Below are 120,907 nucleotides of genomic sequence, written 5' to 3' on the forward strand. Positions count from 1 at the left end.
AGCCCCCTGCCTTCACTAGCAGGACCAAGTACTGATTTTGCCCCAGATCCCTAAGTGGCCCCCTCAAGGATTGAACTCACAACCCTGGGTTTAGCAGGCCAATGCTCAAACCACTGAGCTATCCCTCCCTACCCGTTGAGGAGGGTACCGGGTCCACCGCAATTGGTAATGCTGCCGCCGAGGGTGGGCATGGTTTAGAGCAATACATGGGGGGGATATCCTCCAAATAATCAGCCTCGTGAGGGGCAGAAGCTTTCGGGAATAGAGGGGCCTGAATCTGTACCTTCTTCATGCGACGATGAGCCTCATCGTCCCACAAAAACCAATAGTCCATTTGCCCCGGAGCTTGGTTTTCCAATGTCAGGCGTAAGGGGGTAAAATGGGTAGGAATATCAAAGGAGCCTTACTCGGGCCATGCAGTCCCCAGGGCTGGCCAATCCTGGGTGCAAAGTTGTAAAAAACGCTTTCTTGACATCCCTTTTTGAACACCGGGTAAGGGCCATTTGCTTAACATATAATCCAAAGGACTATCCTTTGAGGGTTTTACCAGAGACCCACCCATCTGCCTGCTGACACTCTAACAGAGAACTACACAGAGAACAGAGGGAATTATGGCCTATTTACCAGAGACCCACCCATCTGCCTGCTGACACTCTAACAGAGAATTACACAGAGAACAGAGGGAATTATGGCCTAATAGGATCCTATTACAGGAATTTCTACTAATACTGACCGCTACAGGGGACGGGACAGAAGGATCCCAATTCGACCTCAGAGCTTCATCGCACGCGATGGCTTCCACTCTGAGGAATTACGAATGAGAGGCTCAGTTCCGTCCACACACCTAATGCCCAAATGTATAAGACAGAAATTCATTAACCGGTTAACCAGAACAGAACCAGACCAGAACCAGATAGTGTCTCCTTATCCTATTAGGACTCACCTTATCGGAACACGAACCCCAGGGGCCGCGGTGAAGCAGAGAAAAGGGGCGAAACACCCCGTTGGCGCCGTTCCCAGTTCGCCGCAGCCATCCGGAGTCCAATGTCCGAGCTAGGAGAGTCCCGGCGGAGTCGCCAGTAACTGTCACCGAAATATCGGGTCCACCTAGCTGAGTGCCAATAACAGCCAGACAGGGATAAGGAGGAGTTGCTTTATTCTGCAGAAGAAAGGAGAGCTTTGCACCTTGGTACAAAAAACTCTGTCTTACACACATTTTACAGATCCTTTATACACATTCAGACCAAGGTCCTTACAGTGTTAACACTTGATTGGTGGTGGTCAGACCCGTGCTTTTGCTATCTGGTCAGTGAAAACCAGCTTGGGACCAGCTCCAACTACCTTAAGGCCTTGAAGGGAAAACAGTTGAAAAGTTCAGGCTACTGTGACCTTAAGGTGTCTGCTTCCCCCTAATGGCCGCTGGCTGACATAACGACTGCTCAGACTAAGGGGGGGGGGTCACTAGTAACTTTCACACTACTGATTTTGGTGAAAATTGGAAAAGCCTGATTTCTAATCATAGAATCATAGAATATCAGGGTTGGAAGGGACCTCAGGAGGTCATCTAGTCCAACCCCCTGCTCAAAGCAGGACCAATTCCCAACTAAATCATCCCAGCCAGGGCTTTGTCAAGCCGGGCCTTAAAAACCTCCAAGGAAGGAGACTCCACCACCTCCCTAGGTAACGCATTCCAGTGCTTCACCACCCTCCTAGTGAAATAGTGTTTCCTAATATCCAACCTAGACCTCCCCCACTGCAACTTGAGACCATTGCTCCTTGTTCTGTCATCTGCCACCATTGAGAACAGCCGAGTTCCATCCTCTTTGGAACCCCCCTTCAGGTAGTTGAAGGCTGCTATCAAATCCCCCCTCATTCTTCTCTTCTGGAGACTAAACAATCCCAGTTCCCTCAGCCTCTCCTCATAAGTCATGCGCTCCAGACCCCTAATCATTTTTGTTGCCCTCCGCTGGACTCTTTCCAATTTTTCCACATCCTTCTTGTAGTGTGGGGCCCAAAACTGGACATAGTACTCCAGATGAGGCCTCACCAATGTCGAATAAAGGGGAACGATCACGTCCCTCGATCTGCTGGCAATGCCCCTACTTATACAGCCCAAAATGCCGTTAGCCTTCTAATGATTTCCACCAGTATTACACCTTTGGGCATGAGTGGCTAGCCAATATTCAGGGGCTTGCAGATTGTTTCTATTAGGAGGAGAAACTGATGATAGATATTCCTTGTATGCAATCCTGTTTATTTACAAAGAAAGTACACAAAGTCCTGTTTCCCAGAACACAGTATGAATCAAACAGGGGGCAGTTTCTTTACTCACAGCTCCAAGCCTCTTTCCAAACAGCATTCTGCCCCCAAAGTTCCCTAGCCTTGCTTTCTCACAGGGCTTCATTTCCAGGCCTTCTTTTGCTGTGTCTAGGGCTCCCTTGCTGCCTTTTCTCTGAATGTCTGTGATGTTTCTGCTGCTACTCTTCCAAACAACAGTATAGGAAATTGACAATAAGTTAATTTTAATTTTATATAACCCAAATAACACAGCATTACTTAATATTGATAGTTATATGGTTATCTAACTATATCAGTTATTTTCCTCTGTAAAGGCAATTTCAACCTTTTCTTTAGGGCATCTAGTGTCATGGGGGCAAAGTTCATTTGAGTCCTGTGAATATTTGCTTCCATGTTCATACATACTTTGAAAACCATAGGATATAGTGTAGTACATCTGATTCTGTTTGTTTTCATGAGCTTCTGTAAACTGTTATCTACCTCAATTGCATCTTTAAGTAAGTCTTGACAGAGGGCAATTTTACGTCAGCCTGACCACACGTTTCTCTCTAATCATGACAATTAGTTGATATTGTATCTTGAACATGTAGGAATCACAGATCTGGGACATTCACCAGCACCCTGTCTTCTTCCTCCCTTGTCCGCTTTCACTGAGTCTGAGAAGTATGAACAAAACGTTGTTCGGAGGTAAAATCGTTTGAAAGCTGGATATTGACAGCGCCCAGTACAAGTGAGTTTCAGGGGGCTCTCGGAAGAGGCAGGCCCTGAGGCACTGGGGGGCTCCGGCTCGAGGATTTCCGGTACAGTTTGCTCACTTTACCAGCAGCTATTTATTCAAAAGGCCAACGCTGCAAACTCATCCTGGGCTCCGGGGTCGCTCTTTCTGTGCGGGGCCGGGCCTGGGACCGGAAGCTGGGGGCGAACGGGAGAGGGAGTCCTGTCCTCGCCCCGAGTGGAAGCGGTGGGGCGGGGCGGCTCTGAGCAGGGTCTCTCCGCGCTCGCCCCACTGACGGGGGAGGCGGGAGCGAGTCCCCCGCTCCACGCGCGGGGCGAGGCGCATGCGCAGTGCTGACGCCTCGCCGGACCCGCGGTGCTAGAGGCCTGTCACTTCTTCCGGGTGCTGCCTCCTCGCTGGAGCAGGATCCCCTCTCTCGGGGGTCTCCGCGGGCCTGTGACGCGGCTCTCCCCGGCCCTCCGGTGAGTTCCACCGGTGCGTGAGGCTCGTTAGCCGGTCCTGGCGCTGCCGCCGGGGCGAGGGTGCGCTGGGGGGCCGGGCCTGGCGGTTGGGACCGGGCTCCGCTCTGTGAGTGTCGGGCGCCGGGCTGGCGCGTGGGCCTCGTGCCGGCCCCGGTGGGAGGGGCTGGGGCTGAGCTCTGCGGTAGCGGCTGCCGATCCCTGCAGTGCCCCAGGGGCGGTAGTTACAGCGCAGTGGGACCGGCGCCCTGCCCTGCGGCACGCACAGAGCGGGACGGGCACCCGCCTCCTCTGAGCCCTGCAGGGCCGGCATCCGGCCCAGTACGGCCCGTGCCCCGTGGGCGGGGCCCGGACAGTTCACTCACCGCCCCAAATTGTGCTAGACCCTTGGCCATATCAGCTTGCGGGACCATGCTCCACCGCGATTTCTCTGTGCGCGGCAGGAGCCAGTTGGGGGCCCGCTCCTCGGGGGTGGCTGGTGTTCCGTTTCTTCCCTTCTGCTGCGAGTGGGGGCGTGATGGACTGCGCAGTTTGTCTTGGTGGGTGGTTTTGAACAGACCTGAAAGATCTAGACTTCTCTGAGCATTATAAGACCCCTGGGTGCTGTTTGACAAGCAGGAATTGGTATCAGCAGGCTTGCCCAAAATTTGCGTGCACCTAGTTTTATCTACAGTAAAGGTGTGTTTTATTGGTCCGTTGTGTGTTGTTTGTAAAGCAGTCTGGGATCTTTCAGGCTGAAAGGTACTGTATACAATAAATGTTAATATTATTTATTCTGCATGGGATGTTTGAAAATGGGATTCAGAATTTGTCAATGTTTCCATGAATGCAGAATGTTGCCTACAAGAAGAAGAAGAAGGAGAATTATAGTCTATACTGTAGCCTTTGAAGCTGCTATGTTTATGCTGTAGTTTTTCAGAGCTCTTCACTGTGTGTACAGCAAGTAAACATAATTCACTAAAGCATACTGGAATTTTCCAGTCTCTTCTTTGGGCCCCATCATTGTTTCTTGCTCTAGAAAAGTAGGAGGTTGCTTTCCCCCATCTTTCCTATTTGTTCCTTGTCAGTATCATACTGTTTTTAGTGGATGTCTCAATAAATAGTGACTCAGACTTGAAAATAAAATGCATGGAGATTCATGATTACTTGCTAGAAAATAAATGCCTTTCAGATCCTTGGCTGGAACCATAACAGAAGTGCAGAACACTACTATTAAGTACTGAAATTCTCTAAATTTCATAAATATTTTCCTGCAGAATAATAAAGTTAGGGTTTAAATTACATTTCTATTTAAGTGAAAATATTAGAATACCTTTCCCCTTTTAAATTAATGTTTTTAGACTTGATTGTTCTGCAGTCTATTCTGGTAAAAAGCTAATTAATTTGTGGATTTTTTTTTTCCTTTTCCACCAGCTGTGAAGAGTACTTGATTGTGGAAACCTTGGATCACTACGATTGTATATCTGTTCTATTCTTTTGTGTTACAGGTTGAAACTTGTATGGCAGTCATTTATATGGATCTGTGATGGATCTATAACTATGTCCCAAGTCAAGCCAACATCATTTTGAGCATCCTCTTCTGAATGTGGTAGGATAATAGGTTACTCTATGGGAAAAGTAACTATCTCTATCTGGTTATGCTTTAACCTTCTGAGACAGATAAATTGAGTTCCACATAGGTTACTACGTTTGGGTTGCTTACAGTGAGACCGTGAAAGTCGATGTTCTATCTTTTGCACATTGACTTTTGGTAAAAGAAATGGTTTGCTCTGTTATCCTTGCCCATAATGTCACCCCTTTCCCTATTATGCAGTGTTCAGTGTGGTAGTTGGTGACAGTAACTCTGTGTGTGATGCTGTATTTATATAGTTTGTAAAGCACATGAGGATCTTTCAGGATGTAATATTGTGTAAATGTACTATATTTATGATAAACTTATATTGAATATTCCATTCTTCAGTCATGCTATTTTGATTACAGTGTTAATTGATGAAGAATTGCAGTAATTTTTAATCAAGAATATTTTTAGGTTCTGTTTTGAAAATATGGTGAAATTCCTCTTCCTGTGAAATCAGTTATTGGTTTTTTTTGTCTTTTAAATCACAAATACTTCACACAAAATTGGAAACCAAAAAGAAGAGAGAAATGTTCCATTGTGTCTTCTCAAAATCTAGCTGTAGTCTGTCAATACAAACTTAAAAATGGGATCCAGGCATCAGGGAGCAGGGATGGATGAGTTTGTGTCCATGGATGTAACTTAACAAGGTGAATTCAAAGAAGTGGTTGCCATCCTTGGGCCCCAGTTTATGTTGTGATTTGCCTCCATGGACAGTTGTGCTCATGTGAAGCCCCAGAGAAATGCACCGAGACGAAGCAGTCCATCTGCCTAGATCAGAGTGCAGGATCATGGTCTAGGTTCTGATTAATTTAAAAAATACAACTTTAAAATGTCAAGTGTCAAGAGACTCATACATGGTAAATATTATAGTTATTGGCACATCAGTTTGTATTATCAACTATTCAAGTTGATAGAACATCGTTGAAGTTTTTAAAGGGCATTGGCAAATTAAATGTAGCCCAACATATAAATTGTCAAAATAAGCTTTTATAAAACTGAAGACTAGAAAATGTTAGAAATCTTTCTAAATTTTCAAGAAAATACCAAAGGAAATAGTTATCTTGAAACCAATAAATGTTCCCATGCGGTGACTGAAATCTAAATACTGCAACACTTGGATCCTGATAGTGAAAGCAGGGTGGATAAAAATCAATGATTTAAAAAAAAAAAAAAAAAACGGATATTTTAAATTTAAATGGGATTTTTTTTATTTAAATCGGGCTTTTTGGATAGGTTTTTTCCTCAAAAAGCATTTTATCTAAAGATAGTTTTAATTAAGATACATTATAGCTCAAAGATATCTCATCATAGAATAGCGATTATAAATTCTAATTCTATAGTATGAGACAATATATTCATGTAATGTTTAAGAAAAGTTTTGTAAATGAGTTCTAGTAGTTCATGGATTAGGGACCCAATCTTATGGGGCTCCAGGGGCTTCTGTATAGATTATTTAGGTTAATCTTTCTATCTACCCAATGGGACTCAGTGCTCAGTCTAGAAGATACCATCAGAGATGCTTAGTTTTGCAGTTCTCAAACTATGGATTTGTGTCTCCAGAGACAACATGCTTGTTAACAGCAAAAATGTTTTAAAATAAATAAATAATATATAGAGGTGAGAAATAACAGACCTCAACCCTATTGTCCCTCTGCAAATTTGTGTACACTGAGGGCTTGTCTATACTTACGCGCTGGTTCGGCGGCAGGCAATCGAACTTCTGGGTTCGATTTATCGCGTCTTGTCTGGACGCAATAAATCGAACCCAGAAGTGCTCGCCATCGACTCTGGTAATCCTGCTCGGCGAGAGGAGTACGCGGAGTCGACTGGGGAGCCTGCCTGCCGCGTCTGGACCGTGGTAAGTTCGAACTAAGGTACGTTGACTTCAGCTACGTTATTCATGTAGCTGAAGTTGCGTATCTTAGTTCAAATTGGGGGGTTAGTGTAGACCAGGCCTGAGTCAGTCCCTTACCTCTCTCTAAAAGTGCAAAGTTTCAAAAAGTTGAATGAATAGAAGATTGTTGGGGGTGGAATAGATCTGGACAAGGAGAAGTCGTCTGGAGATAAATGTGAGAAGGGAGGGACAGGCAGTAGAAACAAAAGTGAAACTTTTTGAGCAGCATATTCCAGAAGTCTTGATCTTTCTGAATGTAGCTTTCATTGATTTGAGATCTACCATACCATTCTCTCACTAGAAGGGAAAACCTATAATGGCAGCAGGCCCTAAAAGAGACCCAGTTTGGGAATATTTTAATGAAGTTCCTCTACCTGTGAAGAATATGTATTAAGGTTATAAGAACCAACAAGAATGAGCTTTTATGTAGAAATCCATTATTAAATCGAGTCTTCCTGACTAGTGATTTAAATCCTGATTTAAATAAATTTGATTTAAATCAAATCCACCCTGAGTGAAAGTGACTTAAATTATCTGTCTCCAAGTTGAGAGTAATGCAGAAAGTTAACAAAGAGCTTAAAGAGTGACAAGTAAGTTGGACTTTCAAAAGTCTTCAGTTTCAGTTATCAAAGATTTTGCTATAGAAAAAACAAATGTTTGTTTACATATACTTTTGAATGTAGGGTGTTGCTTTAAGTATTGTCTCCTTCATAACGGTACTTTATTTTTTTCCCCCTGAACACTGTCACAGAAGGAACATTTTGAACAGTGAAGTTGCAAGATCTTACTGATCAAGACAACTGGAACTATGTTGTGCTGGGGAAATGCATCCTTTGGACAGCTTGGATTGGGTGGAATTGATGAAGAGATTGTATTAGAACCCAGAAAAAGTGACTTTTTCCTAAATAAAAAGGTCCGAGATGTAGGATGTGGACTCAGACACACTGTTTTTGTCCTGGATGATGGGACTGTGTATACATGTGGATGTAATGATCTAGGACAATTAGGGCATGAAAAATCCAGAAAGAGACCAGGTAAGTTAAAAGTAATGAAGAGTGGATTTTGTGTGGGTGTTATTTTTAACTTTAGTTACCACATTTAGGCCTCAGAACTGCAAACATATTTACATGTGCTTAACTTTCTGAGTGTGAGTAATCCCAAGCACGTGCATATTTGCAGAATTGGGACTTTAATGATTTCCGTTTCATGGTTTTGATTTTTGTACTTCTGTTTCATTGTGTAGAAAGTAGTAAGCATATTAAATCCTATGAAGATATATAATTACCTAACCCAGCCTAATTGATAGCATTTTATAAAAATGAGATCTACCACTTAACTTAATTTTTCTTTTTTTTTAATTTCAGGCTATTATTACTTTATTGGTTGTATATAGGTACATACAGTTATCATGTCAGTTCTTAGCCATTACTTCTCTAAATCTAGTAAATATGTTATAATTTTAATAGGTTATTTTAAAAAGGTAATTACTTATGTCATGTTGCCATGTGATAGACTCATAGTCTTTAAGGCCAGAAGGCACCATCATGATAATCTATTCTGACCTCCTGCACATTGAACCTTAGGCCTCAATCCTGCAAATTGCTCTAGATAGGTGGACCCCTGTCCCCATCAAAGGTTCTGTATGTGGATGTGGGGGTCCCCTCTGACAGAACAATTTTTAGGTTAAAGACCTTAGTTTCCACATCCCATTGTAACTCTTAGTGCTTGGTTTTTGTTGTTTTTTAGACGCATCATTTCGCCTGGCTAAGTTCCTATTGTCTGTCATGCTTAGATCTTTCTGTAACATTCTCTAAATGAAAAACCTTTCATTTATTATAACTAAACCATTTTCTGTTAACTTCTGTTTGTCTAACAACTCTGTAGTTTTAATTCTGTTCCACAGTGCTTGCCATTCTTCCTTTCTCTGTTTGCTGATATTGTTGGTATGTGCATGCTACACTCTTTCCTCTAGGGCACACTCAAATATTAAATATTAGATTCAAGACTGACCATGCTTTTTACCGTTTCACACCACATGTAATCGCTGGTTTATAGTACTTTAGTCATTTAAGTATTATTCATTTACAGTATATTTACCCAGAAAATATATTAGTGAGATTACCTTGTGGAACTATACCATTATGAAAATTAATTTCATTAATATATAGATAATTAATTATTTAGTATATAAGCATCTCATAGAACAGTAGATCATGGCTACACAATTTATAGCTGCGGAGCTGCTGGGCTCTAGTGGCAACGAGGGAGACCAGCAGGGCCGTGGCCAGCGACCAAGCCAGGAACCGCAGCCAGGCAGCTCCTCTGGCGTGGCTGTGCCACCTCTAGCCCTGCCCACTGTGGCGGGCACCAAGCTCACTGGCAGCGGTACCTGGTCACAATAGTGTGTGCAAGCGGCTCGCACGCTGTCAGACAGGAGTACAAGGGCCACTTGCATACATTAGTGACAGGAGTTGCACACCGCTGCATGACTGGGACTACTATCTGGGAGCGTGTGAGCTGCTTGCATGCACCAGCGTGACTAGATACCGCTACCAGTGAGCCTGGTGACCACGCCAGTGGGCAGGACTGGGGGCGGCACAGCCACGCCAGAGGAGCTGCGTGGGCTGGGTACTGGCTTCTGCGATACTGGCGAAAGCAGCAGCATGTCGGACCACCGTGGTTTCTGCCCCAGTTGCTGGCCATGGTCCTGCTGGTCTGGCTTATTGTCACCAGAGCCCTGCAGCTACACTTATATCTTCAGATATAAATTGTGTATCTGCACAGGGCTCTAATCATAGCACTATAATTTGCCAGTTACATGACAAACCATAATAATTTTCATTGTCTTCCTCCGTGATTAGTCCTGAATACCTAAAATCCCCTCGTTTGAATAGTTTCCTATTTTATATGTTTCTGATTTGTTGTTGCTGTTCTAAACTTAAATTACTTTATACCGTAGAGTGCCTAAGCACAACTGGCAAAGTCTCAAAAAGTATGTTGATGATGTCCATAGAACAGTGGTTCCTAAACTTGTTCCGTCGCTTGTGCAGGGAAAGCCCCTAGCAGGCCGGGCCGGTTTGTTTACTTGCCGTGTCCGCAGGTTCGGCTGATCGCGGCTCCCAGTGGCCGCGGTTCGCTGCTCCAGGCCAATGGGAGCTGCTGGAAGCGGTAGCCAGTACATCTCTTGGCCCGTGCCGCTTCCCGCAGCCCCCATTGGCAAACATACAAACAGCAAACATAGAGCAACATCTGAAGATTGATGTAATGTTTAACTAGATCCTCTTTCATGTAAGATCGAAAAGTGTCCTAATGATAGGCCTTCAAGTGGGAAACAGCCTGTCCAGGCTATTGAATTCTGAGATGAATCAGTAAGAGTTAAATCGCTCCTCTCTTTGGTTCTGCTGTACTGTATGCTTTCTTCAGCCATCAATGTGGTCTTTCTTGAGGCAGGCATGATCGTGGGACCCAGCATGGCTATCTGTGCTCCAGTGTAGAACCACTGTATCTATAGCTGTATGAATCCTTCAGCCATGTCATTGACGTGCATGTAATAAAAGCTATTTGTCTCCTAAATAATTGCATGTTAACAGATTGTTGGCCAAACCATCATTTTTGCCACAGTCCCAGTAACCCAGCTGTTCACAGTGGATATCAATGTGGAAGGTTCTGGTGGGGGGAATCTGCCTCCCACAAGTTAAGGAACATCTCCACGTGATGGGGATCATGTGGCAAAAATGATGGTTTGGCCGACAATATGTTAACATGCAATTATTTAGGAGACAAAGAGCTTTTTTATTTTCTAATTAATCATTGTGATGGGAAGGTAGTTTGTTTAAAGCAACACTCTCTTGTTTTCATTTAAAATAATTAGAAAAAATAAAATTTCTGAAAGCGTACTCTGATAGTGTGTCCTGATTTTTTTTTTTTTTTTTTTTTTTTTTTTTAAATGAGCGTTCAGCTTCCATACTGATGTTAGGAAGGGTCTTCTGGGTAAGCCTAAAAAGTCACAATGCCAAACAAATTCAGGCTCATTCCTTCCTCTTCTCCTGCTTATTATTTCTGCATTTTTCATATCAGCTTTGCTTCTTCTGTTACTGGCAAATGCCCTCTTGCAGGGATTGTGGAGGAGTAAACAGGTGAGCTCTCTCCAGAGTAGTACATGTGAGTGGTGTCTTCATTCTACTGCCATACAGTGAAATTGACTAAGCATAAAAAGCTGTCAAATGCAATAGGTAAACAAACTGGATAGAGAAAAATATTTTGTTCTAATATCTGTCAGTTATAGGAATTTTAGAAATTAATTGTAACAATGAGATTTAAAAAAAACCTTTTTCAAATGGTTATTTGATTTTCAAATAGATTGTGTCCATTTATTGGGTAGTGTCTTTATTTAGAACTAAGTTCTAAAGGGCTGCTTCCTAAGTTGCTTTCTAGATGGTTGATATTCAGCTTTTTAAAACGAAGTATTTCTTTATTTTAAAAAAATTGGTAAGTGGATATTAAACTGATTAACTCAAGCTTCATTGTAATTTTAACACATGCTTCTCTAATTGCGAGCAAGCATTTGCTGGCATGAACTTGCATGTTGATTAATCTAGCAGGATCTGACTTTTGTGAATTACCTTTAAATAGCTATTAAGATCTGAATATGTTAATCTTGTCCAGTAAATGACACAATTTGAAGACCGTTTTGAAGACTAAGATTGTAAATAGCATGCTTGCAATAGACTCTTTTTTTCATCTTGGAAAAATAATTAACTGACTTGGGGCCTTTATTACCTTTGCATGCAAAGCAGCAAAATGTGACAATTGTTTTTTTAATACTATTAGAATTAATACAAAAGGAAGTTTCCATACTGAGACCGACTTTTAAATTTGGCTTGTTGGAACCCCTAAGCTGCTTTAAAATACTCATGTATTTTGTATGACTTTCTGTGGCACCCATCACTGTTTTATCTGAGGATGTTCAGGCCTTTATCTAAACCCTATCATGGGATAAGAGGGAAGGTCCTCTCGTCGATCATTAACTGGTTAAAAGATAGGAAACAAAGGGTAGGAATAAATGGTCAGTTTTCAAAATGGAGAGAGGTAAATAGTTGTGTACCCCAGGAGTCTGTACTGGGACCAGTACTGTTCAACATATTCATAAATGATCCGGAGAAAGGGGGTAAACAGTGAGGTGCCAAAATTTGCAGATGATACAAAACTACTCAAGATAGTTAAGTCTAAAGCAGAGGGCAAAAGAGCTACAAAGCAATCTCACAAAACTGGTGACTGGGCAACAAAACGGCAGATGAAATTCAGTGTTGATAAATGCAAAGTAATGCACATTGGAAAACATAATCCCAACTATACATATACAATGATGGGCTCTAAATTAGCTGTTACCACTCAAGAAAGAGATCTTGGAGTTATTGTGGATAGTTCTCTTGAAAACATCCACTCAATGTGCAGTGGCAGTCAAAAACGCTAACAGAATGTTGGGAATCATTAAGAAAAGTGATAGATAATAAGATAGAAAATATCGTTTTGCCTCTATATAAATCCATGGTATGCCCACATCTTGAATACTACATGCAGATCTGGTCACCCCATCTCAAAAAAGATGTATTGGAAAAGGTTCCGAAAAGGGCAACAAAAATTATTAGGGGGTATGGAACGGCTTCCATATGAAGAGCGATTAATAAGACTGGGACTTTTCAGTTTGGAAAGAAGACGACTAAAGGGGGATATGATAGAGGTCTATTAAAATCATGATTACTGCGAAGAAAGCATAACACAAGAACTAGGGGTCACCAAATGAAATGATTAGGCAGCAGGTTTAAAACAAACAAAAGGAAGTATTCCTTCACACAACACACAGTCAACCCATGGAGCTCTTTGCCAGAGGATGTTGTGAAGGCCAAGACTATAATAGGGTTCAAAAAAGAACTAGATAACTTCATGGAGGATAGGTCCATCAAGGCTATTAGCCAGAGGTGCAAAACCATGCTCTGACGTGTCCCTAGCCTCTGTTTGCCAGAAGTTGGGAATGGGTGATAGTGGATGGATCGCTGGATGATTACCTGTTCTGTTCATTCCCTCTGAAGCACCGGGCATTGGCCACCGTTGGAAGACAGGATACTGGGCTAAATCGATCATTGGTCTGACCCAGTATGGCCATTCTGTGTTGTTTTTTTTTAAATCCATAGATCACTGACAGTAGTTTGTAAATGAGAGGTTGTAGAACTAGATTACTGTATATGATGTACATTCTATCATGAGGTATATACATATAGATTCTTTTAAAATATACTGTGTGCGCTTTAACTATGACTTGTGTGCACAGTAATTATTCACTGAACTTTCTGTATCTTTGTCATTTTAATTTGAAAATAAACCAAACTTAAAAGACAATGTACTGGTGCAAAAATTCTGTTTTTAAGCGATATAGTGGATTGCTTTATGCACCCAAATGTATCTGTCTTAAGGGCTGCTGCATGACATTTTCCTCCTATGAAGAAAAGTGAATTTGTGAAGCTCTGTTTAACAAGCACCTGTTGGAGTTGAGAGAGTGTTTGAAAGCAAGCTGTTTCTAATTTTTTAAGTAACTTAAATGCACCAAATTACTAAGAGTATGAAGAGTATATCAAATTGTTCATGTTTGGAACTATTAAAAAAAATTGGTCTGAAGCCTTAAAGCCAAGTTATAATCTCTTCTTGTTGTTAGTATTTATAATAGAAATACGTTAGCATTTATTGCTATCTCAGTGGTTTCCACCTGTGTGTTCCGTAAAGGAAAAGCCAAGTAGTGTGGGTAGCAGGGTCTCCTGCTTAAGTGGTTCATGGTAAGACAGAGCTGTGTAGTAGTAGTTGCACGATCTCCAAAAGGGATTCATTCTTCAAGGATTTAGGAGGGCTTAAAATAGATAGAACTGAAGAATATCAACTATCTTTTTGTACCATAATCTTTCCTTATGTGGGGAGAGGTGCTGCTGTGAGCTTCGGGAAGATGACAGGACTCTTTCTCAGAAATAATTACTTACACCCAAATAACTAGTTCGTTTTGCCTCTAGTGGTAGTGAAGTGGGACACTAGACCAGCAGGAGACTTTGACAGCATAATTGCTGCAAATTGTTCTTTCATTTCTGCAACCTTTTAGCATTTAGTGCTGCAAGCTCCTGGATTTGTCTGGGGTTATCAGAATAAAAGCTTTCACTTTTAATGACTGTCTTTTTTTTGTGATTACTACTGGGTTTTAATCATCTCACCAAACGGAACTTTTAAATTAGGAGCAAGCGTGAGCATGAAATTTACAAGCTATTTCTGAGTTGCAACATTTTTCTTCCTGAGCTCCTATTTTCTTTTTATCTTTCCCCCCTGTTTTTATTATTTATAAAATGACCAGATAAGTGAAATATTGGTCTGCCTCTTATTTGGCAGTACAGGGAATGCTTAGGGTAGAGCTACACTTACCGTTCAAGTTATTTTTATGTTCTGTAGAATGCCATGTGTGTGAGACGAGGGCAAAAGAGAGTGGATTTCCTGTTTGTTTTCATTTACGGGCATATGTATACTTCTGTATGCTTGCCAACTACTAACTTATCTATAAGCATTCTGTAACTGCTGCGGTCACTCAGTTGCCAAACTCACGTTCAGAAATTATGATTGGCTTAAAAATGATTTTGATTTTTTTTTTTTTTTTATTAGCCTTCTGTTTTCTGAATCTTTACACTCATGTCATGTTTTCAGACTTTTCCCAATAACCATGAGGCATAGAAAGTATGTTGTAAAAAATGAAAGTTGAGATTCAAAGGACTCCAGGATCTGGGGCTTTCAGAAAAACACAACATGTTAGAAAACTACACTTCAGATGTTCAATTATTTTGTGTTCTTCAATTTTGGGATGCCTAATTTGACATCTTGCACCTGATTTTTCAAAGGTGCTGAGGATTCACAGCTTTCGTTTAAGTCAGCACTTTAGAAAATTGAGCATAAACTGTCTGAAAATGAGCCCATGATTCATGGACACTTATGAACAATAACAGGACTCTGATATTCCCCCCTAACATTGTTGAAGTTGAAATAAAAATTTCTGGAGGTTTCTGAACACAAGAAGTTAGAGAGGAGGAAAATACCGGGTAGTTGTTTTTAATTCCATAAATGCTACCAAAAGCAGTTTCTACTACCTTGGATTCCTTTTCTGACTATTCTGGTTTTCTTTACGTCTTCTCCTTTAAAGGGATGTTGAGATGTTTTTAAATATCTCATCTTAAAACATCTGCTTTATCTGTACTACTACTAATACTATCATAAATTATTAAAACATGAACAATTTTTAAAAAAAAATACCATTTAGTCTTAACTGTTTATGCTGTTTTACTTTTTTTGCACTTCATTTTGCTTGGAAAATTAAAGGACAGCTCAATTTAACTTTATGGTTCTCATGCAGTAGTACAGTGCTGGAGCTTTTGGGTTACTAATGCTTGAATCCAATCAACTATTATAATTGAAATTTAAAATAATTTAACGTATAGTAAATGACCTTTGAAAACATAGCTTCGATTCTAATAGGTTCTCTGTCCCTTCCCTCATGTCCCAGAGTTTGGCCCTGAAACCATTCAACAGTCTCCCATCAGCTGTTGCATTAACTTATGTCCCAGTGCATTCTTTCTCAGTCTATAACTAATTCGCAGTTTTTATGAAAACCACATCTTCAATTTTTTTTTTTTTAAATAATTTTGCTTAACTGCCCAGTTTCTCAAGTTTGCTATTGAGTGCATGGGGATGTAGCTTATTTGACCAGCACAAGTGCACACTTTGAATACAGCCAAACATATCTGAAGATATGCACACACAGAGTAGTAACAAACAAGAGGTTAACAATGGAGTTTTATGTCCTTAATTCACTACACGTTTTTCAGAGGTCTGCTGCGTGTATCTGTGCATCAAATTTAGCTTTTAGGCCCTGATCCTTCTGTGCATGCATGCAGAAGAACACCTGTGTGGAGTCCATTGCAGGATGGTGGCCTTAGTCTGTAATCTGTCTTATTCTGCCTTTCTATTAAAGGACTTCTTAATGATGATAATAATCCGTGCATAATGGAATGTTTTCCTCTGATATAATGGCTATACATTTAATCATTCAGTAATAATCACCTTACTGTTAACTGAGTCTGTGCATTTATTTTCATAGATTTTAAGGTTAGAAGAGAACTGTTACTATTATCGTGCATTCCAGTTGATAGAGTGCCCTTGTATTGTAACGATACTTTAATCCTGGTCACTGTTTATATGGGATAATAATACGGTGAGATTTAACTTGACCTTGTTGGATTGTTATGTCATTAATAAAGGTATTTTGGCATGCTTTTAGACTAATTTTCCATGATATTTCATTTAATATCTTAGTATACAATGGCAGGAATGGAAATTTTTTGTTTAACTGTAATATATTAGAACATAATTTCTTTCCTCTCTTACTTTTACAGAGCATGTTGGTGCCCTGGATGCCCAGAATATTGTGTCTGCTTCATGTGGAGAAGCCCACACACTAGCATTAAATGACAAGGGCCAAGTGTATGCTTGGGGTCTTGCTACTGATGGACAGCTTGGCTTGCCTGGAACAGAGGAATGTATCAGAATACCCAGGTAAATAAAAAAGTGATCAAAGTAAAATTTGTATATATTTTTTGAAAGAAAACTTGTTAAATTGAAAGACATGTAAGTGAAACTACTCAAACCATTCCATAATTAAAATATTTGTCAAGTAATTCTGTAAAGTATAGAAGGTTACTTTACAGCTGTGGAACCTGATGATAACAATTTTTATTACCTCCTCCCCAGTCACTCAGTGGGTTCTTGCTAATAGGCACACTTGGTAGATGAATACGTTGGAAGAGAAGGGTGGATGTTTTAAAAACACAAATTAAGATAAGTAGATGCTACTGGCTTTTATTTTTAAAACAATTGAAGTGAACTAACCTTTTAGGAACTTACAGGTTTTTTTTTTTTTTAAATAATCATGTGGGTAAAGGAAAATGGATGTGTGTGCAATCTGATCTTTATTCTAATTTTACACCTGAAGTACTTAGCTGAGTTGGAATAATATACCTTCTGGTTATGTAATCAAAGTGTAAGTGTGTGTGTGTGTGTGTGTGTGTTTTTGTTTGTTTGGTTTTTTGTTTCCCCCTGAAGGGGGATATGCTTGTTTTGCATCTCCACCAAACAGTCCCTATTAACTTAAGCAATATTTTTGGTATACCTTAACCTTATGTCCCGATCCAGCACATGCTTCAACTTTACTACCATGAGTAGTTTTATTTAAATCAATGGAAGGTTGAAATCATGGTGGTAAAGCTAAACATGTGTATGTATTTGCTGGATTGGGTTCTTAATCATCACTGTTAAGCTGTCTAGCGTGGCTCAAGAGTTTGAGTACCAACTTCATGACAGACTGTTAAGAAACAGGGCACAAACCCCAAACTGGTTGTAAATTCTGTACTTAGATTTCACCAACCAAGTATCGAGAGTAAACTCCTCAGGCACTTTAACAGCCTAACATGGAGTCACAGTCAGTCCCCTTGGGTACTCCTGCTCTATCTTGCCACCTATGCAAGCTTGCCTTTGTGATAGATGGTCCCTTATACCAAAAATCACCACAATATTAAGGTTATGCTGAATCCCACGTTAATTCCACTTTAGATCTTACAATAAAGACAACACTGGTAGCCAGTCCTATAATAAATTAACTGAAGATTTATTAACTAAGAAAAACAAATTTAGTTATTTACATGGTTAAAGCAGATAAACCTACACATACTAATGAGTTAGCCTTAGGTTTCAAAAGGTGACAGAAGTTGCTGTATATGCAATCTCTATATGTCCTTTAGGGCCAAACCAGCCTATGCAGCTGGGGATCTCTGATGTAGGCTTAGAAATCTTGCCAAAGTCTCAAAGTCCAAGCAGCAGAGAGCTACAGTTTCTTCTTGTGGGGTATTTTTATTCCTTTCGCCCCAGAGTTCAAGCTGATGGGATGAGTTCACACACATGTCTCCTCTTCATGGGTGAGGGGAGGAATGCAATTAACCACGTAATTGTTCTTTGATGTTTCACAATGGCTCATTTGGTTTCAGTGGGCCTTCTTGGTGGGTAGGACCTAACACCTTCTGTAGGAAGCCAGCATTCTTCTTCGAGTGCTTGCTCATATCGATTCCAATTAGGAGTGCACGCGCTGCGTGCACGATCGTTGGAGAATTTTCTACCCTAGCAACACCCAGTGGGCCGGCTGTGAAGCCCCCTGGAGTGGCGCCTTCATGGCGCTGGATATATACCCCAGCCGACCCAGCACCCCCTCAGTTCCTTCTTACTGCCCGTGACGGTCGTTGGAACTGTGGAGCGCGGCATAGCTGTTCTCCACTCTCCCTAGCTTTACTCGTTAGTTCTTGTAGATAGTTGTTAATTGTATTCTTTAGATTAGTAGTTTGTTGTTAATAGTTTGAAGAGTAGTTATAAATAGTTGTAAGTAGTTAGCGGGGGTTAAGGGGGCTATTATCCCCCCTTTTCCCCCCCCGGCGCACAGCCGGGCTCATGCCCAAGGCTCCTGGCTTTAAGCCGTGCGCGACCTGTGCTAAGCCTATGCCAACGGGAGACCCTCACGACTCTTGTCTGAAGTGTTTAGGGGAGTCTCACCAGACGGACAAGTGTAAGATCTGCAAGGCTTTCAGGCCCAGGACCAAAAAGGAGCGGGACTTTAGACTTAAGCAGCTCCTTATGGAGGCGGCACTTAGCCCAGATCCTCCTTCGGCGTGCCAAGTTCCGGCACCGAGCGCCTCGGTGCGCAGCGCCCCAGCGGCACCCTCCGGTACTGCACCGCGAGCAGACGCGGATAAGGCCCCACGGCACCGTCCTCCCTCGGCACCGCGTCCGCTGCAAGCCCCTCGGCGCCGGTCCCTGTCTCCGGGACATAAAAGACCCCGCAAGACTCAGGACGCTGCCGTCCAACAGGCACCGGCTCCCCCCGCACCGGTGGTAGAGCCGCGTCCGGCTTCGGAACGCCAGAGGGTGCAGGCACCGTCAACACTGTTGACTCTGGCACCGGGTGTAGGGCCGTTGAGTCCGGTGCGGACTGGCTCACCGCCTCGTCCGGTAGTGGAGCCTTGTCTCCCTTCTACACCGGAGACGTTTGCAACGGCGAAAGACCTCATCGCCCTCACGGAGCCGGCGCCGTCTCAACCCGCGGCACCGCATGCCCTTCGTACTGTGCAATCCAGGGGCAAGCCTGCCCTGATACGCCCGCCATCTCCGAGCGTGGACTCGCGGCACCGCTCCCGGTCTCGGAGCAGGTCCCGACGCCGCTCACAGTCCCGGCACCGATCTTCATCTCGGCGCCGGTCGTACTCGTGGCCCAGATCTTCCTCCCAGCACCGGTCTACTTCTCGGCACCGACCTGAGCATCGGTACCGGTCGGAGTCCAGGCGCAGTTCTCGGCACCGGTATGAGCGCCGCTCCCGTTTGCGAGGCTGCTCCCGGCACCGAGTCTACAGATGGTCTTCGTCTTCCTGATCCAGATCCGGATCCCGGTACCGACATGGACATCGGCACCGTTCTCGATCCCGGTACCGCTCACCGGCACCGCGCAGAGACCGCTCGCCTGTGGACCGGCACCGCTCGGCACCGTACTAGGACGAGCCCCTGCAACAACGCCCGGCACCGCCCTGGCCCTCAAGATCGGCGTCTCGCTCGTCGGAAGGGGCTTCCCGTTCAGCGTACTCTGCTCAGGGTCAGGCTGCAGACGACTTGGGTCATTGGCAGGAGGGGGCAGAGGACCCTAGACAGGACCCTGCACATTGGTCTTTCTGGACCCCATGGGCGTATCACCAAGCTCAAGGGGCCCCACCAGCGGCCTCTCGCTCGGCACACTCTGAGCCCAGGGCTCCTGAGGCCACCATCTCCCGTCCTCCCCCAGGGGGCATGGAGGCTTCCGTGCCGACACCCACGCAGGCCCCAGACCCCGGTGCAGGGGATCCTGCACATCAGGGACCCTTGGAGCCGGACCCTCATATGGATCCTTTAACCCCTGAGGCGTCCTCCTCATCTTCCCCAGATGAGGCGGTGGCGGGTACAACAGCCTCAGGCCCACCTCCAATAGACCTCCGTGCCCACCAAGACTTGTTGCGTAGGGTGGCACGGAATATGGACCTACAGGCTGAGGAGATAGTGGAGGTGGAGGACCCGGTGGTGAGCATCCTTTCAGCTGATGCCCCATCCCGGGTGGCGTTGCCCATTATTTGTATGATCCAGGCTAACGCTAATGCCATATGGCAAACCCCGGCCTCCATCCCTCCCACTGCCAGAGGTGTAGAGAGGAAGTACTTTGTCCCCTCTAAAGACCATGAGTACCTCTATACACACCCTCCGCCGTGTTCACTGGTAGTCTCCTCAGTGAACGCTAGAGAGCGCCATGGTCAGCAGGCGGCAGCGCCCAAATCGAAGGACGCTAAACGCTTCGATTTGTTTGGACACAAGGTTTACTCAGCGGGGGGTCTGCAGCTCAGAGCCGCAAACCAACAGGCGCTCCTGAGTCGGTACAATTACAACTCATGGAATTCCATGGGTAAATTTAAAGAGTTGGTCCCCCAGGACTCGAGGGAGGAGTTCGGGGCCCTAGTGGAGGAAGGTAAAAAGGTGGCTAGGACCTCCTTGCAGACCTCCTTGGACATTGCGGACTCGGCCGCCAGGACACTAGCGTCTCCTGGCTCCAGGTTTCGGGGTTACCGCCAGAACTGCAGCAGACCCTGCAAGATCTGCCGTTCGAGGGCCAGGGGTTGTTCTCGGACAAGACGGACTCTCGGTTGCAGAGCCTCAAGGACTCCAGAACCATCATGCGCTCCCTGGGGATGCATGTCCCAGGACCCCAGCGCAGGCCCTTTAGGCCCCAGCCACAAAGGTTCTACCCTCCTCCTCCTCGTCCGAGACAGGACTTCCCCAGAAGGCGGGGACGAGGTGGTAGACGGAGGTCGACCGGCCCCCAACCCGGTCAGAACCAGGGCCCTCCTAGGCCACCCTCAGGACCTAGGCAAAACTTTTGAAGATGCGCTCGAGGATGGCGCGCCAGCCACTACCCAGGATCCATTTCCTTCCTTTCGGGATCGCCTCTCCCGTTTCCACTGTGCTTGGTCCCTTATAACCTCGGACCGTTGGGTCCTTCACACAGTGGAGAGGGGATACGCTCTCCAGTTTTCTTCGTTTCCCCCCCCTCCCACTCCCCTCCCTGTCCCTCTTCAGGGACCCTTCTCACGAGCATCTCCTTACACAGGAGGTTTTTGGGCTCCTCTCTATGGGGGCCATAGAGGAGGTTCCCCCAGAGTTAAGGGCAGGGGGTTTTACTCCCGCTACTTCCTGATCCCCAAAGCAAAAGGGGGTCTGCGACCCATTTTAGACTTACGCGGACTCAACAAATTCATAGTAAAGTTGAAGTTCCGCATGGTCTCCTTGGGGACCATCATCCCTTCCCTGGATCCTGGAGACTGATACGCCGCCCTCTACATGAAGGACGCATATTTTCATATAGCAATCTACCCCCAACACAGGCGCTTCCTTCGATTTTGTAGTAAACAATGTGCACTACCAATTTGCCGTCCTTCCCTTCGGCTTGTCCGCGGCTCCGAGAGTGTTCACCAAATGTATGGCTGTCGTGGCAGCATACCTTCGTCGACAAAGGATACAGGTGTTCCCGTATCTAGACGACTGGCTGGTGCGCGGCGGCACCAGGGAGCAAGTTCAGGCTCACGTCCAGATAATACTACAAACATTCCACGAGTTAGGCATTCTACTCAACAAAAAAAAGTTCACTCTGGAGCCAACCCAGAGAATAGAGTTTATTTGGGCAGTTTTAGACTCCAGACTCGCCCGAGCTCTTCTTCCAGACACTCGGTTTCACACCATTGCAAACATCATCCACGGACTCCAGGTCTTCCCGATCACCACAGTAAGGACGTGCCTCGGCCTGTTGGGACACGTGGCCTCCTGTACTTACGTAACCAGGCATGCCAGACTTCGGCTTCGCCCACTTCAGGCCTGGGTATCGTCGGTGTACCATCCTCATCGGGACAACCTAAACATGGTGGTCACGGTTCCGAACTCGGTCTTGACCTCTCTCACCTGGTGGCTGGATCACAAGGCGGTTTGCGCAGGAATGCCGTTTCACGCCCCACAACCCTCCCTGCACCTGGTCACGGACGCTTCATCTCTAGGTTGGGGCGCTCACCTCGGGGAGCACCATACCCAGGGCCTGTGGACCGCATCCCAACTAGCTCTGCACATCAATGCTCGAGAGCTGATGGCAGTGCGCCTAGCCTGTCAGGCATTTCTCGGTCTCCTACCTGGCCGTTGCGTGTCAGTCCTCACAGACAACACCACGGCCATGTTCTATATCAACAAGCAAGGAGGAGCCTGGTCGTCTCTCCTATGCCAAGAGGCCATTCGCCTGTGGGAGTTCTGCATTGCCCACTCGATACATCTCATGGCATCGTTCCTCCCTGGAGTCCAGAACACTCTAGCGGACCGTCTCAGCAGATCCTTCCAGACGCACGAGTGGTCGATTCGCCCGGATATCATCCATTCCATCTTCCAGAGGTGGGGATTTCCCCAGGTCGACCTGTTCGCCTCACGAGCCAACAGGAAGTGCCACGTGTTCTGCTCCCTCCAAGGGCGATCTCCGGGCTCCCTGTCGGACGCTTTCCTCCTATCATGGAGAGACCAGCTGTTCTACGCTTTCCCTCCATTCCCACTGGTCCACAGGGTGCTGCTCAAGCTACGCAGAGACAAGGCATGTATGATTCTAGTCGCTCCAGCTTGGCCAAGACAGCACTGGTACACCACGCTTCTGGAGCTATTGGTACAAACTCCGATCACGCTTCCCTTGTGCCCAGACTTGATCTCTCAGGACCACGGCCGACTCTGTCACCCCGACCTGCAATCGCTGCACCTCACAGCGTGGATGCTCCATGTCTGAATCGGACAGAGCTACGATGCTCACATCCCGTGCAACAGATTCTGCTGGGAAGTAGAAAGCCCTCTACACGGACCACTTACTTAGCCAAGTGGAAACGGTTCTCCTGTTGGTGCGAGCAGCGGGCCATGCCCCCCTTGCATGCGTCTATTCCTCTTATACTCGAATATCTCCTATCCCTGAAACAGCAGGGTCTGGCGATATCTTCAATCAGGGTTCACCTGGCCGCTATATCGGCGTTCCACCCAGGAGAACACGCTTCCTCGGTCTTCTCTAACCCGATGGTCGTCAGATTCCTCAAGGGCTTAGACCGGCTATACCCACAGCAACACGAATCCGTTCCGCGTGGGATCTTAACCTGGTTCTCTCCAAGCTCACAGGGCCCCCATTCGAGCCATTGGCTACCTGCTCACTCCTTTACCTATCTTGGAAGACAGCCTTCCTTGTAGCCATCACTTCAGCAAGGCGTGTTTCTGAAATCAGGGTGCTCACGTCTGAGCCTCCGTACACAGTCTTCCAAAAAGACAAGGTGCAGCTTCGCCCCCACCCTGCCTTTCTTCCCAAGGTAGTATCAGCTTTTCATGTGAACCAGGATATATTTCTCCCGGTCTTCCATCCTAAGCCGCACGCCACCTGTCAAGACCAACGTATGCACTCCTTGGACGTACGCAGGGCCCTGGCTTTCTATATTGAGCGTACGAAACCGTTTAGGAAGACAACGCAACTCTTCGTTGCAGTGGCCGACCGGATGAAAGATTTACCGGTCTCCTCGCAACATCTCTCCTCTTGGATCACGTCCTGCATTTGTGCTTGCTACGACCTGGCCGGTGCCCCGACGCCGTGCCTCACCGCCCACTCCACGAGGGCCCAAGCCTCCTCAACTGCCTTCCTGGCTCAAGTCCCGATCCAGGACATTTGTAGAGCTGCAGTTTGGTCATCGGTCCACACCTTCGCCACTCACTATGCGCTTGTACAGCAGTCCAGAGATGATGCTGCATTCGGATCAGCGGTTTTGCACACAGCGATGTCTCACGCCGACCCCACTACCTAGGTAAAGCTTGGTAGTCACCTAATTGGAATCGATATGAGCAAGCACTCGAAGAAGAAAAAACGGTTACTCACCTTTGTAACTGTTGTTCTTCGAGATGTGTTGCTCATATCCATTCCAAACCCGCCCCCCTTCTCCTCTGTCGGAGTAGCAGGCAAGAAGGAACTGAGGGGGCGCTGGGTCGGCTGGGGTATATATCCAGCGCCATGAAGGCACCACTCCAGGGGGCTCCACAGCCGACCCACCGGGTGTTGCTAGGGTAGAAAATTCTCCGACGATCATGCACGCGGCGCGCACACACCTAATTGGAATGGATATGAGCAACACATCTCGAAGAACAACAGTTACAAAGGTGAGTAACCGTTTTTTTTACATTAAGTAAGGCTCCTTTTGTGTTTGACTGATGACTTGTTTACACTTACAGCACTCCAGGGGCCAATATAGCGCTTAGTGAAGATGCTACCTATGCTGATGGGAGAGCTTCTCCTTTGGAGTAGATACTCCACCTCTGGTAGTAGCTATGTCAACAGGAGAAGTCCTCCTGTCAACATAGCTCTGTCTGCACTGGGGATTAGGTTGGTATAACTATGTTGCTCAGGAGTATGGATTTTCCACACCCCTGAGCAACATAGCTATAGTGACATAAGTTCGTAGTGTAGACCAGGGCTCATATAATTACAGAGGATTACAATGCAAACACTTACTATAAATTTATAACATGAGGTGCGGATGTCATAACTGAGATTACTACACGCAGCGTCCTACAAGCATTTAATCAACTCTGAACACATTCTTATCAGCATAACATATATGGTAACAATACTAACACACAGGTGAGCCAGACTGGTTTCCAACTATGTGCTGGTCAATATTCAGTTGAGGCCTGGAGGCCTTTGCATGGGCTGGCACCTGGTCTGCCAGCGTCACAGTCACAGCATTAGTTTAAAACAAAATGCTATGACTGATTTCATGCATCTTTATATACACTTACAGGTTTTTGAGTAAGATTGTCAGGTCAGACAGCTCACGTAAGCTTGTTATATTCCTAGGGTGAAATTCTGGCCCCACTGAGTGCAGTTTCAAAACTCTCATTGACTGCAATGGAGTGAGGATTCAAATGTATGTGGCATAAGGAAAAAACAATCTGATCCTTGTAAACCAATTGGAATTATTTGGCCAAAAAGTTGTATTAACATGGTGAAGAATAACATATTTTAAAGCTTTTGTTAGATCTAGGAGGCCAATCTCCTTTTGCATCTCCCTTTCAGTGTTAGATCTTCAGGTGGATGACATCCTTGTGCCCCTGAAACAAGATAACACCAAACAAAAGTCCTAATTCTGCAGAGGAATCTCTGATTTATTAATAAAACTCAGTAACAAATTCCGTGGGTTACAGCTACCCAGAGTTTTGGATTAATATTTTGTAATTTACAAATTAAATTAAAAGATGTTTTATAATATTTCAAGTAGGTTTAGCTCTACTTTTGTGAAAAGGTTTAACTTGCATTTCTGTATTATTGCTCCTTCAGATGTTGTACTGTTTCATAGTGCCAAGATCTGGTGATCTAATTCCTTCTCCTTTTTAATCCCATAGAAATATCAAAAGCTTATCGGATATCCAAATAATGCAAGTTGCCTGTGGCTACTGTCACTCACTTGCACTCTCAAAAGGTAAGTAAAGTTGTTCTGCAGTATTTATGTGAATTCCTATTGGGTAATTCAAAACGGTTTTTTATAGAATTTTTTTAAGAAGGAACCACATTTTAAAATATATCTCCAAGGTGCCTTTGACACTGTGCCAAGTCCCACCTCCTATTGCCTTAGCTATGTTACCTTTTTATTTAATTAAAAAAAAAAAAAAAGGAACGTTCTGAATTTTTTTACTTGTTATTTATTATAAAAACATAGCTCTGTCCTGATAGCCCTAGAATTATTTTTCTCTGCTACTCTCTAATTGTGACATAGAGTTAAAAGAAAATAATGAAATGTATGACAAGTCTCCAAAATACGTAATTGTTTTACTGATGTTCTTTGAGAGTATTATGGAAATCAAAATGTGAAAATCCAATTTGTCACTTGATCTTGATGAATAAGAGCATTTTATAATGTTAAGTATGGCCCTAATCCTGCAGACATTTATGGATCTGCATAATGTCATGTGTATGAGTAGTCCCATTTATTTCAATAGGTCATTCATGGTCTCGTTATTTTTTCAGTTGTCTTGAACTGAGTCTTGCCAGCTCTGTCAGTGATGATTGTAAAGTGCCTGGTCATTGGCTGATTGGTTCATACTAGGGCTGTTAAGTGATTAAAAAAATTAATTGTTCGATTAATCGCACTGTTAAACAACAGTAGAATACCATTTATTTTAAATATTTTGGATGTTTACTACATTTTCAAATATATTAATTTCAATTACAACACAGAATACAAAGTGTACCGTGCTTACTTTATATTTATTTTTGATTACAAATATTTCACTGTAAAAAAAAATTTCAATTAATCTCACAAATACTGTAGTGCAATCCCTTTATCATGAAAGTTGAACTTACAAATGGAGAATTATGTAAAAAACAAACCTGCATCACTTGCCTCCATCATTGTTCTTCACATCCTAAGTTGTCAGCTTATATGAACCAAACCTTTATAACAGTTGTTGAATTGTTTTTGTTTGGTATATATTGAGTTTAATAGTTTGGGACAAGTACATTTGGTTTTTGATATATGCTATTTGAGAGTCAATTTCTGACAGGCATAGCAAAAAAAAAGTTGTATACCTACAAAGGGCTATTGTTCTTACAGAATATTTAATTTTAAAAAAGAGCTCAACACAACTGCCGTATTATCTTTGTCTACATTAGGGAATTTTTTTTTAAAATGACCATTACTAGTGCTGACTCAGGTCCACCAGTGTTAGCAACATTGGGAGTCATGGTGTAGATGGGCCTCTAGTATTTTTAATGGTGTCGTCCAAGCCTGCTCAGAGCAGGTCTAATCAATGCCTGTGCTTTAAAAAGCCAATTGCCCATCCATTCTAGGGCTTTGCAGTGTTGCTGACGTGGGTGGAGTTGAAAAAATGTTAGCAATAGTGAGTAATTTTGTAAAACTTCCTTACTGTAGTGGACAAGGCTGCTATTTTACAATTGTGTATAGATAAGTATTTCTAACTTGAGCCAATAAAAGTGTGAAGTAGTGATGTGATCTCTGAGTAATTGGATAAAATTTGAAACTTAACATTTACTGAAAAGGCTTCAAAACTTCACGTGATAATTCTTTTCTTAAACTATCCAATAGATGCCAGCTATTGTGGATAGTAGAGTAAGTTACAGAATGGTGGTTCATGCTGTAAATTATCATTTCAGTAGCAAAATTATTACATTTATTTGAGACTAATTACATCAATATTTGTATTCATTTCAGTGGCATTTTTAATAAGTGATGGAAGCACGTACTGTTCCATTTCCATCTTACTTGATAAGGCTAATAATTAGCTGGTGCTGCTGATGTGAAAAAGTTATGTGCAACCTTGAAGTTTTTGAATTGATTTAAATATTAATTTCAAATTAGTCTGACATCTCAGTTTGACTTCAATCTCAAATTACAATCAGTTTTGAGTTTGAAAGACCAAATCAATAAAAATCTCTGAACTACTGAAATTATTTGAATTCCCTGTACAAAATAGTCTAGCTGTTTAATTTTTGAAAGGTCATGAGTTTGTCCTTTTTGTTAAAGGTATTGAACACACTATTAAATTATGTTTAAAGTATGTTGGTCCTGCTTCATCTTAGATCTTTTTTTCTCTTTAACAGGAAGTGAAGTTTATTCCTGGGGACAGAATAAATATGGCCAACTGGGTATAGGTTATGAATTTAAAAAGCAGACTTCACCTCAACTGATTAAATCTTTACTGGGAATCCCTTTTGCACAAATTGCAGCAGGAGGAGCACATAGTTTTGTACTAACTCTTTCCGGAGCCATTTTTGGATGGGGACGCAACAAATTTGGTCAACTTGGTCTTAATGATGAAAATGGTGAGTAGTTGTTACTTCAAAATATTTCACACTGGAAGTCTTTATTGTGGCTCTGCCTTGTACTCAGTGTCTTGGAATAATCTTCAAATTGGAATTCTTGTCCGCATCATTGACTAGCAGAGTTATATAAACATCCTGGTCTTGTTAATTCAGTGTCTGGTTTTACATTCACCATTGCCTGGGCACCCTGGATTGAGTTTGTAACTCAAAACCCAGGACAGCTTCCCTCTTGACAGACTAAGGATGTATTGTGAATTAGCAAGTAAGGCCCTGACTGCAACATTTGCATATGTGCTGAGCTTTTATCAAGTAGGACTAAAGTGTGTAACCTCTGTTTCTTTTGCCCACTCCAGAATGAGGTCAGGTGTAACTGGGTCCCTGGAAATGGGACAGGATCATCCAGACAGTCCTGTCAGATACTACTTATGAGAGCTGAAGTCATAGTTACATACAAAAGAGAAAATAGAAAAGATATTGTCTCATTGCTTCATGGTAAAAGCTCTCACTGACAAAGTTGTCCTGTAATTCTGCCGAGTCCCTTTCCCTTTCTATTTATGAATGAAAAAGCGTTTGAGCTCTCATTCTTTTCTTTTTAACCTTTCCTTTGCTCTTTTAAATTAACTTAACAAGAATGATTCTGTTCAGTTACTTAGAACTTGAACAATCTACCTTTTGGTAAATGATCACATTTTCTGAGACTGCTTTTAACCTATAGTCTAATAGATAATAGTATACACAGACAAATTTAACATATCGTTTTCATTATATATTTGCCTTGTCTTCTGTCTTCCAACGACCCCTTTTGGGGACTGTATTGATTATAAAATATTTCCTTTGTTTGGTCTGTTTATTTAGTAATAATTTAAAAACAAACCATGTGATGAGGAAAAATTAATGTTCCTTTCCTCTTAATGGGATTTGCCAAACAATTTTGGACTAGTAGGTTCCCCGCCCCCCAAGTTTCAGGGCTTGTAGTTATGCATGTATTGTGGCATATATATGCATATAGACAATTTAGTGCTAATTATAGTCTGTAAATTAATCTACAGATGCAGAATGTATGAATTACCAAATTTAATCTCAGATGAAATCAGAACAAAATGTCTAATTGTGCTGGGAACTGGTTAATGAGGCAGTTAGCTATGGAAATGATGATGTGTGTTGGTTCCATGTTAGGTGGAGAATGGGGAAAATGTATAATTCGCTAAAATTTCTCAATAAAAATACAATACAACTGAAACTTATTTCTGAAGTAATAGTTTTAAATATGGTTGTCCTTTTTACAATGAGAAAATTAGAAAGACTGAAACTGGTTTTTAGTGGTCATGTTTTCAGAGTTAATCAGTCTGGTGGAAAACGAAAACACCCACATTGTTTTCAAATTTCATAGTCTTTGTAGATGCTCTTTAGAGTCCACATTACCCCATTTTTATCAGACACTGATAAAGCATACATTTTTAATGTACAGAAAATTATTTTTTAATAAAGTTATACAATTGTCATTGTACATTTAAACATTTCTTTAGTATTGTTAGTTTACAAATTTTCACTTGTGCAACTAGATGACAATGCTGTTTTAGTCTGTTATATCTGCAGGGAAATTAACTTCTGCTTCTAAAACGAAAATGAACTCTGACATGGTCTATTGCTATAACAGTATCTCATGTGCTGTGTAAAAACATTTTTTAAACTCCTGGAGTGTGCAAATTCAATGTAATTTATCTCTGTACACTTTACTTTTTAAAAAAACAAATTAACATTTTTCATCATCTAAAACATATGCATGGGATAATCTCTCCTGCATTGTCCACCTTAGGTCTAATGTACTGCATTGTATTTCATGATTTGTGGGATAATGTTCATGAGCCAGTGCCTTTAATTTTAAGGAGTGTAAACCTTTGTTTATCAAAATTCAGGATGAATATTTTTTTATACAGTATTTTTATATGGTACCTCTCACTTAATGCCTCTGTATTTTGGGTTCTTATAATTTTTGAATCCTATAGATTAATAAATTTGGGCCAAAAGATCACTAATTTTGAAAGTTAAATCTGGAGACAGAGCTTTTTGATGCAACTTCTTTTTCAGAACACGTTAAATGTACTGACATTATAACGTGACCAACTTTTTATTAAAACCTTCAGACAGGTATGTTCCTAATCTGCTGAAGTCCCTAAGATCTCAGAAAATTATTCACATCTGTTGTGGAGAAGATCATACAGCTGCTCTTACAAAGGTACAGTACTTAAAGTATCGTCTGATTTGTTAATTTAGGCACTTCATGTAGCAGTGAACAATGCTCTTTTAAAGTCTCTAAATGCAATATTTCTATTGCAATGTATTTCTATTTCTTAAAAGTTAGATGGATAAAATATGGCCTGTGAAATCATGATAATAGTAAGAGAAAGGTTAAACATTTTAAATATAGACCCACATTCTTCATAAGTTACATAAACCATGTTTATAGTACAGGCACTACAGTGGCGCAGCTTTGGTGCTGCAGCTATGCTGCTGTAGCACCATCGTGTAGGTGCTCCCTACAATGATGGAAGAGGTTTTACATGCTCCTGAGTGCCGTAGCTATGTCAACCTAACTTGTAAACGTAGACCAGGCTTCAGTCTAAGATAGGGGTTCCCAAACTTGGTTTGCAGCTCCCACTGGCTGGGAACGGCGAACCGCGGCCACTGGGAGCTGCAAGCAACCGTACCTGCGGACATTCAGGTAAACAAAGCGTCTCGCGGCCCGCCAGGGGCTTACCCTGAACAAGCCGCGAACCAAGTTTGGGAACCCCTGGTCTAAAATGTGTCAGCTTTACTAAAGATGAATTTGCAAGACTTTTACATTTTGTGACCACGACATTGCTTATGGCATTATTTAAACTCTGCGATAGTTGAGCTTTAGAGTGCACTGTTCTAAATACTAACATAAACTTCTGAGCTGGATGGTTTTACTTTTACTGCATTTGTCATAAAGTTTTCACTGACAAGGTTAGTTCCAAATTAGATTGTACAGTTGATGGATTTTATTTTAATTTAGCAGCAGTATTACTTGTAAATAGTAAGTAATTAGCAATAGTGGAAATTGTCCGAGTTATCCACAGGGTAACTACTGTGCAAGCAGTTAGAGTATGAGCTTCCTTCAGGGTTTTACCAATAGCTTCAGCCCTCTCATGAAAGAAACATCCTTTATTTGAGGGGTTCTTAGTTTTATGTCATTGTAGCTCAATCCTATACAGAGGTGAATACCTGAACCACAACTGACACTTACCCTTCAGTTTATGTTTAAGTGCGTTATTTATTGTAGTCTCTTTTGTTTTTTGTATAAATTAGTTTATGAAAAATGTTCAAATAATAGAAATCTCTCCATAATTATAGGAAAAGATGTCCAATAGAAGCAATTATTGATGAACAAATATTACCCTGCAGTGTATGTGAACCAAATATTTGCACCACTATAATCCTGAAATTGAAACTGATTTCACTGATACTAATCGTCCAAGTTGAGACATGCACAGTATAAACAAAATAGTGACCAGTAAACTGTATTTTTAACTTTTTTCCTTTTACTAAGGCATTATTAGTAAAATAGTTAAATCAGATTTACAAGAAGTGTAAGTTGACACTATCCCTTTAATGTGAATGGATTAAGATACGTTAATTTACTGTAAATACTAAAACTAACATGATTTTTCTGTAGTCCCTTCAAGCCCAGCAGTCCCTCTGCATGTTGTACATTGCAAAATTAGGGTCTTAATATATTTCTGTGTGTGGAGAAACTGGTTGTATGTGAGAGTATTTTAAAAGCCCTTCCAGAATTTAGAAGTACCTGGCACTGTTTATTCTAATTCAGTGAATGGGGCTGTTTTTCTCAGCGGATGCTGCCATTTTAATGACGATTTCCAGCAGAGATCCAGTCTGGTGCAGAGTAGAATTGAAAGAATCAGCTTTGCAATTTGAAAGCATTTGAATATGGAAATTTTCACAGTTGTTGTAAGGTAAGTTGCATAACTTTTAAAAACATTTTTGATTAACATTCTTCTGTTATGGTTTTTGGTTAATTTCCTGTTAAATTAATCAAAAACATTTTTTTAAAATAATTGAACTTGCCTTACAACCATGTTGAAACTTTTTGATATCCTGTGCTTTCAAATGATGAAGCTAATGCTTTCAATCATACTCTGCATCATTTCTTTGAGTAGGGCAGCTTCCTATTTGGAAATTATTATGAAATATATTTATGAATTAAGTTTTAGGGTTTTCCTGGGATTTTTTTTGAGTTTTTATGTGCAATTGTAGTTCATCTGTGGAAAAGAGGAAAAAACAAGGTTTAGTATCCTATTAATGCCACAAGTTAATGGCATAATTATTGTGTAATAATGTGGAAATTTCAAGAACATTATTTAACAATGGTGTATTATATGATAGGTGTACTACATTTTCATAAATGGAATTAACTTGTAACCCTGTATAGATGAGTACCCTTATTTTTCTATTCCACTATCTTGTTAAAATTATATAAACCAAGAAAGGAGAACTGTACAATGGATGATTCTTATTGTTCAATGTATTCTAATTTTAATCCAAATATATTTGTTTAGGAAGGTGGGGTTTTTACATTTGGAGCTGGAGGCTATGGACAATTGGGTCATAACTCTACCAGCCATGAGATAAACCCAAGGAAAGTTTTTGAACTTATGGGAAGCATTGTCACACAGATCGCTTGTGGGAGGTAAGTTCCATTCTGTACTAGAGCTATGAATGGCAAAAATATTTTGTACATTAAGCATCCAGTTGTATAGTGAAGTATCTGAACTCTGACCCTTACAGATAAGGGGTAAGGACAAAATTGTTACACTTGAAGTACTTAAATGTGTTATCTTAAACAGTATTAAATAAAAAATGTACCACAAAGATGTATGACTCTCTAAACAGAACAACTGCAATAATCATTTATTTTTAACCTGTGTCCATCCTTGCCTTCCTAATTCTGGTCCTTGCATGTTAAGTGAAGGCAATAAACAGTATCTAACAAGCATTTAAAAAAAAACAACCAAACTCCAAATCCTGAACAATGAAGATGTGTACGTGCCTTATTGAATGTAACACAAGGGCTAGAAACATACCTTTTTTTTTTTTTTTTTTTTTTTTAAAATATATAAAAGCACTAGATGATGGCTTCAGGGCAGTGGGTGTTCAACATATATGTGTGTGTGTACTCCTAGTTCAAGCCATTTATCATTGTTCAGATTGTAGTAGCACCCAAAATGTAGATGCTTCCCAGACATAGCTGAAGACATTGTCCTTGTCCCAAAGATTTGGTAATCTAAAAGGACAAAGACAAAGAATGGAAGAAAGATACACATAGGAGCAAAATGATCGTGCTGGTGTTAGGGATGCTTTGTTTTTTAAATATAAACTGTCCTCAATTACCATTCTGTCTATCCATGGTGACCATGACGGGACCATTCCCTGTTAGCAGTCTACATTAATTCATGACTGTTTATCCCATGCTGTCCCCTCCTCTACCATGAATTTAAGGCTGAGAGGAAAAGAATTCCAGCCAGTCTGGCAGAAACTTTAAATTCTAAATGTCCAAGACCACCCTCCAGGTCAGGCTTTGGGTGGGAAGGGATGGCAGGCTCCACGTGGCTGCTCTGTCCCCTAATGTTCCAGGCAGGTCCTTTTATTTCACTACCTTGGAACGCATGGTTTCTGGTAACATGCTGAAGGACGTTAAATATACTGTTAACAGTCCTATTTTGACCTGCACATAGCATGTTACAGTGCTTGCATAATTTATTTTAAATTTTGTATCTCTGCCGTAGGCAGCACACCTCTGCATTTGTTCCTTCATCTGGAAGAATTTACTCCTTTGGTCTTGGAGGTAATGGACAGTTAGGAACAGGATCAACCAGTAATAGGAAAAGTCCCTTCACAGTAAAAGGAAACTGGATTCCTTATAGTGGGCAGTGCCCACCAAGCACAGGTAAATGTGTGACACTACATATTAACTCTTTAAACTATTTCTGCATTGTTTGGGCTTTGGGAGGTAGCCAACTATGATTTCCCAGTGCATCAGAGAAGAACACTTCCATCTCCCTAAAACCTTTTCTGCACTAGGAAATATTTGCTAAAATCTTACAGATGATGCCACTCATTTAGCTCCTTTGGGCATAACAAAAGTGCGTGTGCGAGTGTAGTCCAAGGTTTCTGTGTCTGCTGCTATTTTAAGCACTGTGTTGTCGACCAGCTTTGAGCAGGGGTGATAACATCGTGCTTTCTGCAGAGAGACCCTTCTTGATTGTTTGATTCATAGACAATCAGTCATTGTATCAATTGCAATGTGATATGCCATTTCAAACTAAGATTTGGAATTAACTAAATTTTATTTTCATTGCAGACAGTGAAGAATATTATTGTGTAAAGAGAATTTTCTCTGGTGGAGATCAGAGTTTTTCACACTACTTTAATCCACAGGTAATAAATTAAAATACTGTGAATTAGTTTCAAAGCCTATAACCAAGGCTCTGTTCTATGTGGCATTTTAGACCTAAATTATGTGACAGGAACCTTAGAATTATGTACCTCTGCCTCCCATATCTTCTTCCCTTCATAGCACTCAGCCTTGGTCCAGAACAGCACAATCAGTATAATAATATGTTGTTGTTTAATGTAAGTTTGAGTTTATTTTATGCTCATCTCCCCTGACCTCCGCCGCAATTTTTTTTTCTCTTTTTGACCTGTTGGTTTTAGTATTGAAAATGCATAACTGCATAGTACAAGTTGTAGGGGGAATCCTGAGGCTTTCATGGCTGGGTTAGTTCACAGTTGGGATTTTGGATGCTCAGGAAAGTGGAAAGCCTGTTGTTGTTGTTTTTGGCACCTACAATGTATTTGAAGCTTTCGGTAATGGGATGCATGTCCTCTTTCCCTTTCAGGCTGGCTCAGACATGAGTGGGGTTTGAACTTCTTGTTTTCTGCCACTTCTCATCAACTCTTACCAGCAGCTAACTTCCCTATTGTTCCTTGCCCCAATATCTGGTATTTCGTCCAGCAGTGACGGATAAGCATGTTTAGCTGATCGTTTCTGCTACAGTGATTAGTAGCCAAATAGTTTATTGCTGACATTTTAAATCGTCATCATTAGATTTCATTACAGTCTTAGAGTAGCAGCCGTGTTAGTCTGTATCCGCAAAAAGATCAGGAGTATTTGTGGCACCTTAGAGACTAACAAATTTATTAGAGCATAAGCTTTCGTGGGCTACAGCTCACTTCTTTGGATGCATAGAATGGAACACACAGACAGAAGATATTTATACATACAGAGAACATGAAAAGGTGGAAGTACGCATACCAACTGTAAGAGGCCAGTCAATTGAGATGAGCTATCAGCAGCAGAAGAAAAAAAACCTTTGAAGTGATAATCGAGATGACCCATAGAAGGTGTAAGGAGAACTTAATACTTGATGCAGATGACACTTGCTTTTATTAGATATACTCTGAGAATAGTCAAGATTTGTATATATTATTGTAGTTTCATACGGCTGCATCAGCAGAGACTGGGAATGGTTGGGTCATTACACTAATTGAATCTTTTCCCCCCATGTTAAGTTCTCCTCACACCTTCTATGGGTCATCTCGATTATCATTTCAAAGGTTTTTTTTCTTCTGCTGCTGATAGCTCATCTCAATTGGTTGGCCTCTTACAGTTGGTATGCATACTTCCACCTTTTCATGTTCTCTGTATGTATAAATATCTTCTATCTGTGTGTTCCATTCTATGCATCCGAAGAAGTGAGCTGTAGCCCACGAAAGCTTATGCTCTAATAAATTTGTTAGTCTCTAAGGTGCCACAAGTACTCCTGTTCTTATTACAGTCTTAGACACTGTGACATCAGCAGTTTGAGACTCCCTAACCCCCTCTTTTTGTCCTATGACTGCAGAGGTGTTAATCCCTCACAGTATGTGCTAACTACTTGTGCTAAACAGTCTGTTCCACCTTGGGTTTTGCCATGATGCTGGGAGTATCTTTTCCAGACCTGAAGAAGAGCTTGTCACCCATCTTGTCTCTCTCTAATATCCTGGGACCAACATGGCTACAACTGCACTGCATAAAACATTACCTCAGTCATTTTGCTTGTTTGTTGCCTCCCTTCACGATCAGTTTTTCTTCTGCTTAAACTGAGCTCTTTGGGCCTCAGAACTTCCTTCTTAAATGATTGTAAAGTGGCTAGCACAGTTCTCTGGGTATTATAGAAATAACAACACCCTGACTCAGATGAATGTGGGCCATTCATATGTTCCCTGGATTTACTGTTACAGGCTATCTGTCAACTCAGGCAGACAAAACTGCGTTGACTTACTTTCACTTAAGATTCTGAAGTTTTTCTTCACAACCATAAAGGCTAAAAATGTAATTATTCTTAAAAGAAAGCTTAGATTACAAGCATAGTTATATAGCAATTTTAAAAAGACAATTTTATATTCATGTGCAGATCTACATTGCCTAAATATACACAGGGTCTTGCCTGAAACCTTAATTTTTTGTACAGTTTAATTTGTTCAAAACAATAGTTGCCCAGCAATCCAGTTTAAAATGCCAAACTCCAGACCTTGACCATAAAATTGAACAAACCTTGCATATTACGTTTTTTATGATTAAAACTTTGAATATTGTAGTATTTTTGGAATTCTAGATGAAGCAGCAGAAGAAGTTAGTTCCAACATAAATTTTAACAAGTCTTCATGATTTTTCTTATTCTTATATGTAAAACTGCTCAGATGTAGTTGGTATTTATATAGTGTGTGTGTGTGTGTGTGTGTGTGTGTGTGTGTGTGTGTGTGTGTGTGTGTGTGTGTGTGTGTTTTTTTTTTTTTTTTTAAATATGTTACCAAAAAAACAGTTCCTATAAACTGCCAAAATAAGGTTTTTTTTTTTTTTGTTTTTTTTTTTTTTTTTTTTTTTTTTTTAAGTACATTTTGACAAGAATTAGCTGAGGTTAACTGGAGATCACTGATGCATGGGGAACCATTATTTATTTTGCTCTATAATAAATTCACATATCCATAAATCTTTAGGTGCTATAAGCAGGGCGCTACTTTAGTACTCTTAACAGTTTAACATTTTGTTGTTACGTTGTTTGAAATTTTTTTGAAAAGTATAAGATGTTTGAAAAGCATAAGAATTTCCTGCGTAAGCATATAAGGCACTGTTCCTGGTTTTTAGCAGAAAGCAACTTTACAGAAAATAAAACACTCTACTTGTCTCACTCTGTCCTCTTTCCTGTGTGCAGGCACACAGATACTGTGCATGATTAACTCTGTGGTGTGGAGGGAAGCAAAAACGTGTTTGTTAGTATATTATTTGTCAGGCATCCAAAAGTGTGTTAGGACCCTCTCGGATATAGAATAAAGGTAGTTCCCTGTCCTTAAGAGCTTACAATCTAAATAGACAAAACGGACACAGGATAGGATAAGGGAATGACACCATACCATATTTCAACTAAATCGTGTTGCTTTTTGTGTGTCATTAGTTCCACAATTTTTTCTTAATTTTTCTTTTTTAATTTAAATTTCTCCTCTGCCCTTTTTGTGCTCCCTCTTGCTGCCTCCAGCCTTCTTCCTTTAAAACAGTTCCCTTCTTGCACACCACCTGTCTGTCCCTTTTCCCCGTCATAGACCTTGCACAGAGAATGAGAAGGTTTCAGTATGAGCAATTATAACAGGAGTTGAGGCAATTCCCTTAGGAGTTGGAAGTATTGAGAGTGTTAAAAGTTATAGGTATGAGGTTTGATGGCAGCAGGAGTAGTAGGGATGCCATGTTTCTAATTGCTGGTAACTGGACTGTCAACTCCCCTACTGCTTGCTGGATGGTCTCTTTTCTCCACCCCCTCCCCCACCTCCCGGGCTCCCTCTCCTCCAGGGCTGGGGTGGGAGCTGCTGCAGCCTGGCAAGGAGCCTGCCTGCAGGTAGGAGGCAGCCCTGGCTGAGCAGGGGCTGGCACAGGTTAATGATCCAGCACCTCTCCCTACCCCACAGTTACTGGACTTTTTGGTGTTCGCTCAGTACATTTGACTGGACACTGCCACATCCCCTTTTTGACCATACTTTCTGGCTGAAAAGCGGGCACCTGGCACCAGGAAAACAGAAGCCAAAAATTGGACTGCAGGGTAAAACGCCGATGGGTGGCAACCCCAAAGAGTAGGGGCCCCTGTTTATCAGACAAAAATGGGGTTGGTCAGAGGGGAAGTCAAACTCCTCTCCCACTACAGCCTCCTTGCACATAGTGTTTGAGGGAAGTTTTGGGGGAGGAGATTAGTCAGAATAGCTACTGAATGTGGTGACTAACATTGTCTGCATCTTCAATTCCCATTGGACAGTGGGAGCAGCTGGAAATAGAATTTACCCCACTAAAGGAACCAATAGTAGCACAGCAATTTAGCAAGCCATTCTGCTAGTATCTGGTTTGAGATTGCATCTGGGAGACTCTTAGGGGAGTGGATATTTAGTATAGGTTAGGTAAAGTTCTTTGGAGTTTTGCCCTGGGATTTCCTTATAGTGAATTTTCAGCTTCAAGAAACCAAGAGCGTTTAAAATGTAAATCCCCTCCTTTGCCCTGCCTCCCTTTTCTTCTTGGTGCTTACCTTGTGTGTAAAGAAGTCAATGAAGTTCTTCCAGGTTTTCTGCAGAGTTCCTTTCGCTGCAGTGGGGAAGCATGTAATGAAAAATGAAATAATCCCACTAAGGAGTTTCAGTTGAGCATGTATTAATCTGTTAAGAAGAGCACTCCCTTGTGAGTGTTTGAGTTACTGCTCAGTAGTGGAAAGCTATTTGAACTGTTTCTTAAATTTACCCATGATCAGATTTGCTCATGGTACCAAATGGGTGCTGTCAAGGCTGCTTCCCCACTCTGAACTTTAGGGTACAAATGTGGGGGCCTGCATGAAACTTCTAAGCTTAACTACCAGCTTAGATCTGGTCCGCTGCCACCACTCCCAAAGTGCTAATTCCCTTCCCTGGGTAGCCTTGGGAGACTCTTCACCAATTCCCTGGTGAATACAGATCCAAACCCCTTGGATCTTAGAACAAGGAGAAATTAACCATCCCCCCTCCTTTCTCCCACCAACTCCTGGTGGATCCAGATCCAACACCCTTGGATCTAAAAACAAGGAAAAATCAATCAGGTATTAAGAAAAAGGCGTTTAATTAAAGAAAAGAAAGGTAAAAGAAAACCCTCTGGGAGAGATTAGCATACCAGCTACTCTCACAGACAACAGATTCCAAACACACAGGATGTTCCCCTGGGCAAACCCTTAGTTACACAAAAAAAAAATACCCAAAATACCCAATTTGACTATTCCTCTAATTGCACAAGACAGGTTACAAAGAAATAAACATAAACCTATTTATTTCCTTCACTAATACTCACTACTTAATAAGAGGCTGAATTCTGGAGCTTTCCCACTCCGGTCCAAAGTGAAACTTTTTAGACAAAGGGAACTTTCCTCCTTCCCTTTGAACCATCTGGTCCTCCCATTGGTTCCTCTGGTCAGGTGTCAGCTAGGCTAGGTGAACTTCTTAACCCTTTACAGGTAAAAGAGGCATTAACCCTTAACTATCTGTTTATGACAGGTGCTAATCACAGTAAGCCAAAAAATAAATTGTAAAGTGACCTGTGGTGATTGAAATGGTGAGGACTGCAGACAATAAAAAGGATTTAGTAGTAATAAATGTAAAAATCCAGCAATAAGTGGGAGAGGAAGGGGGACAGCAAATGAGGTAGAGATAGAACTTGACAAATAAACTCACTTTAATACAATATTTATTTTCATCTTGCCTCCTTCTTCCTGTCCAAATATTACTTTTTTTCATGTTACCAAGCACTATAGTTCATAGTCTTAGTGTTTAACATCATGTAGTCTGATCTCCTGTATATCGCAGGCTACCACCTCCCCCCAGCAGCCGCAAATTAACCCAACAACTGAAATTAGACCAAAGTATTACAACCCAGAGGAGACTAGACTATTATGTGCCACAGGCAGAGACTAGAAGGGACTGAGGTGCACCAATACCTGAGGCCCTTGCAATGGCAGGTCAGTGTTTAAGTGACATATTGCCCAGCAAGTGACCTGCACCCACATGCTTCAGAGGACAGTGAAAAAACCCCAAGTTTCCTGCCAGTCTGATCTGGGGGACACTTCCTGACCTCACATATAGTGATCAGTTAGATCTTGAATGTGTGAGCAAGAACCAGCAACCCAAGCGCCAGAGATAGAATGCTCAGTGTTACCTCAGAGCCCTGGCTCTCCCTATCCAATATCCCCTCTCCATCCGTGGCCATCCCTGATGCAGAGGGAGGAGACCCCCCCCCCCCCGCCCCCGTCCTGTGTGTGTGTGTGCGCGCAAGTGTAAGTAAATCAGCATTGGGATGGATGGGATGTGTAATCAGTGTTGGGAGGGGAGGTGCCCATAAGAGGATCTCTTCCTAAAGAAATGACCCTCATTATTAAAACTTTTAAGAAATATTTATTTCACAGCAAGTAATATTATCTAGTCTTGCATAGTTAGTTATTCATTTGAAATTAATCAGTTTTGTATTAAGCAAATTGAAAAAACTCATTGGTTTTCACTTGCATTTAACTTTGTATATTTCTCTGAAAACCTGCTGTTATTCTTTATGCTATTCCAGTAACATCTTCTGTAGGGTTTGAAGGGATATTACAATGTAACTTAGATGCCAGTTGCAATCAACGTTCAAAAATTTATGTCCCAGCTAGAGCTAAAAGGCCTAACACGAAATATACTTTATTCAAATGATAATAATCTGGTTTCTGTCTTCTAATGTAATATTCTCATGGAACATGAATGTATGAATAAAGAGTTTTGTCAATTACATTTTAGGGGTTTGCTTTCCTCATAAGACTGATAAATGAGAAAATTGTTCTGCTTTCTATGGCTGACATCCCTCCTCTAAATTTAGAACATGATGCCACCAGATGACTTCAGATGTCCTGACTCTTCAAAGCAGATCTGGACTGTGAACGAAGTATTTATTCAGAAATTGCTGACTTGTCCATCTGGAAGGCTTCCTGTGGAGATAGCTGAGTAAGAACAAATTAAATTGTTGAGAAAAATATCTTTGAAAACTAAACTAAATTATAATACATATACACAGTTATGAAAGTTTTTCACAAAGAATGTTTTAATTATTGTCTTTGCTGTACACATCAGAACTTTATTCTTGACTATGCTGCTTGTAATGCAATTTAAAGCCTTATAGTAGTTCTACTTCCTTCCTGTTGAAGCAACTAAATAAAAAGTAATAACAAACATTTAAGATACAAAATGTGGACTCAAGGTAGGGATTATGAGATATTAGTGGGGTAAGGTGTGCGTAGGGACTCGGGTAGGGGAAAAGGAGCCTCTATGAGTTGTCTAGACTGGGAAAAGTGGTTGAGGTTAGGTAACCGTGATCTTTTCCCTTGTTTACATCGGGGTCCTCAAACTTCATTGCACTGCGACCCCCTTCTGACAACAAAAATTACTACACGACCCCAGGAGTGGGGACCAAAGCCTGAGCCCGCCCGAGCGCCACCGCCCTGGTGGGGGTGGGGCAAAGCCTGAGTCCCACTGCCCTAGGCAGGGGGAAAAAAAGAAGTCCAAGGGCTTCAGCCCCAGGCAGGGGGCCTGCAACCGGAGCCCCACCATCCGAGGCTGAAGCCCTCAGGCTTCAGCTTCGGCCCCAGGTGGAGTGGCTCATACTTCAGCCCCAGGCCCCCAACAAGTCTAAACCAGCCCTGGCGACCCCATTAAAATGGGGTCACTACCCACTTTGGGGTCCTGACCCACAGTTTGAGAACTGCTGGTTTAGATCCATGTTAACTCCTTTTAACTCAGTACAGCTGGTTGAGATCTACTGGTAGAGTGATCACTTTTAATCACTTTTTATACAGACCTTTAAAGAACAGTAAAGTATTGGGAATTTGACATCAGGACAGATGACTTGAGTGGGAGTATTGACAGAACGTTGGTCATCAAAGTAATAGCCTCAGGAACATAGGTGGAGAACAGGTCAGGCTTTAGAGGGAGAGTGAACTGAGAATCTCAAAGGGAAGGAATAGAAGAGTGAAGGCCATGTGCTACCAGCTACCTCCATACATAATGTGAAACTGTGTTTTTGTAAGTGTTTTGTGAATTTCAATTTTGCTGCCATTCATAACTAATAAATGAGTTGGGACAAAAGAAATTCATTTATAATTGCAGCGTGTAATACAAAGTACTCTTCTGTTGTCATAATCCGATTAGAGTGTCAAGCGGTGTTCTCAAAAAGTAGCAGCCCCTGACTTTTGAATGAGGATCCTACAGGGGCTGCTCCTGGTGGGACAAAGCAAGTGAGAAACCTGCCCCTTTGGCAGTTCTAAAGAGTCAGACCTCTCAGCTAGAATACAGATTTTTTTGAGATGAGCTTCCCTGGGTTTCAGGACATTTCCCTGTTCCCTGGTAGGCCAGGTTGACCGTGGTTATTTCTGAGTGTAGATGGCCCTTCCCTATTGGACTGAAATTCCTATAGTTGCAGGATAAAATAAAGAGAAATCCAAGCAACTGAAATATTATTTCCTCAAGCTTATTAATGCAGAGTTCTGTGGATTCATTATTGTATATGTGCAGTATATTCTGTAGCTATTCGTTGCATGAGATATAATGTGCATGTAGTTTCTCAGTTTTAACTTTTTTTTAGTGAATACTAGCTATTCATTGATGTTCAGTGACTTTTTTAGCTCTCTGAACAAATTCATACTTTGTAAATTAGCAAAAATGTTTATATTCACAAACTTCACATCTAACAGTATGCATCTAGGAATAGGTTGTGAGTGAATTTTCTCTTCATGCATTCACTTTGCTAGTCTGAAAGGTTTTTATATAATATGTAATAAAATAACAGGCCACTTGTAAGAGGGGATCTTGTACCACTAATTAATGTGTGTTTTGGTTGTGGATAAAGCCAGGGCCCATTATCAGTTTTCATAGATCAGATGTCTAATAGCACTGGCAAAAATATCTATTAGCATTTAAAGTCCACGAAAGAAGCTCCCTAAAAAGCACTATATAAAAGTGATTGCCTGAATCAGTTCAAGTGTCAGAAGTATTTTCCTGTAGAAAAGTACCAACTTTATACAAGTTTATTTTTCTTTGAGAAACATTCAGAACTTGGTCTGCTGTTTCAGTTCCTATACACAAAGCTGTCCAATGAAAATTGTTTTGTTTTGACTATCTCAAGTTTGCATTTTGTCTTATCCAATTTCATTTACTGATATTGCAGATAGGCATGATTAGATATTATGTGAAGTGTCATTGGGGTATAAATAACAATTTATAGTAAACACAAACCTTCATTTGATATGTAAATCTAATTTTTCTTATACATATGTTTTTTAGTGAAATAGATGGAACATTTTCTTCAGCTGGCTGCCTAAATGGGAGTTTTTTAGCTGTCAGGTGAGTGGGTAATCTTGTAAATTTCAGATTTCAAGATAGTTTATTGAAGCAGAAATAAAAATGTCTGGGGCGGGGAGGGTGAGGTGTGGAGAGGAGGTGAATGCAAAATTCTTACAGCCTCTTTTTTTTTTTTTTTTTTTTTCCCCCCTCTTTCCCCTTCAGCAATGATGATCACTATAGAACTAGTGCTCGATTCTCGGGGGTTGATATGAACGCTGCTAGACTACTATTTCACAAACTTATAAGTCCTGACCATCCTCGTATATCACAACAGGTTTGTCCTGCAAATCTTCCTTAGATGTAGTTATACGGATTCATAAATTCTGTAGTGTTACACCTTGGTCTGGTTCTTTAGTATAAAAATGTAATCTGTATAAACCAGTTCTAAGTTAATGAGGAGTTTGTAAAAACATTTTGTAGTGGCAGCAGTAAACAACACAGTACATTTTCTGTGTCTAAATATCTGTGATTTTAATTCCATACCTTTTCTATTTTAATGCTGTAATATGTACATAGATAATAGAACATTATAATGTGTATAATAATCTAGGTCTGTTTTTTCTAAATTAATATGGTTTGTGTTAAGCATTGTATATTTTCTGCACTGTATCCTTCATCTTTCCACAAAGCACACTTTGAAGTGTTTAACTATGAAGCTTTTGCTATGGAATAGTTACTCTGTTTTTATCTAAGGTAAACATTGGTACATGAAGTGAATAGCTTCACTATTGTGCTTACGCACATGCATGCAGTAAAACTATTTTCAAATTATTGTTCTGCACTGCACACCTGCTCGTGTCATATTAGGATCAAGCCCTTTCGTTAACTTTGTGTTTATATTTTCAGATGTTTGCTTATTCATTTTTTGTTTTAAAATCAACTGAGTTTACGTCTATGCAATGTTGTAGGTTGCAGCTAGTTTGGAGAAGAACCTTATTCCTAAATTGACTACTTCCTTACCTGATGTTGAAGCCCTAAGGCTGTATCTCACTCTACCAGAATGCCCACTGATGAGTGATGTGAACAATTTTACAACATTAGCTATTCCTTTTGGAACAGCTGTTGTAAATCTAGAAAAAGCTCCACTGAAAGTACTTGGTAAGAATTTTTTTTTAAATCTTCTGTGTTGAAACTCTCTAGCTGAAAATTGGTAGTATGTGGAAATTGCAGAAATGAATTAATAGGATCTGCAAAAATTTCTCTATATATAATTCTGTAGAATCCCTCAAAGAAAAAGTTAGGAATCTAGTTCTTTCTCTTCTCTATTACTCAATCACCGAGAGGTATGTTCCTAACTAGGTAGGAAAGTGTATATCTTCCTTAATATCTGCGTGAGCTACTTGACAGTCCATAAAATGGATCGGTTATCACTGTCTTCAGTCTGATTCCTTTTGAGAGTGAGAATCTCTGTAGTTCATGGATTTCTTTTAAAGGATTTAGAGGGTTTTCATGTTTCCTGTTAGACTGATTAATTAGTGTTTACATTTTCTATGTCCTCTTCATACTCACGATTATCAGTAAAATTTAAATCTGCATAATCAGGTGTGTTTTCACTCATCTTCACTCTTCAAAGAATGTGGGTGGGGGGGAGGCAGTTTGTTTTTCCAAGAAATCATATGCCTTCCCTCTCTTGTAGATAGTTGCTGTCGTGCTGGAAGAGTCATAGCTCACCTCTCTTGCCAAACAGCATCCCGTAGTCAGTTTCCAGGATTGCTAAAGAACAGACATTGAATTCACATCTTTGATTTACTTTGACAAAGCATTTTACCGTTTTCTTCAATAGGTCTCACCAGTGCTGCATAGAGGGATATTGCCTCCCTATTCTGAGCCAGGATATCTGTTCATATACAGCCTAAAACCACTCTAGCTTTCTTACCCTGTTCCATTACAATTTCATATCCTGTTAGCTGTCTTTATTGCCTCAAGATCCTTTTCCTTTTAGACAGTGCAGCTTTCACTATGTCTTCCCATAGCAGTTTGACACGTTTTCCCCCACAGATTTTCTGGCTTTAATTTATATTTGAATTATATCATATTTTATTTCCTCTGTTTATAACAAAACTGATTCCGTTAGAGTGTATTGTAATTGTTTAATTGTGCAGAGTTAATTTATAATGAAGGAATGTTCAAATTTAAAGACTTAACAAAGTGTTGTGCTAGGAACAGCTTGTTACTTCAAAGGTTTGCTGCACGCCCATCATGTTACAACCGTTTCCGTAGAAGGAGGCAGTACTTTAGGGATAGCTCTATAGCTCCTGTCCCCTGACATTTTTCTGTCTCCATATGCAGCTGCATACTGACAAACATGCAGCTCTTTTGGAATCCCCTCTGTCTGCCTATTCAATATGCTTACCTTGCTGCCTCTTCATCTCCTTTCAAAGCTGCCCCAGTGCAATAGATACTTGCATCCATATTTGCCACTAACTTCTATTTTTTTCCAAAATTCCTGGATTTAAAAAGCCCCCCAGAACATTTCAGCATAATGTCCCAATGTCCCTATTTTTAAGCCAAGTATCTGGAATTTCTTCTTCAAGTGATAGCATGTGTCTGTTCCATTGTAGGTATGTGCATGTCTTGTAAACAGATGTCAGAGATTTTTTTCCCACAGCAGTACTTGTTGGGGTGGCTTGAGCACCCTCTGTCACCACATGCCACTGCATGCTGGTATAAGAGGGCGGAACCCCCTCGACTCCTCTCAGTTCCTTCTGACTGCCTGTGACGGTTGTTGGAGCGATCTTGGTTTGGTTAACTCAAGTGCCTTCCCTCTCTCGTAGATGGTTGCAGTTATTGTTAGTTCTTAGATTTTTGTTTTCTTAGGGTACGTCTATACTTACTTCCTGGTCCGGATGTAAGCGATCGATCTTCTGGGATCGATTTATCGTGTCTTGTCTAGACGCGATAAATCGATCCCGGATCGATCCCGGAAGTGCTTGCTGTCGACGCCGGTACTCCAGCTCAGCGAGAGGAGTACGCGGCATCGACGGGGGAGCCTGCCTGCAGCGTCTGGACCCGCGGTAAGTTTGGACTAAGGTACTTCGAATTCAGCTACGTTATTAACGTAGCTGAATTTGCGTACCTTAGTCCGAAGTGGGGGGTTAGTGTGGACCAGGCCTTAGATAAATTAGTGTTATGTTTCAAGGGGTTTTTGGTGTCCTTTTGGACTGTTTGTCCTTTTTTTAGTACTGAGCTCAGTACTGGAAAGATGCCTTGCTCCCCAGGGTGTAAGTCCTGTGGGACTTGTTCTTGTTCAAAGCTGATGCTGGTTAGTGATTTCCCCATCTAACCTGCTTTAAGTGCATGGGTGAGACAGGTGTCACATTTGCAAGGGCTTCAAATCCTGGTCAAAGAAGGACAGAGCAGCAAGGCGTAAGTGCTTGCTTATGAAAACAGCACTGAGACTCCCCTTTGAAGGAGAGCACCCCAAATACTTCAGTGTCAGTACGGAGTGCTCCATCAAAAATATCTTCGGCTTCTCGATCACGATCACCGGTGCCAAAGAAGAGACGCAGATCTTCTTCAGGCTCAGTGTCTCGCCCATCAACCTTGGTACCAAGGCAAGACAGAGGCAAGGACTCTGCTGAGTGTGTGGCAGAGAGAGCTGCTAAAAGGGTTTTGTTGCCTCCTGAGCTGATGCCAGGTCTGTCGGGGCTGTCCCTTGAGAGACAGTTGAGAAACTGAGAGGGATATGCAGCTGCAAGGGACTTGCTCAGCCTCTCAGAACTAGTTTCACCAGCTCTCTGCCCCCCAGCTGTGGCCCTGGGGCTGGAGGAGCTGTCATCTTTCTTTCCCTGCCCCCTGCCCCGTAGCTCTGGGGCTGGAGAAGCTGTCAGCCCCCCACCATAACCAGCAAGGCTTGAGGTGGGATCCAGGGACCACGTTTGTTATTGCCCAAGGTTCGCTATTGCGAAGGGCATTTTAGCGGGGTCTACTGTACCAGCGTGTAGTGGCGTGTGTCAACAGAGCATGCTTAAGTCACCCCAATGGGTAATACTGAGGGGGGGAAATCTCCAACATCTGTGCAGGAGGCATGAGCCTACACACCTTGAAGAATAACAGCTACGGAAAGGTAGATAACCATTTCCAATTCTAAACAGTTTTCCTACACCAGTTCATTTCAGAAGAGATGAAAATTATGTTCCTATTTCTCCACCCTAATCTCTTTATAGCTTTCAATCTCTGGGAGGTATAATTTTTAGGAAGAAGGGCAGTATAACACTGAAAGATGTGATTATAAGTGTTACATGTATATGTTCACTCTTTATTGACAGAAAACTGGTGGTCTATACTTGAACCTCCATTGTTCCTCAAGATAGTGGAGCTGTACAAGGATGTTGTGGTCCACCTCCTGAAATTATACAAGATTGGTATCCCCAATTCTGAAAGAAGAATCTTTACCAGTTTTCTACACACTTCTCTCAAAGTTCTGGAAATTTTACATAGGGTATGTCCTGAGCTATTTTAAGCGGATTGTTGTTTCCAAATTGCTTATTTTGTTAACTGTTGTGCAGTGTTAATTAAATCCCTTTTTATTTTGTAATCAGTGAAGGAATGAATGTGCTCTGATTTAGAATTCTTCTATGGATTGACACTATATAGTTTTCTTGTTAGCAATGCCTTCTGGATGTCTAAATCAGTGGAATACTAAATTTTAGTTTGGCGAGCATGTGGATGCTCTCATTGGGTAGGACAGTTATAAGTTTTTTCATGGAAGCGCAAATTGAATGGAGTAATTATATTTTAGAGAATACAGTAAAATACATTAGAAGACTCAAACTTTCATTTACCATAATAAAATTGAGACTATAAATTGATGTGCAGTTATTTTAAGACTGCAGCTTAAAAAAAAAAAAAGACAGCATTGCTGAGAGAATTATGATTACTCCCTCCTATTCCCAGTTTATTTAAATGGAGTATTAGCATTGAAACTTAATCTTTAGTGACAATGAAGTTCTGAATGTTGACAAAAATGGTTTTCATAATTTGGAACCTTTATTTTGTTCACATTGCATGCCTGTGTAATTGCATTGCCTTATTAGCTATCACAATCTTTCTTTCCCCCTTCCTTTCTGTAGTTCATTACTCTCTCAATGCATTTTGTCTTTATATGCTCTTTGGGGCAAGGACCATATCTTTGTGTGTGTGTGCGCGCGCGCGCAACATCTAGCATATCCTGTTTGGGCCATTTGTGCACTATGTAGATTTAATAACAATGTAAAAAAATAAAATCCTAGAATATCAGGGTTGGAAGGGACCTCAGGAGGTCATCTAGTCCAACCCCCGCTCAAAGCAGGACCAATCCCCAGACAGATTTTTGCCCCAGGTCCCTAAATGGCCTCCTCAAGGATTGAACTGACAACCCTGGGTTTAGCAGGCCAATGCTCAAACCACTGAGCTATATCATGAAATATTATGGGGCTTCAGTGCATGAGATTTGATGTGGAGAGCCAGTTGAATCCTTAATTTCAAATATTATTAGCGGAGAGACCTACTTTTGAGGTGTGCCTGTACACTGCACCAAAGCCTGGAAACTTTCCAAAAAAGTTGAGACTCTTGGGGCAGTTTAGGCTTTGTCTCTAGCTGTGGGACATTCCAGGCGAAGTTATATATGGAAACAGGACTCTTGCCCATCCTTGATTCTTTACAGCTGCCAAAGCAGCAAGTTTGAACTTCCTCTGGTCTCTGGACTTTCAATTCATCTGCCTCTTTTTGGTTTTCATCTTCCTGTTTTAGGCTGCTTTTAGTTTAATAGTTAATTGAACACAGTGATTAATGTTTTACATAAATCCTTAGGCAGATAAATGTTTTTCTTCCTTAGGGTAGGTCTACACTTACCCGGTAGTTCGGCGGCTGGCGATCGAACTTCTGGGTTCGACTTATCGCGTCTTGTCTGGATGCGATAAGTCGAACCCGGAAGTGCTCGCCGTCGACTGCGGTACTCCTGCTTGGCGAGAGGAGTACCGTGGAGTCGACGGGGGAGCCTGCCTGCCGCGTGTGGACCGAGGTAAGTTCGAACTAAGGTACTTCGAACTTCAGCTACGTTATTCACGTAGCTGAAGTTGCGTACCTTAGTTCGAATTGGGGGGTTAGTGTAGACCTGGCCTTAGAAACTGTCCTCCTGACTCACCCAGTTGAGTTAATTTTCTGCGGTATTGACAGTACTTTGGAATAAGACTGCATTTAAGGACCACCCTTCTTGTGTGGACAAGATGTCCATTACAGATCCCCCATAGGTAAAGCCTTTGTTGCTTGCTGAAGGATATTTACCCAGCAGAAGTTCCATGTATGATGTTCACTGTCCAGGCCTGCAGGAGCTATGAATCTTTGTTGAAGTCCATGATAGTACAATTCTTAAAGCTTTCAGAGTAAATGGAGAGTTGGAACTATCTCTAGGTCTTCTAAGTTCCGATCTTGGGGTGAATCTAAGTCCAGTTATAAGAGGGTCTGAGAAGCCAAAGGTAGCATTGGGCTCAGCATCAAAACATCTTTTCTCGGTATCAAGAGTGAGAAAAGGAGATTGCAAAGGCCCACTTTTTTTCCCCTTGAGAGTAGCAGTTCCAGCAAAATTGGCACCAATTGGTGGAACTGTAAGATGCTGAAGTAGAGGTTCCTGCTCTTGGTGCTCCTAGTTCAGAGGGAAAAGTCTTTATTCCCAGTTCAGAAGGTTAAGTCTCCTCTCCTGGTACCAAGTAAAAGCTAATCTTCTCCAGTGAAGCTACCTTTCCTGGTTTGGTCTTTGTTCTCGAGGGAGGACATGGAGGACTATATTTACTCCTTCCCATTACAGGCTTCATCGTCTGTTCAGCTGAGTAGAAGCCCATTGCCAAACACTCCCCATTTATGTCAGATCTGAGGGTTTCTGGAGTCTGCTTTGTTGCCATGTGAGATGGAGTTGAAGGTTTACTTTTGGGGTCCTTGGTTTCCTGCTTCTCAAATTAGACCTCCTTTCTGAGAAAGGAGACCGCGTTGCTTAGTGGATAGAGTGCTGGACTTGGGGAAACCTGGGTTCTATTCTTGCCTTTCCCACTGGCCTGCTGGATGATATTGGGCAACTCATATCACCTCTCTGTGCCTCAGTTTTCCCATCTGTAAAATTGTGAAGTGCTTTAAGATTTACTGGTGAAAAGTGTTATGTAAAAGCAAGGTGGTATTATTTGTTGTGGAGTGAGGTAGCACAGGAGTGGAGATGACTTTCTAATGTTTTTCCATTATATGCACCTGAAAGGTCAACCTTGAAACCTGTTGAGGCATCTGTCTTTCCTGTTCCATGGTTGGTTAATGAATAATATATACAAAAGGAAGAGAATGTCCATAAGGAAGATGAAATACATGGAAGATGTTATGAAAGACATCTGTGTCTCCACCAGAAGATTTTAAACTCTTCCAAGACCTTTTCTCCAGAGTAGCAGGGTTTTGAGCTTCCACTACTCATGGAAATTGTAGATTGGTTTGACATGCTGGCACAGTCAGCCAGTGACTGTGCACATTTATAAGTTCCTGGCATAATTGATTGGGACTTTATTCTTGACACCATACTCTTAAATTCTTGGAAGGCAGACCTATTGTACCAGGCTCCCCCTCAATAATTTGACCCCCCACACACACTTAAACTGATCATCTTATGTTTGGGAGAGCAGTTCTGCAGTCATTGTTGAATTACTCTTGTCAAACTCACTTCTTTAGAGAGAGCTTAATGCTTGTCAATCTCCCAATGACAGCAACAATATTCAAAGAAGAAAAATAAGTTGCTTACATGTAATTGGATTTCTTTGAGTAAATGGTCAGTGCACAGTACAGGGCTTACTCTCCGTTGCCACCACGCCTCCTTTTATAACATTACCTAAAATATTCTGTAGCTTCAAGTGGAAGTCTTCACAGCCCCCCAGTAGCCAAAGTTTTGCAGAGGGTGGGGGGGTATGTTTGGAGAGTGTGTGTTCTTACAAACTACTAAAACGTCAATTAAGGTGAATACACTTTTTTTTCTTTTGCTGCCTTCATAAACCCTTGGATCTGATCAGATCTCCATCTTCCCTTGGCTCTCAGATGTTCAGGGACCTTTAATCAGCACAGTGTTGCGTCCCTTATGAGAACCATTGTACTATGAGACCCCCCAGAGTACATCTAGTTTTGGAGACCTTTACATCTTCAGTTCATGTTTTTTGATGTTATATTACTGTTCTCTGTGAAAGAAGTGCAGTTTAAAAAATGGTAGTTTTTACTGCTGCACTGCCCCTTGTTGCTTCACAGGAAATTCCAGATTTCATAGAGCAGACTGTGCAGGGCATTAATTGGAATGGCAGACTAATGTTCAAAAAGACAGCCTGATTGAAATCTTTACAGCTGTGCTGTCTGTTTTGATTTCCATAATAGGAATATTATGAACACATGCCTTTAGTGGTTGCTTTAGATCTCTTCTAAAGTTATCTGCCTGTCCTTCTACTGTATTGCAGTATTACAGTGGTTTCATCTTTGGGACACAGAAAATGGAAGGAGGGGCAATAGAAGTTGGCCTTTTTAAAGCAATGATATGAATTCCTGAAGTATTTTCATCTTCTACATTCATGTCTTTCTAAGCTTGGATGGGTATATATGTGTGTGTGTGGGGGGGGGGGTGGTCCTAGCTATACTGTAAGTAAAATCCTGTTTTTGTAACATATTATCATCCTCTTATCTGGTACTTCAGTCTTCCTAGATTACAGTAAACTTATATTGTATCTACATAGCAATTTCCCTCCTCCTCCATAAGACAGCCACACAGCAGCCAGGTTGGCATCCACACCTAGTATGCTGCTAAACTGTGTTTGTATCAGTAAATTCTGGAAAAATCTGGGTAGCTATCCCATACTGGCTTAGTAGGGGATTAAGTACCAGGAGGAAATAAACCCTACACAGGAGCAAGTAGGGCAGTATACTATGGGATGTCCTGTTGCACCAAAATCTGGAAGGAAGAAGTATCAGGCATTCTGGTTACACAGCCAGGTTTGGAGGATCCTGCCTGGGAGGCAAAATAACAATGTTTTCTTTTTAGGAAGAAAACCATGTACCACCATGTACGACTAACAAGGGAGACTCCTAGTTAACCATAAGCATAGGTAGCTAAGCTTATGTGTTGATAAACGCTGTTCAAAGCAATTGTCATTAATCGGTTACAAACTAGGTTAAAAATTGCACTTTAGTCAGGGCCTTTAAACAAACAAAAAATAGTACTTGAATAGAGAGTTTTCTTCATCCCCCACTCTTTCCTCTATCCTTGGACTTTTAAATGAGCAAATATGAGATGGCCACCCAGAATGTGGTTTCTGGTGGATCTCACAAGGCTTCATTCACTCTTAAGTCTGCAGTAATTTAAAAATGACAGCACTGTACAGTATGTAACTATATTCTGCAGCTATCGCTGTTCCATTTTTCTTGCAATTTCATGGGATTTCGGAATAATCTACATTTCAACCTCCCGTACGTCCTTTCTTCTGTCCTTGTGGGCATTGGACACCTTTAATGTTTACTCTGTTGGGAAGGAAAACCTCTTTCCTAGTTTTTGTTTGGTAAGGTATCCAAGTTCAGTTAGATTGACATAGCTTAAATTGTTTGTTTTTTAAAAAGACTTTTTATGTTAAACATTCGAGATTAAGCAAACTTTTAGTAGCAAGTAATAATAATGAAAAATAAAAATAATGAAAAGTAAACAATCATACTTTTCTTCAGGTAAATGAGAGAGGAGGACAAATTATACAGTATGACAAATTTTACATTCATGAAATACAAGACTTGATAGACATCAGAAATGACTACATCAACTGGATCCAGCAGCAGGCATATGGAATGGTGAGTTTCCTGTTCCTTTGTGTTCCCTTTTAAAGTATGACTGTAGCTTCCCTCTAGTCTTTGGGTATCTCTTGTTCTTCGTAAAATGCCTTCAAAAATCACGGTGGCTGAATGGTGATTGTGTTAATAAGGTATAAAATTGAACAACCTTAATTTTATATTAATGAAATTTTTAGTATAAAAAGAGCCCTTATTGGTCTAGTGCTTTATCTGCCCAAGGGCTTTCAAAGTCAGCTACACAAGCAATTGTTCAAACACCTCTCAAAAGGTGGTTGTTAATGAAAAACCAACATAATATTTTGAATGGAGTTCCACAGGGATCTGCACTAGGCCTGATACTATTCAACATTTTTCATTAATACATCTCTACCCCGATATAACACAAATTCAGATATAACGCGGTAAAGCTGTGCTCCGGGGGGGCAGGGCTGCGCACTCCGGCGGATCAAAGCAAGTTCGATATAACGCAGTTTCACCTATAACGTAGTAAGCTTTTTTGGCTCCCGAGGACAGCGTTATATCGGGGTAGAGGTGTAAACTGTAAGTAAATATAAAATCATTGCTGATTTAAAACTTGTGGATGCCACAAAGATTGATGGAGTGGTAAATAATAACGAAGGCAGGGCAGTCACACAAGAGTGATCTGGATCACTTGGTAAAATGGACATATTCAAACAAACAAAATGTGCTTTAATAGTCAAAGACAAAGTCATCTTGGAACAAAGAATACAGACCATACCTACAGAATAGGGAACTGAATCCTGGAAAGCAGTGACTCTAAAAATGATTAAGGGGCCATAGTGGACAACCAACTGAACATGAGCTGCCAGTGCAACACTGTGTCAAAAAGGGTTAATGCAGTCCTTGGATGTGTAAACAGGAGGGGAGTGGTGAGGAATATGCAGATGACTTGACCTCTGTATACAGCATTGGGGAGGCAGACATCTAGTTCAGGTATGCATATTTTTAAGCATAATATTGCAAAATTAGAGAGGGTACATAAAAACCATAAAAATTATTTTTTGGGCTGGGAAAAAATTCCTTGCGGTTAAGACTTAATGAACTCAAAAGGTTTAGACAATCAGAGAGAATAGTGAGAGGTGACTCGATTATAGCGTATAAGTACCTTCACAAAGACAAAATACCAGATACAGATCCTTTAACCTAGTGGGGAAAGACCGCAAGAGCCATTGTATGTAAGTTAAAGCCAGACAAATTCAAATTAGAAATAAGGCACAGATCATGAAGGCGATTAACTTTTGGAACAAACTACCAAGGGAAGTGATATATTCTTCATCATTTGAAGCCTTCAAAATTGGATGTGTTTCTGGATGAACTGCTTTAGTCCAACACAAATTATTGGGCTCATTATAGGGGTAACTGAATGAAAGTCTATGGCTTGTGCTATGCCAGAGGTCAGACTGGATGATCTATCTGTCCTTTCTGGTCTTAAAAATCTATGAACTTATTAAACCTTTCCCTTACAGGTATATGGTTTTTTTTATTATTTGACTGTCGAACCTATAACTGTAAGTCTGAGTTCTTCTCTTGTTAAAATTTTGGGGCATGACTGTTTTGCTCAGTTCCTTGGTGAAGTTTGAAAAAAAATGCCAATTGAAGCTCTGAGAAATACCACATTTTGTCCATCACAAATCACCTTTTTGTACAAACTGCTTGAGGTGAAGATGTGTTCCAAGGAAATGAATTTTGTTCTTCCTTGACATATTGAGCCAGTAAGTGAGGGGGACATATCTTATATCTTTTGCTTATGGAAAATCCTAACAGTCTGTTCATTTTGTTCCCACCTTCATTCTTTGGAGCATGGTCCAAATTAAAACAATTCTTTAGCACTGAGCTTCATACCAAAGAAATCTTTGATGGTCCTTTCAATGGGAGTAATTATTCTGTCAGCACTTCTAATGTGGCTCTTATTCACTTAGTGCTATTTTAAGCATATGCATTAATGGTAGGGAGTTCCCCAGGATACAAGGCCTAATGGAGTGGGGTCCCAGTTTATGACTATGGCTCCTACGCACTACAGTAATACAAATAATAACGGGCTTTTTTTAGCTGAGTGTCCTAAGTCTGGCTTATTGATGGATGGACTGAATCCATTTCAGGTCATCCTCCCTGACTGTTCTTTCATTCCTGTGTCATTCTTTTAAGGTACTTTGAGGGAGAAGTTTCAGTACTGACACCTGGTAAATTATTTCTCTTACTGGTAGCTGAAGAACTTCAATGGTGAAGAAGGAAATACAGTAAAGATTTCCCCCACAGTAAAGGTTTCATCAAAAGTTGATTAAATCTCTTCTCCTTTCTGTACAATTTCAACTTTTTGGGACCTGTTTTGTATTTATCAGAAGAGAATGTTCCTATCTTAGTCTCTTCACCCAATATGTGTATCTGTATTCTAGATCTCATTGCAGGTGTATTTTTTCACCCTTTTATCCAATTCAGATGAAACCTCTTCATTGGTAGATATGTTCTTTATTTTTGGCTCTACAGAGGTTTCCTGATCCAACTTTTGTTAGCCTCAGCATGGTAGGATTGTCATGCTTTTATGATGGCTTGCTTGTTAGGTTTATGGGGTTGATATTTTTTGCCGCTATTGCTTTCTTTGGTTTCTGGGCTCAAATGCTCTATGAAAAGTTGAAAACCCTTGTTAGGTACTCTGTAGGCACATTCATTGTTGAGATTTTGAATATGAATTTCAGTGGAGAGGGGAGCCATCATGTGTCATGATTGCTTTTGGGTGGGGGGAGGGAGGATTGTCAGTTGGTCCATAACACGATGGACATCATCTTTGTCATTTTTCTTTCCCTAAACTTTAGAGGACCTGATTCTAGAGGTTTCAAGAGGACGACTTTTTTTTTTTGGCACTGAGTCATTTGCCATGAGGTATTCTGTTGAGCTACATACCAGGCAAGCTCTGGCAGATCAATTCAGTCACTTACTGGATGAACTTTAACACAGACCTTTATCTGGAAGCACTTTCCCTCTAGTTAGTATTCTAGCTCTGGGATCTACTTTTATTAATCAGCTAACTCTGGGAATAAAACTTTTTATATGTACAGTGGTTTGTTTGCTTCAGTTCTTCTTAGCTAAAATCTGATGGTAATATTCTTTTGTTAGACTTTAATTGAAAGTTTTAGTGGTCATCCAGAATTCATTAGTACAGTTGTTTTTCACTCTTCTAGCGATGGAAGTGTTTGTCTTCTTAAAAATACCTTCTGGTGGTTCACTTGAGACCAAATGAAATGTTCTCTGAACACAAATAGCATATCGTATCATAGCTTCTATTTGGGAAACACAGCTTGTCAACTCCTTGGGCTCTGTTCCAAGTCACTGGAAGAACTTTGCCAATGCCAGCCTTCAACCATGAGGTAGACATGAGTTGGAAAAAGACCATTACAGTCTAATAATAAAATACTAATATAACGAGTTGTTTTAAAAGCAGTTAAGATTTTGTTTAAAGGACATTACTGTAGTCTGAGTGATTAGGGGAAAAAATAACAAGTGCCATGTGTACACACAGCTCCACAAATGTGCACTTTCACATGCATTATATTTGGAGAACTTCTAGGTAAGCTAGTGTTTCAGAGACAGTAAGATAGGTGTGTGTGTGTGTGTGTGTGTGTGTGTGTGTGGAGTATGTGTGTTAAATAAACACCTTTGCAGTTATCATTTTGGCCATTAACTTTTATAAGTGAGGGATTCAGACATCCTGGTCCCTTGAGATTTTTCTTTATAGTACTGATTTTTTTTTTAAACTTCTTGGTGCTATTTAAATTTATTTTCCATTTTCTACCCTTGAGAAATCTCTGTCTTAGCGTTCAACAGAGGATGACAGGAAAACATGCAGGAAAGAGCGAATTTAAGTGTTCCAGCAACATATGCCTCTTCTAACACTAAATTCCCCTCCAAGACCATCCAAAAAGTTGCACATTCTCTCTTAATCTTTGTGTACAATAAAGTAGTTACAGATTATGGAAACAAATGAGCATTTATCTAAACTCATGCTCTAAGTGGCTTTTGCACCTTGAAAATCAAAGCATTTACTAACGCTTTGTTGCATTTAACATATAATATGGTATAACAACTTGAGAAAAGGGAAGAAGCAAAAAGCTTGCTTTTTACATAAAGACTCTTAGTGAGTAAGTAAGCATTATATGTAGAATGCCAGGATTTTAAAAATTGATAATATTACTGTTAATATAACATTTATAATACATTTCCCATAACTTAGCATTTATTATTTTAGTGCCGTCCATCCAAGAAAACTTTACTGTAGCATCGCTTTTTAAAGACCCTAGATATAGTAATTAAAAGTATCTTGTTATAGTCTGTAGATTAATTCTAAATGCAAAATTTTTATGTTTTTATTTGCTTCTCTAATAAATAAGTTTTTAAAAATACTGTAGTTTAAATATTTTTGCTGGTTCAGAGAAGAATAATTAATGCAGACACTAATGCTGCTTTTTACTCTTAATTATTGCTACCTTTGTGCATTGCTGTCATAGGACATCAACCATGGATTAACTGAGGTAAGATTGGTTGTAAGCTGGCTTCCTTTTCAGAGTGTAAGGAAATCAGAAATTTTGATTAAGCTCTAGTTCTGTCAAGGATTAATTTCAGAGTATTAGATGTAAGTAAGACTTTAAAATTCGTGTGGGTATAGTCAGAAAAATAGCTGCACAATTTTCTGAAGACATGTTAAGTAAGCAGGTTGGATATAGACGTCATTGATGGAGTACAACTATAGGGCCTTGTGTACACTTCACAGTTTTGTTGGCAAAAGGCAGATTTTGCCGACAAAACAGTGGAGGTGCACATACTACAATGCTACTTTTGGCAACAAAACTCTCCCCTGTTTTGCCAACAAAATAAAATCACCCTGACGAGAAGCATAAAGCTTTTTGCAACAAAGTTAGAGCGACAAAACATCAGTGTAGTCACTGTGTTCCTTACATCACTGTAACTGGCCTCCAGGAGGTATCCCACAATGCCCACCATGACCGCTCTGCTCACTGTTTTGAATTCCACTGCCTCTATCCAGCTACACAGGCATGCACCCGTCCCCTTTCAAAGCCCTAGGAAGTATTGAAATTCTTCAGCGTGGAGCGCTCACATAGCTACAGCCCAGCTGAGCATGGCAGCTTCGGCAGCAAACTCACTCCTGCCTGGACGACAGTGGAGGGGGGGGATCATCTTCATCTGTGGGGAGAGGAGGCTGGGGGAGTACTCTGAGGGAATCACAGAATCAAAACGTTAACTCTGAATCCTGCTCTTCTTGGCACTAGGAACGCAGCAGGCAGGCAGGGCAGGCTGCAGGGGAGAGGGAAGGGGGAAGAGACTTAGGGAGGCAGGGTCTGATATCGAGGGTGTCCCCCTTCCCCAGGATTCATTGCTTCCAGCTGCTGTCTGAACTTAGAGACAGCATGCCGACACATTCACTCTCCCCCCCCAACACACACACACTCTCCCTCTCATATACACACTCGTCCTCTCACACTCTCTCCCAACACGCACCCTGGCTCTCTCTTCTCTCCCCCCCCCCCCCCCGTCACCCTCTACCCCCCCCCACACACACATTTCAGTTGAAGAGCAGCTGGCAATCTAGTAGAATGCTCCTGGAACGATGAGATTGAGAAACCTGCATAATTTGATGCTGTACCTGCCCCATGATGCATTGCAAACCCTTCCTAAAGCTACCCACTGTGCACTGCTCTCTGTCAATGCAAGAGCTGCTACTGTGGATGCGCTCTGCCGACAGAAGGAGCATAGTGTGGACATACAACAGCGGTTTAATTAAAACGGTATGTTGGCATAACTTGCATTGACAAAACTCTGTAGTGTAGACAAGGCCTAAGAAACTTTTAAAACTGTAAGCAATGCAAGCTCAAACTAGGATCTGTAACCAAAACGCTTTCTAACCTCATACCTATTTCAATAATAAAGATTTAGAAATGATCTAACTGTTTTGTTGATGAAACATAAGAGAATTCAAAAATCCACTCCCTTTCCCACAACAATATTGGCCCTGCATTGACAAGTAAAATCTTTTGTCAATAAAGCAGATATATTGAATGAGAGAGAACCATTTTTACAATCCCATTTTTTTCTGACTATAACCACTCTTTTTAAGTACCATATGATAACTCTGTGCACTAATATTTTACTTTTTTTTTCTAGCTAACAGAAAATCCAGTTACAATTTGCACATACCCTTTCGTGTTCGATGCACAGGCAAAAACTACGCTCTTGCAAACAGATGCTGTCTTACAAATGCAGGTAAAATGGTATTTCACTCTTTCTAAACATCAGTTTTTTAAAATATCCAAAAAGGACTAAAATCTATTAACTATTTTGAGATCTATTTTTTTTTCTTCCTACTTTTGTACAAGTAATTTGCATGATATAAATTTGTGGTAGTTTACTTTTCTCCCCCTTTTTAATGTTTTGAACCTAGTTGAAATTGTATTGTTTGGTAATCTGTGTAAATTGTTATCTTTTTTTGTAGCAGTTTCTCTCCTTTCTGTAGCTAGGTGGCACTTTACCAGCCAACTGATTGCTTATCTCAAACTGTAATAGGTATGGTCTTGCATTGCAGATGTAGGTAATGGGAGAGAGTCAAGGCTTGTAAATTGTTTTAAATGTATTTTTTGTGGAAAGGTGGGACTGAATTTCTTAATCTGGAAAAAATGTTGCAATATGGAGATTTCATTTGAGCATCATTGGTTCTTTCCCTATTTGCTGCCATCAAATTACATACTTGCTATTTTTAGTTATTTCAGTTTTGCATTAATCTGGGTAAAGCTAATTCATAAAGCATTGGCCTGCTAAACCCAGGGTTGTGAGTTCAATCCTTAAGGGGGCCATTTAGGGATCTGGGGCAAAATCAGTACTTGGTCCTGCTAGTGAAGGCAGGGGGCTGGACTCGATGACCTTTCAAGGTCCCTTCCAGTTCTAGGAGATGGGATATCTCCATTAAATATAAATTACATACTTGCTATTTTTAGTTATTTCAGTTTTGCATTAATCTGGGTAAAGCTAATTCATAAATATAATGGTTTGTAAAACGTACCCTATATTGTGTCCTTTTATTTCTAAGCATGAGTTATGTTCACCTAACCGTGTCAGTTATGCATTGGAAGTCCATGTTTCTTATTTGTTGTCTTTGTTTCTATCTGACCAACACTGAAACATGTGTGATGTGATGAACAATTGTTCAGCAATTGGTATTCTGTATAATACATACCTGCAGAGCTGTTGTAAAGGAGTCATGAATTATGAAAATCACATGTATAAAGAGGACAGAGTGAGTGAAGGAAAAATAAAAGCAAGTGATTGAAATAATAGTTCCAAACACTCTGACTACGTGAACTGCTCCCCGTCCTCCACATGCCTATTTTCATATTGCCTGTTTACAGTGATAAGAGCCTGTGTCTTGAAGCTGAAGATAGACGGGAAAGAGGCACTGTGCTTGTATGATATGCACTCCTGCTGAAAAATACTAATTCATTTAATCACAATAAGTTAATAAATACAATTTTGAATCTGTTTTCAAAGCTTGTATTCACCACTGATGCTCAAAAATCAGCAATTGTTACGTGAACAGAAAAATAAATGAAAATTCAAGGAAAATGTTCATTCTATGCCTGTGCCCATTTACAGAGTAGATAGTTAATGATCTCTTCTAGAAGATATTTGGCAAGCTTTAAAGAACTCTGTGCCATAATTAGACTACTCATGACAGTATTTTGTTTAATATGATCTTTCATGTTAAGGAGGAGAAGGAAAGCAAGTGAAAAGATTGTTAGACAGTGGAAGAAAATACAACTCAAATGATACAAAACAGCTATAAGAAAAATATGAACAAATTTTACTCTGTGAAACCACTTCTTAATGCTCATTTATGCCAGATTAATATTTACCTCCTCAACCTCTATTTGCCAGTTGTTTTCAATAGACCTTCGATAGGTTGTAGTGTGTGTTTAGCTTTTGTTTCTGTTATACAAAAGTTTTTAATTATTAAAAACAGTAACTTAAGACTTATGGAACTGTTGAACAGCACTGTTAAATTTGTTGGTGCTAGTAGAAAGCATATCTGCTGAGGTTAGAGGGATGTAAAGTGTGTTAAATCTAAAATTGTAGCTCCCAGGTATGTTTGCTAAATAAATACATTGATAGAAGCTCTTAAATGTTGGCTTTCTCATGCATGCAATGTTAGTTGTTATTACTATAACTAAGGCTTTTACTTGGTTTTCCCCAGATGGCTGTTGACCAGGCTCACAGACAGAATTTCTCATCTATTTTTCTCCCTGTATTTGAATCTGTCAATCCTTGTCTAATATTAGTGGTGCGCAGAGACAATATTGTAGGAGATGCTATGGAAGTCCTAAGGAAAACGAAGAATGTAGATTACAAGAAACCACTCAAGGTATAGCCAGTTTATACTGCTTAAATTCCCTTAATCTAACATTAAATCAGATCATAATTTTTATTTTAGTATCTGTTATACCTTAACAAATTCAGTATATTTTTAGATTAAATGTAATTTGTTTTGTATTTCTTTTTTATATTCTGTGCTAACTGAAGTGGCCATTTCAGGTTATTTTTGTAGGGGAAGAAGCTGTTGATGCAGGAGGTGTTCGCAAAGAATTTTTCTTGCTCATCATGAGAGAGTTGCTTGATCCCAAATATGGAATGTTTAGGTACTATGAAGAGTCCAGGCTCATCTGGTTCTCTGACAAGGTACGCTTTACTCTGCAGTGAATGAATCCTCTTTTGACTCATCGTGGTCTGCACTAGGTTTCTAAGGAAATATTTCTAGAGAAGCTGAATAAAATGGCCACAGAGGAGATTCACTCCTTTCACCATTGGATTAAAATTCCCCCCTTCATCACATATTCTGCTAAGATTCTGCCATTCCCCACTAATTCTCCCATAATCCTTACAAGTATAGCAACCAAAAATGCCAGGAAACGTATGGTGGTACAAATAGCTGAAACTCCATAAAGCAGGATAGCAGAGAAAAGTAGGCAACATCATGTCTGACCGCTTCCTTTCCCTTATGTAGCCATGTCTATGGAGCTTATGTAGACAGTGAAGTTGAGAGACCTGGCTTCTGTTTCTGCTCTGTTATTAACTAAGTGTGTGAGCAAGTCACGAAAGCCCAAATTTTCAAGCATTCACCAGTTTGTTGCCTCTGTTTTTGGATATACGAGTTGAGATCCAGTCACACCACAATAAAACATTAGCGTACCTTGTCTTTTGATAGTGGGTCTAGAGAGGTCAATAATGGACATGATATAAATTTTCCACTTAAAAATATAAGCTATGACCCTAATTTTCAAAGGATTGAGTAATCAAATTTTAGTCCATTAAAAGCACTGTTCTATTGGAATACTTAAACACATTTGACACTGCAAGAACTCCCCAGAAGCTCAAAAAGTGCTGAGTGAAACAAACACATTCTTCTTTGAGTGCTTGCTCATGTTGATTCCATTCTAGGTGTGTGTGCGCCCATGTGCGCAGTTGTTGGAGACTTTTGCCTTAGCGGTATCCGTAGAGCTGGCTGTGGCGCCCCCTTGAGTGCCGTGCTCATGCATTGGTATATTAGGCACCACTGGCCCTATGCGCTCTCAGTTTCTTCTTCGAGTGCTTGTTCACGTCCATTCCACATTAGGTGTACGCGCGCCGCATGCACGAACGTCGGAAACTTTTTCCCTCAGCGGCTCCCGTCGGGCCCGCAGGGTCTCCCTTCCCGCCAGAGCGGCGCCCCGCCCCAGCGTATATATACCCCTGCTGGCCCGACCCTCCCTCAGTTCCTTCTTACCGCCCGTGGCGACGTTGGAACAGCTCTTCTCTCAACTCGAGAGTGTCCCTTAGCATAGTCATTAGCAGTAGTTATCAGTTCTTTGTTATAGTAAGTGTTAGAGTTAAGTAGTTTTTAGTTGTTACAAAGACCAACCAAACTCTTGGTGATAGGGGTTTGGTCAACCCCGGCACCGGCCCTGGGCGGCGGGGCATGCCGCACGCCCAAGGCTTCAAGGCTTGTGCCACGTGCCGCAGGCCCATGCCAGTGAGTGACCCGCACGAGTCGTGTCTCCGTTGCCTGGGGGAAGCTCACCAGAAGGAGCGCTGTAAGATTTGTAAGGCTTTCAAGCCCAGGACTCAAAAAGAGAGAGACTTTCGCCTGAAACAGCTCCTCATGGAGATGGCGTTACAGCCCTCCGCTCCCACGGCACCGTCGGCGTCGGTGCGAAGTGCCCCGGCATCGGTCCGCGACCCAACGCAAGCGGTGCAGGCTAAACCTGTGGTGCCGCCTCGGCGCGATCACGCCCGGCACCGATCTGCTTCGCCGGCCAAGCCCAAGAGCCAGCCCAAGGCCCGGGGTCGCTCCCCGCACAAGAAGGCGGCACCTACGAAGACCGCTAGCGCGCCCAAGGCCGTGCCGGCCCCGGCACAGGTCCCGATACCAGTGGCTCCGGCGCCGAAAGGCCCGTCGAGCCCCGGGACAAGCGCGTCGAGTGAGGAGGAGGGGCTGGAGGAACTGTTGGAACAGCCCTCCACCCCGGACACATTTGAGGCGGCGAAGGACCTCATTGAATTGTCCTCCGTCAGCACACTCCGCGCCAAAGACATTCCGCCGAGGCTGCCTTCCAAGGGCAAGCCGGCGATGATGCGCCCGTCGCGGTCGCCATTTCGGCACCGCTCCCGGCGCCGGTCCCGGTCGAGCTCCGCCTCGGTGGACTCCCGGCTTCCCGCCGCGCAACGGGCCTCCACGCAGAAGGGCCCCGGCGCGAGCGAGGCACCGTCCCAGCAACCCGGCCCGAGCAGGCACCGGGGCGCTTCGACGGCGAGGACCCCAAGACCGTCCTCCCGCAGCCGTTCCCGGTCCCGCGGTCAACGGTACCGTTCCAGATCCAGATCGGTACGGCGCTACTCACGGTCCCGGTCCCGACGGCACCGCTCCCCAACACCGGATCGGCACCGCTCCACGGCACCGCCGTGGCCCTCCAGGTCGCCGTCGCTTGCGTCGGAAGTGAGCTCGGGGCGGTCAAGGTACGATCGCAGAGGGCATTCCGCTACACGGCACGAGACCTCTTGGCAACCACACTGGAGCCATCCGGGACAGTGGCCGTTCTGGACCCCGTGGGCCTATCACCAGCAAGGCCCGCCATCCAGAACTTCGAGGTCGGGCCCTTCGGGGGACCGGTCCCGCTCCCCACGGTACCGTCCCACCTCCCGTGCGGAGGCTACGGTCTCCAGACCGCCTGAGGCCGAGAGGGCGGACTCGGCACCGAGCCAGGCACCGTCCATGGCCCAGGGCAGGGGACGCACCCCGGAGGGTCAGCCCGCTGAGGAGGGCTTACAGGAGGATGAGGACGCTCAAAAAGCCATGACCTCCTCCTCCTCACCAGATGAAGCCGTGGCGGGCACAACAGTGTCCGGCCCTCCCCCAATTGACCACCGGGCACACCAGGACTTGCTCCGCCGGGTGGCCCTCAACTTGGGGTTGCAGGCGGAGGAGACGGTCGAGCAGGAGGACCCCATGGTAGACATTCTCAGCCCGGAGGGTCCCTCCAGGATTGCTCTTCCATTGATAAAGACCGTACAGTCAAACTATAAGACTGTGTGGCAGACGCCGGCCTCCTCTGCACCGACCGCACGGGGCGTCGAGAGGAAGTACTTCGTCCCATCCAGGGGGTTTGACTTCCTCTTCTCCCATCCAGCCCCATGTTCGCTGGTAGTTTCGGCGGTCAACGAAAAGGAGCGGCATGGCCAGCAGGCCCCGGCCCCCAAGGCCAAGGAGGCGAAACGATTAGACCTCTTCGGCAGGAAGGTCTACTCGTCGGGAGGCCTCCAGTTGCGGATCGCGAACCAGCAGGCGATCCTCAACAGACACAACTTTAACTCCTGGGCGTCGGTGTCCAAGTTCAAGGAGGCCCTGCCTCAGGGGTCGCAGCCCGAGTTTGCGGCCATTGTGGACGAGGGAAAGGCGGTGGCCAAGACTTCTTTACAGGCCTCGCTCGACTCGGCCGATGCGGCCGCCAGGACTATCGCGTCCGGAGTGGTGATGAGACGTTCAGCGTGGTTGCAAGTGTCTGGTCTTCCTCCAGAGGTGCAAAACACCCTCCAGGACCTTCCGTTTGAAGGGACGGGGTTGTTTTCGGAGCAGACTGATGCCAGGCTCCATGGCCTCAAAGATTCGCGGGCTACCCTCAAGTCTTTGGGGATGCATACCCCCGTGACGCAGAGGAAACCCTTTAAGCCACAGCCTCCACAGAGGCAATACCAGCCTCGCCCTCGACACGAGCCTTACCGTAGACGGGGCAGAGACAATAGGCGTAGGCGCAACAATACGCCTAACCACGGTCAAGGCCAGGGCAATAACAACGGCAAGCCGCAGCCGGGCAATAAACAAGGATTTTGAAGATGCGATCGAGGACAGCGTACCGATCTCTTGCCCGGATCCTCCCCTGTGTTTCAGGGACCGCCTATCCCGTTTTTCCCATGCCTGGTCACATATAACATCAGATCATTGGGTCCGCCGCACGGTGGAGTCAGGATATGCCCTCCAGTTTTCCTCGCCCCCCCCTTCCCACCCACCCCCCCCGTCCCTCTTCAGGGACCCCTCTCACGAGCAACTCCTTATGCAGGAGGTACGGACCCTCCTCGCTGTAGGGGCGGTGGAAGAGGTTCCTCCAGACCTCAGAGGAAAAGGGTTCTATTCCAGATACTTCCTCATTCCCAAGGCGAAAGGGGGCCTCCGTCCTATCCTGGACCTTCGCAAGCTGAACAAGTACTTGCGAAAGCCACGTTTCCGTATGGTCTCCCTCGGTACCATCATTCCTTCCCTGGATCCGGGTGATTGGTACGCTGCCCTCGATATGAAAGACGCGTACTTTCACATCGCTATCCGCCCGGCCCACCGGCGGTTCCTGCGCTTCACTATCCAGCAGCGCCATTTTCAGTTTGCGGTCTTGCCCTTCGGCCTGGCAACGGCCCCACGTGTCTTCACGAAATGCATGTCCGTGGTGGCGGCCTTTCTTCGGAAGCGACGGATGCGCGTCTACCCATACCTGGACGATTGGCTCCTGGCGGGCCGGTCAGAGGCAGAGGTTCACGCCCACGTGACATTGGCGCTACAAGTGTTCCGCGATCTCGGCCTGTTGGTCAATGTGCCCAAGTCCTCACTAGTCCCCACACAGAGACTGGAATTCATAGGGGCAGTCCTGGACTCGGTGGCAGCGAGGGCGAGCCTTCCCGTATCTCGTTTCCGGGCAATCCAGGAGGCCGTGACCTCCATTCAGAGATTCCCCACAACCACGGCCAGACGTTGCTTACAGCTCTTGGGGCACATGGCGGCATGCACCCACGTGGTTGGACACGCCCGCCTCCGGCTCCGACCTCTGCAGCTGTGGTTGGCCCAGGTATATCGCCCCAACAGCGACCCATTAGACATGGTTGTCACGATTCCGGCTCGGGTCTCGGACGCCCTCTGTTGGTGGCTCGACCGACAGCAGGTCTGTGCGGGGGTCCCGTTCGCTGCCCCACAACCAGTTCTGACGTTGGTGACAGACGCGTCGGACCTGGGTTGGGGGGCGCACCTAGGGGACCTACGCACTCAGGGCTTGTGGTCCAGGGAGGAACAGTCACTTCACATCAACCTGAAGGAGCTGAGGGCGGTTCGCCTCGCCTGCCAGACCTTTCACGCCACCATAAGAGGGCACGGCGTGTCAGTTCTGACGGACAACACTACCGCTATGTTCTACATAAACAAGCAGGGCGGGTCCCGGTCCTCTCCCCTCTGTCGCGAGGCACTCCTCCTCTGGGACTTCTGTATAGCCCATTCAGTACACCTCCGGGCTGCATATCTCCCCGGGGTCCAGAACGGATTGGCGGACCGCCTCAGCCAGTCCTATCTCACGCACGAGTGGCGGCTGAGGCGGGACATCCTCCGGTCAGTCTTCCTGAGGTGGGGGTTTCCCCAGGTGGATCTGTTTGCCACCATAGACAACAGCCAGTGCCCACAGTTTTGTTCCTTCCAGAACTGCAGTCCAGGTTCTCTGGCGGACGCCTTTACAATCCCGTGGGGAGGGGGCCTGCGATACGCCTTCCCCCCGTTCCCACTCATCCACAGGGTCCTTCTAAAGACCCGCAGGGACAGGGCGAAGGTCATTCTCATCGCCCCGGCGTGGCCTCGTCAACACTGGTTCACAACTCTCTTAGAGCTGTCCGTGGCCTCTCCAATAACCCTCCCCCTCCATCACGACCTCATAACACAAGATCGAGGTCGCCTACTCCACCCGAACCTGCCATCGCTGCATCTGACGGCATGGCTGCTCTCTGGCTAAATGAGGCGGAGCACTGATGCTCCCAGGAGGTCCAGCAAATCCTCCTGGGTAGTAGGAAACCCTCCACAAGGGCAACCTACCTGGCCAAGTGGAAGCGCTTCGCCCTCTGGTGTGAGTCTCAGCGCGCCCAGCCCTTGCAGGCCTCGATACCGATGATCCTGGATTACGTGCTGAGCCTTAGGCGCCAGGGCCTGGCCCCCGCTTCTATTAAGGTGCATCTAGCCGCCATATCGGCATTTCACCCCGGGGGAATTGGGGCTGTCCGTGTTCTCCAACCCTACGGTGGTCCGATTCCTCAAGGGGCTGGATAGGATGTTCCCCTACACTCGCCCACCTATACCCCCGTGGGACCTCAACCTGGTCCTTACTAAACTCATGGGGCCCCCCTTTGAACCCCTGGCCTCTTGCTCCCTCATGCACCTTTCATGGAAGGTCGCGTTCCTCGTGGCTGTCACCTCGGCTAGGAGGGTGTCGGAGCTGAGAGCCCTCACCTCAGAACCTCCGTATACTGTTTTTTATAAGGATAAGGTGCAACTCAGGCCTCACCCTAAGTTCCTCCTAAGGTGGTCACGAGTTTTCACATGGGGCAGGACATCTGTTTGCCGGTGTTCTTCCCCAAGCCCCATACGGACCCGCGCCATCGTAGCCTGCATACCCTCGATGTGCGGCGGGCGCTGGCTTTCTATCTGGACCGTACCAGACCTTTCCGCAAATCAACTCAGCTATTCGTGGCCATTGCGGAACGAATGAAGGGCCAGCCTATTTCAACGCAACGCCTGTCGGCGTGGATCGTGCTTTGCATACGCACGTGCTACGAGCTCGCCAACGTGCCTGCACCTCCGATCCGGGCTCACTCTACTAGGGCCCAAGCGTCCTCGACGGCCTTCTTGGCGCAGGTCCCGCTTCAGGAGATCTGCAAGGCAGCCACCTGGTCGTCGGTTCATACCTTCACAGCCCACTACGCGATCCACCATCAGACCAGAGATGACGCGATGGTCGGCAGGGCGGTGCTTCAATCTGTTATTCCTTGACTCCTACCCTCCTCCAATGGTAAGCTTGTGAGTCACCTAATGTGGAATGGACGTGAACAAGCACTCGAAGAAGAAAAGACGGTTACTTACCTTCTGTAACTGTTCTTTGAGATGTGTTGTTCACGTCCATTCCACTTCCCACCCTCCTTCCCCTCTGTCGGAGTCACCGGCAAGAAGGAACTGAGGGAGGGGAGGGCCAGCAGGGGTATATATACGCTGGGGCGGGGCGCCGCTCTGGCGGGAAGGGAGACCCTGCGGGCCCGACGGGAGCCGCTGAGGGAAAAAGTTTCCGACGTTCGTGCACGCGGCGCGCGTACACCTAATGTGGAATGGACGTGAACAACACATCTCGAAGAACAACAGTTACAGAAGGTAAGTAACCGTCTTTTCTTCTTACCGTCCATGGTGGTTGGTCAGAGCGCCTCTTTCTCTTGCTTCGCAAGTGGCCAGTGTTTTTTTCCTACTCCTTGAACCTTGTGTTCCAGCTGTAAATAGTTTGTTTATAGTAGATTAGTTTAGTAAGTAGCTGTTAAGTACTGTCATTAGTCAGTTAGGGTCCCAGTGGGGACTTTGACCCAGGCGGGGCATGCCCCAGTCTCTGGGTTTTAAGCCCTGCTCTGACTGCAACCGGCCTATGCCTGTTAGTGACCCACTTGGTAGCTGTTTGAAGTGACTGGGGAAATCCCACATTAAATAGAAGTGTCGTAGCTGTAAGAACTTTCGTCCCAGGACACAGAAAGAACGCGACATTCACTTGAGGGCCCTCCTCATGGAGGCTGCTCTTTGCCCAGCCTCTGAGTCGGCCTGGCTGGACACAACGCCCAGCACTTCGGCCTCGGTGCATAGCGCACTGCTGGCATCGGACTCTTCCTGGCATTGATCCCCTTCGCCGGTGCCCAAGAAGAAAACTAAGAAGAGGGACCTGACACTGAGCAAGTCGGATCGAGGGGCATTGCGCAAAGGACCCTGCTCGGGTTGCCCATCTATGCCGGAGCCGCAAGGGGGCACGCCCCCAAGTGGACCTACTACCCCCCTAAGGGATCTGCCACCAACTCCAGGGAGTGATAGAAGACCCAGGCTGATGGTGCAGTCAACGCACTCTCAGCTCCCGGCGCCCAAAGAGCAACGGACTCTCCCACCACAGCTGGCACTGCGTGCAGCGATGGACCTGGTGAAGGCTCCCTACGAGGGCAAACCAGCTGTGAAGGCCTCCCAGAAGGTGAATGAGTGCCACCGGTCTCCAGAGCCAAGGCAGAGCCCTTTGTCTCTGCATCCTTGGTCTCCGTGTCAGCCCATGTCACTGGTTCGCCATTGCAGGTCACCGGCACCGTGCTCATGGGCTCCACCCTCGCGCCGGGCCTCACCCAGAGGGAGGCACTGGTCGCCTTACAGTTGGCATGGGTCGTCTTCGCGCCAATGGTTACCATCACCAAGACCTTGAGGACGCTCCCCAACACAGTGCCGCTCACCCTACTCCCGGCATTGGTCTGACCATTCGAGACCCCAGTCACCCCCAGCGATGGTGAGCCACCATATTCAGGCGTCGATGGCCGTGCCCTGCTCACCAGAGGAGGAGGAGGAGGATTTCTCTGGCATGGAGAGGGAGTTTAGCCCCTCACCGAGACAGCACCATCATGACTGGGCTCTGGAAGTTGCATATACCACAGCGATGCTGACCTGCCAGTGCAGTGGCCTTACTGGAACACTTGGGGTATGCCGGTTATGCCGATGCCCCCATCTCACCAGTCCTTGGTCACCGTATTGGACAAACCCCAGTTGGCACCGGGTTTGGTTCAGGAAGCGCCGGTGGGCGCTGTGGTGGAGGGACAGATGCCCACCTTGATACCCCCTTCCCCTGTGGGGAATGATGCCCTGGGCCCTCCCCCAGTGGTTCAATCGTCTTCGTCCTCTCCAGACAAGGGGGTGGCGGGGCCCTCCCGTGCTAGCCCACCGGGTGACTTTAAGGAGCACCAAGTCCTGCTCTGACAGGTGGCCACTAACTTAGGTCTTGAGGTGGAAGAGATAGCGGAGCAATTGGATAAATTGTTCAGTGTGCTCTCCATGTCCACCCCCGCATGTGTCGCAATCCTGGTGCATGAAGGGGTTCTGAACATTGCCAAAGCCCTCTGGCAGACCCCATCCTCCATCCCGCCCACTTCCAAGAGGGCCGAGAAAAAGTATTTTGTCCCTGCCAAGGGGTTCGAATACTTATATACCCACCCGCCCCTGGGGTCATTGGTCATGTCGGTGGCCAACAAAAAGGACCAACGGGCCTGCTAGTTCCACCCCCAAAAATAAGGAGGCCAAGAGACTGGAGCTTTTTGGAAGAAAAACTTACTCCAAGGCCAATCTCCAGGTCTGGGTAGTGAACCACCAGGCTCTTTTGGGGCATTATAATTTTAACTTATGGAGGGAAGTCGCACAAGTTTAAGGACTCCGTGCCCTAGGAAGTGGCCCAAGAGTTGGGGGCTCTTGTGGAGGAAGGTAGCGTAGCAGCTCGGTGCTCCCTCCAGTTGGCCTGGGATGCGGCCAATTCAGTGGCCAGGGTGGTCGCCTCAGCGGTGGTCATGAGGCGTAGCTCCTGGCTTCCAACTACCGGCCTGTCCCAGGAGATGCAGTCCTCCATACAAGATTTTTCGTTCAATGGAGTCGGACTGTTTTCTGATGGATGCAAAGCTGCAAGGTCTGAAGAATACTCGGGCCACCCTCCGTCCCCAGGGGATGCATACAACTCAGTCTGTGAGGAAGTCATTCCGGCAGCCTCGGCATGGATCTACGAGGAGAAGGGACACTGGGTTCAGTCGCCGTTGCCCTTCCTCCTCCTGTTCCCAACTTGGCCCAGTGAAACACCATGGGGGCCAGAAGCGGGCGTTTTGAGGGTACACTCGAGAGCGACGCCCCAGTCACCTCCCTGGATCTTCCCCATCTTTTCTTCAACTGTCTCCATGCCTACCGTTTGGCCTGGTTGAGAGTCACCTCAGACCATTGGATGCTAGAAATTGTGTCGCTGGGCTACACTCTTCAGTTTTCGGCCACCTTCTTCCCTGTCCCTCTTCAGGGACCCTTCTCACGAGCAACTCATCGTTCAGGGGGTAAACAGTCTCCTACAACTGGGGGTGATGGAAGAGGTCCCTCGGGAGATGAGGGGGAAAGGTTTTTCCTCCCGCTATTTCCTGATCCCGAAGGCAAAATGGAGCCTGTGACCAATTCTGGACCTGCGACGACTCAACAAGTACCTCAAGAAGTTGAAGTTTCGCATGGTGTTCCTGGCCTCCATCATTCCTTCCCTGGATCCGGGAGACTGGTACGCCACTCTTGACTTGAAAGACGTTTATTTCCATACCTCTATCTTCCAAGGATGCAGACATTTCCTCCGTTTTATGGTGGGCCAGCACCATTTCCAGTTCACAGTGCTCCCCTTTGGCTTCTCCTTGGTCCCATGGGTCTTTACAAAATGCATGGCCCCGGTAGCTGCTTACCTGCGGTGTCAGGGGATCCAGGTCTATCCTTCTCTCGACGATTGGCTCATCAAGGGCAGATCGCGGGATCAAGTGCAGAGCAGCCTCAATCTGGTGCAGTCCACATGCCACGACCTGGGCCTGTTAATGAACAAAAATAAATCGACCCTCGTACCAGTGCAATGGATAGAGTTTATCATGGCGGTTCTTGATTCCACATAGGCTAGGGCATTCTTTCCAGAGACCTGTTTCCGAGTCATGTCAGATGAAATGTGAGGGGCCACCCGCTCACCACTGCCTGTACTTGCCTAGGGCTGCTAGGCCACATGGCTGCTTGTACTTACGTGGTCCGTCATGCCTGGCTCCACCTCCGGCTGTGGCAGGTGTGGTTGGCGTTGGTCTAAATCCCCAACAGGCACGACAAGGTTCTCTGCTCGGTGCCCCCATCTGATACCCTTGTTTTAAACCTATGACCTTCACCTCACTCCCTGGCTTTCTCATCTGTTGTTCCCCGCATTCATTTGGTCCCTGGGTCCAGTGGTCCCTCCCGTTAGGCTGGGGGAGGGGCCTTTAGAAGTGGGCGGGCTTGTGCCCGCCCACCTCCCGGGTTTCCAATAAAACAGGCATGACCTGGACCTGGTAGTAAACATGTCGGGCCACATCTGGGCATCACTGGCGTGATGGCAGGACCCCGCATCGGTGTTGTAGTGAGTTCCCTGTGCATCCCCGTCGCTAACTCTGGTGTCCGATGCCTAGGTCCTAGGCTGGGGAGCCCACCTGGGCGAGGTCAGTACACAGGGCTGGTGGTCAGCGGTCGACCGCTCCCTCCACATACATATCAGGGAGCTCAGAGCTGTTCACCTGGCCTTCCAGACTTTTCGGTCCCAGTTAAAAGGCAAAGTGGTTCGAGTCCTGACTGACACCACCACCACCACAATGTTTTATATCAACAAGCAGGGCAGAGCCAGGCCATCTGCTCTCTGCCAGGAAACCCTCAGATTTTTTTCATGCATACAATGTTAGTTATTATTACTATTACTAAGGCTTTAACTTGGTTTTTCCCAGATGGCTGTTGGGCTCACAGACAGAATTTCTCATCTTTTTTTTTTTTTTTTTTTTTTGCGTGCAGCATGCCATTCATATCATGGCAGCGCACCTCCCCAGAACCAGGAACATGTTGGCAGATCGTCTCAGCAGAACCTTCTCGTCTCGCCACAAATGGTCTCTCCACCCCGATGTGGTTGAGCAGATCTTCCGAAAGTGGGTATCTTCCCAGGTGGACTTGTTCACAACTCGCCAGAACAGGAAGTGCCACTGGTTCTGCTCATTTTGGGGGGTCAACAAGGGCTTCCTCATGAAGATCAAGCAGGACAAGGCCAAGATTATCCTGATAGCGCTGGCTTGGCCTCGCCAGCAAAGGTGCTCAGCACGCTCATGGACCTGTCAGTGATGATCCCAATGCCACTGCCCCACTGGCCGGATCTCCTGTCACAGAATCATGGCCAGTTCCTGCACCCAAATCTGGCAGCACTCCACCTCACAGCTTGGTTGCTCCATGGTTAACTACTGAGGAGTGGGAATGTTCGACCTGAGTCCAACAGGTCCTACTGAGGAATAGAAAGCCCTCCACTAGAGCAACCTACCTCACCAAATGGAAACGATTCACGTGCTGGGCCTCGTCCCAAGTGGTTAGCCTGAGCAGGCCTCGCTGCAGCTGATCCTGGACTGCCTTATGCATCTCAAGCTCCAGGGTTTGTCCCTTTCATCAGTTAAGGTCCTCTTGGCTGCTATATCTGTCTTTCACCCTCTGTTCCAGAGCAGATCGGTCTTCGCTTATAGCATGACGGTCCGGTACTTAAAAGGTCTGGAATGGTTCTACCCCCAAGTCTGGGTCCCAGTCCTTCCGTGGGACCTGAATCTGGTACTTGCGTGGCGCATGAAAACTCCCGTCAAGCCCTTGGCATCCTGTTCCCTTCTTCTGCTCTCCTGGAAGATGTCATTCCTGGTGGCGATAACTTCTGCCCGAAGGATCTCCGAGATTAGGGCACTTACATTGGAGCTGTTGTATACGGTGTTCTTCAAGGACAAGGTCCAGTTGCAGCCACATCCGGCTTTCCTGCCGAAGGTGGTTTCCAATTTCACACAAGCCAGGACATATTCGTGCCAGTCTTCTGCCTAAAGCCTCATACGTCTGAGAAGGAATGTAGGTTGAGCTCCGTAGATGTCAGGAGAGCACTAGCCTTTTACATTGAGAGGACCAAGCCATTTTGCGAGTCGACGTAGTTGTTCGTTGCGGTGGCAGATAGGATGAAAGGTCATCCAGTGTCCACCCAGAGAATTTTATCTTGGATCACAGCCTGCATCCGATTTTGCTATGATCAGGCAAAGGTGCCTCCACCAGTGATTGTAACCGTCCACTCAACTAAAGCACAAGCCTCGGTGGCGGCCTTCCTGGCCCGTGTGCCAATTTCTGATATCTGCAGGGTTGCCACGTGGTCGTCCATCCATATGTTCACATCTCACTATGTGCTTACCCAGCAAGCCCGAGATGACGCTGGCTTCGGTAGAGTGGTATTACAAGCCGCTCAACTGTGAACTCGGAGCCCACCTCCAGGAATACTGTTTGTGAGTCATCTAGAATGGAATTGACATGAGCAAACACTTGAAGAAAAAACAGCTACCTACTTTTCATAACTGTTCCTCGAGACGTGTACTGTAATGGGTTGGACCCCTTGGGAAGTCACCGGATGTGCTGAGATACCACAGAGTCTACCTGTTCTGCCAGCATGGGCCCCCTTTAACCTGTCTTGCTGAGCCAGGCTCTTAAAAGCTCCTGTAAAACAAACACACAAACACAAACACACACACACACACACACACACACACCTCTACCGGAAGACTCAGCTTAAGAGACTTGCTCCAGCACTCAGATGTCCACCTCCCTTGGAGTACAGACCCAAAGATATAGTATATTCACCTCTTCTCTCAGTGTGGAAGATGGTATGCACAATTTCTCGCCGCCCCCCCCCCCCCCCGCAGTTAGAAATCATATAAAGTGGGTTGTATTATAAACCAGAAATAAATTTATTAACTATAACAGGTGTATTTTAAGTAGTTAAGGAGGTAGCAGACAGAACAAGGCAGTTTACTAAGAAAATAAAACAGAGCATGCAAACTAAGCTTAATACACTGGTTACATGTGAGTTCTCACCCTAAATGTGGTTCTAATAATCTTCTTCACAGACCAGACTCCCTTCCAGCCTGGACCCAGTTCTTTCCCCCGTTCAGTCTTAGTTGTTTCCAGCAATCATCTTGGGTGGGGTAGCAGGGGAGAACTGACGACCAGGATTACCTCACTCCCCACCCTTAAATAGGATTTGCATAAGGCGGGAGTCTTTCATTTTCTAGTTTGACTCCCCGTCCCTTACAGTGGAAAGTTACAAGTCCCAGATAATGTTTTAGTATCAGGTGACAAGACCACCTGACTCTGTACCCTTGTAGCCATTCTTCACAGGAAGACTAAGCTCTTTTACAGTCCATTGTCCCTGTTGATGGGCCATCCACCCTGTCTGGCTTTTCCATTGTTGTACCTGAAGTGTTGGCAGTGGCCGTCACCCGAAGTAACATAGTTGAAATACAGATATAGTCAATATTCCTAATTTCAGATACAGAAATGATACATGCATACAAATAGGATAATCACATTCAGTTAATCATAACCTTTCTGGTGATAGCTCACATGAGCCATCTTGCATGAAGTATATCTCAGTTACGTCATTCATATCATAAGCATATTTCCATAAAAAATATGGAAAGACAGGTCACAGTGTTGCTCATGTCCATTCCATTACCTGCCCCTCTCGGAGTTGCTGACAAGAAGGAACTGAGAGGGCGTAGGGCCAGTGGCGCCTGATATACCGATGCATGAACGCAGCACTCAAGGAGGCGCCACAGCCAGCCTTACGGATACCGCTAAGGCAAAAGTCCCGACAACTGTGCACATGGGCGTGCACACACCTAGAATGGAATGGACATGAGCAACACATCTTGAAGAACAGTTACGGAAGGTTAGGTAACCATTTTTTCTCCTTGGATTTCAGTCTTACTCAACTGGTTAAAAATGTACCTGTTTTAACAATATCTGTGAAATAAGATTATATTTTTATTTATAGGAAATGTAAATGAAATAGAATATAAACCTATTAAAAATCTGAACATTTTTCTTTTTTTCAGTTGACAAATGTTTTAACTTTTAACTCTTGTATTTTCTGTTCATCATAGACCTTTGAAGACAGTGACTTGTTCCATTTGATTGGTGTTGTCTGTGGGCTCGCAATATATAATTTTACTATTGTAGACCTTCAGTTCCCCTTGGCTTTGTACAAGAAGCTGTTGAATAAGAAGCCTTCTCTAGATGACTTAAAAGAGTTAATGCCTGATGTTGGCAGGTGAGCCGATAAAAATTGAATGACAGGATAACCAGTGTATCATCTTTCTTATTAAATGCACTATGTAGTTTCCTGTAATGTACAAGAAATTGAATAAATAATATCTCAATAAATAGACAAAAAGCTCTAACTAGAAAAATACCATTAGGCTAAAAGTTGAGTTTGGATTTACACTACTGTTTTATAAACCCCTACTTTCAGATGCTTAGTTTTGGGATTAAGAATTCTTTCCTGTTTGGAACTTAATGTCCCCAAATTTTGAAATTTTTAGGTTCAGATGTGTGTGTTGTAAATATAACTCATCTTACTTTGAACATAATCTCAGTTTTAGGCAATTTCTTCAGTTTCTAATGAGGACATATTGATTTGCATATTTCAAAAACAAGTACATGTTATGAATTTGAACTTTTTTTTCATTTGAGGATATATAGTTAATATCAATTTTTGGAGTATTTGAAACCAGAAAATTCAGAGAAAACCATTTATTTTTAATGTATTGTATGTGTATTGTTCCCATCTTCATTAAACAAAAATAAAACAGAACATTTTGATCAGTTGGCAAATCATCCTCTTTTGAGGAGGATCCAAAGGTGCTTGATGGGCTAGTATACATTTTCCTCAATGGCTCATAACTGTAGTGTCCCATGTTCCCATCCACCTCTGTTCGACATGTGCCAGGCAATTAAGGGAGATTAAGATATATTTTTGGGTTGCAGCTCTGCCATCTTCCATCAACCAAAGGAATATCTGCCGTCTTTTGTGTTATGCCTAGGTCTAAAGCCAGATTGCTAGGAATGAAGAAGAGTTAGAGAAAATATTTTAAGAAATGTAATAGCATATAAGGTCATAGCAAAATGAGGAATCAGAATTCAACAATATAAATCCCATTGCAAAATTTAAAAAGAGGACCTAAAGTTTAAGCTCCTAAATCTATATTTAGTTTCGTAAGTAAGCTTGAATGGATTTTTGAAATTCTGAGCTCCCATTGAAGTCAATGAGAGACTTTTTGTAGAACTTGCCTTTTTATTACTAAATATTTTCTTCTTCTATAGACTTTTCACTTACTCCATAAACAGTATTGAAACATATATTTCAGGTACTGAGACGAAGGATCAGGCTGCTATCATTCTACTTCTCTCAGTACCTACCTCTTTTCCCATTCTGTGAGCCCTCTTGCTCCTTTCCAACTCCAAAATAAGAACCCTCTCACCTTGCTTCTAGAGTAGACAATTGGAAGGAATTAAGGCCTCTCAGAAATGAAGGGAAAACAAGAAAATGTTTACTAAGCTTTGTGCTGCATTTCAACTTAAATGAAACATGAATCAGTGGAGGGTTTCCTAACTTTGCACTTCTAAATGCTAGTCATCTAAGTGAGAAATCCAAAGAAGATAACTGTAGAAAGATACAGAACTGACAAAATACTGAGAACACATACTCAACATATGTTAATTTTTCAATGCATTAAGATGAAGACAAAATGTATTGTTTTGCAGAAGTATGCAGCAGTTACTGGACTATCCAGAAGATGACATAGAGGAGACATTTTGTCTCAACTTTACGGTAAGCTTTTGAATTTTTTTTTAAGTATTTTACATGTCGCTTTAACTATCCATTATGATTACCTCTAGCAGAATATATGTTACCAAAAACACTAGCTGCTCTCCTATTAGAATTTTGCATTCAGTTGGTATTTTAATGTTAAGCTGATTGTGAAACACTGCCCATGACTGAGGGCAAGTCTACACTACAGCGCTACATCGGTGCAGCTGCGCCTCTATAGGGTATCTGGTGAAGACGTGCTGTGCTGACAGGAGAGTGCTCTCCCGTTGGCGTAATTACTCCACCTCATCGAGAAGCGTAAGCTACGTCGGTGGGAGAGCATCTCCTGCCGACATAGCACCAGTGTGAGCAGCTTGTGTTGCTCGGGGAGAGGGTGCTTTTTTGCACCCCCGAGCAACGTAAGTTAGATCGACTTAGGCAGTAGTGTAGACCTGCCCTGAATTGAGGGAAATGGTCTTTTGGAACAGTAAATGAAGTGTACTCTGCGTTTTACTTTTAAACAGATCACTGTGGAAAATTTTGGAACAACAGAAGTAAAAGAGCTGGTTCCTAAAGGTGCTGACATTCCTGTGGTCAAACAAAATAGGTAAGTGAATTATAACAGTGCGGGTGTAGTGGTCAGTTAGTGCTTCAATTTTAGCCTGTTTCAGAAAGGAATAACTTGACTGCTAAACATAACTTGCTCTGATCCAGAAATTAGCATATTTGGTGTAGGGGAAAAAAGCTTTTATTTAACATGATGAATTCTTTCACTTGCTGAGAGAACATAATTCGTGCTGTAATTTATTAGTTGCTATTTGAAGTATGTTGTTTCAACTCGAATTTTTAACTTGAAAGCTATGTAGGGCCCATTTAGACAATTCTCTTCGTTTTATAAGGTTAGGTTGTTTGCTAAATATGCCTCCCTAGAGAAGACAACTCATATCTCTTAGTAATGGCCTTAGACTGCTAAATGATTAACCTAAACAAAACTGTACTGATCTGCAAGGAACTTGAGTATAATTAGAATTTGCTGAGTAGCAATCAAAGCCTCCTTTTTGATGCAGTTTTGTAGCCTCCCCCAATTTGGGAAATGTAGTTCTGGAGACATATTTTCCCTTTGAAGAAAAGGTGAATGAGTCTGATGGTAAGGAACCTGTAGCATTCTCAGTCAGAGATTTTTGTTATGGAAGTCGTGGATTCTATTACTTCTCTTTTAAAACAAACTTTTTTTAATTAATTCCCACTCCACTCCTTTCAATGTATTGGCAGATGGGGATGACACCACTTGTCCCTTTGTGGAGGGCCCTGATTTAGTTGCTACCAATTTTCTCCCCCCCTCTCCCCGCACTGTCCACTCTCTCTCTCTCTCTCTCTCTCTCCTTCCCCTCCCCTATATTTTTGTTTGTTCTTTTTTCCCCTTTGGCTTTTTTGTGTACTTTCATCTTTCTTTAGTTTTTCTTTTTAGCATGCTCCTGTTTTTGCTTCCTTTTCATGGACAGGTGGAGCAGAGGACATGTTCCTTGAGACCATGACATGTGCTTACAGCTGGACTGAGTGTTTGTGAGGACAGGGAAAATATGCTTGGCTGGGTAGATTGCTGCTTGAGCCTATAGCCTGATATCTGAAAGCTATTTCTGCAACTGGATCTATTAGGGGCGAGTAAAGAGGAAAGGTGGGAGGCTTTGAGGGAGCTATCCACTCGTTTCACCATAGCTATGACCGTCTTTGCAGTGAAGATATCCCACAGTGAATCAGTTTTCCTCACCCTAATCTGGCATCCACCACCAGGAGGGCTGGACCCTAGATTATTGGGGAAACATGTGGAGTAAAATTATAACTTCTATGTTTGCTTGATGTCTGTGTTCTAGCTATGTAATTGGGGGGAGCACTGCACCACAGTCCTTCCTGCCTCTCAATCCTTCTACTCCCTTACCTCTTCCTCTCTCTCCAAAGGGCAAAAATTCAAATGCTGGGGTTTCCAGATTACTTGTATGTGAAAATAAAATACATGATATAGTGCTCCAAGATTGCTTTTACCAACAGTAGGAAAGAGCCAGAAGTGGTGGCTGTGTGTTGTGATGCTCCTAAACACCATATATTTCAGGAAATGTAATGCATAATTGTTCTAATGTGCTCTTTTTCCAGCATCCATAAGTCTAAGCATTGCTTTTGCTTCTTTAGTAGTCCTGTGCCTCACCCCGATCACTTCAGACCCCCGTAACTTTCAGTAAAAATTGCATCCATAATTATTATATATCTCTAATATTGGAGCCAGTTCTCCCAGTCCTCTTGTGAGAGACAAATCTTTTTTCCTATGAAGTAAAATAGTGTCAAAGCTTCTGAGAACTTTGATGCTATGACCCCTGTTGTAGAGCTTATGGTGGGAAAACAAGCAAGAAGGATGCTCTTTTCAGGTGCAGACCAGGTGTGTGATACTTTGTCAGCAATTCCACAGGTCTCCCATCAGAAGCCTAGGGCACTGGCTGATTGGGACACTACTCAGTCCATGCTGTTCAGTGCAGAGTTGTTCACTAGTAAATTGATCACCATCTATCATGAGAGAGGCGTCTGACTTTCTTTTAGAACAGATATCTGATGGGTGCAGTATAAATACATGAGTGGATGATACATCAAGGCCTTAGTTAATTCAACTCTCTGTAGGCAGTGACCTAGTTCAGTTTGAATTAAGAGTGTTCCTTGGGGTATTCTAGCTATTTGTCTATGACTTCAGGTATCGCTGCTTTTCTTATGCAATAATAGTTTCATTTGAGAATATTAACCTTGTGTTTGAGTCGTGGAATATGGTTACATTAAGAATAGCAATGATGCATAGGTTGTCCTACTGCACCTTACATTTCTTGGATGACATATCCTTGTAGTTGACTTGGGCTCTCATGACTGCTGTAACAACTATGAACCCATTCCAGGTAACCTCAGACTCTGCCTATATAACTCACAACATTTTGCTTCAAGATTGGCGATCCAGTATGGAAATTAAATTTACATCTTTGTTGTGATCAAGAGTGTCCCCTTTTGCGCCTTCTTGGTGGTGGAGTTGTTGCATTCATCGTCCCCTGAAGATGAATGGACTAGATGAGTCAGCTTCACATATGTTTATACAGTATTATTCCTTTGACATTAGATGTTCTGTCTATGGCTTAGTGGGACATATCTGTCTATAACTGATTGTGAAATTGTTTCTTTAGATTTAGTTAGATATAGGCCATCTTATTAGTGCTATTTTTAATAATTTATGTACATGAGCCCAGAAATATTGTGATGAACACTTTTTTTTTTAAATCAAAAGATGCTTCCTTTTCTGAAACCAATAAGAATCCTTTTCTAAAAATGAATATTTAAAATATATTTAACGATTCTAGCTGATGGCTTATGTCATGTGGAAAAAAATACACTAAACTACTTTACTGTGAGGTTAGCAGTTATGGGAAGGTAATAGCACCAGCACCTGTAATCTCTCAGCTCTTTGAGTGCTGGTCCCTCTGTATATTCTACATGTCGGTATGCATGCATCTCGTACACCTGAGACCAGAAAAATCTTTCCAGTAGTATCCATTGGTCCTGCACCCTGGATCTCCCCGTGCTTAGCACGAAGAGTATAAAGCAAAGTACAGACTGACCGCCTCTCTATTTCCTTCTTACCTCCGCATGGCCTGAATCGGAGTCCTCTGTGCCCAGAGTTATTCTCACCTCACCTTTACCTTTGCAAATGTAATTGTACATAGTTTGTTAGTGTTTTTGTTGTGTGTGTTTTTTGTTGTTGTTGTTGTTGTTGTTGTTTTAAATTTTACATAGAGAAGCTTAGTTTTTTCCCCATCTTAGGGACCCTGTCTGTCTCTCTCTTCCCGGGAGTAGGACTGTGCCCAAAATTTTGGGACTTAAAACTCTCTCTTGTCCTCACAGCTTCTCTGTCAGCAACGACCACCGGGGCTGCCTGTACTGCCTTAGAGGAGGCATGTCTCTGCCAGTGTAATATCTGTTGTTCCTTCCCACCCTGGACCCAAGAGAGATGAGAGCTCCAAGTGAGGAAGCCCCTCATGGAGAAAGCCACATGACTCCAGTCAGATCCATATCAGGGAGACCACCCTGTACATCAGAAGCAGTCTTCAAGCTTTGTGCTTTCTGTAACAGAAGCTGGATCTGAAGACCCACCATCTCGGGCTTCTCATGAGAATAAGAGGCACTTTCACAGACATAAAAACAGGTCCCCCTCTAAACCTGCTTCCAGGAGAAGGGATGCTTCTCTGACTCCTTCCAGGTCAGGTGAGTCTTTGCATGCAGGTCCCAAAGATTTAGGTCTGCCTAAGCCTCCCAAATGTGAAGAGAGAGTGCACAGAAGCAAAGCTCCAGTGGTAGCAGCTCCAGTGCAGACGATGACCTCTAGCAAGCCGAAGGACCGATATCTGCCAGGACCTACCAAGAGCTCTAGACAAGACTCTCGCTCTTTGCAATAGTACCGACTTGGCCCCATAAGGACCCGCCAACCACTAAGTCTGGTACAGCAGAACCGTCAACTGGGACCCCTTGTATTCTGGGATCAGTGGAGACATAAACTAATCTGGAAGTTATCTTTGCCCTCCTCTTTTAGTCCCAGTCCTTCTGAGGGTCACTTTGACCCCAGAAAAGGATACCACCCCAATAAAGATTTACTCCCCTAGACAGTCCCTAGGCTGGAGCTTTCTCCCACTGACAACAACAGTATCCCCGATGGAGCTGGATCCAGCTTTCTTGTTGGCTGAATCCAATGTCCAGGGTGGACCATCGCCTCCACAGCCCAGGGAGGTTAGACCAGTCAGGTTTGAGAGTTTCTAGGGCTCAATCTCCACTCAAGCATGGTTACCCTCCCAGAAATCACTGGTACCCAATGCCTTGCGGCCCCCACCCAACTAGTTTTTCATCCTTCATACTGGTTCTGTTGGGTCCATGGGATTCTTATGCATGACACACCAGATCAGTGCACTCTACCAGAGTCATATCATCCCCCTCTTCCTTCTAGACAGCAGCACAGGAGTACCTGGAGGAGGAAGTCAACAAGCCACATTTGCTGGCACCAGCAGTACCAACCTGTATATTGTGTTCCTCATCCGATGATGCAATTGCCCCATCTTCACCATCCCCACCAGATGAGCATAGGCAATGTCAAGAACTATTGCAGAACTTCATATTCCATTAGAAGTAGTACAAGATACACAGCACATGTCTCGAAGATCCTACAGCCCACCAGATCCAATAGGGTAGCTTTTCTGGTGAATGAGGCCATTAAGGAACTAGCTAGAGTGGTAAGGCATATACCAGCAACATGTACCTCTACTTCTAAAAGGCCTGAGAAACATTACTTTTTGCCTGTGAAAGCAGAATTCTTGTTTACTCACCTTGCCCCCTATTCCCTAGTAGTACAAGCAGCCATGGAAAGATCAGGGCAGCAGCACCATAAGATCACCCCTGCAGGCAAGGGAGCTGAACACCTGGACCTTCAGGGAAGGAAGGTATTTACATCCACCAGCCTCCAGTTCAGAATCGCTGACTAACAGGCCCTGTTAGCGAACTGTGATTTTTATGAATTGCTCTAAGTTCCTGGAGTTCACAGATGATACTTTTCCAGGTGGACAGCCAATTCCAAGCCCTTGTTGAGGAAGGTAGACTTGTGGCTAAAACCTCACTGCAAGATATAGTGGACCTGGTGGATACCATATCAAGATCTACATTGACCACAAAAGTAATGCAGCGAGTGTCATGGCTTCATTCTGTGGCGTTCTCCAGGGAGGTTCAGAATACCATCAAGGACTTTCTCTTCAATTAAACCAACCTCTTTAACAATAAAACAAGTGAGTCTTTATACTTAAGACACCACAACAACCCTCCGCTCCCTGGGAATTTATACCCTAGCTATGAAGAGAAAACATCATAAACAGGTATAAGCCAAGGCCTCTTCCACAGCCTTTCTACCAGCAACGATTATACAAACTGCCACATAATCATCAAGGAGTGCAGAGGCCAAGGTATTCAGCCCCATCCACCTCTATGGCAGCCATCCAACCTCATCCACTGACTAAAGGTTACTTTTGATGGGACGCTTGAGTTGCAACCTAACAGTGATGCCATCCCTGCGTGTTTCTGACGTCGAGTTTGCTGAGCTCTAGCCTATTTTCCTACAATTGGAGGGCTATAACAATGGGCAAGTGGGTACTAGATATCATCTACTTTGGCTACACCATTGAGTTTCTTTGTCCAACTTCTCCAATAACTCCTTCCCAGTCTCTGTTGAGGGACCACTCATGAGGAGATCCTCCAAGAGGAGGTGGACTCTCTCCTCAAATGAGAAGCAATAGAGCAAGTGCCATTTTAGCATCAAGTAGAAGATTCTACTCCAAATACTTCATAGATCCAAAGAAAAAGGGAGGATGAAGGCCCATTCTCAATCTACTCAGCTAAATATTTTTATTTGCAATTTAAAATTCTGCATGGTTATGTTGGCATCAATAATTCCCTCCTTGGAAAAGACACATGGTTTGCAGCTCTCAATATGAAAGATGCTTACTTTCATGTGGACATTCACCCATTCCAGCGAAGGTTCCTCAGGTTTCTGGTAGGACAGAACACTACAAGTTCAGTGAATTCCAGTTTGGTCTGGCCACAGCACCTATGTTCTTCATAAAGGACTTCTCAATGGTGGCACCATAGATCAGACAATGTCTTCTCGTACTTGGACGACTGGCTTCTAACAGGTAAATACTGTCTGGAAGTACAGTTGGCAACCTTGTCCTTGCTCTGCCTCCTGGTATTCTTGGGAGTCTGTGTGAATGTGAAGATGTCTAATCTGACCTCCATGCAGCTGATAGACTTTATAGGAATGACCCTAGACTTAACAGCAGGATGCTCTGTGAACAGACTCCATGCCATGAGCAGTCTGATAAACTAAGTGACTCTCAAACCCATAACAACAGTCCAGGTCTGTCTTTCTTTGCTAGGCCACATGGCCTTCTGTACTTATATAACATTGTTTGCTAGGCTGCTTCTCTGGCTCTGGTTAGTAATATGCCAGACAGACATAGCATGAACACCATAGTGACAATCCCTGTCAATGTCAGAATATCACTGACCTAGTAGATGAACCTGGAACACGTGTGCATTGGCATACCTTTCCTACCTCTGACACCCAACATGACAATCTCTCTCTCTCTCTCTCTCTCTCTCTCTCTCTCTCTCTCTGGGTGCAACAGAACCAATTATAATCGGGGCCAGCAGGTCTTGCTTCTATTTTAGACTGTCGTCACTGTCAAGACAAATCTTTCCATTAGCTTGCTGTGAATCCAACTAGAAGTAATCAGTACATTCCATCTGCCAGTAGATGACTATTCTATTTTTACTCATCCGGTAACAACCAAATTCCTAGATTCTGACTAGGATTTCCGCACCAATAGTGAAGCCAGCGCCACAATGGGATCTTACACTCATACCTTCAACACTTAACAGGCCATCTTTCAAACCGTCGGCCATGTTCTTGAGGTCCCATCTTCTATGAAGGTTGCCTTCCGGAGGACCATTACGTTGGACAGGAGAGAAGGTGAGCTGGAGGCCCTCATGGTCTACCTGCCATACACCTACATTTCATAAAGAGAAGGTATCCCTTTGCCTCCACCCAAATTCATCCTGTAGGTAACTTCCAAGGTCTACATAAACCAGTTGATTTGCTTTACTGATATTCTTTGCCTCACCCCTCCAGCGAGTAGAGGAGACTTTGTTCTCTCGACATCAGATGAGCATTGGCATTCTACCTGCAAAGAGTGAAATCATTTAGAAAATCACCTAGATTATTTGTTGCTATAGCTGAGCGAGCATGGGGACAAGCGATATCTGCTCAGAGACTCTTTAAGTGAATATCTGGTTGTATCCTCCTTTGCTATCAGTTGGTGCATCTCCCTCCTCCAGATGGGTTGAAGGCCCTTTTCACTAGAGCACAGACAACCTCAGTAGCATTTCTTTGAGAAGTCCCTCTGCTAGACATTTGTAAGGGAGCAACCTGGAATTCCATCTGCACTTTCAAGAAGTATTATGTGTTGCTACAAGCAGAATTGCAATGTTACAGATATCTGTACTCCTGCATCCTCTCACCTTCCTTCCTGTTTATCTGCTGCTTGCCAGTCACCCACCTGTGAAATACTTATAGGGACCAGCATTCTCACCTGTCACTGGAGGTTCTTTGAGATGTGCGGCCCAGATCCATATCCCACTACTTGCCTTCCTTCCTCTCTGCTTTGGACACGACTGGATTTGTAGTAGAGAAGGAACTGGAGAGGTAGTTGCTCTGCACCTCCCCTTGTACCATTGGTATCAAGCAAAGGGTGCAGGCACAGACCAACAGACATTATTTCAAGATTTTCTGGTCTGAGATCATGTGCTCGCATACCCATGTGTGGAATACAGATAGACTGCACATCTTGAAAAATCTCCAGTTACAGGTGAGTAGCCTCCTTTTTTTTTAATTCTTGGCTGATAGTAAAGGATCACTATGGTGCTGCCAGTATTTGTGGGATTTCATTGTTAAGGAAGTACCTGTTGTTTCATGAAGATGTCTATTCACTTTTTTGGTTTGCCTGCTTAATTGTTCTATATTTACATGAATTGGAAGCATGCCAAGAGATTCAGGTACTGCCTGAAGTGTATTGCGAAGGTGTGCTTTATCAATAATTTGTTAGTACTGATTATCGTCTGACACTGACTGTGTTTTGAGAGTTTTTACAGTCCTCTATCATTTAGCACCTTTTATTTTCCTTTGTATAGCAATCTCAATTACAATCTTAATAATATTGTGAATATTGCAGCAACATTACCTAGGCAAAAGGTAGCGTTGTAAAGATTTGCGTGGCAACCACCCAAACAAATGCTAGGCTGTTTGCAAGGTGCATTCAAATGATCCTTCTGAGATAAATGATGACCCTGATAATACACAAAAATACTATGGATTTCCCTGAAGAAAATGTATTGGTAGGGTACTGGTAATCTGCTAACAGAAATAACGGCAGCATGATTGAACCATTTAGTGCTGACTAGACTGGTGTAAAAATATTCACAGTCAAAAGTAAACTAGTAAGTTATTGGATTTTTGCCATCTGTATTTGAGTGCAAATATTTCAAGTATCTTGCCTGATATGTTCATGCTCTTTAGTAACAAGGACTAGTTCTCATAGTCAAACTATTTTCCCTAACCATAATTAACCCTTTCTGTGTGATCCAGACACTATACAGAACATGAGATGTCCATGGGAGTTACGAACTTGTCTTCCAACACGGAGCATACACAATCACTCCCTAAAACTGAAAATAACCCTTTTTATTAAAGGAACAGTGACTTGAATAATGAGTTTCAGACCACTACACTGTGAATCAGCATTACAAGAGGCAGTGCAAGTCTCCAGAAGAGCCAATTCATTATGGAGGGTACAAATAATTAAAAGACGCATGTTGTCTGAAATGCATTATTTAATGTTGTTGTTTGTCCACTCCATACTCTCTCAGTTTTGGGAAGAATTGAATTAATGCTCTGCTCATGGTCAAAGGATCTTCATTGTGGCCACAGCAAAGACCATAGGCAGAATACCGTATCTTAAAATCCGTATTTTGTGCTAGGTTGACCATTGATTTATTCATGGAAGAATGGTACTTAAATATCTTCAGTTTTTAAAATGTGTTTGCTTTTGTCTTCACTCTACAGGCAAGAATTTGTAGACGCCTATGTGGATTACATCTTCAGTAAATCAGTGGCTTCCTTATTTGATGCATTCCACACAGGCTTTCATAAGGTGTGTGGTGGTAAAGTTCTTCAGCTCTTCCAGCCCAGTGAGCTGCAGGCGATGGTGATTGGGAACACAAATTATGATTGGAAAGAACTGGAGAAGGTAAGTGCTAGTTTAGTTAGAGTATATTAAACTGGTATACATTTAAACTGCAAAAGCAAAACACTTGATGGTATTGCCTCTCCAGCACTTCCTGCCCCCACATTCCTATGTTGAAGTTAAGCTTTCCAGTTTCCCTAAAGATGAGGTAGCATAATTTTGCTAACAGTAAATGGAATCATTTCAATTTCCACAGATTCATCCTCACCCTTAATGTTTCATATCTGATCTCTCTAAAGTCTCTTGGACAAACCTTGCAGAGAACTGAGAGAAAACCATATACATTAAATTTTTAAGGAGAAAAAGTTAACAGAAAAAATGTTTGTTAACACATGAACTTTTGTGTTCAAAGAATTTAGGTTTAAGGGTCTTTGGTGGTTTCAGACATCTCTTGTTTGAATGATAGTTTCATCTACTCAAAAAACCATCACAGAGCTCCATTTACTGGCAGGTGACCCAGATGTGAGTTTTTGTTGTTGTGTGTGGGGTTTTTTTTTCAAAATAGTGCCTAGATAAATATTATCTAGACACACAAACCAGTAGGAATTTTCCTTATCATAATATGCAATGCATTAGTCAACAAGTGGCCAAATAAATTTTAGTGCATGGGTGTGATGACAAGGTTGTGTAGTCAAAACAAGTTATATATTCTGAATTACTTTTACTTTTGTGTGGTGCCTTATGAAGTCATGCAGGCAGAAAGGAAATGAAAATATTTTAAAATGTTTATCCAGGTGTTTTATAACTCGAAAAAAAGCCCATTTCCTTTTTTGGACTATACATCCTTAAAATATCTTTTTGACATTATACAAGTTCTTCTTCGAGTGATTACTCATGTGTATTCCACAATAGGTGTGCTTGCTCGCCACGTGCACTGGTGCCGGAAGTTTTTCCCCTAGCAGTACCCGTGGGGGGGGGAGCGCCCCCCGCGACCCCTGGGGTGGCGCCTGCCTGGCGCGGTATAAGGGGAGCTGCGCGCTCTCCTGACCCTCAGTTCCTTCTTGCTGCCAGTGAAGTTGCGTCGGAACTGCTCAGCTCCAGCTTTGCTGCAGCTTGTCCCCAGAACTGTTCGTTCATTCAGTTGGTTTAGTTAGTTAGTGAGCCTGGGCCGGGGCATGCCCTGCGCCCCGAGATTTAAGTCGTGCAGCTCTTGTAGGCATTCTATGCCAAGGAGTGACCTGCACGTGGACTGTCTGCGCTGCTTGGGAGAAACCCGTATCAGCGAAAAGTGCAAGATCTGCAAGTCGTTCAAGCCCCGAACCAAAAAAGAAAGGGACAATAGGCTACGGGCCATCTTGATGGAGTCGGCGCTGGCCCCGACTCCGGCACGCCGTTCCGAACCGGTACCTGGCACTGTGGCGTCGGTACACAGCGACGCTCTGGTACCATCGACCAGTCGGCACCGCTCCCCTTCCACGAGGCACACCAAGAGTACTGGAAAGACTCCCTCTTCGCAACAGCACCGAGGGAAGTCTGGGACAGAGGCTAGGCCCATGTTGGGTAGCCCTCAATCCCCACCGGGCCCTAGGCCTCGGACTTGAGTTGAGCGGAGTAGCCCAGCCCCTTTGGAGCAGGCCTCTCCGGCTGTCCGGATGCCATCTACTCTCGAAGCCCTCCAGGCAGCCAGGGATGTCATGTCCATGCCGGTGCCTGGAGCTCCGCCGATGTCGGCCCCACGCTCCAGGGGCAAGCCGCTGCTGGGGTCACCGCCGGCCTGGTACCGGTCTTGGTCGAGTGAATGTTCCTGAAACCACTCATCCACCCAACGAGCGTTCAGGGCTCAGTCCATGTGGATGGCCCTCGAAGCCGGCAGACTGTCTGGATGGGTGCCGTCTGACTGGAACTCCCGGCTCCACTCGTCTTCGCAGAGCGAATATCGACGGGACTGTGGTGGACATCGCCAACGGTCCTTGTCTCAAAGGAGGTACCGGAGTCGGTCGCGGCACGACCATCTACGCCGTTTCTGCTCGGACTCCTGCTCCAAGGCACCGTAGCCCCGGGTGTCGATCGCCGGCATCTCGCCATCGCGGGTCCGCCCGTCAAGGCCGTTCGAGGAGCAGCTACTACCCGCAGGAGGACTACTGGGCCCACCAAGACCTCTTAAAAAGGGTGGCAGCGAGCCTCCACTTCAGGCAGAGGAGATGAAGGAGCCCTTAGACTCCCTCTTCAATGTGCTGTCCCCCTCGGCACCAGGCAGGGTGGCAAGAATTTCAAATGCTTTGTGGCAAACACCAGCCTCGTTGGCTCCCATCTCTAAGAAGGTGGAATGCAAGTACTTTGTACCCACTAAGAGGCACGAGTATTTGTATACCCACCCGGCGCCCAACTTCTTGGTGGTCAAGTCAGTCAACCATAGGGAACGGCAGGGGCAGCCAGCCCCGACCCCTAAGAAGAAAGACTCTTGGGGGCTGGATACTTTCGAGAGAGAAGTTTGTTCGTCGTCAAGCTTCCAGCTAAGAGTAGCAAACCATCAGGCTCTCCTGGGTTGCTACGAGTTTAATCTCTGGGGATCCCTCCCCAAGTTTGAGGACTCCCTCTGGGAGCACAATAAAAAGGGCATCCCTGCAGGCCACTTCGGATGCAGCGGACACGGCCGCACGGTCCATGGCCTCGGCGGTGTCCATGAGACGGGCGTCATGGCTCCTGCTCTCTGGGCTATCCAGCAAAGCGCAGTCGACAATGCAGGATCTCCTTTTTGACGGGAAGGCTCTGTTCGCTGAGGAAATGGACACAAGGCTGCACGGCATGAAAGACGCTCGCACGGCCCTCCAGACCTTGGGCCTCTATGTCCCTGCTCCGGCAAAACCCAAGTGCAAGCTGCAGCAGGCTCCTGCCCTTCCAAAGTACGAGGCCGCCCCTAAGAAGCAGCGGGACTATAGAAAACGCCCGCAGAGGCAGTCTTGGCCTGCCCCCCAGCCTGGGTCCTCTAAGGGCAAGCAGGCGGGTAAAAGGCGTTTTTGACTGGATGCTCAGGGGTACCCCGCCAGTTCTCAGCAGGGATCCACCTCCAATAAAGCTCCCTTTTTCCAGTCGGTTGTGTGCTTTCCTCCCAGAATGGTCGCGGCTCACCTTGGACCGATGGGTCCTCAACACCATCTCCCGAGGTTACACCCTTCAGTTTACCTCCTCCCTGCCCAACCCCCCCCCCCCCCGCCCCTGCCCCTCTTGGGGGACCCATTGCACGAGGCTCTGCTCGAGCAGGAGGTCGGGCGGCTCCTGGAACTAGGAGCGATAGAGGCGGTGCCCAAGGAGTTCCTGGGCAAGGGGTATTACTCCAGGTATTTCCTTATCCTGAAGGCCAAATGGGGGCTCAGGCCTATCATGGACCTGCAAGGCCTGAACCAGTACATGGTGAAACTCAAGTTCCGCATGGTTTCCCTGGCCTCCGTCATCCCCTCCCTGGATCCCGGGGACTGGTACGCTGCCCTCAATCTACAGGATGCGTACTTCCACGTCCACATATTCGAAGGGCACAGGCGCTTCCTCCGTTTCGTGGTGGGACAGAATCACTACCAATTCACGGTCCTCCCATTTGGTCTGTCCACTGCCCCCAGGGTCTTTACAAAGTGCATGTTGGTAATAGCGGCCTACCTCAGGCGCTGGGGGGTCCAGATATTCCCCTATCTGGACGACTGGCCGGTCAAGGGAAACTCCCGATCGCAGGTGAGGGATCATGTGGCACTCCTCCTGTCCACATGCACTGCCCTGGGCCTGTTGGTAAACACCACCAAGTCCATGTTAGTCCTGGTCTAACACATAGAGTTTATCGGGGTGCTCCTGGACGCAACGTCGGCCAGGGCCTCTCTCCCCCCCAGACAGGTTCGAGACCCTGAAAGGGCTCATCGACTCAATTGCAAGGTTCCCAGTGACGACAGCCAGGGCTTGCCTGCAGCTGCTAGGTCACATGTCAGCGTTCACGTATGTGGTCCGCCATGCCAGACTCAGGATGAGGCCCCTCCAGCTCTGGCTGGCCTCGAAGTTCTCCCAGGCCACGGACAGAATAGACAAGGTCCTCACCGTGCCGAACTTAGTGATCACCTCCCTGCGGTGGTGGTCCGCCCCAAGCAACATGCTCCAAGGGGTCCCGTTCAGGGACAGGGCCCTGTCGTTGGAGCTGGTGTCTGATGCACCGGACCTGGGCTGGGGGGTCCATGTGGGGAATTTTCAGACCCAAGGCCTGTGGTTTTTGCAAGACCTGACCCTTCATATAAACGTCAAGGAACTCAGGGCGGTGTGACCGGCATGTATGGCCTTCCGCTCACACCTGAAGGGCAAGGTAGTCAGGATCCTCACGGACAACACGGCCTCAATGTTCTATATCAACCGGCAAGGCGGGGCCCGATCCTCTGCCACGAAGCCCTCAGTCTGTGGGACTTCCGTATAGCCCACGACATCCACCTAAAAGCCTTTCACCTGCCGGGCGCCCAGAACGTGAGGGTGGATCATTTGAGCAGAGACTTTTCCTCTCAGCACGAGTGGTCTCTACACCCGGAAGTGGCCCACTAGCTCTTCTGAAGGTGGGGAAACTCCCCAGGTGGACCTATTTGCGACCCGGCAGAACTGACAATGCCCCCGGTTCTGCTCCGGGGGGGCCTCGGGAAGGGCGCTATCTCTGATGCCTTTATCCTATCCTGGTCAGGCCAGCTTCTCTACGCCTTTTCCCCCATTCCCTCTGATGAGCAGGGTCCTGGAGAAAATAAAGACAGACAAAGCCAGGGTCCTCCTCATTGCCCCAGCATGGCCCAGGCAGCACTGGTACGGGACCCTCTCGGGCCTGGCGGTGACTCCGCCGTGGCCGTTGCCGCTCCGCCCGGACCTGCTCTCTCAGGACCAGGGCCGCCGCTTCCACCCCAACCTGGCAGCTCTTCACCTCACAGCGTGGCTGCTCAGTAGCTAGGTGGCGAGGAAAGGACATGCTCAGAACAAGTTCAGCGCGTCCTCCTCGAAAGTAGACGGCCCTCCACTTGCCGCTCCTACATGGCGAAGTGGTCTCGGTTTTCTAGGTGGGTGGCAAACGAAGGTGTGTCCCCGACGGCCGCCCCAATCCAGCTTATCCTTGATTACCTCCTCCACCTGAGGGCCCGGGGCCTGGTGCCCTCATCAGTCAAGGTGCACCTGGTGGCCATATTGGCTTTCCATCCCCCGGTGCAAGGACACGCTGTGTTCTCTCGTGCTATGACTGGCTTTACCCATACTCTAAGCCTCTGGTCCCACAATGGGATCTGAATCTGGTGCTGGCTCGTCTTACAGGGGCCCCATTTGAACTGTTAGCCATGTGTTCCTGGTCTCACCTCTCGTGGAAGGTGGCCTTCCTGGTTGCTATCACATCGGCCAGGCAAGTCTCTGAGCTCAGGGCCCTGACCTCTGAGCCGCCGTATATGGTCTTTCATAAGGACAAGCTCCAGCTCCGCCCATATCTCGAGTTCCTCCCGAAGGTGATCTCCGCCTACCACATTAGTCAGGACATTTTTCTTCCAGTCCTCTGCCCCAAGTCTCACGCGACTAGTGAGGAGCGCCGTCTCCACACGCTTGATGTGAGGCGGGCTCAGGCTTTCTACCTCAAGTGGACCAAGCCGTTCAGAAAGTCCTCGCAACTGTTCGTCGCCTCAGCTGAGCGCTCGGGAGGCCAGCCGATTTCCACTCAGCGGCTTTCCAACTGGATCACTTCGTGCATCGATTCCTGTTATGAGCTGGCGGGTGTCCCCCCGCCGCCCATTGTGAGGGTGTACTCGACTCGAGCGCAGGCTTCGTCGGCTGCCTTCGTGGCCCACGTCCCTATACAGGTCATTTGTATGGCCGCCACGTGGTCTTCGGTTCACACGTTCACCTCGCACTATGCGATAGTCTCCCAAACCAGGGATGACGCCGGGTTCGGCAGGGCGGTACTCGGTCTTGAGAACTTGTGAACTCCTACCCACCTCCAGAAGGTATAGCTTGGAATCACCCATTGTGGAATACACATGAGCAATCACTCAAAGAAGAAAAGACGGTTACCTTTTCATAACTGGTGTTCTTCGAGATGTGTTGCTCATGTCTATTCCGCATCCCGCCCTCCGTCCCCTCTGCCGGAGTTGTCTGGCAAGAAGGAGGGCGCAGCTCCCCTTATACCGTGCCAGCCAGGGGTTGCGGGGGGCGCTCCCTCCCTACGGGTACTGCTAGGGGAAAAACGTCCGGCACCGGTGCACGTGGCGAGCACGCACACCTATTGTGGAATAGACATGAGCAACACATCTCGAAGAACACCAGTTACGAAAAGGTAACGGTCTTTTCCATTTGTGGTGTTTGGTATCACAAGAACCCTGCTGTGTGGAATTTCCTCCCTATCCCAGTGCCATTCATTTTCTTTTTCTTTTCTTTCAAATCTCTCCCTATACATCCACAAATACTAATCCATGCCATTAATAAATGGGGGCAGTAGTTTTATAGTATTAAAAACAATAGCTCTAATGTAGAACTTTCCACTAGGTCTCTTGGTTCATTTTGTGTCTTTTGGATAAAAAGCTTGGTGATGAAGAGATGCCTATCCCTGTACTCTGTGTTCCATAGCTGAGAACAGTAGATGTTAACAAGTGGTAATACACATATATTTCGTAGACTTCTCATGTGATGCTACAAATCCTGCTTATATTGGATAAAGTAACAGAAAAAGACACCCAGTTCTAGTGTTCAGAGTAGTAGATGTACACTTTACTGGGAAGGCTTTAGGATTTTTGTTAGAAGCTAGGATTTTATATTAAATGCACACAAGAAATTTCCTAACTTTCAGGAAGATCCCAAAATCCTTTGAGTCACTACATCCACCACTGAAATGTGGTGGTAGTTAAACAATGTTACTGTGTACAATCAAGTAGTTCAGAACAAGAAGTTCCGGTAAATAATAATGTATTCAACTGAAAGTGCAAGAGGTATTTATATAGGCAGAGTGCAAATACCCTGATTAAAATTTACTAGTGTTAGAATTATTTTAGTAGTAGGATGTTAACTGGTATCCAATGTGGGAGAAAACATATCTTTAGAGATAAAAACATAAAAAAGTAAACTTGGTGAAAAAAATAAAAATGCGTATAGAACAATGACATTTGTAGTTTTGTATAACTCAGTATCAATGTGTTGTCTCTTTCTATATACAGTATTTACATATTCAGTGTCCTGATATTTTGTGAATTTGACTAATAATCACATATTTTGGTCACTTCAGAATACAGAATATAAAGGAGAATATTGGGCAGACCATCCTACAATTAAAATATTTTGGGATGTTTTTCATGAGTTACCACTGGAAAAGAAAAAGCAGTTTCTGTGTAAGTATTTGAAACTAGTGTATGGAAATAGGAAACCTAGTAGGATTACTGTAGCTTGATGCTTTTCTAGAAGGGGACAAAACAAATTACACCTAATTTTAATAACTAATAATTATGTCTACCTATTTTTTAAGGTGAACGCATCATGGGGGAGGAAGTCTGTCTGAGCAGGGAGTCTGTCAATAACTTTGTGTGTGAGTCTTGTAAAGTCACAAAAGGTTTGAGTTGTGAGGCTCTGGGTTGGTATTTGGAGGGCTAGCGTCACGTTTGGTTAGTTGTTGCGTAATCAGCAATGGCAACCAATCTATTCTGCTTCATTAGTTAGTGAGTGGATGGTCGGCAATGATAATCATGTAGCTTGTTCTGGATTTCCTTATTTGAATGGCCCTTTGATCACTTCATAGTGGCCAACAGGGTAGAACAGCACTGCCATGCACGTTGATATGTATTTATTTATTTATTTTAATATGTAGGCCATGGCATTTACCACTGCATTCACCAAGTCTTGATAAGTGGATTTATTTTGGGTGGATAGCCTAGTTAATTCAGACTGTTCTTATTTGGTTTGCTGATGCAAGTCCCTCCCCAGTGAAGAAATTTCAGGTTATTTTACAGAAAAAAATCAAGCACATTCAGATAGAACTGTTTACACCCTTCTGTCTCCTCATGCAGTATTGCTACAGCTGTGACCAATTGAAGTGCTCACTCTGGAGCACCTTTGGTTTTGTAACGGCGCTGTCATCAGGACGCTTTTCAAGAAAGCCCTCGTTGATTTCCCCGTTCACTCAATGATCTGTAATAGTCCAAATTTGTTGCCCTTCATAATGCGTTGCAGTGCTCAACTTTTTAAACAGGTGCTTGGGGAAATCTGAAGTGTTTGGATTATTATTCATGGCAGTCAGTAAACTTAAAATAACCGCAAAAGACTGAAATCACCATTCTCATCTGTCCAATAAATCTAGGAATTTTGTCCATCCCGGAATAGGCTCCTTTTCATTACCTACAAGACTTACTTTTTTCTTAGGTAGAAATATCATTTGATATCACGGATTGTAAACGCTAAAAGATTGTAGCTATAGGAGAATAATGGAAAACGTATCCAATAATTTCCTTTCTGCTTGTAGCATCTACCACAGTTTTGCTACGTGTTAGCTATTTCCTTCCAGTGTGCAGTTCTGGAGGTGGTTCAACACTGCAGCACAGCCTCTTCTGGCCCTTTCTCTGGCTTCTGCCAGATGATTCTTTCTAAAGCTGTGCAAAAACTTGTGGAAAATAGTAACAATAATTCCAATGCCAACCAAGTAACTATACACAGAAGACCTTGCTTATAAGATAACTTGTACAAATAAAATGTTGACCATCAGCTGATGAGCAATCCAGGATGGGTAGAATTGTGGAGGAGACATAGCTAGCAGAAAGAAAATTATTGGGTAAGAAATTTTCCATTCTGCAGCCCAGCATCTTCCACAGTTCTGCTATGCGTGGGAAAGGGTGAGCCAGTGAACAGGGGTAGGGGAGGGTAAGGGAACAAACAAAAGGAAAATGGGGGGGGAAGCCCCTCCCTTTTTACAGCATTGCTCAAGCAGCAAGGTTATTATTGGACCACTGCCTCCAGCACCTTCCTGCCAAAGGCGGCCTCTGCAGAAGGTTAAGTCCACTCTACAACATCTGGTAAAGATGTTAGCCAGTGACCATGTTGGCTGCTTTGGAGATCTGTGGTGGAAGCACATGCTCTTTCGGCCCACAAGGTTGCGATTGGTCTTGTGGAGTGCACCTTGATTCTTTCTGGGACAGGAACGTTGGTTGCCTTGTATGTCTCATAGATACGTAGCCTGATCCATCTAGCAAGGAGAGCTTGGAGACTGAATCCTTGAGACTCTGGATGGAAGGAGATAAGCAGAACGCCTGACTTCCTTGTGGGTTCTGTGTGCTTGATTTAAATCTTCAATGCTTTTCTGACATCTAAAGTGTGCCACAGCTTCTCAGTTAGGTACTGTGGCTTCAGACATAATGGGAGGGACATTTCCCTGTGAGGAATGGAAAAGAGAGTTTACCTTTGGCAAGAACATTTCTGAAATCTTTAGCACCACCTTATCATGAAAAGTGCAGTAAGTTTTGTACATAGATAGGTGCCCATTCTGAAATCTGTCTGGCAGTTGTGATAGCCACCAGAAAATAGGTTTTGAGGCAGAGGTAAAATGGCTATGTAGAAATCAGGTCCAAAAGAATGAGTGGTTAGGGCTGTCAACACCTGGAGTAGATCCTGTTTAGGAAAGTTGTCTGAGTGCTGGTTTGGCCAATATGACTGCTCTGAGGAACCTGGATATCTGAGGGTTCTTGACCAGGGAGCCTGAATAGCCTGCGAACAGTACAATACTGAGGCCTACACCTGGCACATAAAGGAACTTCAGCCAAGCATCATTATCATTCGTTCTTGAAGGAAGTCTAGAATAACTTGAATCCTGGGATGCTGTGAGTTTGCTTTATGCTCTTGACACGAAAGGCTGAATTTATTACAGATGGATGGGTAGGCTTTTAGAGTGGAAGTTCTCCTAGAAGAGAGTGAAGTCCCTATCACTTTTTAAGATAGGCTGAGTATGGCTAGTACTTCCCTTTTCAATAGCTAGGCTGTTAGATGAAGATGGTCTGGTCTGGATGGAAGAATGGTCCTTGGTAAAGAATGGTAGTTGCAATGGTGGTTCCAGCTGTAGTTCTGTTAGGTCAGAGAACCAGGGTATCCCTGGCCAGTGTGGGAGTTAACACTTGTCACCTTTGCATCCTCTGACCTTATGTTTGGGTCACTTTCCTTGTGAGAGGAAAGGGCGGGAAAACATATAGCAGGTCTTGTGGCCATCCGTGTGACAGAGCATCTGTCCTCATAGACTTAGGGTCTGCTTCCCTGGTGAAGTATTTTGGCCGCTTTGCATTCTTGTGATTGGCAAACAGGTCAACTGATGAAACCGAATGTCCTGTGAAATCAGGTTGAAGACTTCCTGGTTTTAGGCACAATTTTGAGTTGCTGACATTGCGCTGGCTGAGCCAGTCTGCCTTTTGGTTTAGTTCCCCTTGTATGTGGATTGTCTTTAGGGAAAGGAGAGTCATTTCTGCCCATTCCATTATCTCCATCACTTCTGCATGTAGAGCTGCAGTCCTTGTCCCTCCTTGGTTGTTTTATGTATGCAGCTGTTGTCAGAGTGGACCAGGACACTATTTCCATCCAGGTGGCTCTCAAATCTCAGAAGAGCTAGTTTGCCCTGAGTTCCAAGAGATAGATGCATCTGAAATCCCAGGCAAAGGAATTACAGCCTTGTACCCTTCTAGGTCACAGATGTGCTCCCCATCCCTTCATGCTGGCATCAATGGTGAGAACCTAAGGTCTTGAAAGCATATGGAAAGAACCCTGAGGATGTTTCCCCAGACTTTCCACCATGTCAGGGAGTTGAGGGCCTGTTTTGGACGTGTAAGTGAAGTTGCATGAGTTTGGGGGAGTAGTCTCATGCTTTCAGAAGAAAAGCATGAAGGCACCTGATGTGTGATTTTTGCCAATGAGTGACCCCTATGCGTGAGACCAGGAGGCCCAGTAGCTGAGGGCAGGGAACGATAGGTGAGCTCTTTCACTTGGCCAGTGTGGATATCGGATTCAAGGAACTTTACTTCATGTTTATTATGAATCCGTGCGCTTGCAGGAGATCCAGAGTCTGAATTGTGGTGCTGTGTGCTACCGCCTGAGATAGGGCTCTGATTAAGGAGCCATCAAAAAGGGGGTACAGGTGAATATCCTGGGACCTGAGTCTGGCTATGGTCACCACCAGCATCATCATAAATACCCTGGGGGCTGATAAGACACCGATTGGAAGTGTTGGGTACTAATAGTGATTCGTGATATAAGCAGCAAATCTCAGAAGCCTGCAGGGGCACACTGGAGTTTGAAGATATGCATCTGCCAAATTGAATGAGGTTAGTAAGTGCCCTGACTCAGGGATGTCGCTATCAAAGTTAATTTCCATCTGGAACTTCATTTTCCTCATTTGTTTGTTGAGCCTTTTGAAGTTGAGGATGGCCCTGACTCCTCTAGTGTGCTTCTGAGCAATGAAGTAGATGGAGTAAAACCCTGAGCAATGCTCTCCTGCGGGAACTCCTCCTATTGCTGCATGGCCAGAGGTTGGGAGATCTTGTTCTGGACCAGCTTGCACTTTTGCAGGGTCGCGGGAGATTGGATGAAGAAAAGATGGTGGTGGAGCCCTTTGCTCAAGAGAGTATTCCTGGAACACACTCACCTTTCTGTGGTTGAAACAAACCATTCATCTGGAAAATGGGAAATCCTGCTGCTTAGGTCTGGGTGGAGGCACGTTTGCTTGTTGTCGTAAAGGGCTTTTGAAGGTTGCAGGAGCTCCTCTAGATTTTCCTCTTGCTCCTTGGTTCCAAGGTTTTCCCTTGAGGTATCTGTATCTGGTTTTCTCTGAGACCTCTGTGAGGAAGATGGTTTGTAGTGGTTTGTAGTCCCTTAGAGTACTAAGTTGAGTGGGGAAGGACTATTTGGTTTTAGTCACTTTTTCAGTCACTGTCTTGTCCAGTTTTTCTCTGAAGAAGAGAGATATTGTGAATTTAGAAGAACACGGGACATGTTTGAAGTGTCTACTTTCAAGAGACAAAGTCATATGTGTCTCCTGGCTGGGAAGCTAGATGCCACGGTCCTGGCAGAAAATCTCATAGCATCCATTAAAGCATCTGCCATTAATGCTGTTGCTTAAGAGATCTTCTTAAGTATAGACTTAGTAAGTTTGGTTTCTGTCCTTAAGGGCTTTCAGGTCCTCCAGCCCCATGACATTGTAACTTAAGAAAACCAATTGGCTGCCAGAAATGCTCTGAAAGTTGGTGAGGAAGCATCAAAGTCCCTTCTGTGGGTAGCTTTCACCTTATCCATTGGCTTCTTGGGAAAGAAGTTTCCTTTGGATGGAATAATCATATAAGCTAGAGATGCTACTGCAGCATTGACCTTAAGAACATCAGTTATGACATTTTAGCTCCTGGAGCTTGTAGAATCTGAGTGTGTGCCTGTTAATGTGCTTGTCCTTTTCAGAGCTTCCCACTTCTCCCTGATTACCCTCTCAAAGGATGGTGCAAAAGAAATGCTGCCTCTGGAGAGGATTTAGCAGGAAGTTATGTGCTCTGAGGCTTGCCCTCAAGGGGCTGCTCAGTTTGGATGTGCATAGTTGATACAACCTTTATGCACTTCGTTTCAGAGTCCTCAGGGGAAAAAGTCTATGCTGCATTTTGTCTATGTTCTGCTCAGAATCAGTCTGGTGGCTCTCCTTCCTTGGTAAAGTATGAGTCTGAATTGGAGGACTAATATCTTCTGGGCTTTTTCTTATCCTTTTTGTTCTTTTGGGATTTCATTAAAAAAATTCATGCACTTTACTGGAGTGGCCACATGGCTAGCCTTGCACAGGGCCTGAGCCCTCTGGAAAATTCTCCCTTGGAGTCCTCCCCTGTAAATTCCCACTTTCCCGGGATGGGGGACTCACTGTAAGAGGTTTTTTGACTCAAGCTGTGAGGAGGGGGGGTCCGATTTTGAGCCCTGCTTCTTTCCCCAGAGCATTTGGAACTCATTTCAGGACTTTGTGCTGGACTTGGTGCCCTCCTAGGAACTTATCCTTGTGGTCTTGAATTGCTCCAGGACTCAGCCCCTTGCTGAATGAAATTTTCCTCAAGCTTAGAGCCTCTCCAAGTTCTGCTCAGTCTCCCTCAGTCAGGCTTTTCTGTGGTAGAGTTGTAGCTTTTGGGGGGGCAGATGGGTCCTAACATGTCCATCCAACTCAAAGCGCTGTGCCATGGTGGTAGGATCAGATGGCTGAGAAGCAAGGGCATAATTCACCCTCCATGCAGCCTGTTAGTGCTCCATCTGTGAGGCAGCCTTATTTGGGCTTATCCATGTGCTTGTGTGGCTACTTGTGCCATTACTGAAAGAGGAGCTTAGCCGCTGACTACCCAGACTGAGAGAAGTAGAAAACAAAGAATGCTGCTCACTACTACCCAAAAATGAAGAAAATAAAAAGATAAAGGAAAGGCCAGGAGCAAAGAGAACTGTGATTGACTGTTTCTGCAGAGGCAGCAGATCTGGCAGCAAGCTGGAGAAAAGGGAGTGTGGCCAGCATGGGCTGTGCTGCAGCTTTAAACCACCGCTGGAACTGCACAGGAGGGGAATAGGCCACGCACAGCAGAATTGTGGGAGATGCTGGGCTGCAGGAACGTATAAAAGGAGGACAATTGCATACGAAATTCCCTTACTCAGAAACAAAGTTGTTGGTAATGGCTCATGCAGTCATTTCAAATACAGGGCAGACACATTTAATTGACATTGAACAAATTAGAACCTAGTTACTTAGTTACCTGCAAATATGATAGTGTCCACAAAAATGATGTGAACTCACTGGTCTTCAAATAAGTAAACCCTGGCATAAGAGGGACTTTGTTCTATTTGATACACATTTAACAATATAAACAGAATAAGACATATATGAATCCGAGTTTATATGTACAAAGCAGCATTCATTTACTATTTTTAATTTCAAAACCATGCTACTGTAATGTAAAAAGCTAGCCATGTAATAGAAGAATTGAAAAATGAAAATAGTGATTTAGAAGTGTAATATTGCATGGAACTATCATTGTGAAACAGAGAGTAGTCACTTTCGCTTCAGCTTTCATTCTTCTGTTTTCCTTGGCAGTGTTTTTAACAGGCAGTGATCGTATTCCTATTCTTGGAATGAAGTGTCTTAAACTAGTCATCCAGCCAACAGGAGGTGGAGAAGGGTATCTTCCAGTATCTCACACTTGCTTTAATCTTCTTGATCTTCCAAAATACACAGACAAAGAAACCCTAAAATCTAAGCTGATCCAGGCAATAGATCACAATGAAGGCTTCAGTTTAGTATAACTTTAGAAATGAGATATTGTACTTGTTTAATGTGGGAGCATTAAACTAATTCTTTGTGTCTTTCTTGTGGTGGTAAGTTCAGTGGACAAGTTGACAATGTAACAACTGGTTATTTACAAAATGTTCAGTGATATGAATATTCATGGAAGGCAAAAAGTCCTTACAAAAATGAACCGTTAATACACAACTTGTATAGAACCATGTTTTTGTCATCTTAAAATAAAAATGAGACTGTGAATGAGACTCAAGTTTCACAAACATGAATTTCAACATTTCACATATTATAAAAACAATTTAGCGTCTGAGTGCATGAAAGACTTGCTTAATTTTTTTCAATCACAGAGTGAAAACACTTTTTCCTATTATGATAGTCCCATTTGATTATTTTTCATTTTGTAAATAAAGCTTTGTAATAAAATAGTTTCAGTTCTGATAGCAGTATGGTTTCTATTGCGTGTAATTAAACTTGAGCTTATTTTATGGCTTTTAACAAAAGTGTGATTCTGGAGATGTCTTTTTCCAGTGGTGGGGTTTTTTTTGTTTTTGAAAACTTAATGAAAACAATGATGGTTGAAATGAGCTGCCCTTTATGATGTACAGTCCAATTTCCATGGCGCAATCACTTATTCGTGCTGGTGCAAAACTGCAAATTTGGCTTCTGTTAAGATGGACCAGAAGACTCAATAGGCCATTTCATCTTATTACTGTTGGTATAATTAAATTGATAAAATTATAAGGGATTAATTTAGGATTGGGAATCCAACCTCTGCAGCCATAGGTTAAAAACATAAATGAGGAGCAAGACCGTTGCTATCAAGAGTTTAAACATTTCATTTTTAAATGTTGAAAGTGTAGTTTTTGGTCACCTTTTTTCAGCTAAAATGCATTTGAAATACCCTTTTAACCCTTTTTGGAACTTCTTTTGAATTTTAATATAAGTACTCGGAGATGACTGTGCTTAATGGAACGTATTCAGATTTGACTTTCCTGGTCTGGTTAAGTTCCAACATACTTATGTCTTATTGATACATATGTGACTTTCACCTGTGAAACAAATATTTATTTATTTTTAGATTTTTAAAATGCAGTGAAAACAAAGCTAAAATAAAATACTTGAATGAAAGTGTTTGTTGCTTCATGTACGTGTTCATGTATGGATGCACATATCATGCATATTTCTTTAATCAGAAGGTAACTTCATTAAGCAAAAGACTAGTTAGAATATTGAGACCATCCTGGCTGTGACTGTTGTATTGAAAGAATTCAGCACAACACAGGGAAAATGTAAATAAGTCTGTAACCATCTCCTGGTGGTGTATGATTGCAGCCATGACATTATACATGCACATGCCTATAGCTCAGGTGTGACCTCTAACTTTCTTCACATACTACTGTTGGCAGGCATACTCCCACCATGTGAGAGCTAAGAAACCAACACCAATGAAAATGTTTTGGTCATAAGTAGGGCCCTATCAAATTCACAGTCCATTTTTGTAAATTTCACAATCATAGCATTTTTTAAATCCTGAATTGCAAGGTTTCAGATATTTAAAAGTTAAATTTCATGGTGTTGTAACAAGCCACAAATATGTATTTAGAAACAACAAAATATAAACACGTTAAGTCCTTAAGACTCAGCATTTCTTGAAGTGGGGGTCCTGACCCAACACGGGGTAACAAGGCTGTGTGTGTGGGGGGGGGGGGGGGGGGGAGTTTGTGGTATTGCCATCCTTACTTTGCTGCCTTCAGAGCTATGCACTCAGAGTGGCAGCTGCTGTCTGGGTGCCCAGCTTTGAAGGCAGCACCACTGTCACCAGCAGCACAGAAATAAGGGTGGCACTACTGTGCTATGCCAGATATAGTATAGGGTAAAAGTACTCTAAAGACCAGATTTCACAAGGGAGACCAGATTTTTCATAGTCCATGATGTTTTTCATGGCTGTGAATTTGGTAGGGCTTTAATAAAATTCCTTAGTCTTATGACTAGAGATGGGAGAAAGAAAACCAACCCACATTTATTAACCAGTACTAGTAGAACACTTCTTCCTAAACTCTCCTCAGTTTTATGAAGGATGATAATCCATGACACACATTTCTGCAGTGTTGTGCATTTAGTTTTAATTAACCTAGGGTAAAACAACAAGATTGGAGTTTTTAATGAAATCCAATAGAAATCAAATATGAAGGTAGTAAATATTTTGCATGCAGATTTAAGTGCACATCATATTGTGCAGTTTAGACACAGTGAAATCCGCTTTGGTTCAGTTAAATAACCCAGATTTTCAATGTGGGACATCATGATGGACAAGCTTGTAGTGAGCACCACATGATGGGCAACGCTGGCTTTCTCCTGCATGCAACCAGAACCAAATGACAGCAGAGTTGTCCTCCTCACCTGGTGTGAGAAAGGAAAAGCAAAATTAAATGTTCATGCCTCTTTTGATTTGTCATATTCAAGTCTTCTGTCACATGTGCATTCTACAGTGCCCTGTGGGCTAGAATTCTTAACCTAGTGGGCATCTTAACAGAAAGTTTCAGTGAAGGGTTCAGTAATTGAATCAACATAGAAAATGAGCAACCCTGTCTCATCATTCCTTTCTGATGGCAATTTCCATCACTGTTAGTCTATATTTTAATGTGCAATGTATTGGATTTTTTGAGGGGTGAAACAACATGTGATGAACTTGAAGGCTTACTTGTGGCTGAATAAGTGCATACTGATCACTCTCACGGGGAAAAAAAACTAGCTTTTGGGAAAACTTGCATATACCTTAAAATGCTTAATCTTGCACTGGGCAGGCACCAGAGAACTCAAATAGTGCAGGTGTACCCCATTATACTTTTGTTGACTTTCCTTAAAAGCATATATTTTTCAGTATCAGTAAAAGTAACATGACCACCATGATTTCTATAATCTTTTGAGATTATAATCCCTATTCAAAGTGGGACCATTTTCATAACTGGAAATAGAATAGGGTACCTTGATTTTCATTCAGTCATGCCTCAGACACTAGTTATACTAATTTCCACTTTGTAAGCTGACCATTACAATACACCCTTGCTGATTTGTGTCTGGTACTGGTAGATGTCTTCAGCCCTGCATATGCACCACTGCAGTGATGAAGTTCCAAGCCTAGCGAGCAACTTTCCTTAACTATGGAAATTCCTTTGCTAGCATCATATTGCAACTGCCGCCCCCACATTATTTGCAGTGAGTGCTACTCTTCACTTACTGGTTTTCCAACCTCAAATCAGTTTAATGCCTGAAACACACTAGTTGTTAATGCCAGTGCTTTGACTCTCCTTACGGATAACTAGCCCCAAATAAGTGCTCTTTTATGACTAAAAATGACATTGCAGGTTGTCATATTTCAACTTCTAAGTAAACATGCTCCAGACTGCTAACTCAACACGATTTCTCCCAGGCGATGATACATAAATTCTACAGTCCAAATTATGCCTTAACTTACACACAACCCCTATTGTTTTTAGATGGTGTGCTCAGTGGTACTTGTACAACCCTCTTTCCTTCAAGGTGGTTGCAAAGGTGTTAACCAATCCTGAAATCAGAACTGCTTTGATACACAAGAAGGAATAGAAGCCAGCTCACTCCCTCTTACCTATATTCACTCTACCATGTTAGCAAAAGCATTAAAAAATGAAAATGTATTTTTGTCACTAAAATAGATATGACTGAATACCCATAGAGAAAAGAGGATCAATTTTGAGAGTGAACCTTTTTGAAGTATTAATGTAGATGTATTAAAACAAAAACCTACTATAAAACAATTAATGTTTTATAACTTTAGATAGTATGTGACCTAAAAGAACATACACAAAGTTATGTACATACAGATACAGCCTACTAGCCTCTTCTTGTTGATGGACGGAACAATATGAGGATCCTCTCTAGTTCCTGCATATCCCTTGGGTTTGAGTATGCTATATGGATCCTTGAGAAAAGAACAAAACATGAATCTCAGTTACTAGACCAAGAACATTGTTAACCAGTAGTATCAAAGATTGTGTCACATATATATAAAATATAGCATGTATATAATAAAGGTAATTAAATTGCTGCTGTTCTATCATCCGAACACAGATAGATTATCTTTAGAATACCAGCATACAGGTACATGAAACTAATAGAAGGGAAGATGAGGAATGTCAAACCTTACTGTGTTAGACACTGATTTGTCAAGTGGGAGAGAGTTAATATGTTGAAGTTATTGTACAGGGTGTCAGTTCACATGCAAGAATCAGTTTAGAGTATCAACTATTAGTGGCAGCTTTTATGCCACTAAAAATACATGCTGAACTCATGACAGCATACTAGCTGCCTAAAGCACTGTGGTGTTACATGCTATTTATAGTGCCTTTTTATGAAGGCACATTAGTTTCTCCCTAGTCAGGGTTGAACACAGTACTCCAATACATGATTATTTTGATTTCCCCCTCCTGACAGCCAATAAAGGCCAATCTGCCTGAACTTTCATGTGCAATATTATGCTAAAATAGAAATATTCTGAGAAACCTGAGAGAAATGAAAAAGTATTTGAGAGAGTTTTTCCAAAGAGATTTTCTCCTTCCTCTTTTTGTAAACAGTTTGGTAACTTTTACTTCTGTGAGTGTGTTTTGGCTCATCACACATTAAAACCAGCTTACTCTAGAAACTCGGTCTGTCTTGTTCTGTTGGTCTGTCTTCAAATAGATCAAGGGGTGGGCTCATGATTTAGGGGCCCAATCCTGCACTGCGCTCTGCACAGGTGCAGTTCTTAAAAGCAGTTTGTGCATTCTTTACAAGCCTTAATATGTCCACTAGCTAGATGTCAACGTCCTAAAGCACTCTAAGGATCACTGAAAAATTAAGTCAGTTAGGCCTTGGGGGAGAGAAGGAGATCTCTACAGAAATAGTATGTTTCTGTGGGGAGGGAGTTAGCAGGGAGAAGAAATATACGAAGAGGCAGTGTGGTCCAGGGAATTGCATGGAGGGGTAGGAGCAAGGAACTTCTAAGTTCTATTTGCTGCTCCGCCACACATGGTAGCTTTATAAACTCTTATTTTCTATAAAACAATCTTCATCCTAGGTTCTGTAAGTGCTTTAAAACATTGATGATGCCTCAAACCTCCCTGTGAGAGGCAAATATTACAGACCAGAAAACAGGCATAGTGAGAGTTAAGGGAATTGTCCAAGGCCACATAAAGAGTCAGTGATCAATCTAGGTTTGAAACACAGGTGTAACACCTAGTCTCATACCTAATCCAATGTAGCACATCACAGCCAGATAGTTCACTTAGGTCCCAATCCTGCAACTGGAGCTGCACGTGTGGATCATTGACCAACATAGAGCCCTCCATGTGGATGTGTGGTGGCCTATGTGGATCCAGCTGCAGAATCAGGGCTTTAGACTCTCCAGGTCTGCTTCCTCAATAGAAAATGGTACTTTGCAGTTATATTGAACTTTTCATACAAGAATCACAAATGTATATTTAATTATGCTTCACAACCTCCCTGTAAGGAGGTAAGAATGCAAAGTTAAGATTTAAGGGACCTTATTTCTGCATTTCCCAAATTTTTTCATACTTACAGGGTGCGAGTCTTGCCTTATAGACTTTGGTTTGTTTTTAATTAAAATATTCTATTCAGCATTTTCCTCCTTCAAGTTACTGACATATTTACAACCTTAACTCTAATGTAATGCTTTCCATTTTGTCTGAATATGAATTATTCAATATTAAACTTACCTGTCCTTTTTTCATAGCCTCTAGAGTTTTCCGTTCAAGTCCAGTTGCCTGTTCCTCATCACTGGGAATACCTAAATAGGAATAGAATACTTCTGTATTTTATTCCTATTTATTTATCCAAAATTCAGATTCAGCTAATGACTGAAGCAAACCATTAAACCCATGTCCTGGACAGCATCATAAATAAATGTCCATTCAATTTTTAGTTGCAAAGCATTTTTGATTGAAATAAGACATTACATAGGAATTACCATAAGGATCAGAGAGAGGTCCATCTAATCCTGTATCCTGTCTCCAATAGTAATCAGTACTAGATGCTTTTGGAGAAAGGTATGAAAACCCTGCCAGAGGTGAATTTGAGATAATCTGGCCCCCACATTAGATGTTAGATTACAGTCACTCCATCTGACTGTACTTTGGACAGTGGTTCTTTTCACATTGCCTGGGGCCTCTTCTGGTATAACAAAGGGATAGTTCAAAGCTATCAAATTAGGGCAGTACAGGCTACAGCCCTTGCCATATAGAATCCCCTCACAAAGACTGCTTCCACAGATGATACCATGCACCAGTTAAGACACTTTCATTTTTTGTCACCTGTTCTAATGAAAAAGTAAGTTTCAGCCTTGGCTAATAGTGTCCAAAAGTTAACATTTAAGGTAGCATCAGTCCCGTCCCTAGTGGACAACTGCACATCTAATAGAAACCACCACCACAGCTGGCACCTTTTGTTAGCAGTCACAGAGGCCAATCATAGAATTACAGAAATGTAGGGCTGCAAGTGACTTCAAGATTCATCTCCCCAGGCAGAGGCAGGATTAAGTATACCTATTGAGAGATGCTTGTCTAACGTCTTCTTAAAAACCTCCCTGTTCTAGTGCTTAACAAGCCTTATAGTTAGAAAGTTTTTCCGAATATCTAACCTAAATCTTGCTTGCTGCAAATTAAGCTGTTGTGGACATGGAGAACAATTGATCATTGTCGTCTTCAAATACATCAAGGGCTGTTATAAAGAGTTATTTCCTTCTTCAGCCTTCTCTTTAGATTAAACATGCCCCATTCTTTCAACTATACTTCATAGGTCGTGTTTTGTAAACCTCTAATAATTTTTGTTGCTTTCCTCTGGACACTCCAATTTGTCCACATTTTTTGTAAAGCGTGGCACCCAAAACTGGACAGAGTAATCCATCTGAGGTCTCTCACCAGTGCTGAGTACAGTAGAACAATTACCTACTGTGTTTTACATATAACACACTTGTCAATGCAGCCCAGAGTGACATTTGCCCTTTTCACAGCAGTATTGTATTGTTAACTCGTGTTCAATTTGTAATCCATTATAACCCTCCAGATCCTTTTCTGCAGTACTGCTGCTGATCCAATTATTCCCCATTTTGTATTTGTGCATTTGATTTTTTCTTCCTAAGAGCAGTATGCTGCACTTGCCTGTATTGAATTTCATCATATTAATTTCAGACCAGTTTTCCAATTTATCAAGATCATTTTGAAATCTAATACTGTTTTCCAAAGTGCTTGCAATCCCTCCCAGCTTGGTGTCATCCACAAATTTATACATATTTGCTCCACATCATCAGCTAATGAACTATCCTCCTACACTGAAGTATTGTTCTTTTACAAAAATTGAAAACAACACAGTTACAAATTGGCCACTAAAACACTCACCTTCTCCCTCTGCCATTTGTAAAACTTCAAACCTTTAAATTCCTCCCAATATCCCCCTGTGAAAATCCCATGTGAATAGATTTTTGCCCCAACTACACCAGTGCAAAATCCCAAATGAAGACATGTCCCTAGAGAGCATGTCTGTTGATTTTTGTTTTGATTTGTTTGCTTTATAGTTTTAGCCCATTTTCCAGCTTAAATCCTCTGTGTGACAATTTATAAATCAGTAACTGGATTTGAACCCTTATCCTTTGATGGCAGCACAATGAGCTCTCACTCGGCCACTGAGGCACTCCAGACACAAGGAATAGAGCTTAATGCTACTTGTGTGTATGAAGGGCTTTCAGGGCTCCTGTGGCTTGGCTGAATGGCAATAAACATAAAGCCACATTCCTAAAGCACTGGATGAAAAGACTTATTTTAGTCCCAACATAGATTCAGTGCCCCAACTAATTGGCTAGAACTGTGGTGGAGGAATTTCTCTCTTTTGCCAGGATTGTTCATCCTCTACACACCCCTAAGGGGCTGACACCTTATCCCTTGCCCCCAGCTTCTCATCTCTTGATCACCCGCACTCACTCACTCCGCGTTCCCAGCCATCACTCTCCTGCCCCCATTCCGCCTGGCCCACTACCAGCCCTCACACGCCCCTATATTGCCCACCCTACCAGCCCTTACATGCCCTATGTACTTATTCTGCCTGTCCCTACACAACCCCTACCAGCCCTCACACGCCCCATGTACCTACCCCCCGCCTCCTACCAACCCTCACGTGCCCCTATGCACCTATCCTGCCTGTCCCCTACACACCCCCTACCAGCCCTCACACGCCCCATGTACCTACCCCCCGCCTCCTCTCAACCCTCACGTGCCCCTATGCACCTGTCCTGCCTGCCCCGTACGCCCCCCGGGCTGTACGCACCCCCGGCGCTCATGGCTCTGGCGGGGGCTGCGGCCCGCCCGCCGCCGGGCAGGGCGCGCTGGAGGACGCGGAGCAGCAGCCTGGAAGCCATGGTGCCTTCCCCGGTGCAAGGTCAGAGTCCGGCGGCGGTCGAGGGGTCACCGCACTGACATTCCCGGCCAGCCCGCGGGAGGGGCTGGAGGCGCTCAGCCCAGACAGCCAACCCGGGCAGGGCGAGGGAGGGCTTTCCTTGCCCGGCGGCGGGTCTCGGCGTGGGGGCGGTAGGAGGCGCGCGCGGGGTGTGGAGTACCGAGGTGTCAGGGGGCCATCGAGAGCTGGCTGCCGTGGAGGGAGGTGAGTACTTACACGGTGCTTTGCTGTCTGTCGGGCAAATGACAACTGGGGAAAGTTACTGCGGTTTAGAACCACGCTGTTTGCTGCAGGAAGAGCAATTTCTATGTGTTTTCCCTCTGGCAAAACTCACCTTTAAATAATAAATTGCTGGCTGGACTCGGCAAATCAGTTTTTGCTTCCCTATCTAAGTAGCTACTCCCAACTTTCTCCTAGGGTAGCTTATTCTGAGGGATGGGATATTCCTCCGTTAGAATGAACTGATTCCCCCCCCCCCCACCAGGTTGACTTTAGCTACCCCTAAATCCCCCCGCCCCCCCGAACTTCCATGGAAGCTAGGAGCCTAAAGACCTTTGAAGATCTGGGCCATAGTATCCTAACTGAAATCAATTTCTCCTTCCCAATTCTTCTGTCTCTTTGGACTTATGAAAAAAACAAAACACAATTGCAATATAAGCATATGGGTTACATGTGTGGGGTGTGGGTTAAACATTTTCTGGACAAGGCTCCAGTGATTGATAGTGTTTTGGGTTCGATGTGCGTAGCTAAACTGGGTGGATTAATTGTAATGCATGATCTTCTCCACCCTGGCTGCAACCTTTCTCTGGTTGCAAAACAGGATCTAAACATGACACTGTTGGGACTTCAAATTGCTTGAACATGCTCTGTAACAGCAAGATAGCTAATTCTGATGGGTAGCTGATTCTAACACTACACTCTTGGGCGCCCTCATTTGCTCCTGTCAGTTTGTTTCCACTGGAAGCTTCATATGGGAGTCTGTGTTGGCATCCAAAATACACGCCCCAGTGCTTCCTTCTGATTCTGGTGGAAATGAGCTGCTGGTTGGTTATTTCTTGGATCTCTTTGTTGGTGATGAAGGTTTTCCAACCAATGCATAGAATCTTTTGTAGGCACTTATTTTTGAAGGTGTCTGGTTTTCTGTCTAAATGTTTTGGTAGATCTCCAGCTCTCATAGTCTCAGTGCTAACATACAGCTATCTCTGAGTTGAAAATCCTCAGTTTTGTTCTGATGCTGGATATCATTGATTTCCATATGTTAAGTTCAGTAAATGTTGTGGATACCTTTCCTGTCCTTGATGTCTCTTCCTTTGTGAGGTCGCCATTGGTTAATATGGTAACTTTGGTAACTTGGGCAAAAAATATTTTATCTTATTTGCTGTAATGTATTTAAGAAGCTCCATTTGACGATAATGTCCTTATGGATTCAGAGCTGAGTTTTTAACAGAACATTACAACTACCAAAATAAAAGCTTTTGGGATTACAGTTAATTTCAAAGAGAAGATGCCAACAGAAGCAGAACTCTCATTAGTGTTTATTACCAATAACATGTATAGCTGTAAAGAAAAAATTTAAAAGATATAGTCACTGAGAATTGTGAGAATTTTTAGCAGTTCTTCAACTTTGGTCTACCATTGATGCAGCTCCTCTACAGGGTAGCAATGGTGGAAGCTGTAGTGGGGAGGGGGGGAATGCTGAGTTGTTTTTGCTATGTTTAGTGGGAAAGAAAATGGCACCATATTTATGAGGAGCTATCAGAGAGAGATAAGAAACTGTGAACATGGACTAAATGGGAGAGGTCAGAGGAGAAAAGTATCAGTATAAAGGTATTGGAAGGTTAGAGGAGCAGATGATGTCATCAGTGGGAAAGAGGACAACAAGGGGAAAGCCCTGGGGAGTACCAAAAGAGGGGAGGAAATAATGAATATAATGCCAAGGGATCAGATAGCAAGACAGATGATGACTCAGGAAAGGACAGAGACCTAGAAGCCCAAGTGGTGTCAAGGTGAGCTGGCCAAAAAAATGCCAAATTTTGCGCAATTTATTCCAGTTTTTCAGTAGAAAATTGAATCCTTCTCCCCCAAAATATCTAGTATTTGAAAAATTTTCAGTAACTCTTTCAGATTTTTTGAAACAGGAAAGCCAACATTTTTTAACAAAACTTTTTTGATTTTCTGGTATTTCATCCACAAACTTGGAGAATTTTAAAGTTTAAAATTTTTAAAATTTCCATTTGGATTTTAAAGCCAATTTTTGTAGAAAAAAATGTTTCTACAAAAACATTTTGCCCAGCTCTAGTCTCAAAAAGTATGTAGCTGATATCAACAGTAGACGAAAGATTGAGAATGATGGAAAATATACCCTTACACTTTGAAAGGAAGCGGTCATGGTGACAGGGCTTGTCTACAAGGTTGGTTTAATTGGAACTTTTCAAATTAATCCACTTTGAAAATGCTTTCATATACACAGCCTAACTCATTGTAGTGTACTAACTCTGCATTTATCATAAACTCTGGAGTCCAGTTTCAAGTGCAAACCTTTGTTTCAAAGCGACTGTTGTTTGTGTGCACACAATGTTGCTGCGAACTACTTTGGCAGTCTTCCACTGGCTATCCTACACTGCTTTGCGGGTGACTGTTACTGACTTGTCGGTTCACCTGTGCCTCCGCTCCTGCTCTGGAGCCAAATTATCCCTGGCTGTCCTCTCCCCCATTTATAAGATGGTGCATAGTCAGATTTTGTCTATTTGCTCCTGGATTCCTGTTTAATCACAATACCTGCAATACTTCAGAAGCCTTATAATGTGCTTTGAGCAGCTGCTTGAAGCCTCACCGAGACTCTGGGTCTCATTGCCTTCTGGGGAGAATTGTTGGGGCAGGAAGCCTTTGTGGCCAGCCACTACAGTAAAGACCTTTTTGTAGTTATTGATAGGCCGATGTCTGCTAGGGGCCATGACTGAGATGCCAAATGGTGCGGGATAAAAAGAAAACTGCTCAGAAGCACCTATATTAAAATGAGGGACAGCAGGAAAACATCTAGCAGGGGACATGTAACCTGTCAATTTTTTGAGGAGATGGACAGGATTTTATCAAACTACAGGACCACCTACCCCAGGCAGCGTGTGAAAGCTGCTGGCTGCAATCTCACTCCACACACCCCTCCTCTTCAAGGATGACCAGCAAGATTCATGAGCACAAGGAGGCCAGTGAAGAGATCTCCCTGGAAACCCTGATCTGTTGGGACTCAGGACCCTGCTGCTAGCCAGGCTGAAGACTGATTCCTGCCCTGCAGCAACCAACTTTGATTCCCAGCAAGCAACCCAAACCAGGATGGAGGAGGCTGATCCTATGGAGGGAACCTTGACATGTACATTTTAATTTTTTAAATGATTTTACTATTTAAGTTTTATTAATTAATTAATTATTATTATTATTATTATGGTATACTGTCATGCTAGCTTCTGTTCTGGGTGCCCCATGGCTGCAGCCATTGCAGGTGAATGCCAGCTCAAAGCCTTTCTAAGCCCAATGTCCCTCCCTCCCTCCTTTCATTGGCCCATGCTGTCCCTTCTCCCACCTCTCCTCCTCCCCCACCGGTACCCCTTTCCAAAGTGATGGCTGCTCCGGCTGGACAACTGGTCTCGTCTCATGCTAAAGCCCCAACTACCAACTATTCTCAGACCCATGCTGAGAAAGGCATGTGCACATGTATCTATTTCCTCCCCACTTCACTCAGCTGTTGTGCCTGGTGGATGTGCCCCTCCTCCCCCAAAACCATACACAACCAAAAATAAAATACGTTCAACACCGCAAGATGGCGGTCAGCAAAATGACACAACTGCAGTCTCTACCCCCCCCGCCCCCGCTCCCATAAGAGTTTCGAATAAGGAAAACATTATTTTGTGTGAAATGTAAAGTTTATTCAGAAAGTGGTTACAGGAAAAGAAGTTTGGTTGGTGTTCTCATTTTACATGAGTAGACATGGACATTGCATGCCTGCAAAGCCACAAAAAGTACAGCTCTTCTGTAAATGCCCTGTAACATGCGTGCTTACAGACTGGTATCAGTGAATGCTTCAAGTAATCATTGCAGGACCCTATCTATTTTTCTCTGCACTTTCAACATGTCTGCGGGGGAGATAAAGCAAAATTTAAGGCTAAGAAATTGCTTGTTTTTTATTAGGAGATTATGAGGAATAGCCGCACAGCCTTTCTCTCCAGTATAGTTCATGACTCCTTTCCACTTCGGGGGGGGGGGGAGGGGGGGAGGGGGAAAGAGGATCAACCATCTTGGTGAATCATTTCACAGTGTATCTTGCTGGTATGCCCTTTTTGAATAAGCCCAGTCACAGACAGCTAGTCACTCTTCTCAATGTATCATCATCCAGAGTCAGGACAGCCTACAGGAGATGTAGAGATTACGGTTAAACTCACCCCCAGATTCCTCCTATACCATATAAGCACCTCCAAGGCAAAGCAAAGCCAGACTGGGAACATAATTCCCAATGCCATCCCAGATCATGAAGATAATTCCCACCCCAGCTTCCAAGTCGCAATGGCAAAACCCCACAGCATGTACGGCACAGACAAAAATCCCAGTGCACACATCACTTACTGTCTCTGAGATTTCCCCCAAATCTGGGAGGAATCTCAGAATGGAAAAGCCAGAAATGCATGAAAAAAGAATGCTTATCACAGCCTTCCTAGAATATAAACAAATAACAACTGCTTGCCTTTTTTTTTTTAAATAACCCCATAGCTATGGCACTGCACCAGCCAGATAATGAGGAGTAAGGCTGAGCAGCTGACAAATGTGAGAGGGAGAAAATGGGAAAACTTGTGATTAAATGTTTGCAGACATTGTTAGAGTAAAAAAAAGAAAAAAAAAGTGGAGAGGTGGAAGCAATAACTGAAGACAGGGAGGGAAACTGATCAGGAGCTTTCCAGGGAGATCATTGCAGTGGTAAAGGATAGCATGGCAGGTGCTAGAGAAAACATTGCCATGGCCAAAGACACTATGGAGAAAGACAAGGAGACGCAGAGGCAATGCAAAGCCAAAAGGCCCTGTTGCAGTGCATGTTACCAGCAATGCAGTACTGGGGAGTCGCATCTTACGCGGGGGTTAGGTTCTGAAGTCAGTGCGTAAAGCAAAAATCACATATAGTCAAATGCTCATTGAGTGGAATGGCGGGCGGAATTGCCCACACTACAGGTACAGTATTTAAATTGTTATTTTTCTCTTTTATTTTGCCTAGCACGTATAGTTAAAATCACGTAAGTTAAATGCGCCTATGATGCGACTCCACTGTACTGCAGACCAGCATCCAGCCATGTTATGCAGCCCCTGGACAGCACAGATTACTGTAAACAAACATCCCCTTTCTCCCTACTCTTGCACCACTGCTCCCAGAGGACATTCCCCTCCCAGCCCAGGACACCAAGAACTATGGCACCTGGGACCCCAGCAGTCTTTTGATCCCTCTATCATTCTGGTAACTTTGACTTGGCACTCCATGTCAGAAGTCCCACAAAACAGAAGAGTAAGAGCCAAGATGTATACTTGCCTGTGACTTTAAGCCCAACACCCCACTTGCATTGTGCCCTGCACGTCACTGTTATACTTTACTGTGTTTTTTTTTCACTGCTGGTTTGATGAAAGTGTTCTTTGTAATTAGACAAGATTTTTTTTTTTTAGTTTATCATTTCAGTGGAAGAACATAAGAACGGCCATACTGGGTCAGACCAAAGGTCCATCTAGCCCAGTATCCTGTCTTCCGACTGTGACCAATGCTAGGTGCTCCAGAGGGAATGAACAGAACAGGGAATCATCAAGTGATCCATCCCGTCGCCCATTCCCAGCTTCTGGGAAACAGAGGCTAGGGACACCATACCTGCCCATCCTGTCTTGTAGCCATTGATGGACCTATCCTCCATGAACTTATCTAGTTCCTTTTTGAACCCTGTTCTAGTCTTGGCCTTCACAACATCCTCTGGCAAGGCATTCACAGGTTGACTATGCGTTGTGTGAAAAAATACATCCTTTTGTTTGTTTTAAACCTGCTGCCTATTAATTTCATTTGGTGACCCCTTAGTTCTTGTGTTATGAGAAGGAGAAAATAACACTTCTTTATTTACTTTCTTTGCAGCAGTCTTGATTTTATAGATCTCTATCATATCCCCCCTTAGTTGTTGTGATTAATCTCTGAGCAAAAGTATTGCCAAGCTTAAAATGAACAAAAGTATTGTCAGTGTTAGGCCTCTAACTTCCGCTTTGCAAAGGTAAAAAGGGCATGCTTTGCAGAGGTGAAGAGGGCAAGCTTTGCAGAAGTAAGCTAAGAATTGTGGTCAAAACGTGCTGCAACCAGATAACACGTTCTAACTCCTATAAAAGGAGATAAATTGTGCCCCCGGGCACAGCTTGTCTAACTCACAATTAAAATAACTGGCTACAAGAAAATAAGTAAGTATAAATTATACGGTCAAAGCGACACAAGGAGGTAAGTAAGCATAAATTATACAGCCAAGGCAACAATGCTAACCACAATAAAGATTTGGCTGACCCTAATTGGTCGGTCTGTTTTAAGACATGGTGGACAGATCAGATAAAAAGTACAAAGGCACGGGACTGTGTGTGTTTCGGTCATAAGGGAAACCTGACCCACACCCCCTGAACCGAAGGGCCGTCCACTTCACGACTGTCTGTACCTGGCCAGTGCGGAAAACAGCCGACTGAAGGGTAACGCATTCTCAGGCGAATGCAGGGTAAGGTTATGGAGTAAAGAAGTCTGGTTGCTCGGGCAGAATTGATCTCAAGTTGTATCGATACTATAGTGTTAAGAATAGTAGTAAATAGTTAATGAATAATAACTTTACATGTACTTGTGCTTGTCTTCAGTATAACTTGCCATTTATGTTAATCCTTATTCAGTGCTGGTCTTTATTCTTGCTTTTCTTATTTTGTCTGTCTTGCTTTTATAGTCGAAAGTCATTAAAAACCTTTTTTGAGGAATAATCAATAGTTTTAATTTTTCTTATACGGGCACTACTCAACCTCATTACATCTGTGTTGGGTGGTGGGAAGTAGTGATCACCCAGGGCCCACTTGGGTCCTGACACTTGCCTCCCTCTTCCTTTATCTCCGCAATTGTCTTTTTTCCAAGCTGAAAAGTCCCAGTCTTATTAATAGCTCCTCATATAGAAGCCATTCCACAACCCCTAATAATTTTTGTTGCCCTTTTCTGAACCTTTTCGAATTCCAATATTTTTTTTGAGATGGGTGACCAGATCTGCATGCAGTATTCAAGATGTGGGCATACCATGGATTTATATAGAGGCAATATGATATTTTCTGTCTTATTATCTATCCCTTTCTTAATGATTCCCAACATTCTGTTCGCTTTTTTGACAGCTGCTTCACATTGAGTGGATGTTTTCAGAGAACTATCCATGACTCTAAGATCTCTTTATTGAGTGGTAACAGCTAATTTAGACCCCATCATTTTATATATATAGTTGGGATTATGTTTTCCAATATGCATTACTTTGCATTTCATTTGTTTGTTACATAATAGGTTGTTTAATAATAATTTTTAAAAATTCATTTATAAGGAGTCAGTTATTTTTACACCTAAATTAATAGTTTGCATTAATTCATAAGGTTTTACAAACATGTTGGCAAAGACACAAGGTACAATAGGAATTGCCACAACATTGTACTTCCACCCACCATAAACAACACTGAACTACACAAAATACTTCCACCTTACCCCATACCTACATGGGTTAACAGCTGGATGTCCAACTGCACAATTTCAGGCCTGAAACTCAAAATAAGACTAGGCACCACTGACAATATTCCCTCAGCTGTTTGCATTTTGTATTGGATGTTGATTGCTCAAACCGCTGAGCAAATCTTTGCACTTCAGCTCACACCCAAGGCTTTCCTCCTTACTCTCACAAATATTGTGGAAAATACAACATGCTGCTATAATCTTTGGCATTTTTTTTCTGCTGTGTCCATCCTATTCCATAGAGTGCCATTTACCTTTCAAATAGCCAAATGCACTGCCCACTCATCCTGCAACTACTAAGGTTGTAGTTAAACTGGTCCTTCCTTCTGTTCAAGAGGCCTGTGAATAGCTTCATTAGTCAGGGAAACGGAGTGGTAAGCTGGGTCCCCCAGGAGTAATGACCACAGTGTTTCCAGGAATAAACAGTCCTTTCTCCATTAATTTAAATAGAGCTGAGTTCTGAAAGATCCTAGCATTGTGGAACCTTCCAGACCATGCAGAATTTATGTCCATAAACCTGCCATGGTGGTCAACAAGCCTTTGGAGCACCATGGAGAAATACGTCTGCTTGTTTATGAATTCTAAGCCCTAATGGTGGGGGGGAGGGGAAAATAGTATGCATGGGTCCCATCAATTGCTTCAATAAAGTTTGGGAATCCCCTGTGTGCAAAGCCATCAATAACCTCCTGAGCATTACCAAACTTTGTAACTTTAAAATTATGACGGGTGTGGAGAAAGTGAATAAGGAAGTGTTATTTAACCCTTCACATAACATAAGAACCAGAAGTCACCCATGTTTAAAACAAAAGGAAGTACATCTTCACACAATGCACAGTTAACCTGTGGAACTCATTGCCAGGGTATGTTGTGAAGGCCAAAACTATAACAGGGTTCAAAAACGAACTAGATAAGTTCATGGAGGATAGGTACATCAATGGCTATACATCAAGATGGTTAGGGTTGTAACCCCATGCGCTGGGTGTCCCTAGCCTGTGGATGATGGGATGGATCACTCGATGATTGCCTCTTCTGTTCATTTCCTCTTAAGCCACTGGCATTTGCCACGGTCAGAAGACAGGATACTCGGCTAGATGAACCATTGGTCTGACCCAGTATGGTCATTCTTATGTTCTAACCCAGTGCAACAGTACCTTTTCTATGGCATCTCACACCTGCATGACAATGGTCCCAAAGCTGATTTTACCACACCAAACTGGTTCACTACAGATCAACTACATTCAGGAGTGGCCAGCTTCTGGATGGCAGTTGCAATCAGCTTGTTCATGAGTATGGGGCATCGCTTGTCAGTATACTGCTTCTACAGCTCCCGGGTTAGTTCAGCACAGATTTCCAAGAGTTCCCTTCTCTATCCTGAAATTCTCTCACTGCAGGTAGTCATCCCAGGTTTGCAGAATGATCTTTTCCCACCAATCCACGCTGGTTTTCCGAGCCCAGAAATGGCACTGCATGCTTCAGGAACTGGTCCTCTACTATCAATTGCTTGCGATCTTCTTCTTCCTCATCCATATCCCAGTTCCACTGCCATTGAAGACCCTCCTGATACCGGAGGAGCTGCTGCTGCTGCCACCATATCATCTGCTCGGTGGTGCAGATGGTGAAGTCCAAAGTCAAACTAATCTGGCTTTACATGCTGAAATACAGGCCAGGCAGCCTCTATATATTTGCGGTTGACAGCAGTGTCATGGAGCACTTGGGTCCATGCTGGCCAACAGCAATTCAAAAATGGCCCTAGCCCAACCATAAAGGAGGTATAGGATGAAGACAGCTGAATCATGGAATTTAAAAAAATGTGAACTAGCCTGGCATCCGATAATGCACACACAACAGCAAAGGCCGATGGGATATCCTCTAAGAATGCTATGCCCTCAGTCCACAGCACACCACTGCTTTGTGTACACGACATGCACTTACAGAGGACACACCAGCCCTTGTGCACACTATTACTGAGGCTTCTGTGCGGTGTGTTATCTGATGTACAGCAAAAAGTTGGGCTTTGGGTAGACAAGCACTTAGCGAGGGCTGTTTCAGTAGAATGGAGCAGATCAAGGTAGGGGTTAGAGTAGAGGAAGTCAAGGCACTGTGCAAGAAAAACTGCAGGAGGATCTTAAAAATAAAAAAGAAGAGGGTAATAGGTTGATAGCGATGTCAGGCTGAGTTAGGTCACATTAACAGCCCAAAGGTTAAAGTAATTGACATGCATTTAGCAGAAGCTGGAGACCAGAAACTCGGTTTTAATTTGCCTGGA

At 43.7% G+C, this 120,907-nt stretch overlaps 2 protein-coding genes across 3 annotated transcripts; one reads left to right on the forward strand and one right to left on the reverse strand.

The window, feature by feature from the left end:
- Positions 1–3,382: 3,382 nt before the first annotated feature.
- Positions 3,383–102,829, forward strand: HERC4 (HECT and RLD domain containing E3 ubiquitin protein ligase 4). 2 transcript variants are annotated; one of them, XM_065408624.1, is made up of 26 exons: positions 3,383–3,495; positions 4,980–5,080; positions 7,756–8,038; positions 16,475–16,634; positions 25,638–25,714; positions 27,853–28,074; positions 30,219–30,310; positions 32,673–32,803; positions 33,900–34,060; positions 34,475–34,551; positions 41,054–41,178; positions 43,510–43,569; positions 43,732–43,843; positions 44,478–44,667; positions 47,838–48,010; positions 53,269–53,388; positions 57,909–57,932; positions 59,581–59,679; positions 61,661–61,828; positions 61,999–62,142; positions 76,522–76,688; positions 78,182–78,248; positions 78,752–78,834; positions 87,961–88,144; positions 95,340–95,442; positions 102,171–102,829. In XM_065408624.1, the coding sequence occupies exons 3-26, from the start codon at positions 7,813–7,815 to the stop codon at positions 102,377–102,379; spliced, it is 3,174 nt and encodes a 1,057-aa protein (XP_065264696.1). In that variant the 5' UTR covers positions 3,383–3,495; positions 4,980–5,080; positions 7,756–7,812; the 3' UTR covers positions 102,380–102,829. The 2 variants fall into 2 exon arrangements, with proteins under 2 accessions (XP_065264696.1, XP_065264697.1); XM_065408625.1 differs by lacking the exons at positions 3,383–3,495; positions 4,980–5,080; positions 7,756–8,038; ... (2 more) ...; positions 30,219–30,310; positions 57,909–57,932 and having other exon boundaries at positions 28,063–28,074.
- A 1,788-nt stretch (positions 102,830–104,617) lies between these two features.
- On the reverse strand, positions 104,618–110,814 carry LOC135881806 (cytochrome c oxidase subunit 5B, mitochondrial-like). Its single transcript, XM_065408516.1, has 4 exons — positions 110,724–110,814; positions 108,125–108,195; positions 106,233–106,332; positions 104,618–104,774 (listed from the first exon to the last, which is right to left on the reverse strand). Exons 1-4 carry the CDS (start codon positions 110,812–110,814, stop codon positions 104,662–104,664), a joined length of 375 nt encoding a protein of 124 aa, XP_065264588.1. The 3' UTR covers positions 104,618–104,661.
- Between the last annotated feature and the right edge of the window lie 10,093 nt (positions 110,815–120,907).

The sequence above is a fragment of the Emys orbicularis genome, chromosome 7, assembly GCF_028017835.1.
Source record: "Emys orbicularis isolate rEmyOrb1 chromosome 7, rEmyOrb1.hap1, whole genome shotgun sequence".
Classification (NCBI taxonomy): Eukaryota; Metazoa; Chordata; order Testudines; family Emydidae; genus Emys; species Emys orbicularis.

Excerpts from the sequence above, each read along its gene's own strand:
- LOC135881806 (XM_065408516.1), bottom strand. The coding sequence starts at position 110,814 with ATGGCTTCCAGGCTGCTGCTCCGCGTCCTCCAGCGCGCCCTGCCCGGC. Across the intron at positions 106,333-108,124 it reads AGGCTATGAAAAAAGGACAG|GATCCATATAGCATACTCAA; the intron begins GTAAGTTTAATA and ends TCTTTTCTCAAG. Across the intron at positions 104,775-106,232 it reads GAGGCTAGTAGGCTGTATCT|GTGAGGAGGACAACTCTGCT; the intron begins GTATGTACATAA and ends TTCTCACACCAG.
- HERC4 (XM_065408624.1), top strand. The coding sequence starts at position 7,813 with ATGTTGTGCTGGGGAAATGCATCCTTTGGACAGCTTGGATTGGGTGGA. Across the intron at positions 16,635-25,637 it reads GAATGTATCAGAATACCCAG|AAATATCAAAAGCTTATCGG; the intron begins GTAAATAAAAAA and ends TTAATCCCATAG. Across the intron at positions 61,829-61,998 it reads ATTACAAGAAACCACTCAAG|GTTATTTTTGTAGGGGAAGA; the intron begins GTATAGCCAGTT and ends TGGCCATTTCAG.